The sequence below is a fragment of the Cyprinus carpio genome, chromosome B17, assembly GCF_018340385.1.
Source record: "Cyprinus carpio isolate SPL01 chromosome B17, ASM1834038v1, whole genome shotgun sequence".
Taxonomy (NCBI): Eukaryota; Metazoa; Chordata; class Actinopteri; order Cypriniformes; family Cyprinidae; genus Cyprinus; species Cyprinus carpio.
The window spans coordinates 8,845,231-8,989,409 of record NC_056613.1 but is presented as its reverse complement, the minus strand read 5'-3'; the positions used below and the strand labels follow the sequence as shown (position 1 = coordinate 8,989,409).

The window sequence follows — 144,179 nt, the reverse complement described above, 5'->3', positions numbered from 1 at the left end:
TTATTCAAAAGCAGACTTTTTTTCCGCTTTCTTTTTTCACGATATTAAAAAATAATGTGTTGTTTTCTTACTGTGTGGCCTATTAATAGGGAAAGAAGTGGGGGAGAATTAAACTTTAAGCAGCCCTTGACACTCGCTGAAATTTAGGGTGTCTATTAAAGATCCTCTTTAAAAAAGCAGAATGAAATAATAGATTTGCGGCTGGCATCTTGCCTGCCTGCAACTTCCTGGGCTCATCATTAGAGCTGGCATCTCCAGGTCTCAGGGAAACATCCGTGGCCCTCAGAGTAACACCGTCTTCTGCATCTGTCCTGGCTGCCTGTCTCCAGAGCCTGCTCTCACTGATGTTAAAAGAAATCTTTATTGTCAGCCACATCTCCCATTCACTTTGTTCACCTGCGCTGACAATCCCGGGCTGTGTGTGTGAGAGAGAGAGAGTCACAGAGAGATTTTGTGTGCGTGCGTGTGTGTGTGTGTGTGTGTGAGTATACACGAGTATAGAGTCCCCTTGTGAGTGTGTGTGTGTGTACGCAACTCTCCCTCCCTCCAGTCCCTTTCGTCTTCCAACATTGGCATCCCTGAGTTTCTAAATGCTCCCTCATTAGTTTAAATCTGTTTGAAATCTCCAAGTGAGAGAGTGGTAATGAAGTGCAAGCAGTGGCCCTCTCTTAAGCCGTGACAGGTGGGAAGATGGCTCGTGATGTTTGATTGGGGGGGGGGAGCTGGTGGCGGTGGATGGAGCAGGGGGGTAACGGACTTCTGGATTCCAAAGCATCTCGCGCCGGTATCACCGGCAGACAGAGTGCGTTTCCACAGCGCCGCTTACGACACCGCTTCAAGTGAAGCCATACAGCACTTTGGCGCATGGGACTGACAGTTTTTTGAATTATTTAGCTAGGCCCGATCCACTGTTTGCATTGCCGTTCATTATGCGCTCGCTGTCTTTTAATGAGGTCAATTATATGGGGCTGAGTTCCTGAACAGGAAACAGAAATGTGTCCGATTAAATGGGTGTAAGCGAAACGCTCAAGTGTGTGAGAGGGACGGAATAAAAGATGATTTCCGTGGCAGGAATCATCGATTTATACAGTATGTCTAAAATTGGTAAGTCCGTTTGCACCTTCAGCAGATCATTGGCTGCTGCCATCATCTACCCACATACCACAAAACCCCTTTGACTTTTTTCACCTTGTGAAACACAAAAGAGTTATCAAAATGTATGTACTTTCCATAAAAAAATAAATTAAAAAAAACTGGCTATTAAGTTCCAATAAGTACATTTATATATATATATATATATTTTTATTTTTTTATATTTATATATATATATATTTATTACATTATATTTATATTTATATATTAATTTATTATTGAATTAAAATATTGGTAATAAAAGATAAAGAAAAACATTCATCAGTTTATGAAATCAGAATCTTAAAACACTTAACTGGACAATTGTGATCCCTCAAAAAAAAAAAAAAAAAAAAAACTAAAACAAAATTGCTGGCTATCACTTCTCTGTAACCAGGTAGAAAAGAAGATTGTTTGAACAAATCACTCTCCTGTGCCAGTTTGGCAACAAACTACATTTGCAGAATACAATCCGCTTTTAGTCTTGTGACCTGCGAAGATAAACAGGGGCATGTGATGGGGAGGTAAACAGAGTGACAGAGAGATTTAATCTGCTAATCGCGCACAAATTCAAAGTTTCACATCTCCCTTATCTTGTGGCTTTTCCAGAGAGAGAGGGAGGGAGAGAGAGAGATAAGAGTTTATGCTCAGAAGGATTGATTATCTGCTAAATAAACAAATATGGAAGCCATGTCTATTAAACCATGACTGAGTTTGACACATATTTTCTTTGCTAACTTTAAAAAAGAAGAAAAGAAAAGAAAAGAAAAGAAAAGAAAAGAAAAGAAAAGAAGTTAGAAGCAAATACAAAGCATTTCCTTATTTATGGTTTATTTTTATATACGAAAATATAATAACTATCATTTAAATGACCTTTTATGAATATACTTAAGTATTATATTAACATATTGATTATTAATGCATACACATGAACTAATATTCATTTATAGTGTTAAATAATTATTAATTTATATGCACTAATAATAATGATAATAAATAACAATAATAATAATGTTCATTTAAAAAATGATAATTTTCCCCCCTGGAATCTGAGATGTCTGAGATTCATCAGTAGTTCACCTCAGTCTTCATATTCTCCTCATCAATGCTGGAATCTTTTTGTAGCAGCTTCAAATATTTGTGCATGGGTGCATAAATGATTTCCCTTTCATTCTCTCCCTCTCTCTTTATTTCCAGATCTTCTTAAGTAATTTGACCTTTAACAGGGAGAGCAAGCTAATTTTTTGCTTCGATGGCCAAGAATCAGAACATGTCACTTAATTCAAATTGGAATGAATACAGGTATGCATGACACAACCAGTGTGCTTTTGTGTTAAAGGATGTGTAAGGAGAGAGATAGTGTCTGTGATACAAAAGCTTATGGCCCAAAGCTTACATATGTATTGTAGGTATGCATTTTATTTGTGAGATTTTTATCTGAATATATTTTAGAGACATGCAGACATAATCAATGTCAAATAAAGAAGCAAAAATAATTAAAACATTTATATGTATATGTTTTATGCTGGGTGTGTTAACCTCACCTCAACGAGTTCTGGGAATTCTTCCCTTTAGTTCCTATTTCAATCTTCTGACACACTTAGAGTAAAAATCTGTAGGACTGTTCCTCATTAACACCCCCTCCTACTTACTGTCACTGTCTGAACTATTTTGCTTTCCTATTTCCCTTTGTTTCAGTCTCAGATTTCCTTTCATTTAGGAATATCTTTGATCAGAATGTCATCCTCATGTCTAATTCAAATGCTCTTTTCTTTGCAAATAACCATGTCACCTTTAAAGAATCTGCAAAGTCTATCCTTGCAAACATTTACTATGGTAACCATAGTTCCAACACAAATACACAATATACATATTAAAACTAAACAACTGATTTTAATTGCTTATTTTTTTAATTACTAAAGAAATAAAAATGATCTGATAATTAATAAAAACACATACACACATCACATACACATAGTAACATTATATATATAAAATTAAAGAAACCTTTAATGTAATGTTAATAGCAGAACCCATATTTATTTATAAAATGTAGTTGAATTTATTTCTACAGAACTAACTGCAGGGTATTTTCACAGAAAATGCAGTAAAGACAACATTTTAGTTGGTATATACAGTATAGAGATACTGCAAAAAATAAAATAAAAAAACGAGTTTTATAATAATAGACTTGAAAAATGATTTGTATTATATTATAAATATTTTTTTCATTTTAGTTGTCTTTTTAGCGAGGAAGTGGCACAGCTAAGGGCGGCACATCCTAAACTTACCCACTAATATGGAGGTAAAGGTAAAAAAGGAGGAAAAAAGGGAAAAAGCTCATTCTGTACAGCCCCTCTGCTCCGATAATGCATCACACTTCAACTCCGTCTCATCTTATGCAAAGTGACTTACAAGAGGAGGCTGGCGCCAAGAAGCATCAGCGCTCCGTCACTTGAGAGAGGGAAGCAATATTAAAAAGAGTCCCTTGACGGATGCCACAATAGCAGTGCCTTTCATTATCGCCCCGCCGCCTGTGTCAAGCCACCGTGTACCGTTCATTGTGCATGCATAGTAAATGACTATTTACCTGCCAGCGCCTTTGATAAGTCAGTCCCCTCTCGGCTGGCCCTCGTGCCCCCCACCCTTTGTCTTCCCTCCCCCTCCGCCGGACCTGGGCCGCTTGCTTTCGCTTGCTCCGAGCACCCCTCCTCTGCCCACAATCACATTATCATGAGCTTCCCCACCGCCTCCTCTGCTAGAATTTGTAAGATTACATTTTCCACAGGTGCCGTTCTCTGGGGCTTATCAAGGAACTTTCTTTGATTGTTTCCTGCTTTTTTCCCCCGTACCTCCCGTTTCCTCTTCTTTTATCTCCTTCCCTCTCTGAGCCGTCCTCCCTCTCGCGCTTTCTCTGTTCCTCCTCGTCTCACTCGTGTTCCTCGGACTTCTTCTCCTGTCAGCGTCCCTGCTGGGGTTTTGTGTTGCGGTCGCTCTGTTTGTGCAGTCCCTTGTTTTCAAATGACATACCGGGATAGATATGCAATATTAAAGAGGGGCCTTATGAATTTTTGACATCTAATTAGTTGCTTCTCGGTTAACATATCACAGCTCACAGGGGCAGGGCCTTCCGCCAGGGTCTCTGAAGAGCCAAATAAAAAAAAAAAACACGCAATCTCTTGCATGTTCCTCTCTAATGTAAGCAGTAATCGTTGCGCTAAGGTTAATTAATGGCCCTCGGTATCCAGGATTTTCACAGTGTATCTGGTTTGCGGTAACAACGTTTTACCAATTAGTGTATTTTTACTTTTGAAATCTTAATAGCCCACTTTGAGCACTCGTATGTATCAGGGAACATACAGTTGAACAACAATTTTGTGACATTGTAACTATTCATGGATGGCATAGACCCCTTAGAGCACACAAATGCACACCATCTCTCTCACTTTCTCTCTCTCATTCGCATTCATAAACAACACTGTAATATCCAGTAGATGGGCCATATAAAACAAATAAAAGTAATGGATATAAATTAATTTCCTTGCTCTATACTCCACAGCAGAGGCCCCATCCAGACCATGCAATCTAAGCCAGATTTCTCACTATCATCTACAGCAGGGGCAAAAAATTGGTGAAGAAAAAAAAGGGGGGGGGATTCTATTTTATTAATTCATTTTTTAATTTAATATAAAATTTGTAATTACGAATTATATTGTCAGCATAACAATTTAAGTGAAAAGGTTTATTTATTTAATCAGTGACCTATATTTAATTCAGAAACGTGAAATATATATATATATACTTTATTTTACATAAAAATGTTTTATTTATTCAAAATTCTATATCTTTTTTTTTAGATTTAAATGTGTGTGTGTGTAATATATATATATATATATATATATTTTTTTTTTTTTTTTTTTTTTTTGAGTGTGCTTTCTGATTTTAGACCACAATGTATATATCTCTTTAGTCCCTGTACTTTGCATCCCTGACACATTTCTGCAGGAATCTTTTCCACTCTCAATGGCTGATTCCCAAAGGTCCATGCAAGTACGCTTGGGAGTTAGTGATTTCTCTTGTAGAACAGAGCAGAACAGCACAGCACAACAGGAAAGCATGCAGGGTGTGTAATCTGACATCGATACAGGAGGGATTCTGGATAGACTGATAAGATGTGCATCTTCCTTAGCAAATCTGTCTACAGAGTTTCAGACTGATCTCATTATCTTAATCACTTCAAAATACCTGTTTAGCTTTCACCATAAATATATGCCACTGAAACAACCAGATAAATACAGATGTGTCTATAATGTTAAAGCTGAAGAACAGGCATTAAATAGTCTTAGGCAGATATATATCTTAAGGTCAAACATATAAATCATTTTATATACTTAGTAATTAATAAAAAAATAATAATCAAATTAAGTAGATATCACACTAATTAATTGATTAAATGAATCACATCCAAATTTATTCAAAAAGTCCCTATATGAAAGTAACTCAAAAACATTATTTTAACAGACTAGTAAATCTTTGAATATATATTACAATAATATGTATATAACTTAAAAATATATCTAATATATATTCCAACTTCAGAATCAATAAAAGTGGCTTATTATTTTTATATTACATTATATGTGAATCTACAGAAGAAGAAAAAAAAACTGAAGAAAGAAGAAAAAAGCTCACATACTGTTGAGTGAAAGGATAATATTTAGCATCTTCTATGTTCCCTCTCCAGCTGACAGGGTAAGTAAACTTCAATTTCAGTGCTCTCCGAAGACCACCACCATCGCGGATACTGACGGCTCCCATAGAATAATGATCAATTAACTGATTATTCCGATGAGAGGTCTGATTCGATAATCAGTGCGGCTATTAATCACTTTTTATCTACTAATCAGCAGCTCCTTATTCATTATGTGCTGCAGATCAGGGGAGAAGCTCTAGACTGGGCCGTGTTTTCAATCACACTGTTTTCCCTTAGATCCTGTGGTAGGTAGCATGTTGCGATTGTTGTATGATAATTCTTATATGATGTGTGTGAGATCTCGACGTGATGAATAATTGTATGTGATGAATTGTGGGTGATGAAAAGGGAGATGGGAAAGAACTGAACTGAATTGGCGAAACACACACAAAACTTAAAGCACACAGAAGTGGAAATTGTGTCATCATTTGCATACCCTAAGGTGGCCCCAAACTGAACTGACATTCTTACAGGAAAAAAAAAGAAGAAGAAAAAAAGAGTTATCTAGCAGGATGTCCAAGCTGCTTTTGTATTTCATGCATGAAGGAAAACCGAACAAGATATAACATGGTGGTAAAAAAATGACAGAACGTTCATCCCTTTAAGACAGAAAAACAACAAAACAAATTTAATTAAATTTAAATATATATAATTTGATTTCACTTAAAATAATATGCAAAAGCAATAATCCAAGATAATTACTGTTTAAAACAAAAAGAGATGCATTTTAAAAATGGGTCATACATGTGAATATTTCCAAGCAGAAGAATCTATGAGGTAAATTGGCTGTACTGAAAAAGACTAGAGCTACGACAGCACTTTACGCAGCGCATTTCCACCCATTCCCCCTTCCCTAAGTGTTCACCTCATTCTCAGAGCCCGCCTTTTACGGCATAAACGCTTTTCTGTTATTTTTTCATTTAGCGTCAATTGACCTGACAGAATGGTTAGCAATTAAGTGATTTTTGTAATTGTCTTGGGTAATTTGCTTAGGCTTGTCAGCTGTATTTTATGAAGTCACCCTCAGCCCTGCTCTCTCGCTGGCGCATAATAGCTTATAATTTCAAAATCTTTATCCTCTGTTTTCATTCTCAATAAATTGAAATTACAGGAAGTTGTTGAAGACGCTTAAATTTCCCCCTTTTTGTTCCATTCTGTCTATTTCGTAATTGACAGTAAAGGGAATCTTTTTGCTCGGGCAACCATAACATAATCACGCCTAATATGTAAACTCTGTCACACGATAAGCGGAGAAACCTGCTCGCTCGGGTTCAGCGTAAATACAGGAAGTTTTTCCGCATAGCTAATTGGGCATGTCATGTCAGAGCCGTATCGCGCAGAAATGATTTTATAGAGTTCACGTAAGCAACAGCGACCCTAGAAAACATCAACATAATATGAGGTCAAATAACAGAGAGTAATGACATCTTGTTTTTTTTTCCCCCTATCAGGACAAAAGCGACTACAGCTTTTCGTATTTAAGGCAGTGCTGCATTGATGGTCTCTGCTTGTCTTGCCTCTAGAAATGTTGCAAATTTCCAGCATAAAATACTTCAGCTGTCATCTGCATGCCACCACTTTGTCAAGCAATGTTTTTCAGCTAATCATCTCAGCTTGTAATAACTCCAGCCTAACATCTGCTGTCCTCCATAACACTTCACTAATTTTTCCCTCAATCCACTGCACACCATTCGCTCCTAACACAATCTACATGTATTAGTTGATAATGACTTAGCGCTTAAAAGCAAATAGATGTCGAGGGACTGGCAAGACAGACGTTCTTACCCTGCTCTGACTCCAGAAGATGAATCGAAGCCTGGGAGAGCAGAAGAAATGCTTATCAATCATATTTAATGTTTATATATGCGTGTACTGACAAACTGTGACAAGACCCTTGTTGGCACAGTGAAAGCATATAGGCTTTGAATTTGTCCTTACTGGGAAGACATTCCCAGAAAAAGTCTTGAAAGAGTTATGACTTTCACCAAGACCCTCCGTCTTATCATTTTCCTTTATGACCTCATATTGGGAAAAATCCCCCTACTTATGTTTTAATGGGTTTCCTTGCTGTGCTTAACATGGTTTGAAATGGCATCTCATAATAACCATATGCCTATTAAAGACATGATTGAGACAGTCACTAATGAGCAAAGTACATGCTGACTGTGTTGAGGAAATAGTTGGAGATACAATCTTATTTCTTTATAATTCTAATGAGAATTTGGCTGTATTTCTAATTGGAAGAAACTGAATCCACAAAACTTACACCAACAAAGTAGAAGGATGGAAATGAAATTTCACAGTTCGACTTTTATGATGCGGAAACATTCCATTACACTTTAAATGAGAAGTTTTTTTTTTTTTTTTTTTTTTTGGGTGATGGAATAGAAACATACTTTTTAATTTGAACCAAACCAGTTTTTGTGTTTGGATCATGTATAATATGTGAATGCATAAAACGAAGAGAGAAAACAATGCATTCCAACTTCAAAATCGGCTCTTAAAAATGTGAATGCCTCAGACTTGAATGGAAAATAGGAAAAAAATGATCTATCTAGTTGCTTAAAATGTGCAATATCACACCATATCATATCTAGTAAGTTTTTTGAAATGTTTTGTTGTGCACAGAACTGATTTTTGTTTTTTTTTTGTGTTAACTGATAGATAAGTTAATTGGTGGTCAAATGGTTTTTGTAACACTTAAATTGCAATTGCAGTTCCCCCATCGACGCTCCTTTGCCCAGACACCTTTTTCATACACGACTGAACCATTCATATTCCATCTGTTCCAGCTCTCACTCTTTGGGGGGGGGGCTGTCAATCTCGAGAAATCATGTGACACGGAAGGGAAGGGAGAGGAAGATGGGAGGGGGGGTTCGCCGATACACCGCTCATGGCCGCCTAACTCTTGGGACTCTACCAAGCATTGAGTGAACATTTACCTCTCCTATATATTTATAGGCAGAGAGAGAGCAAAAGAGAGGGAGGCGGGCTGGAGGGCGCCGATGTTGCCGCTGCAGCATGACCGGGAGCCAGGAGAGAGAAGACACATCTGTCACAGGATTAACTTTCCACTCTCTGGGACCTGGGTGTCAGGAGCGGCCCCTGTGTGCTGCACACACACTCTGATGACATCAGATAGAATACAAAAGCTGCCTATTGTTGGCTGATGAACACCTGTCAAGAGCTTTCATACTGAGATTCATACGGCACCTACAGAGTCAGACGTCCAGCCATTACTGAAAATATATAATGATACAACAACAGACGTCTGTGTTTGGTTTCTTTTGGCCCTTGTTTATTTGATTTATTCTTTACCTTTTTATTCATAGTATAGTAGAAGGAGTAAAAAAATAATAATTTTGTTGTAAGATTTTTCTTTAACTATGGCCCTTTTTTGGTCCTGTCAATTAAAAAAAAAAAAAGAAAAAGAAAAAAAAAAAAACTTTTCACACTCTCAATTGTTTCAACTGTCAACCAACAATGTACAATAAAGCATATACATCCATTCTAATTTTTAGCACGTCTCAAATTATGTATTTTGTTCAATAACAGACTGTGATGGAAATTATGATGGTGGAAATGAGATTTTAATATTTTTGTAATTAAATGCTCAACTGCTTTGTTTTGTTAAGGCTAATTTCAAAAATGCTTTAGGTTTAGATTATTATCATAGATTGTCATGTGTGATAATTCATATTTTTATGATCCAAATAGAAAAACTGGACCTAAACCAATAAAACCTGTGCATAAAATGCATTTGAAAAGTAACAAAAATAAATTATGTCATGGTCACTTGTTTAAAAAATCCTAAGAAAGTTTTATGTGACTTTCAAATAAATAAATGACCAAACAAACATTATTAATGCAGCACTTTTATATAATTAAAATGTGTTGGTTTTATTAAAAAAAAAAAAAAAAAACTTATTTATAAAAAAAAAAAACTTAAATCACAAAAATGGCTGCAAAAATGTGGCTGCTTTACTCATCACAATACATTTTCAACTAAATTCAAAAGTGAAATGAACTTGGCACTGCAGGGTGGCACTTTGATTTTACTTAAATTGCAGCAGCAATCAAACTTATTTAATTATTTTTTCAATACTAACAATTGTTTTGAGATTTCCACCATCTAACTATCTTTGGTCTCAAGATGAGGGCAAAATCTCTGGTGTCATTATGGTCATTTTAACTCCTGCCATTTCTCAGCATCTCAAATCACTTACCACATGTCTAATAGAAGCAACCACAGGTGTAATTTGGCCATAAGGCTGGACTTGAGGGATTTGTTTTGCTTCTTTCTCTCAGGGACAAAATATCCCCGGTCCTGAATGCTGACCCTTGAGTCCTGTTTACAATATTGAGATGATTATGAAGGTCTTAACTAAAGTAGACCAGGAAGTCCCAGCGGAGCATCCTAAGCGACCAGTGTGGCTCCTGACAGGATTGTTTTTGTTTTGGAAGCGCCCTCACGACACCCCCAAACCCCCACCCCCCCAATCCTCCTCCACCAATCTCGTTCACTCTCTCCAGCCTGCAGGGCATTAAGATGCCCATGAATTAATGAAGAACACAGAGGTAATTAAACGAGGTGGTGACAGGCTCCTCTGAGCTTTCAGAGGGACAGAAGGTCCTCTCGGGCCCCTCCCTGCCTGCAGGTTGCTACGTGCACTACGGGCTTGATTGGCCTGCTGGGCAAAGGGGCAGATTGCAGCGAGGCCTCACCTGTGGCACAGGAACCCCTCCCAGGGCCCTCCCCAGGCTGCTGGGTCACACGGCCTGGTCTAAACACCCCCTGTGGGCCAAAGAGGAGAAAACAACAAGAGAGGGATGCAGAGAGCAACAGGGCCACTTCCCCAGATTATTGCACCATGCTGGCCTGTTTACTCTGAGCCATGATGGACAGATAGCAGGCAGCAATTGCCCTTTTATCAGACTTACCTCTCACAGACCAGCGCCACTTAACGTGTGCCCTAGAACGCGGCGGTGGAGAGCTGTAATGGACCTGCCGTTTCAATAACAAGCTTTTTTGAACTTGCACAACAAAGCGTGGCTGGTATCTTCCATCAATGCGAGTCACTTGCATGAACTTCTTTGCCTTTTAAAGGGATAGAACACCCAAAAAAGAAAATCCAGTTATCGTTTATTCACCTTCAAGTCATTCCTAATCATTATGACTTACTTTCTTTTGTGGAACACATCTTGGTAATGTTGGTAACTACTGACTTCCACCGCATGGACAAAAAGGAAAATGGATGTCGATGAGAACCAAACATGTTTGGTTGAATTCAAATGACTGAACTGAAATGTTAGGGTGGACTATCACTTTAGGAATGATATTTTACCCATTTCAGACATAAAATAATATACCAGCATACACCCAAGATGTAAATATGTACATATGGCAGCAAGCATCTTGCAGTATGCTGTAGCACACAGCTATAACAGATGTGTTATGAGCATTTTGAAACATGTGGATTAAAATGTGGCGATGACAACATGTTTGCAAAGTTTCGAAAGCGATAATGGGAAAGTTTAGGATGCGACTGCCCGCCTTTGCACGTGCTTGACACTCGCTCTCCCCAGTCTCACAATGGGCGTCTTTCTAACGATGTGCAAGGGACCAGAAAAGACGAGGGCGTTGGGCAATCCAGTGACTCTGGGCTCCTGAGACCGACCTGTATTTTGTTTATTTGTTCTCTGACTGCAGTCTGGATAATCATCTGTATAAATGCTCAGTTCCCACTTGTGCTCGGAACGCTCTCCCGTCCACGCACCGCCCCTGAGGAGGATCTCCCAGGGAGACGGAACATGTGCACAATCAGGAGGCAGGTACAGCCTTTGTCAAGCACTGCTGAGGGAATTGTGCAGCATGGAGGTTGTTTGCCTGACACAGAGGTCCTCATCATGCCTCTCTCCATCTGCCAACGCTTTGCGTCTCTGCGTCCCTTTGTGCAGCCTCACAAAATATTTGGCCGTTGTTGCCTTCAGCCCTGGAAGAGCTGTAAACAACGTGTGCTATTAAAAAATAAGAAAATAAAAAGTTTTGCTTAAGAGTAAGAGCTTGATGTATGGGTGAAACTGACTGTAACAAGTGACTGAACTGAACAAATATGTATTTTCTCTAACAGTGGTTTTTATATGTTGGTTTAAAATATTTAATTCAAAATCCTCTTAAATATCAAAATATAATATAATATAATATAATATAATATAATATAATATAATATAATATAATATAATATATAATATAATATAATATAATATAATATAATCTTTATTAATTTATTTTTATCTATACAGGTTACATATAATTATGTCAGTAGGTGGCAACAAATTACTTTGCTAAAACTGAATTACTGAATTCAACCCTTTCATTTAAAATTTTTAAATGATTTACAAATAAATCAATGACTGTTTTTTAATAAGAGAGTCACTGATTCATGCATCCGGTAGATACATTCAAAAACAGTTAATTAACAAACATAACAACTGTCTTTATGAGTCACTGAATCATTCATTTAACCAATTCATTCAAAAAAGCTGAATATTTAAGGAAATAAACAAGTGACCAAACTAGACTAGGTCATCAAATAGCATCTCTCTGCCACACTATTTTTTGGAAATTCGCCACCAGCACAGGACATAAATTCAAATGCATTATGTAGCAAAATACTACAAATTAAAGCTCTATTCAGTTGCTGCAATTCATTTGCATTCATCATCCCACCCATACATTACACTTATGTTGGGAACTATTTCTGTCAGCAAAAAAAAAAAAAAAAAAAAAAAAAAAAAAAAAAAAAAAAAAAAACAGACAAAGTAATTAGCATTAATGTGCCTAAACTGTAGATGATTTATTATTAACTTTTTGTTTATAGAACTGCTCTATTAAAGCAATATCACAACAAACATACTGCCTCCTTATAACGACATCACCTTCTCAATGAGTTGTTGCTAGTTCTGACATGACGTTTTGGTTTGGACAATAGTTTTGTATTTAATGACTGTTTTACTGTTTATGTTTTGCTGAAAATACTGTAATAGGCTGTTTAAGGGCAGGTTTCCATTGTGACAACTTTCCTCATAAAGTGTGACAACATGCCCCACTCCTGGGCATACTAAACATTTTCTGGCTAATAGTGGTAGAAATGTTTAAATAGGTTTTCTGTATCTTATTTATAATAAACAGCTATTAAAGTGTCTGAAAGAAAAGAAAAGAAAAGAAAAGAAAAGAAAAGAAAAGAAAAGAAAAGAAAAGAAAAGAGCTATTCCCAGAAAACTGCAACACACCCCATCTAAGGACAATTGGCTGGGTCTGGACATGAAGTAGAGAAATGTTCTGATTATGAGGAGAACAGGTGCGGGCGAGCTCACTCCTGGGACCCTCAGACAGCCACTGGCCCTTCTTCGGGGACTGTGTTTGTGTGTGTGCGAGTGTTTGGATAGGGGACGGGGATGAGGGGCGCGAGAGCTCAGCTCATTAGAAAGCTTTTGCTTCTGCTAACTCACTTGCCCCATGGGAGACAGCTAATCACCACAAAGGGACCTAAAGTCAGTTAAAGCAGGATGTAGGATGCTTATTTACAGACCTCTTTTTCTCTATCTCCCTCTCTCTCCCTGCTCTTTCCCTCCATTTGCCATTTATTCACATCATTTGAGGAGAATTGTGCAAGCTTCAAAGAGGCCAATACATTAATGCAAATGCTAAACAAATCAAATGCATGTAGGTTTACGTTACTAAGTACTCACTGAAACTGCCTCAAATTATTAAGGTAATGGTGATTTTCTAAATAATAAAAAAATATTTTTGTAAATGATAATTATAAAAGGAGCATATTAAACCTCCTACCTCATACCTGATTAAATATCAATTCAATTAAATCAATATATTAATATTGATTCTTACAATTATTATTATTATTATTTTTTTTTTTTTTACTTTTTTGGCTATATATAAACAAAACATTTTTAGAATCAGTATTAATATTTAATCAGTAATTCAATCAGGTCTAATTTAAAGTTAAATCATAATTTGATGTTTTGGAGCAGAGGCATGCATTCAAACCGCACAAGGCCGCTGGGTCTCCTTATCTCCTCTAATGTTGTTAATTCTGTGGTCATTGGTATTTTTAGTGACCACAGGTACACTCATTTAATAGTTTTGGGGTTTGAGGTTCTGGCCCCAACAGTGGTCAACATGCTGCGGTCGACACACAATTAGTTCAACACAATGAAACCAGACCAGTGTTCACTTGTGTACAGGCCTTATCATGACCTGTATCATGACATGCAGAAGCTTTATGACTTCCAAAGAGCAAATGTATCAAAAGACTACCTTATTTTTTCAGCTGTGACAGAATGTTGTTCATGTTTTCTTTGTTTATTTCCTCATGACATCATATAATTGGATCGTGGCATGGGTTTATCATTGTCAACCTGTCAACCTTAACTTGTGTCCATGAAAGAGCCATCATTATTTTCATATCCAATTAAAAGTTAAAGAACTCCATTATGAAATTTTCACTTGTCTGTATCCAACCAAAACGGCCACAATTTAAGTTATTAACTGATATCCATTCAGCCTTGCTTATTTCCCAATAGGAAGTGAAACCGTGTGTTTTAAGCTAAAATGTTTCTTGGTTCCCTTCCAAACCCATTGCCAGGTCTGTTTACGGTTTTGTGTTTGAGATTAATACCTAACCAACAGTCTCCAACCGCATCAGGCGATCATTCTTCTAAATGAAGGTCCTGTTTCAAGAGACATACATAACGAAACGTTATGGTGTCTTAAAACAGGGGCCCAGGAGAAAATGAGCAATCTTCATAAAGATCGTCATACGGTGCTCCCGTTCTTCATAAAATGACAGTCCTCTCACAGGAAACCACTTTGTATTCAGCAAACCTTCGCCTCTGCCGGTCAAAGACTGTTTGCTTGTGTTCGCCGAGGTGGAGAGATCACATATAGGAGTGGATATCAGTCTCCTCCAAACAGCAAGTCTCTTTATCAATTTGCTAAACACACACAGTCTAATCCCGGGGGGCCTCCTGTGGCTGCAGATATAAATTTAGAGGATAATTAGACCCACGCGAGGGGGCACTCCACAGGACAGGAAAGAGGACGGCAGGCAGGGGCCAGAGAGGAGATCTCCCTCTCCCACAAGTGCCCGGCTGGCGCTGGCAAAGCCTCTGCCACCCCTGGAGCCTTGCAGGTGCTAACTGATTTATATCTGTTCATAAATGTTTAACCTTTTTTTTCATCCAAAGGAAAGGGCATCTTATCTCTCTCCCCAGTTCTGTTAATTGAGTATATGATTAGAGCCTGCTGTTTGACTCGACAAGTCCCCTCTTTTGTTGCTAACAGGAAGGCCAAAGGACACAACTGAGGGAGTCACAGTCACCATAAGTCCCCTTCTCTCACGAGGACGAAGGCTTTTAACCCATGATTCCCTTCGCTGACCTATGTAAACTCACATGAGAGATGAACTTTCACAAAATATGTTTTATTAAAGCAATTTAATATATCAGACTGTAAAGAATATGGAACATAGGCCATAAAAATAAAGGTAACAGTAGTATGCATGGCATTATGTGCCATAATTGTAACAATTGCCTCTTGTCTTAAACTATTGAAAGCATCACATACACCATGTTTAAAAGTTTGAGGTCAGAAGGATTTTTAAATGTTTCTGTCTCAGTCTCTTATGTTCAAAAAGTCAGCATTTATTTGATCGAAAATATAGAAATATTGTGAAATATTAATACTGTTTAAAATGCCTGTTTTCTATTTTAATATATTTTAAAATGTAATTTATTCCTTGGATTGGAAATATGAATTTTCCTCATCATTAATGTTGAAAACAACTGTGCTGCTTAATAATTTTGTAGAAACCAGGATATATATATATATTTTTTTTTTTTTTTTTTTTTTTTTTTTTTTTTGCAGGATTATTTTTTTTTTTTTTTTTTTTTTTTTGGGATTGTTTTTGATTTTTTTTTTTTTTAATGTTTTTTTTGTTTGTTTTGTTTTATGTAATTTATCTATGCTGAATAAAAGGTTTAATTTCTTTCTTTCTTTATTTGCCCTTCATTCTTTCTGATTCCAAACGTTTGAATGGTAGTATACTGTAATTTCTCATCGCATGAATGATGACAAAATCCGCTCATGAAATGCCTTAAATCAGACTTCAAAACTTGGTGCATGAAACACAAGGGTAACAACCAGCTAACTGATCATTTTAGGTAGAGGAAAACACTCATCCTGACATCATAAGACAAGCAGTTACTAAACATGACATCAAAATCAACAAAAATGTAAGTAAAACAGTCAAACAAGGCAATCTTATTAATTAAGCGGAAATAGGGTGAATGAAAATAAACTACAAAACCCTTTTCGTCATCAGAAAATACCCTTTTGAACTAAAAATGCATTAATCCAACTGACATGCTATGCTTGTTGGTTAATTCTGCACTAAAAAGTTTTTCTTAAAAGTTTTAAGTTGTCAAAAAAGTTCCTAAAAGTTGTCAACTGTTAGAACACAACAGTAAGTGAACCAAAGAAACCTGCAACAAAATAAATCTTTGAATAGCTTTTCAGCTTTATTATAACTTTTTTACAATGCACATTGGTGTTTGTTAAAGAGGTCAAGAACAGCAGATTTTACCTGAATCTCCCACAAAGTGTAACAAAGCCATCATCAGTGTTGTCGCCCTAAATGTTCCCCATTGTTCGATAAGCTGGAACCAGAGAGAGAGAGCTCGGTAACACCACTGACAGTCATCTAATAACAATCTCCATTGATTTGCTCACACATAATAACTGGAAAAGTACCTATCCATTCTCAAAACAATGAAAGGCATTGTCAAAATATCTGAAGTTGTGAAAAGCTTCGACAGTGTTGTTTCAACAGTGATACATTATATTATCACTTTAACTTGGACAGTGATCCTCCGTGACAGTTTTATCACTATAACTTCTTTCGTGTGAATGTATGTGTGATGACGGTCACAGCATCTGTAAATCACTCAAGTGTTTTCCACACAATATGTTTCTCGGTATTTCCTCTGGCTGGCCATGAAGTATCTGTTCTCACTATAACCGACTTTTGTATCTAGTCGACACATATATCACCTATACCATTGTGATCAGATTTGTGTTTTCATTTATCTGAAACCAAGGTCTTCCTCTAAGGCACAATGTGATGCACACACTTTTAGATAGTAATGTGCAGAAGAGTCTGCATTGATGCAACTCTTAAAAGCAATACAGTATATGAGTTTGAACAGCAGTCTTTACAATTTTCAGTCTTTTATGAACAGTTTCTATTCTTCATGAACGTAAAGAGGACGATACACAATAAGCTGATGGATCTAGTCTGGTGATGATGACATCATCACAGCTATCTGAGCCAGTGGTCAGCTCTGGTGTTGATTATTCAAGTGTTTCAGGACTCCTTAATAGCATCTTCCTGGGAGGCGGCTGACTTTCAGAGAACAGAAGAGGGCTTAGGAAAAAAAAAAATCAATAACACATGATTTATTGATCACTAAAAATGCTCCTCATTAGCCCCCCGAGTGGCCCTCTGCATTTAACAGATGACAAAATGTCAACACCGCACTAAAACTGTTCTGGATTTCTACCACAATTTCAGTATCCCAGAGAGAAAATCTGGAGAAAGAATAAACAAGCAACATCTAACTTCCTGTTAAAGCATAGACTATTCGTCTAAACATAAATTCTGCTAAATGAAAGCCAACAGTTTAAATTCTCATTTTTGTGTTCATTTATGGAGATAAGTAAGGATAAAAAATAGTTAAACATTTAAATAATTATTAATAAATTTGAGAAAAGAAATTATGAAAATAGTAAGAAATTACAGCGTTCAATTAATATAATCAGGTATCATAATAGTTGTTAATAAAGTAATCAAAAAAGAAAGATAAAAAAGGTAGAAAACTCTCCAGCACTCATATATAATACACACACACACACACACAAACACATACACATACACACACACATTATATATATATATATATATATATTATATATAAATATATATATATATATGTTCAATTATAATTAGAAAAATACTTTAACATGATAAAATAATTACATACATTTATTCATTAAGATATTGCGTAATACATAAAAAAAAAAGTTTTCAGAGAATGTAATTGCATGCATGGGGATATTTTTTAAATAACTTCTCAAAAGCACCTGCTAATTGCTTAAAGGCCATGTGAAGCATAGCAGTTATAGATACTTATTAACTCTACTCATTAACATCTTCAAATGTACTCAACATCTTCATACCGCTCTCATTGCTCGTCTTCAGAAGAAACAACTTATGATGGACAGGAAGTGTTTAACAGATATGCATATGGTTAACGCTAACATTTTTATTTTTTTTTTGTGAAGAAAATGTGACAAAACTCCCTTCAGCTTTCAGGCAGCAGCTGACGTTCCTTTCTGGTAGACAGACCATGAGAGGGAAAGTTTATTGAAGGATGGAAAGAGAACTGAGGATGGGGGTTAGCGAGATCAAATATCCGTTTAATTAATTCAAGAAAGGGCAATAAAACTGTTTTAATTAACTCAAGGGTCAGGCTCTGTACCCGAATTTATCCCGATTAGTGGCCCATCTTTACTCCTTATGTTCCCACAATGCATATAAGCCTGATAACATTACAGCCTAAATGCTATCACATTTTCTTACGCTTACTCTCGTTATCTTCTAAACATGAGAACCCCATGAAACCTTGTAAAATAAGCCTTTTAGATTGCACATTAGTTTGAGGATGACAATAATTCATTATCACAATATGAAAAAAAGTGTTGACAAACACATTCTACTCTATACCAGCTTTTTTTTAAGAATAAACTTTAATAAGAGGGTCACATTTGTTCAGAAGCACAGTTTAGGAACAGAGGAACGGATCACGGGGGAGAAGGTCCTGAAAAATCCTCCTGTTCCTGCTGTCCTGCAGTGAGGCTGATCCCTCATGCGCCGGGCCGCAGAGTCCCTGACTACGGTGCTCCATCACCCCGGTCAATGTGACGCATGAAGGTGCCCCCGCTCACAGTGGGACCCTCGTGGGGATTTTTAGAAGCACAGATCCGACGTTGCACGCTGGCTGATGGTCAGTGCCATGTGATTAAACGTTCCCTAATGTCACTCACATTAGTCATCATAGCTCTTGTGAGCATGCTTGCTATAACCCATAATTCTCTTTCACTATAAGAAGTGCTGGTTTAGCTTTTGGCCTGGGAGGAATGTATCGACGCACATATGTCCACCATTCTTGCTTGAAAAAACTTCTTAATGAGAAAAAAGTCCATTGCCAAGTGGGAAAGAAAGGACTAAAAAAAAAGAGAGAGAGAAAGAAAACCATGTTCTAACTATCCTTGACTTGCTTTTTATGTTTTGGTTTGGAGCGGCCTTAATTGCGACACATTTATGCAGAGAAAAAGGAGACTGGATTTGTTTTGTCTGTCTCATCGTCGGTCGTTTCATTGCAACAGATGCTGAAAGACAGATTTGTTCAATTTAAAATCAAAAGGTACAAGATGGGGCTTTTATGTACAATTTTTTCCTGTTTCTAAAGGAGCTTAATATCCTGTCATCACACTTGTATACTGTAAGTGTTTCAGGGAAGTGTTCTGGAGGTGGACTGTGGGATGTTTTACATGCCGTCCTATTGCATGCATTCAATCTGTACACTGTATCGCCTTTGTCATTGCAATTAACATAATTTTCCATTTCACCAATGGACATGATTGGTCATGTAACACTGTTATGCACTATGCTATTAAAGCTCAGTTCACTGTTTTTAGAATGGGTTTGTCAGGCTTTTCAAAGTGCGTTTGAATTCTTACACAAATATATCTAGCATTGTAGTCTTGTCTCATTAGTATTCATACAAACAATTTTTGTATGTACACTGAAACATTCAGTACTGACAGCATTTAAAATGTAAAAGTATTATGAATGCTCAGCTTTAGACACTTATCTGTAACAAATCCACATTTATATTATAAATATATTTGCATAGATACATTTTTGAGCCCTTAATCCTATACCTATAAAAATTATAATAGGAAGATAAATATACAGTAACAAAAATGTTACTTAAAATGCACTATATTATTAACACGGTATGTTTTACCAGAAAATATTTTTTTTTTGTCTTTCTACTTCAAAATTTTGAATTCAAATGTGTTACTTGTCAATTCTTTCTGATTATTTGTGAAATTTACCAGCAATGTCTGATTGAAAATTATTTCAACATAATTTTTTTTCAGTGTAGATATTTTTAATTTGTCAATTAAGTGAATGTTAAATGTCTTGATTAAATACAATAAAATTAACCTAAAATTAATTCCATGACTTTATTTATTCAATAAATTCATAAGCATTTACACATCTCTAAAACTGCTCATTTATAAAATTCTTACTTTTTAGACACTTTTAATACATTTTTAATGTAAACTGACAACAATGTATGTGTGAACATGTTATACACGAAAACCTATGATTACTAATGAGATCATGTTGTGCAATAAAATGTTTTGAAATCATTAGAATTTTGGTAGTCTTGTATAAAATATAAGAATTGAATATAAGAATTAGTATTGAATAAAATAAAATAAAATTACACTAAATCTTCGGGAACACATAATTACAACCTTATCAATTACTGCAGTTGTCACAACCTTTAAAAATACATTCATATAAAAACAAACAATACAAAATTACATATCATTGTCACAAGGGCCGGAAATGAGCAGCTGACACTAGCCTGACACGAAGAGCCACAGATAATGATTCCTGCTTTATTTTGACCAACCAGCGCTTAATTAAAGACATGCAGCTTCTGTTTGCCGCGCTACAGTCGAACCCTCAGCTCAAGCTTATTCAAATGGCAGTCCCTGAGGGACAAATCCAAACTTGGGTTAGATGGCAAGCTGTTCTGCATCACTACGGCAACACCTGCTATTACAGGTTCCGTCTGCCAGTCAACCTGGCCCAACGGGGGGCGAGCGGACCACAAAAACATTTGTACCTACAAAATTCCTGATTAGCATACCTGTGGGAATAATGGACAGAGGGAAAAGGGGGAGTGGGAAAAAAATGCGAGGTTTAGAGAGTCTTCACAGATTACACAAACAGTTTTTTTTTCCCTTCGCCGTTTATCATGCAGCAGCAAACATAATTTCTGACATGATTGCAGGAAATTTCTGCGCATTGCCACTCCCGAGGTCTCTAAAACTTACTCCCCTAAGGGCACGAGAAAATCATTGGTGCACATATGTAGAACACTCTGTCTTGAAAAGCACGTTAACAAGCCTTTTGCGGCCCGTTATTCAGATCATGGTTGGGAGCTGATGCTTTTCGAGCTGTCAGTTAGTTGGGATGAGCCCCTCACCTGACATTGTACAGTTACACTTGACTAGTCCTCATAACCACCAAATCAAACTCTCATCAAGTAAGCTATTTCAGTCTGAAGTTTAGCACATACAAAACAGCCTAACCTGACATCCTCCCACTGCATAATTTGGATGCAACTCAAATGAATACAAATCTATGCCCTCGTCATTTTCCACATTTTCGATTAATCAGTGTTTGTAAAGATGGTATCAAAAAAGCAAAAAACTTCACTCCAACAATATTATTTAGAAAAAAATGTCACAATTTTTTTTTTTTTACAATTGCACGTCTAAACAGATCATCAAGTTGGGTTCATGGCGCAGCAGCTGTGTCCCATTGGGATGTCAGTTCAAATCCAACCTACTTCATGCTTTATTCCCATTCCCTACTGAAATGTTTGTTCAGTAAAAAAATTATTCACTGAATCACATGGAGTCATTTTAGAGAGGCAGGTAATTGATAGAGGCTCAACAATTTTGAACTGGACCAAATGATTACATAAAAAGTTTTGACTCGAAATAATGATTTGTTAACAAATTGTTAATTGTCTGTTCTTCACAAAGCTCTTTAACTTTAGAAGTCTTTAGATACTGCACAAAAGTCATAAGGACTACTTATTATTATACTTTTATGGCTCTCTCATATGCAAACTGTCACCCAAATCAGATCATTCCAATACAAATAAAAGATTCACTGACTCATATGCAGTGCTGAGAAATTTTAAAGAATCTGTTCATTTATGTCAAGCTCAAAAAATGCTAAAAAGCAACACTAGTCATAAAAGTCCATATGACTCTGAATCCTGAATAAATCGTTATGAGCATTTAAAAAAAAAAAAAAAAAAAAAAAAAAAAAAAAAAAAACAATTCCACAGTCATTAAACAGTTAAACAGAAAAAAAACGAGATATTCACCTAACTAATGCCAATTCTCATTTGAATCAGTTTTTTCAGTTAAAAGCAATTCACTGATTCATATGCATTGTGCATTGATATAAATTAAGCTATTAAAAATGATTTATGTGAATGCTTCCACACAGCTTATTTTTTCATAGTGAAATATTTAATTGGAATCCTTCTGACTATCTTTTGATTGTTTTAACACAGTGTGTTTTATATTCAAGTTGAATTCTGTCATCTTAATTAAGAATTGTCTGTTTTGCCATATAAATTCTCCTATGATTGATCTAATCTACAGTTAAAGAGATACATCACTTTATATAACTTCACTATAGTTGACTATATATTAAAGAAAGAGTAGCTCATAGCTTTAAAAGTAACATAAACGACTGACAGAAGAGGCAGCAATAGTAGCAGCTTCAGCACTTCCCCAAAGATAAATAAAAAAGGAACTAAATAAATCAGTTAAATCTCCGCACTCCTCCCTTCCACCCTCCTTGCAGCATCCCTGCCTGTTTTTCCAGAGAGGTGAGGACCGCCCTGTGCTCCTGAGAGAGAGGAAGCTCGCTGAGAGCGGCACGCTTCACTACAGAAACACCTGCTTTTGTTAGCTCACTACGCCACTTACTCTCACCCTCAGGGACATGCCACGGGGAGGGAGGGAGGGGACTGAGGAGACACAAAGCAAACAATGTCTCTGAGCTCCATGTCATCTGGATGAGAAAACAGATCCACCACCGCCTCAGAATACAGAAGGTACAGCAAAGTAGGCTAACAGTATGCAGACTTTTAGGGATGCAAACTAAGTTTCTTCTGTGTGGAACCTCGTTTGACCAGAGTTTCTTTTCTTTTACTTTGTTTCTCTGGACACAAACTTAATTAATGGAATACTGCACTCAAATATTATAATCCTGTCATCATTTACTCATCATCACCAGTTTGACTTTGTTTCTTCTGGACACATTTATTTATTTTTTTTCTCCATATAATGCACATCCATTAGGACTGGTGCCGTAAAGCTCCAAAAAAGCAACTAAGAAGAAGTATCATGTGGACTTTGACCTTTATCAATCCTGAAAAAAATTATGTAACAAATTTTAACTGGATCACTTGATTTCTTGAAAAGATTTGACTCAAAACAAGAGAAAATAATTTGTTCTTTGACTGTTACTCCTATATGTGACCTTGGACCACAAATCCAGTTATTAGGGTCTTTTTTATTGAGATTTACACATCATCTTTCCATTGATGTATGGTTTGTTGGGATAGGACAATATTTGGCCGAGATACAACTATTTGAAAATCTGAAAAAAATAAAAAAAATAAAATAAAAATATTGAAAAAAATTGCCTTTAAAGTTGTACAAATGAAGTATTTAGCAATGAATATTACTAATCAAAAATTACGTTTTAATATAATTCTGGTAAGAAATGTAGAAAATATCTTCATGGAACATGATCTTTACTTAATATCCTAATGATTTTGGCATAAAAGAAAAATCGAAAATTTTGACCCATAAAATGTATTGTTGGCTATTGCTACAAATATACCCGTGCTACTTATGACTTGTGTTTTGTGTACCAGGGTCACATATATGCTGCTTATTCACAATTTCCATTATTCAAAAAGCTTATCAGAATCATTAGTCTTTTAATCATTTAACCTTCAGGTGCTTTTCAGTGTTTTCATCTAGTGGAAACGTTTGGTACTGCGCCCAAAAATAATCTTACTGAAACGTAAATTTTTGAGTTATCAACCTCAAAACTTTTAAAGATTTATGGCTTTGATTTTCATGCAGTTTTAGAGTAAAGCATGCTTATGTTTTGGAAAATAGATATTTCATACAAAATTTAAAAATATTATTTTTGTGCATTTTATTTTAGAAATCTGCCAAGCATCTTTTTAAAAAGAGACCAAACTTAAATATATCCTCCAAAACATTCAGCTATTCCATAAATATAATTTAATACCATAAAATGCAGGATATTAAATAAAAAACTAAAATATACTGTAGTTCATTCATTCCACAAAATGGTAATTTTTGACATCAAGCAGCTCAACGGAAACAAAAAGAAAATAAAAAAAGGGGTTAACAGAAAATTCCACATACAGTGCAAATATACATGGTATAGAGTCCTTTATGATGCTTTATGTTATTTTTGTGACTGACAGCCACTTTTTCACTTTTATTAAATGGTAAAAAGTGGTCAGGATATTCACTTAAAAATGTAACTTTGTGCTCCACAGAAGAAAGATACACAGGCTTGAAACTTCATGTGAATCAATGAGTGAGTAAATAATGACAGAATTTTCATTTTTGGATCAACCATTCCTTTAATCACATAATTGATGAATACCAGGCAGTTTTCTCCTCTCTGTTGTCCATTATGAGAGTCACTATAAATGTGTTCCTAATAAAGGAGTTAATCTGGGAGCATATTTTATGTCGTTGGGAGAAAGTCACTGCGTAATATGATGTGGTTTGGGCTGTAGCACTCATCCATATTTCACCAAGACCACTGGGAATTGTGTGCTATGAATCCCGTAACAGTGTCCTTTTAACACAATTTCAACCACAACAAGATGCACTAGGCAAAAAATGAAGTTTCTCAATCACTTTACATAAGGCAGAATCAATGTAATCTATGAGTATTGCACAGCTTCGTTTGCAGAATGGGAATAATGTGCGTCTGTTTTCCTTTTTTCCCCGTCAGGCCTTATCTTTCCAGAATCAATTCATTATTTGAAGCTTATTTGAAAAAGCCCACTGCATCATCAATGAAGAAAGGGTGTGCTGACAATTGCATTAATTACTTTATCTAAATCATTTCCAATTAACCTTACACACCACCTTACAAATAGAGTCTTGCCAGGCCACCCTGAATGACGCCGTCTCCTAAAGACAGACAGATTTTTTATTTTTTTTTTAAGGGGAGAGAAGAAGAGAGAATTTAGAGTAGGGGAATTTCAGGCAGGCACAGATAAGACTGCCACTTAGTCTGAGGGCTCTCCCTTTCAAGACTACACATTACATTTTGGTTAATTAATTTCACATTGATATATGGTTTAATTTAACACTGATTGTCATGTTCTGGGTATAGGGTTTGCTCATTTTACAAATTAGATTTCAGGTGTATTTAGAAAATAATGCTAATCGTCAAAGTAACGTGGGAGGAGATGTCCTCTGTGCTGTCCTGTGAGGAGAAACAAAGCCTACATTTTATCACTTCTTTTTAAATATCCAATAATGTGCTTTAAAAAATGTACATTTGACATTACATATACAAAATGTAACTATTACAGTTAAAAATGTATTGATCAGTCATTTGGCAAAGTGAAAATGAAGTAAGTATGGTGTGAATTTCATTTTATGTGTCTAGTTTCAGTGAGTTCATTGACGCTGTTGGTGATCGCCGAGGAGGAAAAACACAGTCTATGCTGGAACTTTAAATGTTAATTATAATGCTGGCAGAAGAACTGAGAAGTTCGGAGCTTAATGATAAATAAAATGCAGCTGCAGTGAAGACTGTGTCTAGACTGTTACTAAAACAGCAAGACTTTCACAGGAAGAGAAAGAGTAAAACAATACAGTTGTAAAGGAAGGAGAGACTAAGCAAGCATGATAAGGAAAGAGAAGATTACTACTTAAAATAAATTAAATGTATTTTTGATGATCATTTTCAAATTAACAATTTAATTTCATGTAATTAAATTTTTAATAACAATTAAATCCACAAATGAGATGATTTTTATTTTTTTATTTTTTAGAATGCTATAATCTGCCTTAAGACTTTCTTTTCCTCTCGTAAACAGATGAACAAACTTTTGCCTCCAGTATATTAAATACATTTCCTGCAGTGCCAAAAGTATGTACAATAACAAGTAAGACTTGATATCTAACATGCAAATACACTTGTGTGCACATTAACCATCTCTTTATTAAACATGAGGCAAAGTTTCATACCTGTTTTTGGATGTAATTATATAAAGAAAAAAAAGTGTATGTGTTGGGGGGTGAGTGGGTGGTTATTTATTTATTTATTTATCTCAGAGCTCATGGTCTCTCATGGAAAAAGGGGGGAAAAACAGCCCCGCTCTCCTCTCTTTTTGATGTGTTTGCCTTCACGGCTTCTGAGCGCTCTCTAATTCCATCTGGCCACAACAGAGGCGGTGGAATGGCACGAAAAAGCATTTCCATATGTGCAAATTAGGAGGCTGCCTTCCTAAAACTGCAGCGCCATTCCTCTGAAGTAGATAGCACTGCGGAGAGCTGCCAAGTCCTCTAATGGCAATCAAGAGGAGAGTTCTTATTGGCCTACCTCGTGTCTACCTCGGGCTACAATAGTGCATTTTCATCCTGCAATTCCAGGTGTGTTTTAAAATGTAGTAACAACAGGGTAAAAAGAAAAAAAAATACTAGAAAAGATTTTTATTTGTATACACATTTTATGTCACACATGTATACTATATATGGTCCTGATAAACCCTACATTATGGGGACAAAATGTCCCCATAAGATGGCAATATCCAAAATCATTGTCCTTGTGGGAACATTTTTTGGTCCCATGAGGAAACAAGCTTATAAATCAAACAGAATTATTTTCTTTCTTTTTGAAAATACTAAAAATGAGCAAAGCTTTCTGTAAGGAGTAGGTTTGGGTGTAGGGCAATAGAATATACAGTCAAACCAAAATTTATTCAGACACCTTCAACATTTCTCACATTATCACAGTTTATGACAAGAACTCAGTGTTAAACTAATAAAAAAAAATATATCTGGTGTCTGAATAATTTTTGGTTTGACTGTACAGTTTGTACAGTATAAAACTCATTACGCCTATGGAATGTCCCCATAAAACATGGAAACCCAACATGTGTGTATGTACATAAATTGTGTATACACCTCTTTCTTTTTCAGATTTTCAAGCTTTTAGTTAAAGTTTGGCTCTGTTCGATTTGTAACCCCCACTTTTCACTAGCCTGACAATTAAAAAAGTCCTGCCTTGAATTTTGTTCTTGTTGAATATCCTATTTTATACAGAAAATATCACTTAATAGAAATAAAGTAGGTTGAGAATACCATTTCATTTTGGTTTTAAATGATTATATTACATAGAACATCTCAAAAAAAAAAAAAAAAAAAAAAAAATATATATATATATATATATATATATATAATATTATATTATATATTTATATATATATATATATTATAATTGTATATATATTATAGTCCTCTAATATATACTGCTATTATATATTAGAGGACTATAATATATATACAATTATAATTGTTACATTTAATTTAACATGTGAGAGGTAAATTAAAAAAGCTGACAAGTCTACATGAAACGCCACTGTAAAAAAAAATAAAAAATAAAAAAATCTGTCACAGACATGACGTGTTTGATATGATGTCTCTTAGTCCGCAATCCAATGACAAGCTTGTGTAGCTCCTAAATGTACATCAGTCCTTCAAAAATGTGTTTGTACACCAGTGCTTGCTTTCAATAATATCCTGGAGTGATGCCCTGGACAGGAGAAAAAAGATCCAGCTGGCTGACATCTCAGACAGGAGAAAATGCCTCTGGTAATGAAACATACAGCAAAGGGCACTGTTTTATAAAGCAAACCCACATGCAAATACACATGCACAAACAAAGCTGTGAATGAGTGTGGGATTTGCCAGCAAGTAGTGTTATCGGCTTCTCACTTTTTTTAATAAAGCATTATGGACTTCCTGTACATGTTGGAAGAATTACACAGATACGTAGTTTAATCGCTATCCCTCTATAGTCAATATGTATGAGAGAAAATGAATTACATGACATAACTGCTACTACGTGGAGATCAGGTCAGCATGAATATCAATATGTACAGTATATGTTTATGGTGGACACATAATGCATGACAAAACCCCAAAATAATGCAGCTTTTTGCATTACAAACAACACACATAAACAAACAGAGCGGTGTACAGGCCCTCTCTACCAACTGAAGTGGACGTCATTCTCCTCTCATCCTTTATTGATGGGCCAAGAGGTCCCATGTCTTTTGTGAGGGCAAAGAAAAGGGCTGAAACCTCACATATGTAAGAGCTTATTCTTTTCAAATTTGCAGCAATCCTAGAGATTCGTTTGTATGTTCCAGAAATGCCACACACACACACACACACACACACACACACACACACACACACACACGCACACACGCATACATATTAATGCTAACAACATGCTTTCAGGGCTAATCTGAATAAAAGAATGGGAAGGTGGCCATCATGGCTTTCACTGAACAAACATTCACTGAACAACATACTCATCTGTTGACTTGATTTAACAACCCCACACAAACACCTGTTTTTAGTGTTTTCCATTGGCTGCTGCTGAGTGAATCACTGAAAATGAATTTTACTCACTTTAGCAATGAATATTGGAAATCTGAGTAACAACTTACCTTTTTTCCTAGTCTAATCTACACTATTCAATGAGAAAGCAAATTGTCCATCAAGGTACATATAAACAAGAGTAATCAAAGGTAACTGGCACAAAAACAGATATAGAAAAGGCCTTTGACACTTATCTTCAATGCAAGTTTTTCTCCCCTCAAGATTTCGTTCACGTCACAGTCTATATGTCACCTTCAGTGGGACGCAATGTAGAAAATTTCACTTTATTCTTGCAGTTGGATGCCAGAAAACCCGTAGACACTAAACATGAGATTTCACTCGCAGAGGAGAAGAAAAAGAAAAAAAAAAGTCACTTGATTGGTGACAAAAGATAACAAGAAGTGGCTGCAGGGTGCCTCCCAAACCCTTGCTGTCTCAGAGTGGTGTGAATCGACCCCATCTGGTTTCATCTCACATCCCCACTCAAGATGGTGCCTTTCCTGCAAAAGCCATAATAGTATATAGATATGAGAGACAAAATATCCCTGCCAGAGTCCCTGGTGACTTAAATCAGTATGGGATCCCTCTAGAGCTCTGTCTGTTCCCTGGCCAGAATTGCAGTACACTTTAAGTAGTCCAATTTAACGTGAGAAACCACGGGCACTGCACTCCCAGGGAAGGAGGCAAGTCTCTGTCCATCTGTGGCTTTGCTTCCTGTAGGGGCAGCCTCAAGAGGAAGTCTCAGCGACGTTTGCAAGATTTATTTGTTTTTGCTAAGAGAACCGAAGCATTTGGATGAAACGGAATCAGTTTGTTTACTAATGCAAACTGTTTTGATGTCCTAATAGTTTTATATTTAAAGGCAAAACTGACAATTCTGACATCATTTGCTCTCACTCATGTCACTGCAGTCTATTATAGCCTTTCTTTATTTTGTGGAGCACAAAATTAGAAATACTGAACAATATAGTAGTTGCGCTTCTACATGCAATTAACACCGAATAGGAACCAGAGCTTTCGAGTTTCAGAAAGAATGTGAAAGCACAGTGAAAATAACTTAAAGCAGTGATTCTCAGCCATTTTAGTCCAAGGCCCCCCAATTGTCAAAGACGAGGGCCCCCCAAGATATTTCTGCTGAAATAATGAAATTTGTGACTTTTTATTTAAAATAGTAATGTCTACCCAATAAAATGTTTGTTATGTTATGTTATGTTATGTTATGTTATGTTATGTGTTATATGTTGGTTATAAAATCTCCTGGCTTTTATTATTATTTCCTTGACTAATCATTTTAGTTCATTACTTTAAAATTTACTTTGACTTTTCCAGATGCAGAAATCTATTTTTTCAAGAACTTCAGAACTCTGTTTCTTAAGTAAAAATGGTTAAAATCGTCAGTTGTCGAGGGGACGACTTAAAATAAAAAATGTTGCCATCTAACAACTTACTTTTTCAGTATTTTTATTTATAAAAGATTTCAAAACTGTATTTATGAAGCTTGTTTTGTCCTATTTAAAGGCATATCGTGGCCCCCTCAGAACTGTGTTTAAGCCCCTTAGTGGGTCCAGGCCCCTGGTTAAGATCCACTGTCTTAAAGCATCATAAAAGTGGTCAAGCACGACATTTCCAGTCATCTGATGATCAAAATATAGGTTGTTATTTAACAATAATCCTTTTTAGTGTGCTGTTGACTGTTATGACTAGATAACAGTCAACAGGCAGCTGTGGCCTAATGGTTAGAGAATTGGACTTGTAACCAGAAGGTCGCAGGTTCGAGTCTCGGTGCTGGCAGGAGTTGTAGGTGGGAGGGAGTGCATGAACAGCGCTCTCTTTCCACCCTCAATACCCATGGCTGAAGTGCCCTTGAGCAAGGCACTGAACCCCCAGTTTGCTCCCCGGGCGCTGGATATAGCTGCCCACTGCTCCGGGTGTGTGTTTCACGGTGTGTTCACTTCTCACTGCTGTGTGTGTGCACTTGGATGGGTTAAATGCAGAGCACCAATTTCGAGTATGGGTTACCATACTTGACAAATGTCATGACTTTCACTTTTTTTAATTGAGTCAGGGAATCAGATCAGTCTGATTCAAAATGACCTGGATTAAAGATCCAACTCATGAATCGAAGAATAAAGTCATACAAGGTTAGAAGGGAAATAAGGGTGAGTAAATGATGATACTGTTGACACTGAATTTAAGGTGAACTATTCATTTAATGGCTCAAAGATCAATGTACATTTAGATGATCTGGACAATCTCATCAATGAGTTGTTCAAAAGTTCATCTTGATATGAATCATAAGAAGAGAAACCACGTGATTGCCTTGATTATGTAAACGGAACAGAGGAAAAAATAGACCTGAGCTCTGCAGCACTGATGAGCAACAGAACCAGAATCACCTACTGATGACAACCACCACCACGACCCTGATGATGAGGAGGACTGAGAGAGAAAGAAAGGTGTGAATGGTAGTAGGCATTCTTCAAACATACAAATCACTCTTGCATGAATGTGGGAAAAGTAATATATTCTTACCAATAACAAGGAAATAAGCTGAATTTTATAGCTGTGTTGCAACTTCAAAAAAAAAAAATCACCGTTCAAAGGTGACCACAAAAAGTAATTACAGACACACTGGAGACCCATACAAAGTTCCTGTCTCAGTATTCATGAAACTTTAATTGCAAGGAACAACCAGAGCCCAGTCACTCTGGTTTTGATCAAACATAAGAGTACACAACACACTACACTGCATCCAAACATTAGAAATAAGATATAATGTGATTATTTCTTGCAGGAAACCAATGCTTGCAGAGAAAAGAAATAATTCAATTAAAGTTGTTGTTTTTTTAATGGGGGGGGGCTGTGTATGTGAATTAACACATATCAAGAGAGACATTGCAGTGTAAAGGTGGACAAAGATGGTACAATATACGCAAGAAAGAAAAATTACCAATAATTCTCTATTTTGCATAATCACAATTCAATATGCAAATATCATCTCTGTTTGCTGAACAATCCATAAAAGTTGATGGAAAACTTTCACAATTTAATCTTACATTTCTTAAAGTATAAAGCTTGCAAAATAACTAACTTAATAAATAAAACCTAAACAAAACACTAACTTTTGATAAAAAAATAAAAAAATAAATGTGATAAACAACAAAAACATGTTTGTTGTTGTCTTGCATATTATAAAGGTGACTGCAGGTCTTATAGTGATAACTGTTTGAGACAGGGCTGCCTCTAATTACACATTAGTGGATGAATTGCAGTCTTTTGTGTAAAGCAGAGGAATTTGATCTCTTGTTCATGATTTAACCAAACCTAGATTTCAAGCCTTGATTTAAATAGTCTCAGCAGTGGTTAAAGGGGTCATCGGATGCTACATGCACTTTTACAAGTTGTTTGAACTGAAATGTGTGTTTCCCCTTTCTCAAATCGAGCCGATCTCAGATGCCTGTATGTGTGACGTCACACAGACAGGCCCCTCCCACAATAGTTTGATTGACAGTAGCGTTTCAGCACAGACTGGACTGGTATATTACCTTAGCCCTGCCCTGAGTGAGCTGTCATCAGTTGCTGAAGATGCAGTGGATTACTTTTGTTTCTGAAGGGAATATACCCCCCATCTACCTAAATGTGTCTATATTCGCACTTATCATTTGTGATCCAGCTTAACCAACAGAAGAAGTGAGTATAAGGTTTTTTAATGAATCTTTGCAAATCGCCTTTCCTAATAATATGCTAATTAGCAAGTTTAACAATGAATGCAGCTAAAGTAAACAGTCCCTCAGAGAGCGGCTCTGAAGAGAGAGGCGGGGTCAGCAGAGCTCATTAACATTTAAAGGAAAATGCTACAAAATGGCTTGCTCTGAAAATAGCTGTTTTTTATGGTAAAAATAAAGGTTTTTTACAATACCATTGAGAAATTTTAACCAAACTATGTTACAGACTTTTCATTGAGACCCTAAAGAATGATATAAACTTGTGGAAAATGGGCATCCGATGACCCCTTTAAACACAAATTGGTCTCCGAATGCAATGTCACATTCCTTGCATGTAAATACACGCTACTGTTGATTTCTCAACCTCATTCATTTGTGAGGACATCACACCACTAACTAACTAACTGAATAAATAAATAAAACATAACAAAAAAAAAAATAATAATAAAAAAATAATAAAAATAAAGGTATTTTCGATGACTATAGTATAAGATGCTTTTTCAACTATGTCACTTTTGGCCATGTGGATGTTTAGAAGCTATCATAAAATACTTTACATACTCTTACAAGTTTAAATAAATTTGTCTACTAACAATGTCCATTCTAACAAGTCAAAACATTTCCACCACAGTGTCATTTTTATCACATCTCATATTATGTATTTTGTTTTTCTGTGGTGAAAATGGCCTTTTACAACTAGCATTTTATATATCTTAAATACACAAAATAATAATAAGCCTAATAGATAAATAATAAAAGGCTAGGTATAAAATATAACTTTTTTAATAAGTTAACTTAAAAAATAATTTACAGACTACTTCGCTGGAAATTTCATGCAATAAAACTATTCATTTAAAAATTAATATTTACCTTGACTTTTTCTTCCTTAACTAAAACCTTTGTCTCTTCTGGAACCATGTACAATAACCTTTGATAAAACTTTAACAGTCAATCAATAAGTAAAACAAACAAATAACATCTATACACAAATTAATATGTAAAGTAGACAAAAAAAATAAAAAAATGACGACGGCATAAAAAAAAACATTTCCACAATGTAATGTGTCGGTCATATAGCAAAAAGTACATAACTAAAATCTGTTAAATTAATTACAATCAACCCTTGCAAGATAGAAGTGCATGTAAGTTTAAGAAACACCCAATAAAAAAATGGACTAAGAAAGACGCATTACAAAAACAAACACAGACAATTGGTGATGAAACACTGCTTGATAATCATTCTTGTTTTCCGACGTTAGTTAAGAATATCTCCCACCTCCATCAGTGGAGACTCTGAGGAGCAGAAGACTCTGCAGGTCCAAATGAACTGTTTTAGTCACAGAGAGAGAGATGCAGTGTATTCCTGGCTCTGTGCTCTATGTGAGGTGTTAACCAAGTGAGAAGCGCGGGGACTCGCTGGGCGCCTGGCCCGCCTCCACGCACACCCACCACTTCATATCTTCATCTGATGTGTCAATCCCCAGACTGGCCTGGCAGGAGAGAGTGAGGAAAGGGTCACTAGAGATCACAGATGCCACCCTGTTCCTCTCTCTCTCTCACTCTCTTTTATTTTTTCTCTAAGTTTGATAAGGATCAAATGAAGTTGAAAAACAAGCATTTTGAGGAGCGTTCGATAAATGAAGATAAACTCTGAAGGAGTGGAAGTGCAGGTGCAGGGTGGGATGTTGAAGAACTTGTTGACAGTATGTGCCACAAAGCCATGGTTGCTTATTATGCTATGAAATTGGTATATATAAAAATGAAACTTACAATCTGAAGGTTTTGGATCAGGTGAGCATCCGCAGTGTTGAGAAACAAGCGCCAGTTTTACGCTCTGCCAATACAATAACTTCCATTATGATACCAATTTCAGGAAAATATATAAATAAAATAATTCAAGGAAAAAAAAAATCTTCCCACCAGCAGTCAAACAAATGCGAGCGCTAAGTACCAAGACATCTCTCTGTCCTTTAAAGCAATGATATGAATAATAACAGTAATGATGTCTAACGTGGGAGGAGATGGTTAGCACAGTCGAGGAAAATAATGAGTTTTAATGCCAATGCTAATGGGAAAAAAATAGATCCCCCTCTTTCAAAGGAAGAGGAGCATTTAAGAGCTCTCGTTCAGCGCTACCCTTGTGATAATAGCCACACTACCACATGTCTCTCTGTCCTGAAGAAAAAAAAAAGAAGAAAAAAATATACTTGTTAGACTTCTTAACGCGCTTTGCGTGTTTTGAATTTGAGGATGCTGTCGTTCTGTTTTTGCCATCTGTTTGGCTCATTATGGGACATATCAATACTAAAATATTTGAAATTGTCATAATTTTAGGAAACTTCCGCCACCTGTGCAGGCATTGTAGTTTGTACGCCGTGTTATTTCCTCACTTTACTTTTCCCTTTGTACAACTCCGCCATGTTCTAGCATTTTTGCATGAACATAATTGGTTTTCTAAACTACATGACAAAGAAAGAAAGAAAGAAAGAAAGAAAGAAAGAAAGAAAGAAAGAAAGAAAAACATTCTTTAGTATAACATTTCTTATCTATCTATCTATGGAAAGCAGTTTGAAGTCTTCTCGACTGCTCAATGACCTTCATGATCTGGTCATCGAGGACATCTGCTAGTTCAGTTTTCAGAAGCTGGTGGCTGGAACCTGAACTTGGAACATTGTTTGGTGGCAGAGAGCCCCTCTGGGAGGCTTGTATCAAACACAGCCTTCCTCCTTTATCCACTAAATGGCCTCCTCATATTCTTACTTGAGAAATGCTTCCTCTTAAACTCATTACTTGATCCAGGATTTATAAATTGTGAATCATTTGATACAGACTAAATAAAAATTTCTATGTTCCCAATACAGTAAGATGACTACACTTCGTTTTTTGCATGACATTTGTATGACAACATTTGGTTAGCAATTAACAATATGTCTTGTTCAAGTGTTTAGTTTTTAATTTTCCTTTTCCCCATTGGACTTAATTTATACGGATATGTATAATTTTTTCACTTCTTTTGTTTTTCCTACATTCTCAGCTACCAGTTAACTTGGAGAACTAGTGTAGCAAACTGTACATGTAAGTTATGTATATTTGTGTGTGTGTGTGTGTGTGTGTGTGTGTGTGTGTGTGTGTGTGTGTGTGTGTGTGTGTGTGTACAAACAAATATGTGTAAAATGTGCATAGGAATATTTGTATATTATATAAATTGGTAACACTTTACAATAAGGTCCTATTACTTAAAGGGTTAGTTCACCCAAAAATGAAAATTAGTCCATAAAGTATTCACCTTCAAGGCATCCTAGGTGTATATGACTTTCTTCTTTCAGACGAATCCAGTCAGAGTTATATTAAAAATTGTCTTTTGATCTTTCAAGCTGTTTAATGGCAGTCAGCAGGTGTTGCAGTGCATCAGTCCAAAAGAAGTGAAAAAAAGGCACAAATCCTTAGTAATAATAAACCTTAGTTGAGGTAACATAAAACACACAGAGTAAACGGTTAAATTTTAATTGACATAAATTGCTGTAGCCTTCTAAACGTTTGACCAATAAAAACATTTTAGTTGAATGGACTATAAAACTAGTTCACTAAAGGTTGAGCCAACTAAAAAAATAACAATTCAGATAACACTTTGAAGTCAAAAAAATTTCTGTGGAACTTGTTACTAAATAATAATTAGAAATCGGTTTTAAAAAATTTAGTGTTAGATGACTTGAGGGTGAGTAATTTATGGGCTACTTTAAATTTTTTGGTGAACTAACCGTTTAATATTAACGTTAGTTAAAGGATTAATATTGAACAATGCAGTGTTAATTAATCTTAGTTAGTTAGTCAGTCATTAATATAGTTAACTAAAATGAACAAACAAAATGAACCTTATTGTTAAAGGGGTCATCAGATGCGACATGCACTTTTACAAGTTGTTTGAACTGAAATGTGTGTTGGCAGTGTGTGTACACAACTACCCTATAATGATAAATATCCAAGCCATTCTCAGATGCCTGTCTGTGTGAGTTGACTGACACTAGCATTTTACCTTATCCCCGCCCTGATTGAGCTGTCTTCAGTCTGCCATAGTTTCGACGCTGGAAAAGATATACACAAGAATGTCTCCTAAGGAATTGAGGTGTTCTGTTGTTGGATGTAATAATGAACATAGCAGTCGTCATTTACTCCTGACATCTGAGCCGCTGAAGACGCAGTGGATTACATTTGTTTTTAAAGGGAATGCACCCCCGATCTACCTAAATGTGTTTATGTTCACATGAATCATTTGTGATCCAGCTTCACCAGCAGAAAAATTTAGTATAAGGTTCTTTTATGAATCTTTGCAAATCACCTTTCCTAATAACATTCTAGTTAGCAAGTTCCATGTCTCAAGTTACCAGTCTCATGAGAACGGCTCGTCGCCCCATGGAAGAGAAGGACGGAGCTCATTAGCATTTAAAGGAACATGCAATAAAAATGGGTTGTTGAAAACATAGCTGTTTTTGACAGGGTAAAAAGGGTGTTGTTTTACACTACCATTGAGAAATTTTAACCAAAGTATGTTGTAGACTTTTCATTAAGGAAAATGGGCATCGGATGACCCCTTTAAGCGTTAGATATACATTATTGTTGATATTTTTACACTGTTTATATTTTTCTAATCCTAATTCTTAAGTGTATTAAGCAGTACAAATGTTTTAACATTGATAATAAGAAATGTTATTTGAAAACCAAATCAGATTTTAGAATGATTTCTGAAGGATCATGTGATGCTAAAGACTGGACTAGCTGCTAAAAATTCAGCTTTGCATAATAAAAATAAATTACAGTTTAGTATATATTAAAATAGAAAACAGTTAGTTTTAAATTGTATTAATATTTCACAATATTATCTTATTTAATGTATTTTTGATCAAATAAATGCTGTCTAGGTGAGCATAAAAGACTTTTAAGAGAGAAAAGAAAATTAAGAGAGATAATAACAACCCCAAACCTTAGAACGGTAGTGCGCACGCACACACACACACACAAAATATATGTAAAAATTTGCACAGAAATAAGTTTATAACTATAACAAGAATTATATTATTATATTATATTATATTATAATATATATATATATATATATATATGCTAAAAGTTTAGTTTCGGAGGCGAGATACAGTAAATGCCAAATACATCATTTCAAGGTCAGATCAAGTTAAATGACAGGACACAGATGTCTTTGGAAATGAAAAATATCATCTTGAAAACAGCACAACAGCCTGTCCTTCTTCACCTCATTCCTGAGGTGTTACCCAAAGGGAAAGAAGCATCTCCTTCCACAATGTCCCCTATGTGGTGTCAACCTCCCTTCTGTGTACCACAGTATGCTAATCGCATGCAGGTCATTACTTCATTACAAACAAATGGTTTAAGTTTACAAAAATGGTGCCCAATGCCACCTATTAACCTTCAATATGTTTGAAAATGAGGTATTACGGGATTTTGGTCCCCCTGTGTCCTCATTATAGTTCATCATCCAGCATAGTTCATCACTTCACATCAGTTGCATTGCTTATGCACCTAGTAGAGGTCCAGGGTAAGATGTCAGTAAGCTCATTTTGCTTATTGTTTCGCATGCCTGGTTGAATATTTATCATGTAGTGTAAATTTATTTTCGTCTCTATCCTGAAACTTACAATAGTGAACTTTCCATTTAAAGAATCTAAATGTGTCAAATGTCACAAATTTCCATCTCTTACATATTCAGAATTACTTTCTGTAGTAGAATTCAGAAGCATCAACTAATAATGAGGAGGTTTAAAAAATAATGTTTTTTTTTTCATTACTAATATTTTTCATGTGCCATGGTGAAAGAAATGGTTGCAGACTGAATTTACAGAAAGTCGGATGTCCTTGTCCTTCTCCAAAAATAATGCCTCTGAGACCCATTTTCGCTGCAAATAATGCTGACCAGAACAAAAAGCATCAAGTATGAATTTTAACTCTTGGGATTCACAGCACTATTATAATTAATTTTACATCATCTCGAAAATGCAATACTGGGAAAAAAAATTAAGATACATTTTTGATAGTACAAATATTACATATAGTTTTTCAGTCAATATTAAGTCATAAAACCACATGACCAATAATTATAGAAAAAAAAATAGAAACATCTTTGAAAATAGTACAGCACATCATACACCTTCTCTCTAATTATTAAAGTTAAAACACATCGAAAGGTCACAGACCGGCAAGCCATTTGACATCTCTGAGGATCTTACTTTTCCGATACTTTTGTTCTAAGAAATCCTAGATCATCATTTACATTTTAAAATCTGCATTTTTCATATAGATTGCGTCATTTTCTAATTTTAATATCAGTGTTATTTCCCATGACACCTTTTGTCTTATTATACATTATGAATTTCTCTCTCTCCCTCTACTCTAATCCCTGTGTCTACACCACGCTTATGAGCTGAAATATTTTATCAGGTGGAGGCCGCAGTCAAAGTTATCATTTTAATCTTATTTCAATAAAAAAAATAATCTCTCTTCTCCTGGGTTTGACAGCAGCTAATGGTTTTTGGTTATCGTAAAGGAAACTTTGAAGACTGTGACTGGGGGAAAAAAAAGAAAAGCAAAGTGTGTTGTATATTTTTCCAAAGCCTATTCATAAAACATGAGTCAGAAAGGATACAGGTAGGATATCTGAAGTAAACCTCAGTCACATGAGTATGACTCTGTTAGGTCATTCCCAGCAACCCGTGGGGCTTTAAAGAATAACAAAAAACCATGTTTCAGTTGGCAGTACCATTATTAATGCTTTATGGAATAAGCTCTGTTGTGAATATACCATATGATTAAATATAAAATTCCATAAGAGGCAGTAAATAAAACCTAAAGTTCAAAGTACATTTCGAATCAATATCAGAAAATTACTCCTGATTTAGTGATGAAGATTCACTGACTGAGTGCATCTGATTCAAACCACTAAATCACCAACAAGGTCTTTTTAATGATTCTTTGTGACTGATTCATTCAGAAGAACCAGTTCATAAGAGTCATTTACTGGTGAAATGGACATCACCGCTCACACTGTGTTCATTGTTGCGTGCAGGAAACATTGGCCGCGCGTTCTAACGTGATGATATCTGACAAAACCGATTATGGACACACACAAAGCTTTCCTGACAGTCAAACAGATTTTAATATTGTTACACATTTCGTTTTTTGCATTTATGGCCATTCAATCAGAAAGCAAGTGAAAATTCAGTGAATCTATCCACCTCATTTTTTAACACGTGCAGCCAATTATAACTGTCTTCCACTTCCAGTTATTTAAGCTGTCGAAAAACATAATAATTTATTACTGTTATAATAAATACACTTGTTTGTCACGCAAAAGTTGCTAGTCTTCGAGTTGTTTACGTATGAATTAGACATCTTGCTCATTCATAGAAAACAGATACTTTTGCATTGCAAAATAATGTGAAAATAACATCGGGTTTTTTTCTTTTTTTTGGACACAAATAAATTCCTGAAAATTAGGTAAGTTTATGATTTAAATAAGAACAAATATCTGCCAGCGGGATCAGAAAAATTATAAAAATTACAAGAGAATTTTTTTTTTTTTTTTAATACACCTCCAGAAATCTTGGTCATGAATTATCAAATTTATGTTAGGAATGTTAAAATAGCTTTGGGGTCTCTTAAAGCCCGTTCACATCAAGAACGATAACTATAAAGATAACTATAAAGATAACAATATTATCGTCCACACCAGTGAACAATATCGTCTGTTTATTCTATAAACGCACATGTGTCTGCCGCTTTAAATTCTCGAGCTCGTTTTTTTATTATGGGTTCTGATTGGTTTTCAGTTTTTGTGTTTTTAGTTTGCTGGAAAAAATCGTTCTGAAAATGATTCCAACGATATTGTTTCTCTGTGCCTTCATCGTTATAGCTGTGGTGTGGACTCTGCTATTCTTTAATACTGAGAACTATTTTTAGAACTATATCTGTATCGTTATCTTTATAGTTATCGTGCTTGGTTTGAACGGGCCTTAAGACAACACATCATGCGGTTTAATTCTATTTCTATTGTAATTCTATTTATCTGTTTGTTTCGTTTTTTTGTTGTGTTGTTCTTTTGTCTTTTTTTCTTTTTTGAATGTGTGTTTTCTGTTTATTATTAGCTGACTCTGTGCTTCATCATTCTGCAAAAATTCATATCTGCTGAGCATAAGGGAGAGAAACAGTGGGGAATCAATCTTTTGTGCTTGGCCAGATAAACACAAGACACAATCAGAGGGAGGAAAAGAGACAGAAAGGAGAAGGCCTCATCCTGCCGGTGATGGATAGCTAGAGTAAAAGTGTCAGGATGGTATTATGTAAATTAAGGAGGCATCCGAGCATCGCCTTGATGATTATGGGAGAAGTGAATGATGTTTGCGCTCCCCAGGCACTTTGCTGTGCCTTGTTATTTTTTTTTCTCCCTTCCAGCCACCTCTCTGATGCATTCGGCCTGACCCCCTGGACGGAGGGGAGGAGAATCTCCCGGGAACACACTCCAAAAAATCGGAAAAGACATCTGTTTCATTTACTAAACAAATTATCTGCCAGGATTTCTCACCTAATGGGCATGGGGAATGGAGTGCAGACTCCGAACACACATGAAACAGGAAGCAGAGGGGCGGCCTGCTGCTAATAATGCCTGCTCTCCTGACCTCATCCTGGCCTCTTGCCGCCTTCGCCCCAGCATTACATCTACAACTGACAACGATAGCCAGGAATTCTTAAATCATCCGTCTGGGATCTGAACACAGTGTCTGAACATGTAAAGGATGTCTAATCCAATGGGAATATCATCATATTGGAACAAATGCTGCAGCAGTTATAGTGGGGGTCATTTTTTTGAGTATGAAAAGCCAAATATTATGATGACCTTTACTTTTAGTTTTACAACTATTTTAAAACTGTCAGTCATCTGTAAGAACGCAAGAATGCTTTCCTTTTCAATGCATGTGACACAAAAGGTATTTTCCTCTCAGCAAGAATTTTGTTTCAAACAAAGGGGTAACGTATTACTTTAATAAAATATTTTTATGAAACTTTGCTCATGAACAATGCTATATCACTCCATTTCCAAAGGCCTTTTCAACTTTATTCATCACTGCACAGCTCTTGCACCAAGGACATGAAACTAAACTTTTAAGAATGTATACACACACACACACACACACACACACACATTTTTATATTGATTTATTTATTTATTTTCTAGGAGTTTAGCTTCATTCAACCGCATTAAGAACTCTACTGTCATTCAATACACAATTCTGTATGTTAAATTCTATACTATGAATTTAGCCCTTTGATGAATCATCCCTGATTTTGACCTTGCCACACAATGCATTTCTGAGTATCACAAGTGAACATTAAAAAGAAATATTTCAGGTTCAATAAAAGTTAAGTGCACTTGTGGTATGATATTGATTATTACAGAAACTAATTTCTAATAAATGAATTTTGCCCCTCTCTTTTTTCTAGGATACATTGAATGTAACAGTTATGTTACATAAATATTAAAATATTTATTTTTTCAATAGTATACCCACAAGACATAAGCTAGATGCATGTTAACATGATTTTAGAGTGAAATAAATAAATAACCTCTTTCTGTGCAGTTAGATTACAGTGTATCCATTTTTACAATACAATAAAATAAAACACATAAAACCCTAAAAATGAGGAGGATGTGCTTGTATACAACTATAATCTTTTTAAATCCTCCAAAACTTTGCTCCTTTCACTTCCAATGTAGTTTTTTTTTTTTTTTTTTTGTGGTACTCCACATTATGCCAAAAAAACTGTTCATTGACCTTGACATTAATTGAACCCAGAACATTTACGAACATTTGAACACGTGAGAATCATTTTTTTTTTTTTCATTTGTTTCAGGCTTTTTTTTATTTTGCTTACTATTTATTGTGCTTGCTGATAATCTCGCCCCATTTTGTAATTCAACATCATAAGGTTAAAACGTAAGAGTTCTGAAATGGCATCAATATCTGACTGTGTCATGTGATATCATAGCAACATCTGTCCTATAGCATCCATTCCTGTGTTTTAGCGTATCTGTCAGATTTTGGCTAACACGAGAACAGAGAAAGAGAGAAGGAGAGAGAGCCTGCACAAGTGTCCGGTCACATCTAGGATTCTAATAACCCTTTCTCCATAACCCAACTCTGCCCTTCCATGTTAACATACTGTGAACTGAGCCCAAGTGACAAAATCAATCCATCACGGCCATGCTGTCGACACAAAGAGGGACAGAGGAGCTAACAGAAATTGATGACATCCCTGCTCGAATTTTACACCATTTCGGCCACAGCAGCGATTGAAACAGACAAAGATTTATAGTCCGACCCGTGCCGCTGCTACCCTTGATTGCCTCTTTTTTTCCCTGAAAGGCTTTTCTGCATATTTATTCCCAAGCTCATCAGGACCTCAGAGAGGCATTAGAGTGACAATCTTATTCCACCTATGGCACAGCAGCAGCATCTGGGAACTTGCATCTCTCGCTGCATATAAGACTAATGCTCTCCTGCCCCTCAGTTGCTTCTGTACCGCTTTTATTCGTTAATTATGACTTTTATCCGTCCGCCGTTTGCTCACAGCTCTTATTTGTGTGTCTCACTGTGTAATTTAGAGAATAATTCACACTGGTGAGAGCTGATCTCACTGTCTGTTTAGCTGGCACTGCGAGTGGGATTATAGCCGGCGGGCGCTGGCTCGATTAGTTCTTGTTGTGTTGTTTTTGTTGGTGAGACAAACCTTTCTCATTGGCATTATTGTGTTTGAAGGATGTTTGTGGTGACAACATGTTTGGCTCTTAAATTGCTCCATTTATCTGCGTGTGCGCGCGCGTCTTTCTCCGCTGCGCAGACCTGCCCTGCGTCATGCATTGAAGGTTTTACGAGTACTTATGGAAAATATAAATTTCATCGATATTACTGGGCTAGAAACAAATGCTTCTCATCACGAGCGTCGTAAAAACGAACACAGCAGTTAGCGTGACAGGAAACTGATTATAATAATTCAAATGTGATGAATAACTTTCATCAAACATCCAGCGCTAGCATCTCTAGATGGAAGTTCCACATCTCTGAGTATCCATTACAAATGTGCTGTGAAATGGAAGGAAACGGGACCTCGTGCCTCTTTGTGCATACCATAAACATGTATTATGCCAAAAATGTTCATATTAAACACAGAAATGGCTGATGAACTCTAGAGACACTGTCAAGAAAATGTAATACCACCACATCGTCACACACTCCACCCACGAATAGTCCGAAAATGATCGGGCCTGTATGACTGCATTGGAACATTTCAAAAAGTCGGCATGCTTTCAGAAAATTCTCTATCATATTTTATGGCATGAATGCTGATTTATTAACTATAGAATGTAATTGCTTCTGCTAAACAAGGTGCAGTCTGTGGAAAGTAGAGAACGATTGTATTATTAAACATGGGCTGAGAGAAGCACTGAGATAATAAGATGGTTGCTTTCCACAATCGGCACCTTCAGTGTAATGGTATTCCTTAAGATGTTTCTAGATGAGCTTGCAATTCCTTTGAAAAAACTGAACGTCACTACAGTAGTTCATTATCTTATCTTCTGGGTAATGGTCAGTTTCCAAATTTAATGTCAGAGCTCACAGAGTATATTTTTAGGTCAGAAAATTCAGAAATCTAAGTTCATATGAGGGAGGTTTAAAGACATCATACTTTCTTTTAACAACTTGCGCAGAATAGAACAAACCCTGCAGAAATTGCCTTGAAAAGGCTTATTGGAAATGTACAGCAAGAATTCCTAAACACAGGGAACATTACTTGAAATTGTAAGCATTCAAAATGCACTTTTGAAATGCTAATATGGTCAAAGCCCACATCTGTTTTTTTGGCAAAAGATTTCAAAAAGGGATGAATCATAATTAGCCAAGCTTTTAAATTTGCTGTATAGCATCGATTCACAGTTTTATTTCTCTAGAGTAAACTCGAGGACGTCACTTATCATGGACTAGAAATAGCCTGAACTCATAAAAAATAACTGGTTCACTGACACTTCATCCAGTGAGAGTAATTGTTTTGATAAATGCAAATGTAGCCAACCATGTTACAAGTTTGATGTTGGGAGACAAACATTTACTGAAAAAATAAGAGGAAAAAAGATTTTACTATATAAATAAACACACATGCATATACTGTACTATACATATGTGTTCATATACACATGTATGTATAAAAGGTTCCTTGACAGGATTGTCCACATTGCGCAAAAATGCTGGGATGTCAAAATGCCAGTTCTTAAATGAAATCGCTGATTAGGCAAATTGCAGATTTTCATTGCCTTGGTGACATCATCATAGCAGCAGTCTTCATGCCGTTGGACATTTCCATTTCCACATGAGTATCACTTTACCTTTGCTAAATCTTCCCATTAATACTGCCAAAGTGTGACGTATACCTATAGCTCCGTTGATTAGGAAAAAAGGAAAAGTGGTTTTATGTAGCTTTGGGTGCCTGACTGAAGAGCCTATTAGACTGTGGTTAGTGATGTTGGCACAGGAGGCCTGCATTGTGCAGATGAGACCATCCCTCCCCCTTTTGACACAGTCTGTTTCCTGAGGAGCCCCTCTCTCCTCTCTCTGCCACTGCTCCCATGTGGGCGCCAGTCAAACACACTGGCCCCCCATCACAGCATCTGCATCCTGTGCAATTTGTCATTGGCCCGTCTTTGCATTGCCATTGGCTGTTGCTGAGCAACCTGTCTGTCTCACAGACTATTTCCCATGATAAATTAGCTGGGCTGTTACTATGCCAACCGAATTTGTTACTTAATTAAACTGATTCAGATCACAATTGGCTGGAGGGGGTAAAGAATTGGGGCACACTTTGTAGCGGCACAGCCTGATCTCACACACCGGGCCATAGAGCCGTGGAAAATGACTTTTACAGGGAAGCAAATATGATTTAAGGGAGTTAATAGTGATTCTTTCATATAATCACTAAGAAAGAATTTTCCTCTAAGAAATACAAAATATTACAAGAAATTATTGTATTGCATACAGTAGTACATACTGAACCAATATTAAACAATGGTACAACATATTCTGTGATGGAACTGAGAAGCAATACAGCATTTACCCAATAAATAAAACACATACATATTTCAAGTATTTAATGTATTACTATTTATTATTATTTTAACTGATGATTTATTATTATTTAATAATATAATTATCTATAAACTTATTTTTTGTATAAAATTCAGTGTTTATATATATATATATATATATATATATATATATATATATACGTATATATATATATATATATATATATACGTATATATATATATATATATATATATATATATATATATATATACGTATATATATATATATATATATATATAAATATATACGTATATATATATATATATATATATATATATTTATATACTTATATATATATATATACGTATATATATATATATATATATACGTATATATATATATATATATATATATATAGTATATATTATATATATATACTATTAACATTTTCTGTTATTGTTGTATGTATCAAATACACTCTAAAAAGGTCAACTGTGCGGTCAATACCTTACTAAAAATCATTTCGATATACTGAGTTTGATTCAGTCATATTATACATTATTTTTGACTTGGATAAAACCAATTAATTTTGATGGTACCCTTTTTTTTTTTTTTTTTTTTTTTTTTTTTTTTTTTTTGATGGAACACATTTTTTTGTTTACTTGACAAAACATTTTTACTAAATGCCAAAAATCTGAGTCCAAATGTTGCAGTAGATTCTCAGTGCCAATATTAGGGCCTTGCCTTTTTTATTCGTTTATTGAGAACAAAACAAAACAGCGAAGCAATTTGGTTATGCGTGCGAGAGGGCAGAGGGAAGAATGGAGGCATGTAATCCCCTTAATTTGGAACATCACACCTTCAGCATTTGCCTGTATTGGAAAGGGGCTCTTATCCAGTCCCACCTCTGTTTCTGGCTATTCTTTTTTCCATACATCCTGACAAAACCATTTTGTCCCATCTGATTGGGTCTATTTGCATCAGACACCTTTTCTGCATATAGATTGATGGGTTTAATCAGTGAATCAGGGAAACCGTTCAAACATCAATCACTGTCAGTGCTGTCTTTCTGTCTCTCTGCAGCCAGGCCTTGATTTTCTGCTCAGATTCATCCAAAACGCACGCAAATGTAACGAAGAACTAAGAAGAAATGATTTGAGAAGAGACCAATAACTTATCGGCGGCTCACGCTGAGGCCTTCTCTTGCTCTTGGTCCACCGCTCCTCTCGTTCAAGCCCTTCTAGTTTCACGTCAAGGCTAGTTTCACTCGCACCGTTTGCAGGGAAAGGAGAAAAGGAGTGAAGCTTAGTCTCTCCACCTGTCTGCTCGTTTGTGAAGAACACCCCAGATGGGTAACACCTCACCAAACGAAAATAGGAAAATAAATCAAGTGCTTCCTAAAAGACCCTCTCTGATTATCTTCTTTGGGAAAAACAGATTTGCTTTTCCACTCCAGTAGGTAAAACAAATAAGTGACATCATATACCTTCCTGGTGCAGATCTGGAGATAAGTGGATGCTAAATGCAGTCATATGACCCTTTGAATATGTAAAATTAATTATGTCCTCATGAAAAGAATACTGCAGAGCAAAATCTTGGGTAATGTTTACACCACAATAGCTGCTCCAAATGAAATGGCAAAAACAATGATTGTTTCCAAACAGGTTTCCTGCTGTCCCTACCAACATTATCAGTCATTGTTCTGCAAAACCGAACACATTGTTTGAGCCAAAAAGTGTAATGACTGTTTAAACATCAAACGAGTCTCTTCTAAAATAATTTATCCTTAATTGGTTGATGCATTTGCATGCATTTCAGATGAACAGACCTACTGGGAAGTCAACAAACAAATGGCTTTCTTATAATTTGTCTCAGCATATTCAACTGGGTTTAAAAAAAGGGGGGGGGGAAGGACACACTTCATCTATAACTAAAGCTTGAAAATCTCAAGTGAAAATAATTAATAATCATTAAATATAAAAAAGCTTTCTCTGATATGAAAGTCACAGTAAAAAATAAAAAGGTGGTTGGAACTTTTCAAATGATTGGGAATATTTCAAAATTGCCAATTTATATTTACCAAATTGACTCAAAAATGAGAAATAAAGTTGCAGTTGTGACATATTAAAAGGTACTTTTTTCACAATTGTGATGTTATATCTCACAATACGACTTTATCAAAATTGCAATTTATAGATCTCACAGTGTGACTTTCTACCTCAGAAAGTCGCTTTATTTTAAACATTCTCACAAATACTATTTATTTTTTATTCTAAAGGCAGAAACAGGCTTCTATACTAATGTTTACATCCTGTGAAAACTCACTTACTATTGCTTTAGCATGCAACAACCACAACGCACAACACATCCACGCTCACCCATGCTCTGCCATTGGCCACAATACTCTCCTGATCCTGAATCAGGTCTTTGGAAGCCCTCAAGAGGCTGAGCAGTCGCACATGCCTTTGCATCTTCTGCATGGGCTAGTCAAGCGGCTCACCTTTGGCTCTCACCGAATTAATCAAACTGCCCTTGGTGCTCTAATTGGATGACAGTCATTCTCCTGCCCTATACACTGAAGGTGTACGTATTCAAGGGGGGAAGGTGGGGATTCCTATGTATCTTCATATATTCTGTGCACCTTTCACCTCATCTACGTCTCAGTCTCCACCACCCTCCATCCCGACCCCTCATTTTTTATCTGTCTCTCACACTTGAGGTGGAGTTGTGTGAAAAAAGGGCTGGTAGCAGGTCTTTAGGGCATCTTTTTTTTCCTCGCATTTGATTTTTTGTCTGTCTAAAGCACATGCAGGGATGTAGGTGGCCTCTAATGTACAGCACACCGCAGCGGAGCAGTCAGGGAGGTTATGGTGCACAATGCATCCTGGGAGAAGCGTGCGAGCGAGAAAGACGACCTGTCTTCCACACCGACGCCTCCTCTCCAACAGCCATTTGCATCCCCTTAGAGGTCACACACTTGTCTGTGGAGGACGAACCGAAGACAAGCAGACAGATCACTTTCACTAACATAATCGTGTTTGTTATGGCTGAACGATTGAGACATATGCTTCCAAGATGCAAAATGGGATGCTTGTGTTTTATGCAGGGCACATTTGATGGAGTCTCAAATGAAAAAAGACACTTCTGTCTACGTTTCAGAACGTGGTATATTCGATATATGTATATCCAGTGGCCCCAAAAGCCCACTGTGCATTAGCACAGAGTCTGGAACCACTAAATGAGAATTAGCTCTTACCTTTATCGGAAAAATGTAGAGTGTTTCAAGTCGTCTGTTGTATAATGTCAAATCAAAATGCTTTATCTTTGATGTTGCTGTACATTTTTAAAAGGGCTGACATGCACCTGCTTTTAGGGAGCTCCACTTGATCTTGACACCCTTAGTGCAACATAAAATGTGACCAAAAAAATAATAAAATAAAATGAAGAAGAAAAAAAAAATGCATCATTACATTTTCAACAATAAACACTACACATTTGTAGGAAATTAAATGAATAAATGGTTGATAATGGCTGTTCAATCAAAAGGGGAACTTTTTTTTACACGAAAAGGGTTGTGGATTCATAACCTGAACTAATAATCAGTTTCACAACACACACACAGTAAATACATTTAATATTAACATACATAATTATATATATATATGCTAACAATCTCTTAATGTTGTCTTTTTTTGGAGGTATGACATGGGTGGTGCTATAAGCAGAAGGTGGGACATCTATCACTGTCACTCAGGACTACCACAACTAATTATACTCTGGCCTAGTCCTGGCCACAACGAGCCTGGATCACAACCAGACCTCATTGTACAGCTTAAGACAAGCTACAAATAGGCTAGTACATGATATTATTGCTTATTTTGTGGTTGGTGGGAGCAATTAATTCAGTTCATAGAATACAGACATGTTTCTTGACTCTACCATAGATAAAATACACATTTCCTGTCTCGGTTCAAAGTGAAGTGAAAAGCTGTAAAACCTGACCACTACAAGACCTGAATATGCATTTCAGATTTATGCCACTATTTGGAGGCTTTGTGGAATAAGAATGTGCCTGAAAGATTTTCACAGTTCAAGGCACTTACAGGCAAACGTGTCATCTGCAGTTGCATTGTGCGAGTGAACCTTGGAAGAGCTTTCAGTGGCTAAAGCAAGGTGAGAGCATTTTTAAGCACAAGATTGGCCACTTGAGAACAGCGACCTATAAATGATACACATCTGTAAATGGATGCAGCTTCTTTCCTTTTTATCCATGGGCCAAAATCTGAATAATTGAAAAGAGACGCATCTTGTGTAAGTGTCTGGAATTTTAAACATTAATAGCGCTGCATTCCCTGGACAGCTCCAGCTACACTGAAACCACAAAATGATATACAGTTATATGAGTACTGCCATTTAGAGCACAAGAAAGCACTTCCCAAATTATTTAAATCACCAGAATATATGTCATTGACCACATTCATCCATGCAAAAATACCTCTATGGCTGAAAGAGTGATTACACAACACATTATGGATCTACACGGGCCTCATGCATCTATTTTTCTGAGGGGATCCAGCAGCGGTTTTGCTGCAGCCCTGATACCAGAGGTGAAAGGAAACCAAACACAGTTTGACTATTGAGCAGACATATTTAATATTTTTATTAAAACAATAATAAAAACAAATTATATGAAAGCGAGACAGAGAGAAAGAGAGAGAGAAGAGATTTGGCACCATTATTTGATCAAAAATACTATATTAAAGAAAAAAAGTAATTTTGTTAAATATTACCACAACTAAAAAAAACATTATTCCAGATACTGTTTTCAGGATTCTTTGTTGAATAAATAGAGCAACATTTTTGTTTTTCAAAATACAAATTAAAAGTTAAATTCAATTCAATTCAGTTCAAGTTTATTTATATAGCACATTACCACTGCAAAGCAGCTTTACAGAAACTTAAAGTTTCTACATTATATTTAGGAGTATCTTATCAGTGGTGACCATGTCAAGTTGATGTCCATATCAAGCAGTTAGTTAATGACATGTAATCAAACAGACGGTGAACACTATTGACAGCAAGGATTATAAGTTGCAATAAAACTTAGCCAATAGCAAAGTTTGGTAAAAAATAAATAAATAAATAAAAACCTAACATTTTCCTTTTTAGAAAAAATGCTGTACTGGGTAGATTACTTGCAAATTCACTGATTCCATATTACATTGAAGGGGTCAATTTCAAGTTTTCCTGTCTCTTTGGAGTGTTACAATCTGTTTGTGAATAGATAAGATCCCAAAAGTTGCAAAGACTATAGTCTCAAACCCAAAAAGATATTCTTTATAAAAGTTAAGACTCATCCACACCCTCCTAAAATGCCTCATTTAAACACGCCCCCCACATATTTGAAATCTGGATATTTATCTTACAAAAACGCATGGATTCGCTACAGGTGGCATTTATTCACCCCCCGGAGCCGTATGGGACGTTTTATTACAGATGTGTGCACTTTATTTCACGTCTTCTGAACTGTTGACAACAAACACCCACTTACCCCCACTGAAAGGTTTGGAAGAACAAGGACAATTTTTAATATAACTCTGATTGGATTCATCTGAAAGAAGAAAGTCACATACACCTAGGATGCTTCGAGGGTGAGAAAACATGGACGAATTTTCATTTTGGGGTGAACTAACCCTTTAAGTTGTATTTACAACACTTTTCCAGAACAGTTCAAACCAAATATTCAGATGTGTGCAGCGCATTTTATGGATGACATGGACTGTTTCCTGGGAGAGTAGCCTACAATGCCGGTGTTCTGACAAATAATGCTAACTCGCAGCCTGTAAGTACGTTTTCATATTTAAAGGATTTGCCACTGATGATTCAAACACGAGTTTTGAGCAGTGTAGAATAGCACTTGTTGTTTGTCATTTCTCCGATCACAAATGCAGACATGGTTTTATGTTTATGTGGCGCGATGCAACACAACGTGTAAAAAGACAGTATAAGTCATTATAATCAGTAATTATGTCCTCACTGGATGCTACAAATGCCTCCATTGTAATGGTTTTTATTGTTTTTGTTTCACTGCACCAGAACACGGCATCACAGTATGGTAAGGGGTGTAACATTTCCTTCACAGGCTTGAGGTATTTGGCCAATCACAACGCACTGGATAGCTGGCCAATCAGAGCACACCTCACTTTTCAGAATGATGAGCTTTGTAAAAATCGTCATTTCAGAAAGGCGGGGCATAGAGGAGAAACAGTAATGTACAGTATGTGGAAAATAATGTGTTTTTTAACCTTAAACTGCATAGACACATTGCATTACACCAAATACACGAATAATGTTCTTTTTTAGCAACATCATATGACCCCTTTAAAAAAATTTTTAGCTGTAATGTAATCCATTACATAACACTTTTCAGGTAATATAATCAGACTATGTTTAGATTACTTTTGACCTAACTAGTTTATCACACTGATTTAAATAGGACGCTCTTGTACCATATTGATATATAAATACAAACAGAAAGAAAATATATTCTATTTGTTGTTATTAACAATATGGAGTGCATTAAATATCATATTACATCAAAGTATTCCAAAATGGGGCTTGCGAAGGAACTGCAGGGGGTTCGTGAGTTTGATGAAAAGCTAATAATTAATTAAATCATAAAATGTAAAATTAAAAAGTATATTTAAAATTACAAAAATAAAAAAATTAAATATTATACCCGTTTACCTGTATGTCATGTGACCATGTGAATAGTATGTAATCAATAAAAATGCAATTAATTAAAATGTAATATAATCCAATTACAAGTACTTAACTTTTGGAACCTGACTATGTCATTCAGAATACATGTAATCAGTTACTACCCAGCACTGCATACATACATATAAAGCAGCACAACTGTTTCCAACACTGACAATAAATCAGCATATCAGAATGATTTCTGAAAGATCATGTGACACTGAAGACTAGTAATGGCTGATGAAAATTCAGCTTTCCCACCAAAGGAATAAATTATATTTTCATGTGTATTGAAATAGAAATCTGTTATTTTAAATTGTAATAATATTTCACAACATTACTATTTTTGAGCAAACACATGCAGCCTTAATGAGCATAAAATCTTATAAAATCTTTTTCTCTCTCACACACACACACACACACACACACACATTTATATATATCAGTTTTAATGGACATGACACTTATGGATCAAGACAGATATTTTTAACCCTACATGTCACTGTTAAAATAAAGTGGAAGATAAAGTTCTTTTCTTGGAGAAAGTACAGGAGCGGCTAGGAATTCCCTCCAGCTGTTCTCTGGGCATCCCTTAACCTGCAGGGTTTTTATTGATCGGTGTCTAAAGACACAGATCGACTGTCAAATGTTCATTCAGATTATCACAGGAAAGACTGACTCATGTATGACCTCAAGCAAGATATTCATTTTTAAGATCGGTGCCCTTTGCTGCCATTAAACAGCACTGGCCAGACACAGTTAACAATGGGCTGCTTTATTCGAAACATTATCTTTTATGACAGCTAAGTGGGGCATCAATAAAATCCTTTTTTCAAAAAAAATATTGCCACTTGTTTTGGTTAACTGCTAGTCCCTTACTGCAATAACGTATGGATCTCTGACATAACAGTTCATTTTTTTCCACCTCCCACTCTTATCTTTGTGGCCAGGTCTGTCAGAGTTTTACTCAGCGTGATCAATATCACACAAGCAGTACTGGTGTTTAACGTCCTCTTGGTGGTTTTAAGCAGGTGTAGCTTTGTTAAAAGGTGAGCAACCTTTATGTTTGTCGGGTTCTAAATGCATCTGATGATCACGGCAAAACGCACAACAAATGCTTTATCTGCAAGTGTCAGTTAGATAATAAAAATGCAAAATAAACTGGAATGAAATGCGGCTCGTCACAAACAACCACAAAGAAAGGCTGTGCTCAGTTCCTGGTGTGGGGCTGATCGAGGGGCCTATTTAAGAGCCATTATCAGAATTAGCAGGAAAGCCTTTTAAAGACAAGAAGCACAACAAAAACCACCAAATAACTGCCTCTGTTTTCTTCTTCCCTTGTGTTTTGGAACTTGCTAAAAGGGTTGCAGAGTTATGGCTAATCGTTCAAGAACGTGGTATCAGTGCTTTGCATAATGTGTTCACCGGTGGTCTATAACAGGAGGCAATAATGCAGCGTTTTCTGCAAGCTTATCATTTGTGGTTTTGTGGCCAAAGGCACATCCAGCCACCAAGAGCATTATGGTCAGAGGAGGTGACGTGGTGAGTTTCCTGATGTTCAACTGTTATTTCCTCTGTTTAATTAATAATGAAATATTCCTACATTAACAATGAAATTAATCAAATCAAATCAAATCAAATCATCATACCGTTGGCATAGCATCTGCTTTTTGTGAGCATGGCAGACATTAAACAATAGTGCTGCAATACTGAAAAACAGCAGTTAATATCACGTTTCAGAGAAAAACCGACCACTTTGTATGTTTTTTTCTCCACTGATAAAAACAGTGCCAAAAGGCCTATCAGTCTGTCTAAATATGACAGGATGTTCATCTTGTTTACACGACAGAGCTAGCAATACCGGCTAACTTTAACAAAATCCTTCTTTCTGCTGAGAAGAACGGTCTTTAACACCAGAAAAGACTTTGAGATTGGCTGCGCATTTTGACCGAGGAACAGTGTCTCACTTAATTGGCCTTTAGAACAGAAAAATGGACATCTCATGAGATTCATTTTAATTTGCATGAATAATGTGGAGGTGATACTATGTGATGCACTGAGATCTGAATACACACAATATCATTCAAACCACAGAGTATATATAAAGCAGCGGTTCTCGTCAGTTGAGAAGCGTGGCACTGAACACGTCTAATGGCAGAGGGCAAATCATGGGCAGGTCTTTCCCATGGCCTTTCCAATGATCAAGAGGAAGGAGGAACATTCTTCATAAAACTTCAGATACAAAAGACAAACTGTCTCTCACATGCCCCCTGAGACTGGAGAACATCATCTCTTGAATATTTCACGGCTGTATCAATGTCAGAGAACATTTCTTGCTGACTCCCTACTGCTCAGCGTTAATGAATATTAAGCAGGACATTTTCCTTTGGGTGAAAGGTCCCTTTATTTATTCTCTTTATTGTTTGAAAGCCATCCCTGATTCCATATTTCAGAGCCGCAGTCTTTCCACTCATTTATTTGAGACCTGCAGATCTTTCGTTTGGGCCGACTCGCACATAATCCTTCATGTGCTGACACTCATGTTATAGCATGAAAGAAGTCACAAACTCAGAGGAAAGGAGAACAGGCAAGTATCTGATTTGTTCATTGATTAATTAATGGTGTAAAAAGACTACAAATGCTCACCAGCTTCACAGATCTGCTCAGTCGTGACGTCAATTTGTAGGCCAACCTGGAAGGTTCATTCATCTCTCGAATTTCAAATGTTTTTCCACAATGCTGGTTATGGATTTCTGTACCAAAAAAAAAAAAAAAAATACAGTACATCAGCAGTTTTGTGCAATAGTTTTACAATTAAAACTAGCTTTAAAAATACTTTAAAAATACCTGAGGGAACTCACAGTCCAAAAACAAACCTCCTGATTAAAGTAGTGTCATTTCCTGTAATGGAAAAGCACTGGGAGATCAGGTGACAACTATCCACTCTATTCATTTAAACACTGCTATCATATTGATGAATTTATTGCATAATAAATAAATATATCCCCACACTAAACTGGTCAAATATTAAATAAGTGCTTATCGATTTTCTCTGTATTATTCAGGTTTTGGATCCCTTCTGTCTTTGGGAATTCATCCACATATTTAAAGCACGGAATGTCTCTGGCTGAAATGCTCTAATGATTTCCATGCCCTGGGAGCTTATGGAATTTAATTTCTTGACACAAATATCAGCATCAGAAAAAGGAAATTAAAGTTATCATTACTGTCAGGACATTATCGCAGCCTCACTTAACCTGCCATTCAGTAAAATGAATTATTTATGTTCCTTCTCTTTTATTTGGAGATGGGAGGGTTCAGAATTATTCTGTCTGCTATATACGAGTTGCTATTAGGAAAAATTGTACTTTTTGAAACATTTGCACTGTCATGTTTAAATAATTCTCTACTAAAATTGACATTAACACAATTGGTGGAATAGCCAGTATAAATGAATGCAAGTATGGATGGAAAAATAGGAAGGAATGAAAGAATATGTTCTGCAATTTAAAAGCTAATGTTATATACTTAAAGGGACAGTTCACCCAAAAATGACAATTCTGTCAACATTTACTCATAAATGATGAAAGAATTGTCCTATTGGGGTGAATTAACCCTTTAACTGCATTATATTAGTGAACTCCATGTTTAGAAGTGTACATTTCCATTTTCTAAATTAAGGGAATTTTAGGTTTCAGGTTATGCACCATTAAAGCCAAATTCTTTGCCGTAACTACACAATTTGTGTTTGCTAACAGTGAGAAGCCAGTTACTGTGTTTCAGTCATTTTGTCTTTTATTGTACACACTCTGTTTTCTGACAGGTCTTATTTTCAGTATTGAGGGGTTCAAGCACAGCAATGTGTGATTACAGCATTTGAGTGTCATTCGACATCTGGAGATTCCAGACATCTGTGTGGATGAGTGACTCTATTCCTCTCTGCCTCTGCACACTCACACACATATGGTATCTGAGAAGCTTCAAAAACATGTTACCCAGCTCCTCTTTGAATCCAATCACACATCTTCACTTTTCCAAAAGAGCTTCATGTCCACGTATGCTAGTTAACAAGACAGCAGTTGCTTCTGCTAATAGACAAACCGCATACCTTCTCAATGTCCATGGAAAAAAGAAACTACAAAGATCTCTGTAAAGTTTTGATTCTTTGTGCAGACAGAATGAGATTACATTGAGAAGCAATGGAGACTACAGTAGAACAATAGATAGATAGATAGATAGATAGACAGACAGACAGACAGACAGACAGACAGATAGATAGATAGATAGATAGATAGATAGATAGATAGATAGATAGATAGATAGATAGATAGATAGATAGATAGATAGATAGATAGATATAGAATTACAGAACAACAGATAAAATGATAAATGGCAGACAGACAGACAGAATTTTTTTATTCTGTAAAACACTAGGCCAAATCTGCTCTCAAAGCAAAAAGAACAAATGAACAAAGATAAAAAGCAAAAATCAATTAACACTGGCCAAGAGTGGATCATTATATCACATGCAATAACCTGAATGATAGAATAATAAAGAGCAATTTATTTAGAATTAGGCCAGTGTGATTCCAGCAGGAGAAGATGGATGTGTGGAGATAGACAGATCTAATTAGCCTTGTAGTAAGTCCCAGTGCTATTCTCCTTGTCTTCTCCAGCCGGTCTCTACAGCGGCACATTGCTGCTAATCCATGTCCACTGCTTAATGACTGCAAATCGCTGATATCTGCTGCTGATGAAATGCTGAGAAGATTAATCTCCTATCCCTTTTCACCAGAAAACGGATAACCTTGGAAGAGTGAAGTATGCTGTACATTTTCCCACTAATGTGTCAGAAAATAGATCTTCGTAATCATTTTAATAATTTCAGTTTGTTTTTTATCATTCCCACATTTGACCAGAAAGCTCTACGGGCGGTGCTAATCGATACGCTTAAGAGTTAATGGTTTTCACGATGACAAATGAACATACAGTTATAATATAAAATTAGGAAAAATGAATAAAATGCAAGGGAATTTGAGGAAGTGTAGGTGAGGCATAACTGGCAAAATAATCTCAACCTTTAAAAGGGAAAAAGGCAAAAGGGGCTGCTGAAGGGAGGGTAAATGCCCCTTTGGATGGCTGCCAACTGCTGCCATCTTAGAATTTACATCTGTTTACTTTCCAGCTTAAACCCACTCATTTCTCCACAGCTGAGGTTTGCTGACCCGTGCATCTAGCCTCTTGCCTGAAATGTAGCCCAATCTCTCTCTCTCTGTTCATCCTTGTACTTTTTAATGTACATGTAATATATAGAAAGATTAAAAAATCACAATAGAATATATTTTTTTTTAAATGTTGGCAACCAAACAGTTTTGGTCATCAAATGAGACACTTATCAAAATATCCTCTTTTATGTTCCATATAAGAAAAAAAAAGTAATTTCATTTTAGAATGAAACAAGGTTGACTAAATCATAACAGAACTTTCCTTTTGGACTGAATTATCCCTTTAAGTCCTAATATACAAATGTGTGTTTCCTCTAGTTTTGTATGTTGCTTGTAAACACCAAGTTTAAAACCTCTGAAGTATTTATATATTTATTTATTTATTGTAAAGGCTACAATCTAAATTAGTATTCAAATGCAACATTTTTACCAAATTAACATTCAAATATTTTTAAAACAGTATGTATATATATTACATAAACATACAGAAGGGTCACCAACGTATGGAATAAAGGTAGATCTCAGGGCAAGTTAAAACAATATACATTTATACAATTTATTAGATATAATATTTAGTTTTTCATGAATTGCTTTAACTTCCAAAACTGTGTAGCTGAAAAGTCTATAATAAACAGTTTAATGGCAGTTTTAATGGCCACTATTTGATCAACATGGTTTTAAAAAAAACTGTTCCTTTTATTCCTGGGCAATAACAGTGGAAAGGTTCAGCCTTTGTAGCTTTTAAGTTTGTGCCTATATGCAGAAACTGATCAAAAATAAACTCACATATAAAAAATGTGGCCTTCTGAGTCTTCATTTTATTCTTCATTTTTATTATACTTGTTACACTAATTTGTTGCCTTTTATGTTATTGCATTTATCGCCCTCATGAGTTATCGCCCTTATGAGTTCACATTATGAACATCTTAAATCATACTACAAAAATGTGCATTAATGCATCAATTTTAGAATACTGTTAATCAGCAGAAGCATACTAACACCAGTTTTCACTGGGTTACATTCATATTAGAACCTTGGATAGGGACTGGACACACGAGCTGTCATGAAAGAGTGTTAGACCACAAGGGGGAGGAAAGGGCCGGCTGTTAGCCATCCTTCTCAGCTCCACCGGCGAGAAGGAGGGAAGTCTCACACATGCTTAAACTTTACTGGAAACACTCCACAGAGATTGGATTAAATCTTATTGTAAATTCAGACTCTGCAGTAGCAGTCATTCCAAACAATCATTCCAAAATATTTTAACACCATTTATATAATCTACCAGAATAAAAGCTTGTCCTAAAAACTGGAATGAATGAATGAATGCAAATAAATAAATAAATATGTTTACAACAAAATATTTCCACAAAAATATCAAGACAAATCTTGAAGTCTGCTGCCTGTGACAAAATTGGAAACAACTGTGGAAACAAACTCATGTTGTTTTATAAGCCTTCACCTAAACTCATCTGAACTGATAATCCCCTTCACAGTTAACAAAAATTTGTGTTCAGATTTGCGTTTGCCTTAAAGCAAGGTTCACTTTTCAAATTGCCAAGACTTGTTTGCCAGGTTTTCAAAGTCATTTTCACATGGAGATACTGAACACATTCCCAAGCATTTAAACTTATCTAGCTACTCTAGAATCACTTCATCTCTGTAAGCGGCTCCATCTGCATCTCTCGCTCTCAGTACGACCTTCTACCGTGGACCCAGCAGAGGCACAAGATCTGTCAAACTCCCCTAAGAATGCCCTTATTCTCCACCACATCACAGTCTGATCTCAGATGATTATTCGTTAACTAACTCTACTTTAATTAACTCCTGATTAGGTATTAATAGCAGACTCCGGGTTGCATACTAGCAGTTGATGCTTTTATTAAGTGGATTAGCCCCAGTGTCATTTTTTCCCCCTCTATGTCTTTACTCAAGCTACAGTCTTCTCTCCCCTTGAGTCCTTGGCACTTGGCCAGGAGAAATGTTCTGCTAACAAGTTTCTTCTTGTGGTCACAGGCGTAAGCTATGAGGTGTGAGGAGAGCTGCAGACTCTTTGTCCTACTAGGTTGTCTGTTTTAATATTAATGGAATAAAAAGGCTAACTTTAAATGGTCAGATCACAATAATTAGCCTGGGGTATTTAAATATCTAGGAGGCATCAAAGATCTGAGAGTTGTGGTGTGGTGCAGTGTTGGAAACAGCATCTTGCCAAGCAACAAACATTCATTCATATTCATAATTCAGAGGTAAATGGTGTAATTTCTGCTTCCCCAAGTGGCACCAAATGAACTGTGTCCTGAAAACTCTTCTCATTTGCCACAGGGACTTTTCTGAGCACGAATGAATCATTACTAAAATGATTTTGCAAATATACCTTTTAAAAGTTTGGAATGTGTAAAATTGTTTATGTTTTTGAAAGAAATCTCTTATGCTCACCAAGACTGCATTTATCAAAAATTAAAAAGAAAAAAAAAACCTTATATTGTGAAATGTTTTACAATTTAAAATAACTGTTTTTTATTTTAATATATTTTAAAATGTAATTTTTTCCTGTGATGACCTCCAGTATTCCATGTCACATGACCTTTCAGAAATCATTCTAATATGCTGATTCAGTGCTCGGGAAACATTTCTTCTTATTATTAATGTTTAAATGCTGCCTGATATTTTTATGGAAACAGTGATGCAACTTTTTCCAGGATCTATGAACAGCAACAACAACATGTATTAATGTTTTGTATTGAAAACTTTACTTCACTTTTGATCAATTTAATGCATACTTGCTAAATAAAAGGATGTATTTCTTTAAAAATAATTATAATTCACTATGATACTACAGAAAAACAATAACAAACTGACATAAAGTCATTTTGTGATTTAGGAACAATTAGCTCATTTCTATAAAACATAAATAAAATAAAATATTGTCAAAATACTAAAAACTTTTAGCTAGTTACCTCCCAATACTTGTGTGGTGGCTGTTTATGTAAAATAGATCACTGAAAACCAGCCTAGATGGATTTGACAAACCATATTCCAAGGAGCAGTTGCAAACACATTATGCGTAATTCGATGCAAATAAGGTCCAAAACAGAAGTTCCCTCATCTAAATTTCTCTTCGGAGTTCATTAAACTTCATATTAGCCTTTAACTGACAATCATCAACGTATCCTGAAAAGCAGATTTCTGGTACACAAGACATTGTATCTTCAAATTATACCCATACAGGCCTGGAAGACGGTGTTTGTACTTTCCGGGGAATCACCGGAGATAATAACGCCACTCATTTAAGGCCAACCCTGCAAAACCTCGACCAGTACCTGTCTCCCGAGTGTCATAAAGCCCCTTTCTTGTTCTGCCTGCATGTCATAACTGGGGTTTGTCATTTGCACACAGCAGTCCTTAATTACAGGCTTTTAAGCTGCACTTCAGGACTACAAGCCTGTGAAAAGTTCTGAATTTCCTCTCCAGAGGGCTGACAGCAACTGCCGCTAAATGGGTGTAAAGCGACTAAAAAATTTCGACTCGCCCGACAAATTAGATGTGTCTGCGCCGGCCACAGATGGGTGCCGTTAACCCATCGGGACACAGTGTCACGAGATTAACGCACATTGTCTGTGGGTCTCTGTCACCGCCGCGCACCTCAAGCGGTCGGCAGCCTTCATTTAAACTAATGTAATTAGGAGCTCTCTTTGTGCTGAGTGGGTTGAGTCACATGACATTCTCACACATTTGCATAATTCTGGAGTACTTCGATATCTGCATGCGAAAAAGAAAAGAACGCTTTATTCTGTCTCCTTCAGTGTGGGGTCAGTTAAATATCACGTGCTAGGGATATAATAAAGGGTCATACTTTATCGTACACTAATATTTGGACATATCTGAAACAAGGACATCATAAAACAGTATCTTTTTCCATTCAACAGGTTTTAAAATGTTCATGCAAACACCAAAACTACAACACCTGAGCTATAAAGAACCATTTCAGGAGTTCTTTGCCCACTCTCATTCTAGGTAGAATGTGAAGCATATATACCAGCCTCAAGGTAGCACAGCAAGAACACACAATCTGGTGTTTAGCCCTACTATAAGCCCATTCACATGAGAAACTAGATATTTTACAACACAGGATGAAGTCAAATCTTTGACAATCTACACTGGAAGAGCCATTTGCGCTGAAACCGTACCTCGAGTGTTTGACCCAGATTTGGCAACAGACAAGTTTAAAGTGACCCTTTGACACACAACATCCTATGAGGGTGTTATCAGACAGTGAACACTCTTTTCAAAGTTTCCTTTCAGGCTCTTTGACTCGAAATGTTTATATTTTTGTGTTCTGTAAACTTGTTAGTGTTCACCTCCTCCATACAGACTGCGTTAAAAGAGCTGTATTAAAATGTCTCATAAAATAGCTCAAGTAGGGTTTTTTCAACTATACGAAATCCTCTCACCAACTTCAGCCATTCCCAGCTTGTCCTTTCCTTCATATCACGCTTGGTTTTGTTTTGCATAAATGTCAACCTTGCTGCTTGAAAGCATTTGCATTGATTTACATTGAGGTTTTTAACATGGCCATTATAAATCTGTCACCCTCAGGACACCCCTACCCAAGCATTCATCCACCTATGACATATTTGTTAAGAGCATTTTGGACGTAGGCCAGGAAAAGCCACTTCAGGATTATCTTAAGGTTTAGCAGGAGTGATGAGTGAATTCCGGCTTGAGTAGACATATCAGACTGCGGCTTTAATCTCTCTGCTCACACTTCTCTTTTTCTGCTTCCTTTCCTTTTCTAGCCAGATTTTAAAAACAAAATACATCATATTAAACTTAAAGAGGTGAAGTCAAAATATAGTTTTATTAAACCATTCTCTAACTCCATTTTTTCTAGCCCTTAGAAAAACAAAGTTTTTGCTTCTATTTCTGTATGTAATTGACCTCTTATGATTGGTTATCCTCTTCATATGTGGTGAAAAATCTCACACGATATGCTGATGCAAATGATGAGCAAAAGGTAATCGGTTGACAGAGTTCACTAAAGTTTCTGTTGTCGATGCATTTTCAATGGCAATAGTCACTAACTGCAACAGAAGGCGCTCCATCTTGTCCAGCGGGTTTCCGCTCCTGCGCCACATTCACATCGAGGCTCGGTTTTAATCACTCTGCATGATGCAAGCTACAAAGGTCAAGCCCATTGATTAAGTGGATAAAAGGGTGACTTGTCATCTCTCATACAAGACAGAGAGATGCTCTATATTTTCGGCAAGGGACAGTCATTTACACAGCTAGTCGCGTGGGGTTTAGAATACACACAGACCTTCTTTATTTTACTATGAAAAGAACATTTCCAACCACACTTTTTAAGGGAATGATAGTGATGCCTCAGCCTTTCAATTCTTTAAAATACTACCGTGGTAAAATCACTGCAATGCATGGTCTGTCATGACTTATTACATTTATAAAACAGAGGCAGCAGCAACATGTTTATGTTGTAAAATAATTGTAATAAGCCAATCAAGTTAGGCTGTTTACAGTTTACATGTGCAATATTAATTGATTATAATAATTATTAACAATAGTCAATAATGTATTTATATTATGGATAAAAATTAATTCACATTATTAATAAAAATTTAAATAATCAGTCTAGAAGAAAAAAAATAATAATTAATTCTATTATTATATGAATTATTAAATGTATTATAAAATATAATTATTAAATTTATCATAAAATATAATTATTAAATATAAAGAATATTACATTAAATAGAATAACTACTAATTAGTCAATAGTTATTATTTATAACTAATATAATACAAAATATAATTAAATAAAAAAATAAGTCAATAATGTATTTATATTATTAATAATATTGAATTCATATTATTATTACAAATTAAAATTATTAGTGTAGAAGAAAAAAGATATTTATATGATAATTATTAAAACTATTATACAATTGAATTATTAAACAAAGAATATTAAATTAAATATAATTATTAAATATAATAACTACTAATTATAGTCTCAAGCTTTGATATTTAACAACTTTATGACAGAAATATTATAGCCAAAAAAAAAAAAAACATATGTTAGGAATACACAACACATTTAAAGTTCCTTCTGTCCACTGGAAATAAATCAGTGCTTACCTAAAAACCTTGCAAACCTTAAATAAAACATCGCCCTTAATCAGTGCAACACAACTTTTAATTTATTTTGCTTATTAACTCACAATATCACAAAAAATGACAGAAGTCTGCCCACAGAATGGAAACTGTTCAAACATCCATGAGAATAGCTGGTAATGCAACTGCATGAAGACAATTCCAAGATAGTGTTTCAGCATTGTCCATCTCTATTTCTGACCCTGAGGCCCAAGCTACTCAGCCCTGCTCTCATCGATTGGTGTCAGTTGGCCATTGCTATGACAACTGAAATGTCCTTTGGGTTACTATGACATCATACCCCCTTTGACCTTGCCCTCACATAAGTCCGTACAATAGAGAGTATGTGAAAAGGCATTCAACTTTTTTCGTCCGACTGGTGGTTCTGACACTGATATTCCTCAGCGAGGACAGAGACAGAGGGAGAGAGCACTCCATCCCTCTACAACAGCAAACACTTCATGCGTTTCTCTCAGCCCTAGGGAGCCATAATAGAAACCCAGAGGCCTATTTAAAATTTCATCTGATCCTATTAATTATTGTGAAAAGTGTGTGTCAAACTCAGGTTGATGGTAGTCAAGCTCTTCCTGCCATTTTGGGGAGATAAGATGTCAGTTATCTCTTTGGGAGGTTAATAGACCAACCACATAATCCTTTCCCTTCTCTGCAGATTTTGTGGTATTTGCATTTGGTAAGCTGATATGGTCATTCACTTGAGAGTGTGACTGCATTCCTAATGAATTTCCACACCGCCTAAACCCAAACGAGAGGACAGGAAGCATCTCCACTCTCATTCATTATCTGTCTTCAGACATCCTCTCACATATGCTGCCTCTTCTTCTGGAAACCTCTTCTGTTCACTTTTTCCCTTCATCCTCATCACCGGCTTCTTGACGAACAGAGGATCCTTTACAAGGACCAGTTGCTTAACTTTGGAGATTAATTAAATGTGTTTAATGCCGTTAAAGACGAAGCGTGTTGTTTCTGCACCACTAGTGGCACCAAACAGAATTACAAAAATAACGTCTGCTGTCAAACAAGTTTCAAACCCTCCCCCGTCTGCCACTCTTTGAACAAACTGCCCCAACCTCACGCCATTGAGTAATGGCTGCTGAAAATTCAGCTTTGTCATCACAGGAAAAAGTTGTTTTTACTGTATTTTTGATCAGATAAATGCAGCCTTGGTGAACAAAAGGGACTTCTTTTTAAAAACATTAAAAAAACTGAATTAATCACATCCAAAACAATAGGAGGGAAAAACATCTACAAAATTGCAGCCAATAACTGCAGGCATAATCAGTTGTGAGAACACTTCAGTTCCCAAACATTGTCAAGGAGCTCTGATCAAGGGCTTGCTGTGCTTCTAAATAAACAGTGACAAAATGATGGCTATTAACCCCAGCTACCTCATTTGCTGCCCAATTGGTTTAAAAAGACTTGCACACGGCATGAACTAATTCCAGTGAGAAAAAAAAGAAAAATGCACCTAGTTGATTTCTCATAGAGTCGTTTACGAGTACAATGAGAGCAGACACAGAACATTCCATGCCTGTTTTATTAGTATTATTATTGTAAAAACATTTATAACATGTGCAGACATGCAAATGTGAGTGAGTCTTCTGACCTTTGCATATGTCTTGATGTTTTTTTTTTTGTTTTTTTTTTGTGCCCTTTTTTAATGAATTGAGGAAAAAAGATTGTGTGAAAATCAGGCAGCAGACGGGGATATTTTAACGCTGCGATCATCGAGGTAAGAGTATGTTTGCCCTTCAATCACACGATGCCAGAAAAACAAAAATCAACATCAACAGTCATTTCATTCTCTCTCCTGACATGCTCACTAAAGCTAAAAGACATTCCTATAATTCAAGGTGAGCCCCTTATGCATATTCATAAGGGCCATTACCTTGAAGAGGAATGTCAAAACTCACCAGAAGGAGCATGCTTTGTTTTTCCAAGGATAAATGTGTACATGTTTGTGTTACCACGATGACACTCTTTCAAGGGAAGTGTACACAAAACAAAAATTGCTTGTATATCAGTTTATGCTCTCTCTCTCTTTTTTCTCTGTCACACATGCACAAATGAGTTTTGCATCCAATGAATGTATCTGTCAACTATTCATCAATGATTTATCATTCTACCTGTAGTTCTTACTAAAACAATGGGAAGACGATAAACAGCATCCTTCCCAGAATTCCTAGCACATTGACCCGCAGATAAAGGAACGACTGTGCCTGAACAAACAATGTCCTAAAACACTTGCCACCACAATGTGCCTTTCAAAATCACCTGGGAGCTTTTGATTTTATTTATATATCTGCAGCACACTAATGTCCGTCACAATTCACCAACTTGCCAAAGAAAAAAAAAAAAACACTCATTACTCAAGTGAGTAATTTTGTTTCATTGTTTGTGATATGTCAACAAATAAAATTTGGATAATCCAATATAAATATTTTCTCCAAAGCAAAAACACAAATACAGTACTAAACTTAAAAATATAAAAATACTCAATTAATTAAAGTTATTACACCTTAAAGACAACATGAAATCAAACTAACCCTATATACAACCTTAATAAATAATCTTATTGTAAATGATTTACAATATAATTTAAAAATAACTAAGTTTTCTATTTTATTCTTGTAAATACAAAGTTTCAGTCTTCAGCGTCACATGATCTTTCAGAAATCATTTTAATATGCTGATTTGGTGTTCAAGAAACTTTATTATTATTATGAGTGCAGTAAATCAGTTGCTGATCAATATTTTTGTGGAAACTATTTTTATTTTTTTTTTTCAAATTTTTTGTTAAAAAGAAAGTTCAAAAGAACAGCATTAATTTTGTTGTCACTTTTGATCAACTGAATGCAGTTTTATGCAGAGTTTTAAAAACCCTAATACATAGTTTTATAACCCTATTTTTTAATATCTAAATAAAAAAAGTAAAATAATAATAATAATAATAATAATAATAATAATAATAATAATATATTCACAGTCAATTCTATTCACCCTGCATTTTTTCTCAATTAAATTATTGCTTCACTTGGAACTTCGTCAAATTATAAAGTGTTGCAAAGTGTTTAACGTTAAGGACAATTAAAGTTAAAAAGATCACCTCACAGGCTGCAGCCCAGCGTGGAATCAGTCCACATGTGTGAAGCATGCCCAGACTGAACCACACCACATTTTCAGCTCTGTTCAACAGCTCAAGACTCTGTCTGGTCTCAACCCTTCCCCCATCACATCCCCCATTCCTCTCTCAGACAGAATTACAAGCCATTACACACCTGTCTGGACACAGATGAACTTGAACAATAATCCCAGGTCACAGACTGGGCCCACTTGAGAGCCAGGAACTGGCTTTTGAAGGAACTTCTAACATTCTTCCACAGCTTAAGGGCTGGTGTAGAGCACACAGAGCCAGACACATTTACACCAGCATGTCTCGCTGTACTTCTTCCACACAAACAACACTTAAGGCTTTTCTGTTACTATGAAAGGACTGGATTATTTAGTTAGTTCAGTTTCAGATAACATCATCTTGTCAAATCAATTTTGTAATATAATATTAAAATATATTTACTTGTAAGTGGTGGTATGAAAACCCCACAGATGATTTCCCTCTAAAATATAAAGTAAACTGAGAAAACAATATAAAATGAACTTCATATGAAGAGACTTCACTTTAACAGAGAGCTCAGAATTTGAATGTACTTTAATGGTTGAGAGTTTTCACCTGAAATTAATTATTCCTGTATTCCTCATATTAATCCTGACATTTACACATCCAAAACTGTCAATATGCTCAGTATGCTTGAATAAATGGCATGACACTCTTCAACAATTGGGGCTTTAATTGGGGAGAGGTTAATTTTCTCTTTAAACCTTAAAATGAAACCTCTGCCACGAATGTAACCAGATAACATTTCACCCAGAATGTGACTTTCACATCCTCTCTAACTCCTAATTAAAAGTAAACTCCTCCTAGATTCTGGCATTGAAATGCATTGCAAATCAGCAGAGCTGCAGAAAAAAAACACCTTACATAGACTCCAGTCTCCACACTCAGGTCCTAACACACTGCTAACTTTTTGTATATATTTATTTGTTGCTTTATTTTTAACATGTAAGATGTAAAAACAAAAAAAGGTTCTCAATCAATTAAGCTTTTAAATAGTTTTCATTTATTTAAATAATTAATTAGATAAATACAAAAATAACTGCATATCAGTAATTGCTTAGAAAAAAAAAAACCTAAATAAGAGTTTAAAGCATTATTTTTATTATTTTAACTTGTTATGCTGATAATATAATGTGCAATGAAAAATCTGTTTCTAGACAACTCTCATATGAATTTTAATAAATATGTTAACACTTAATGTTTATTTACTTTGAAAATTTACTTATTTACTTAATATAAAATAATATTAATAAAGTAAAATATATTTTACATGTAAATAAATATTTTAAAATATGTAAAAAATCAAATTAAACACATACACACACACAGACACACAGACACAGACACACACACACACACACACACACACACACATATACATATATATATATATATATATACATACACACATAAACAAACACTTATTATACAAACATGTTTCATATGCATTCAAGCATTTCCACACAAATAAATTTCACATCTTGACATGGAAACGGTTGCTTCAGACAACCATTGTGTTTGTATATAAACATATATATGTTTTATGTGCATTCATGCATGCATGCATTTCCACACAAATAATCTTCAAATCTTGACATGGAAACTGTTGCTTCGGACAACCATTGTATCATCAGAATTTTACATTTCTAAAGTATCACACAGCTGTGCTTGCTGTCTAACATTCATCAGTTTGTCAACTTGATACCCAGCTCACCTCTCTTACTTCTGAGGTCAAAGGTCATCACAGATCTGTCAGTGATTCGTGTCATTTTCTTGTCAACCAAACAGCTGTCCAGACCAGGTTTTTTATTTATTATTATTATTATTTTTTTTTTTTTTTTTTTTTTGAGGAATCATTATTGTGTGAATGACTTTTTTTTTTTTATAATTATTTAGGAAATAATATTTTTCAAATTATTTTACAAATGTGACACTGGAGCGAAACAAACAAGGCAAGTTTTACTTGTCTGTAAGGAGAGGCTTATCTACAAACTCAGTACGGAGTCTCTCTTGTCTGCAGAGGTCAAAGGTTATGTTCACTTTGGGAATATCATCAGGGCTGCCGTCCCCCTCGGGGAAGTAAACTTGACTCACCTCTGACCCCCACAATGCGGGTCGGCTCTGGAGATCACGGCCGAGCAGTCTGTCTGCTTATCGTCAGCGGTTCAACACCCCCTCCGTCATCATCAATCAGACACAGCCGTTTTTCCCGGCCCCCTAATCAGCACTGCCATCAATAACCACACCACTGATTTACCATTCAGCGAGTGCCACGTCCACCGCACACCTCCCATTAATCATAGACATTATGCCAAAGTATTTGGACTGTCAGGGATGACTTAAATTATTTGATAAAGCTGTAAAAATAAAGCTCATATTATTTAGTGCATATTTTATCCAAAACCCTACATTCTGTTTTATAAAAGCAGCTTTAGACTGAGAGATTAGTTAATCCTCTATTAAATGAAAAGCGCTAGAAATAATGGCACGGCTATTCATATCTAAGGCTATTAAAAGCACACAATCCTATTCTATGACTGTTATTCTAGTTCTCTAAACCTTTTATAAAACTGAATATTCCTGTAGAAGATGGATTTTTTTTTCAAGATATAAAAACTAGTATGAGAAGTCCCTTTAGCAAGTGGACGGAAGCTGAGACCTATCCACAGCAGAGCATTTATCAGCCCCCTAAGTGGCTGTAACAAAAGCAATGCTCCCTGGGAGAGAACCTGACAGCAGTTTTTCCCCCTTATCGATCGCCACGCTCGCTCTGAGTGCTCCAGTTTATGACAAAAGAGTTCACGACACCACAGTCAGAAAGTCAATACCGTGATAAATACTCTCCTTCTGTTGGTCCCTTGTCCGGCACTTTACCAGGCATTTGCCATGACAGTTATTACTGCTGCAGTAAATCTGTGGCCAGTAGAAAAGAAAGAGAGAAGGAGACAGAGAGGGAAAGACAGAAAGGGGTGGGGGGGGGTTTGGGAATTCCAACACCAAATTTATGAACCCAGGATGCTGTTTACTTAATTTAAAGACTCACCACACAGGGTCAGTCAGTCAGATCTGAGGATTTGATGGGATGTTTACATCCACAGTTAAGTTTAAAGAAATAGTTTAACCAAAAATGGAAATTATAATTTAATATAATTTAATATTATATTTATTACTTAATATAACAAAATCAATATGTTGCTATTTTCAGGTGGAACAGCTCATTTTAAATACTGTGGCTATATTTAAAATCAAGTACATTAAATATATTATTAATGCTTAAATAAACTAATAAAAATATCTATTTTGTTTTTTATCATTAAAAGTCCACATAAATTGTGCACCTTAGTCCAAGTCTTCTAAAGCAATAACAAATTCAACTAATTTGTTCAAAAGTGGAAAATATTAGCTGGTTCTTTTCAAGGAATCAGTTGATTCATTCACATCAGTATGTGAATGGATCAACTGATTCACTGAAAAGAATCATTTACTCCAGTTCAACCCAATGACTCAATGACCCAGTCGCAACAGCTTTAAAGTATTAGTGAATGACTTTGACTGTCAGAACACTTGAAATATACTCCACAAATTGTATAAATGAAGAAAATGATATACATTTGAAACGACATAAGAGTAGATAAATAATTGCCTTTAAGGAACTCATCTTTCTCTCTGTGGATTTCCTGCATTGACTAATTTATATCCCAACAATACTATTTCCTGTCACTTGCAAAGTAACAACTGTTAGCTTGCATTTTAAATTGAAATTATTTAATGAAAATCTTTATTGCATTTATGCTTAAAAGATTTTCTTTCACAGAAATGTGACATTTCAGCCTGTTTACCGTTTAAGGGAATTAATGTAACGCTACACACATTTATGGTATTAATGTTCTCAGGGACACTTGTTTTATTTGAATATTTTATTTTTATTTAGTACATTTTCAGAGAGACAGTTAAGCCCTAATCCAAAATAAATCCGGTTAATGTTAAAATGGCCATGTCCCTCTGCTTGGAATAACATTAATCAATATGGAAGATTATGCCGATGGAAATTAAGTTATGTAAAATGCCCCATTCCTGTACCAGATTAATATATCCTTGCATATTTATACATCTGATATTGTGAAGAAAATCACATTACACTGTGTAACCTCAAAAACCTGCTAAGTGTCTTGCAAGAGAAACGTATCGCATGGAGATTACTACTTTACAGAGCACATCGCAAGACACTGCTCCTATAAAGTACAGCTAAAACCTTCCTTGAGCTATAGAGAGATCCTGGAAACAAGGGCTGTCCAGAAATGACAAGTCTGAGATCAAATCCATCCCTGAGGAGCGAACTATCACACTGGATTTACTTCAGCAGGGCGGTGTGTAGATACCTGGAACGGGTTCCTGTCGTGAACACAGACCTTCCAGATATGAACAGCAGTCAAAACAGAACCATGCTGTTAAAGGGAGGGAGCGTATACCGAGGAATGAACATTTGCTGACTCATTTCTGTAATTTAACAACTAGGTTGAACTAAACAGCATGTGTCTCTCACCAGGGAGTTTATTTATTCCTAAACAGGTTTTAAATATAAATAGTTCAACCAGAAATATAAATTCTGACATCATTTACACACCCTCATTAATTCCAAACCCGTATGACTTACTTCCTTTTTTAGAAAGGTGGATTTTGGTTTAAAGACTGTTCTGTCAAGCTACAAAATGACTAAAAAACACTATAAATGTATAATTAAAGTAGTCCATATGACCTGTGCAACATATTCTAAATCTTTTGAAGACATACAATAGCTTTATTTGAGGAAGAGACCAAAATTTGTAACTACTTAATGTAATTTTGTGCTGAAAATCTGAAATAAACTATAAAAAGGCGGGGAATGCAAAAATGGCCACACCTTTGTTGGTAAGTGCCATTGGTTCTAGTGTAACTGACATAAGCGTTGCCATAATAAAAAATAAAAATAAAAAATATATATATAATTTATTTATTTATTTATTTTTGTAGCATAAACCTTGTCAAATTTTAGTTTTGTAAATTATGCCCATTTTTATTGTTAGGCGAACTATCCCTTTAATCACTTATGAAGAAAAGTTGCACATAAAACTGAAAGAAAAATCCTTCCTCTTAACACAAACAACGTTGATTGTCATTGTAAGTTAGACTGGCTTAATGTAGGGTTAGTTTAAGGCCACCTTTGCCTCCATAACAATACAGAGTTAATTTGAATATGTTCACCACTGATTAAAATTTCAGACCCCTAGACCTTGTGTTCCCTACTATAATATTGTCAGTCATAGACAATGCTTATTTGCTGCCCTAAATTTCACAGAAACTCTGAGAGAGAGTTTCCTGCTGCTCATAAAAACATTCAAAGATTCAAGTGTAGTGGTTGCATATTTAGTAAAACTTCACTAATTTGTCTCATACCAACAGAACGCACGCTGATTAATTGAAAGTGTTACATACGATGGCTTCTCTCACTAAGACGCATTTAAAATCCTCAAAATATCCCGAGGAACTTTAGAAAATATCAAAATCATCCCTATGCAGCTGTCACATATGGGATGGGCTATGGCACCAATATGTAAGCAAATCTACTTGGAAGTATTTTTTAACTAAACAAGATTCTTCCATATTAAGGACAGATAAATGTACCTAGATCAAAAGAAACCAAGTCTGATTCAATGGTTAAGCAATAGTTACAGGAAATATCCCGTTACCGTTCTGCATTTTGTGCAAACAAGTTGGCATTATCTCATCGAACCAACAGGATTCATATCCTCACTAAACTGCACAGAGCAGCCTAGGGCAGAGTAAATCGCAGAGACCCACACTCTGCCGTCCCCCCTGCAATACGTATTAAACTGTTGAGTGATAATGACCAGAGAGAGGGTGAAGAGGTGGATCAGGAGGTACAGCGAGATTAGGCCCTGTGCGGTTGCGCTGTGCCAGAGTGTAGTCATGCGTCACACAGAGGCTGTTGTTCTGCTTAGTCCCTGGAGTGAACAGGACACTCATGGCTCCCTCTGATAACTTGTCGCACCATGCAGATGAGCCAAGACTACCTCAGCCCACCAGATTTCCACACTCTCGCACACACACTCAGACACAAACTTCTGCTGTAGATGCGTTGATTTATAACTAGTCAAACACACGCACGCTGTTCGCATGCAAACAGATTTGCAGACTGCACTTCCTTCCTACACCATCCTCCACTCTACATAGCTTGGTGCAACTTATTCTGGGCTTATTTTAGTTATGAACCAGGCACGTAGACAAGAAAATGCTGTTTTATTGATATGTGAAGTCACCATTCAGGGGCGGATAAATCTAAATGAATGAAGAGGAATAATATAGGTAGTTAAGACCAGCTCATTCAAGTCCAAGACCAAAAAAGAGAGTCTAATTTAAAGGGATAATTCACCAAAAATGAAAATTCTGTCATTAATTAGTCACCCTCATGTTGATCCAACATGGACCATTTTAACGATGTTCTTACTACCTTTCTGGGCCTTGAACATGTTAGTTGCTGTGCAGGGTCAGAAAGCTCTTGGATTTCATAAAAATATCTTCATTTGTATTCCGAAGATGGGTGAAGGTCTTACAGGTTTAATTAATGACAGAATTTTCATTTTTGGTTGAACTCTCCCTTTAAGTAAAGACAAAGACCAGAAAAGAATCAAGACTGAATCCACATGCTCCCAAGTTAATAACAAGACCAACACCATGAAAATATGATCATGAAACCGGACTTAAAGGCCAAGACCAGTACCATAAAAATAGCTCTGAAGCATGTGGACTCGATCTTGACTTAGTCTCAATCCTTTTTTGGCAATGGTCTTGACTCCAATTCAAACCTCTTCTGGTCTCTTGACTCTTACTTTTCTCATTTACAATACTGGATATTTTGATCACTTCCTACTATGTCTCAAGTGAATATCTTTATAAGATTAAATGGCACAAACTTTTCTAACTTTAGCAAATCAAGCGACTTAATAGTGTTCAGTGTTATAGCCCAAATTTGATACACACTAGAGTGATAAAAACTCCCTGACTTCTGGAAACTGCTTAAAAGCCAGCCAATCAGGTGTGTTTTCCAAAAACTTCTGTTGTTACCGAAGAGTTCAATGGAACTAACAACCATAGTTAGGTAACGATGGTTTTGGGAAATGCATCCCAGATTGGAACTGGCTGTTTTTTTTGTGCAATATGCATCAAAAAGTCTTGTCCCTCAAAAGAAATGATGGTAAGGGGTATTTACACTTGGACACTTCAAGTGTTTTAGTAATGAAAAAACATATGATCAGCAACTGCAAAACTTATATCATCTCATAACACTTGCCATATGGGGCCTAAAATTCGCATTCATATCATCATTGCAAAGATGCATTTATGTGGCCTAGTGTAAATGGAGCATGCATACTCAATTAGTTCGCAATCATATCCCTGAGGTTGGGAGTAGGTGCAACTACTGTGCCCTTTTAAAACAGTACTGGCTTTGGAAGTCTTTCATGGGGGAACGTTCTAGAAGCTTGTCTCCTCCGTTTGAATGTATTCATCCTCTTAGAGATTAGGTGACCCTGTGTCGCTAATATAATCTGTTGAATGAAGTCTCATAGAGACATTTGCATTAAATTCTGCCTGTCATCCTTAGGTGCTTCTTGACATTTTAAGGTCCCAGTCACAGTTTAGATCTCCTGTCTGCAGCCGTTGACCAAGCTCAGTGTTCAGACACATTGTGTTAAGCCTAAACTTAAACGTCCTCTTTTTTTTTTAAAGACCAGATTGTCTCTTTAGCTATGTCTCACATTATTTCTCCAAAGCCCACCCATTTTTAAAAAAACTGTTACCTGAAGTGTGGAAGATCAGCTTATCCCGCAAGCTGAAGAACTCTCCTCTAATCCTCACTGTCGCTTTTATTCCACCGCAGAGCCGGAGAGTGCCAGTCCCAGCAGAGCAGACCTATTCATGTTCCCCTGCCCTCTCTGTTCACACCTTGCCCTCCGCTGGCATACCACAATCCCCTGGACAAAGAGAGCAGGAAATCTCTATTGTATTACAGTGCATCTTGGGTTACTTCCAAAGAGAAGTCTTAAGAAAAAGAAATGGTTTGATAAGAGCAAGGCAGTCATCATCAATCAGTCTTATGAAGAGTGCTGCACAAAAGGTGATAAAGCTGGGTTATCAGAACTTTAGCAGCAAATCCAGCAATATTTACCCTTTATCACACCACTTTGCTGGGTTTAAACATTCTTTACATCTGTCCTACCCATTGTGAAACGTTTAACTTTAAGACGTATGATCAGACTTGACAATTACAAGCATTCGCTTAACGGTTTTATCCAAAGCAACTTCAAGTGCATTCAAGGTATAAACCTTCTTTTTGTGGGAATCAAAAAGTAAAATTACTTTTTAGACTTTTATCACTTGATTTCCAGTTAAGGTATCTAAAAAGAAAAAAGAAAAAAAAGAAAAATTTACTTGATACTGCATTAGATGTTTTGTTATAATCTAATTCTTACAGTAAAACAAAATATACTCATACTGAAGATACATTTCCACAAGACAAAAGTGTTGCTTCTCCAGTAAATGTATCTTGTTTTACAGATCTTAAGATGTTTTACATTTTAATAAAAAAAGACAAAACCAATCATTCAAAAACAGTTTTTTTTTTTCTTTCCAGTGTAGCACAATGCTCTCCCAGTTGAAACTACAGAACAATAAATAAATGACTACGATTGTCCACATCACCCACAACGACTCTCTAATGACCCAGTGTTTTGGTGTATGAAGAGAAATGAAGGGTTTTCATATTTAATTATGGGGGATCTAGCAAATAACCATGTCCTCATTATTTTGGCCAAGAATGACTTATTAGCATTCTTGGTTGAACATCATTCCATCAGCAGTCAGCAGTATAAAGGCAGATTACTCTGTGGAACCCTTTCTCTTTAATTACAGTGTGGACAGCTTTTTTTTCAAAGGTGAAACTATTCCCCTGTTAGGTGTGGCTTCTGTTTATGAGGAGACTGAGCTCTCTTTTTTGTGGCTTTCATGTGGCAATTAAATCTGTCTCCTAACACTGGGTGGCGGGAGGTGCTAAGACAAGCAAATGTCTGAACGAAAAAAAAAAAATCGCTTTTGGCTGAAGGCTTTAACAAACATAATTAATTACTCCAGACAGGTATGTATTGAAAACATTCTGATCCAAGCCTGTGAGCCATTTAGATCAGTGGATATATTCAAATAAGCTACAGCGAAGACACAGGAAATTAAGCCAAATGTTTCTTAGAAGTTTCTGAATGTAGGAGGAAAGAAAACAGTTTTCATGTTTTGTCTGAGGATGTTTTAAATCACTTTTACATGACTCTTGGATATGGTTTGATGTGTGGTAAAAGAAATATTCAGTTCAGTTCAGTAGGGTTAAGCTCTATCAGAATTTGCGCCCTAACATTGATGACCACTGAAAATAGTTTTGATTTGTCCCTCAGTACTTTTTGTTTAGAAAGCAAAAATGTGGTTACAGTAATGCATTTACACAAAGTAAATAGGGCCAATGTTCCAGAGGTTTTCAAACCATAAGAGTGAATTAAAAATGAATCATTTGAGCTGTAAAGCTGTCTCTAGTTAGCCTATGTGTTACAAGTTTGATTCCTGTGCATTTTTGCAATTTAAAAAGTGTATAGATTATGTCAAATTCCTTGCACGTTTCTTACAAAATGTCACATGGTCACACTGAAGTTGAAAGATTTTGCATTTGTATAAATTTTTTTTCTTTGATAATTGCTACCACAAATGCTGCAAATAGAGCTCAACCTGCATTAAACACATTTTTATAAGCATATTTGTTTAGACTAAACCAGATATTTGTGTGTGTGTGTGTGTGTACAGTATATATATTTGAACCTACGTTTCTTACTCAAATTACCCGCACAAAGAGATTCCACCCCTCTAGCATATTAGCAATTCAATTGTTCTTCTCGGAGGGTGGGGGAAAAAAAATCCCAGAGTCTTCTGACACTTCCCAAATCAATCACGTTGTTTCTACCCTCTCGACAGAGATAAGGTGCAAAGAGAGCAAAAATTCCACACCATTAGGTCACTGTAAGAGAAAGTGTCTAGACGTTTATTTGTGTCTCGTGTCTCTCAGTCTCTCTTTGAAGGCGCGGGGTGGCCCCTCTGTCAGGTGTGTCCTGACGGGAGGAGGCGTGGGGCGTGGGGTGGGGGGTCTGGATCAAGGTGTGGTGCTTGCACTTTGATGTGGGGCCTGTCATGCTCCGTTGCCTCCTGATGCTTCTTGGCTGCCGTGGTGTCTACAGCCACAGACCAGGTAAACCTTGAGCCTCTTTCCACACACACACACACACACACATAGCACTGTCCTTTTTTGTACACTGTGACACAGGAGGTGCTGAGCTATTGAAAGGGTTACAATGCACGTCTTGTTGCCCAGCCTCCCACATTTCTCCATTCTGTGGTTACTGAGAAGACAGCTATGCAGTAATTTCAGAGGTATTATGCCCCAGGCAATAGGCCCCTGCAAACTTAAAGGGAAAAAGGTGTCTCAGGTAAGAATCAGGTTGAAGGCTGCATGATTTCAATTATGACATATTATTCATCGCGTCTCACTCCCTCAAATCGAAGCGCAGCCACTTCACTTGAGGCACGTCAACATGTCTGCGTTTTAGACGCAGGTTAATTTCTTGCCGGTCTTTATTCTATTATGATAACCCAGATGGCAGCTGGAGAACTTAATTCCACTTATATTTACCAAGTATGAGCAGAGCTGTTATGAAAACCAACACACTCTGAAGTTGGGTTGTCTGTTTGCACCACATTGCTCAGAAACATCATGCATGAGAGACTGTGATTGTGGTGTGCATGTGCAGCATATGCTGTGGGCGGCCTGGAATGTGCATGAGTAGTGAACACACACAATTGCACACACACACTCTTGTAGTTCTTGTAGTAACTTCAAATACTGACAATAAGAATATGACTATATGAATATGTTGTAGTAGGGTCACTCATCCATTTAGCTTTGTTGACTCTAAAAAATTTTCTTTGGAATAAAACATGTACACATATATATATATATATATATATATATATATATATATATTAGTGCTGCCAAACTATTAATCATGATTAATCACATCCAAAATAAGTTTTTGTTTACATAATATATTTTATATATTAGTATATATAAATACACACACAATACAGCATATATTTTGGAAATATTTACATGCATATACATTTATATACTTATATTCTAATATTTTATATAAATATATTTAATATATAAACAACATATTTTTCTTAAATATATACATGCATATGTTTGTATTTATAGATACATAATAAATATACACAGCACACACACATATTACGTAAACAAAAACTTTTATTTTGCATGCGATTGCGATTAATCCTTTGATGTTTGTTTTCGAATTATTCTTTGGCATCAGATCTTTTCAGTGAGTTGGTTGATTTGGCTTCATTAAACTAAATAATTCATTCATGAATCAAACTGATCAGGTTCTAGAGTTCAATTCACGGACTCAAAGAACTGGTAACAGTTAACAGCAATTAACAACTCACTAAATAAAAGATTATCAAAGAATAAAAACTTTTCATACAATTTCTCACATGGTGCTCTGAATTTCTCCTTTTGGAACAACATGAGGGTGAATAAATGATGACAGAATTTTCAAATTAGAAAAATAGTGGGTATTTTTTAACATACCCACACTTCTAATCACAGTACCTCACAGTTTACATTGTTATCCTCTTCCCAGGGGTTGAGCCTGTGCCCTTTGGCATTCTCATTGTAACAGTCAGCATTTCCCATCAAGTATCTAACTTTAGGTTTTTCACCTGTAACCTTTACGTCTGCACACCTGAAACTTCAGAATGACACGTTCTCTACATAAACACACCTTCAGTGCTACATGCACAGTCATTTCAAGTTTGGGGCCTCATTGGCATGAGACTGAACTAACAGCTTTTACAAATACACAAGCCACAAATATACTCTTTTCACACACACTCCGATGCACAGTTTAACTGCCTGTGACGTCATCTTTTGGTTAACAATAGTGAAACATTTCTACAAAGCCTTCACCTGGGACTTGGACCTGCATTCACTAACAACTTTCTTTGCTAGAGCTCCCTATTGCAAAGTCAAGTGTATTTTAACCACAAAGCCTGAGCCCTTGTGATGCTTCTACTAAAAGTGATTCACCTAATGCCAGATTTCCAATTAAAAGTTCTCCTTTCCCCAGGTTCTTCACATTTGGCTCAACACAACTCTCTCATTGACTCATACGTGTATGTTTATTGCAAATACAGCACATCAAATCAACCTGTGGTTAAAGGCTTGTTTTAACCTGTGATTAAAATGATTGTGAAAGCACATACCGGGCCACATATGCAATTGAGACTGCGACCTCTGCATTTGCAAACCAGGTCTTTATACATTAGGCTTATATAAGTGCATAATTAATTCCCACATCAGCATTTAAAACAAGCACAGTGGTAAATAAAATGATTTTCTCATAGACTGTATCACAACCTTTGCATAACTGAACAATAAGGTGTGAAGGTGAAGTCCATACAGTAAAGACTTTGTTTATAGAAGAGACTAGGGCTAGTTGTCACACTTACTCTGGTGAATACAGAGTCATTTAAAAAAAAAAAAAAAAAAAAAAAAAAAAAAAAAAAAAAATCTGTTTGAGCCCAAGTTGTCACAATTAATACATTTAATAAATAAATAAATAATCATATTACAATTCAATAAATTAAAATAATAAAACACTTCATATTAAACTTCATATTATAATATAAAATTATAATAAAATTAACTATTATTAATGAAAAATCCTTTAAAAATAAATATATCTAGGTTTGAAACCACGAGATATACAGTAGTCGAATGGCAACTAGCCCTAGTCTGCTGTTTAAGCAAGTAAGTATTCCCGGCGTGCGGTGAGTATTAAAGGTTTTTAGGCTATGTTGAGCACTTATTAAAACATCCCCAGCGTGTGATATACGAGTGTGTGTATTTTTTTGTTTTTTCAGAAGCATGTGTTACAGTATTTTATGTGTGCGAGAAACATTTTTTATAGTATTTTTACAGTGCATTTGAGGCAAATGGTTAAATTGTTTTCGGAATATGAAGTGTGTGTAAAAGCATTCAGAGAGAGTGTGGAGCATGCATTAAAACACTGTATGTGATGTGGGTGTGTTAAAATACTCTCTCTCTCTAGCCTTTGAATGGTTCAGCACTCACCATGTCTCACAGGCCCTGCCTCCACACATTGTGTAAATATTATTTTAGCAAAATAATATGCAGTTAATAAAGTTTAATTGATCTGTGCAGCTTTGCATGAAATCTGCATCAATCAAACAGAGCCTAAAATCTAGATTCATCTGCTAATGTTGATTTTCTATTTAGTGTTGGTTTAGAATTAATTTATGTTTAAGAAAGTGCCATTTCTGCTGTAAAACAACTGTTGAATTACTCAACTGATAAATATAAGTCAGATATAAAAGCAGCCAAGTCTACAAGCATCTAAAAATCCAAGAAAACATTAAAGCTTCATCACCAGAGTTGTTGTCTTCTGGTTAAGGCGTAAAATCTGCACAATCTCACCAGGTACTGTATGAGCAGTATTTCACAACCACTAACATTTTCAACTTTCATTTTTCTTCTTGCTTTCCCACCTCTCCAAAAAATGCCTGTAAGATGAAAGCGCGGCGGCAGTCCCTTATCGCTGTCTTTTGGAGCTCACCAAAAAAAATATGGCAGTTCCACGTTACAGGAGAAATAGCATTTGGGATTATAGTTCTAAGGACAACCCTGACTATTCACACTTGGCATTAGCAAGACAGCCTCAGTACAAGAAGGATATTTTTTTATTCCTTCAATTTAACTTTAATTACTCAAATCTCTGTGAGGGCACACAAGAAAAGCCCAGGCATTTGTGTCAAGAAGATTACCAGACTGCCCTGCCAAGTCCGTGCGTCGCTGCATCGTTAGATAGAATTCAAATTCAAATCCGGGCTAAAGACAGTGCAGCTGTCACCCCCCTGGCCTGCAAAGCACCCCTTGGATCAAAAATTAGCTGTCCTCCTCTGCCTGCTTCTCATCTCCTTCCTCTCCCCCCCTAAGGAACCTAATCCCTCTCTCCCCACTGACTGTGACAGCCAAAATAAAGCCATAAAACCCTCAAAATAATTAGTAATTAAAAATAAAAAATGTTTTCCCTTTCATTTTCAAGTCAGGTAGGGAGAGCCGCATAGGTGACAAGGGTGCCAGAAAGAGACTGTATTTTCTTTGCGATTCGAACGAAGATACATGTGCCCATGGTGGAGATGTATCAATCATGAACCGTCCATGCAGTTTTGAGAAGTGTTCCACTAAGCGTTAAGCGTGAACTTTTTTATCACAGTGCTGGAATGCGCAGATGTGTCAAACTGACACAGTCAGGAAGTACTTTGGTCTCATCAGTTTAGTGAGTAATCTTTCTACAGTAGTGCTCTCTTATATCTAAAGCACACTTACTGTTGATTGAATAAGTGCTCAGTTCACTTTTAAACATTGACGCACACATATTTTATTTCAATTTTATGAATAGAAATACCAAGAGAAAGCTATCCGATAGAATTCTCAATCATCTCATTCACAGTTGCTTGGCTGGTGCAGGACTCCCTTAAGAGTGTGACTAGGTGAATCTTTTGTGGGAAAATATTCTAATATTTAGGATTTATACAATATCCTTCAAAAAGTTATTGTTAGTAAGATTTTTGTATATAGTATGTATTATGCTTACCAAGGCTGCATTTATTTGATTACAAAATTCAGCAAAAACACATGATCCTCAGAATTCATTCTAATATGCTGGTTTGGTGCTTAAGAACCATTTATTGTTTTCAGCCTTGAAAACAGCTGTGCTGAAATTTATTTATTTATTGTGTAAACCATAATACATTTTTTTTTCTGGATTTGATTAATAGAAAGTTCAAACAGATGGCATTTATTTGAAATAGATCTTTATAAATGTCATTACTCACTTTAAACTATTTTAATGCTCCCTTGCTGAATAAAACTATTAATTTCTTCCAAAAAAAAAATAAAAATACTGACCCCAAACTTTTGAACAGTAGTGCATGCATAATAAATAATCAATACTGAATATTTATATCCAAAATACTGAATATACAATGAATATTGTAATGATACTGTAAATATGATGAATATTACAGAATGATGAATAATACAGAATATTCAGCTGCATTTGAATGGCTGTCAATGGTGAAAGGTGCTTTTTACAACCAGATATTGTAGTCGCAGCATCTATATCTGCAGTCTCTAGGGCCAGTTAAAGGCCAGAACCTCTTGTCGAATGCAGAGCCACCAGTAAAATCAAGTTAAAGTGATTTTATACCAAAATATATATTTTCAGACCATAGTTCATTTTCAAAACCTAATGAGCTGCCCTATTGCTGAGTGCCCAAATTTAAGGCGGCATCATAACCATGGAACTTTACAAGTGACAGACGTGGAATGCTCTAAAAAGGCAACTAACAGCACCAGTAATGTATCTATCAAATTATTTCTAAAGACTTTGCAAGTAGCATGTTACTAAGTTTAACTATGATTTACACATTTGGCAGACACTTACCCAAAAGTGACTTCCGTTCAATGTACACAAGTTCCTGCTTTGCCTGTGAATTGAACCCATGACCTTGGTGTTGCTAGTGTCATGCTCTACTGTTTAAACTACAGGAAGCCTGATGTTTTTTTTCTAATAACCGTAAAAGAACACATAAATACCTGGTAAAATAATCTGTTTTTAAATACACTGCATACTTTTCAGTAATGAATTACATATAACTATATTAAATTTTCTCACCCATCTTTAATTTATATTGTCAATCTGCAAGTGTGCTGCAATGCATTCTGGGATTTCCTTCTGTGAAAAGAACACATGCAATGCCTTACAATTTAAGGAAAATGAGTATCTCAGCAGGCAGCATAATTTTGGAACAACCATCGGGTCAGGATACTTTAAAATGCTGCCTCTGAAGGCGGGTTGCTAGGTTTTGGAACAGAGCACATGCCTACTTATGACTATTGAGTATGAGGGATTACAAGCAAATGGCACTTATTGGCTCTGCTGTCTTATTATTCACTTCCATTAAAATAGCTTGACATCATGGCTGTGGTTTCTCGCTGCCTTCTTACGCAGAGGCTCTGGAGTCCCCCACCCCAATCAATCAGGTCTGTTAAACCCCATAAGAGGTTCTGCAAAACCAGATTATAGTGCCATGGTTTGGAATGCTATGTGCAGCAGCTTGTTTTCCTGCTGGAAGAGCACCATACATGTGCTATAATTGATTGGCATGCTAAAATTACAGGAGCCTTGCAAGGTTATGAACGGAGCTAGCATGGGGCTGATACATTAAATGTGTCTGGCATAGCCAAGTAAAGCATCTGATTACAATTTCAAAGCAGAGACCTGGCGCTGATTAAAATCAAGAGTCCAGATGTATAGTCTGAAGCCCCCCTATGTGGCAACACTAAACAGGCTAAAGCAGCACCATGGGATGAAGCTAAGTTTATTACGGAGTTTAGACCTATGAATGGGCCTTACTACATCAGCCAATCATTTATGAGATTGAGTGAATTTGGGCAGAGCTACTGTACAGTCATTGATGCACTGAGATTCACAACAGACTCTCCAGAAAAAGCAAGTTCCTGCTAACTGATGAAGAAAGCGTGCATTTCAAACGTGCATCTCCTGAAGGAGTTTCCCAACTGCTTTCTGCCGACTTCTAACAAGCCGCAAAAGCCGGCTCGGTAACCCCACCCCCTCTTCCTCGTTCCTCTCTTGGCCCCGGGGAGGGGAAGGACGATTAATATCTGCCTACCTTGTTACCTAATTCATTATGGAATAGCAGTTAATTTGATTTGATATTATTTTAATAAAATTCAGTAATATATTAGATTGTTTCAGGCTATCAAAATAATTTTCCAATTATTACGGTTACTCAACCAAGTCTCTTTTTTTCCCCTTTGCGAACGGCAGTTGGTCTGACTCTGAATATATTAGCTCCAACAACTCCATCCCGTCTGAGAGAAGAAAAACTATATATGCATGATTACACCAGAAATGTTATTACTGGTAATGTGATGCCCGCAGAACTAAGAAAATGGCCTACAGTTAGATGTGTGATTCGCGCAACGTGGAGCCTTAAATGCTTTTGAATTCTGTCCTGTAGGGAGAAGTACAATTTTTTTTTTTATTATTATTATTTATGCACAAAATAAAAATGTGTACACACAAACAGAATTTCATTGAAATATAACACATACATCAATGAAAAAAAAAAAAAAAAACTGGAAGTACACTACAAACTTAAATACACTTTTCAGTAGTGGAGTAAAAGCTCTGTCTCATGCAAATTTTTATATGAATCAGGAATTCATATGACCTGCTATAAAGTCTGATTTATTTTATTTTGGTGAATCTATTCTTCCAGACAGTTTAAAATTCATCTAGTCCTTTGCAAAGCACATGGGAACTAGTGTTGATATTGTTAACTAAATCTAAAACTATTAAAAATAATATTCATTCATTGAAAAAAAAAGCTTAAAATATAAATTAGATGGAAAACTAAAATGGAATTTATGGAAAAATGTCTTGATGACTAATTGAAATTAAGTAAGTTTAAGGTTTACTAAAATTACTAAATTAAAATAAAAGTAAAGCTAAAAAGAAATATAAAAAAATAAAATGTATTTAAAATGTTCAAATTATTAATAAATACAATAAGTGAAAGTGACGTGACATACAGCCAAGTATGGTGATCCATACTCAGTATTTGTGCTCTGCATTTAACCCATCCAAAGTGCACACACAGCAGTGAACACACACACACCATGAACACACACCTGGAGCAGTGGGCACCCAGGGAGCAGTTGGGGGTTCTGTGCCTTGCTCAAGGGCACCTCAGTCGTGGTATTGCTGGCCCGAGACTCGAACCCACAACCTTAGGGTTAGGAGTCAAACTCTCTAACCATTAGGCCACGACTTCCCCTTAAAAATAATAGTATATAAATAAGACAAAACCAATCTACTAAATCTGATGGGTACAAGAAATCCACTTTTCAGTTTTAGGTAATGCAACAACGAATATTAAAATTTATTATTATTTTTATATATTTTTTTCCATTTCGCAAATGTAATTGAATTCAATGCAATATGAAACAAATATTCAGTTATAATAAAAAAGTGTTAATGTTGTTTTACCAATTTATAAAAACACTTTTTAAACTTTAACTAGTTTATGTTTTAGAAAGGTACAATTTCAAAGTAAATTCCACAACATCATTTGAAAAATACACTGATATTTTGATAATTTGAATAAACAATGTTCAGAGAATTTAAATGCTTAAGTAAATGTACTTGGCGTGAACTTTTATCTTCTCATGCCACATGAAGTTTTTTGGTATTTTTTTTTGTTTTTTACATAATCATGCCAAGATTTTATCTTGGATCAGAAACATAGAACAATGCACAATAAAGTGACTTCTAATTAACACTCTCTCATCGGTGAAGGATTGTTGGATTGCATTTATATAGAAATCATTCGCCAGACTGGGGACCAACATTCCCATAGTCCTCTGAGATCTGCGTACTAATCATCTAGGGAGGGTCACGATCTGCTTATCGGATGCTCTCGCCTCAAATTCTGACCGAAGGGCTCCCACAAAGCGATCCTCCCCTCTTCCCTAACATTCACACTGCCAATTCGGGAAGTCTCCTGCTGAAGTGAGGGACGCTTGGCAATGAAATAACGCTTTTTTGATGTTTTTTGATCATTCTGCTTGGTGCAAAGTTAGTGAATGTGTGCACAATTCGACATTTCCACCAAAACTTCACAGATTATTCTTTTGCAAAAGAAGGTCACTCGGCAACTTTCTTTGTCATTAAATAAATATGACAGCATTTAATGACTTTGTGACAAATTAAAAAGTTACCAAAGTGATTGAGCATGTTTTTAATTTTTCACTTGGAAGCATCTTGTTAACTTTACATTTGAATACACCAAACAAACTGATGGACCCATGGAAAATGAGTTTATGATAAAAACCATTACGTCATCTTCTGGAAAGAGCAAAAGGGCTTTTGAACACAAAACACGTTCAAAGGACTAGTTTACATTTGACGTCTAAGTCGAAATTCCGCTATGATAAATGATGGAAACCAGTTTGCTTTCACAAAGACATGTCCAAATCAGGCCACAAATGCCTCATTGTTGTCACTGGCCATGTTTTTTTTGTTAAACTGCCTGGGTCAGTTATACATTTAAGCATGTGCTACAAAAAAGTAGATTCAATAAAGGCAAAGATTCATTGTGTTGTGTCAGTGATGAATCACTTTTATATTATATACATAAAAAAAAAAAAAAAATTGTGTCTCGTGTTTATTTTAGAAAGACAGACAGACAGATAGACAGATAGATAGATAGATAGATAGATAGATAGATAGATAGATAGATAGATAGATAAAATTTTAAAGATGAAGATATTTTTTCCTGGAAATCAAGAAACAATAATTCTAAAATCAATTTCTTACACACAAACACACATATTTTCTCACACAAGTCTTACTCCACACTCACTGATGCATTCACATCTGCACACACAAACATGCACATACCCACACACAAAACGCACATGCACAATCAGTCACACGCATGCTTTTAATGGTTCCAGTTCACAAAGAAAAAAAAAAAGTACAGTAACTATCTGAAAACATGACAAACCACCTTTGACTACATCAGGTAACAATGCAGAGCCTTCTAAAACACAAAGCATTAGGAAAAAAACGTGTTTCTCGCTCCTAAGATTCAGCTGAAGTAGAAAATGAAAACTGGAGAATGACAAGCCATGATTTATACCTCCAGAAGCAAAGATAACAGAACAATAGCAGTGGCCCTCCAGTAAGTACACAAAGGGGATTGTTGAGGTTTTTTAAGCTTTAAGGCAGGCTGTCACGCTGAATTTTTCTGCTTAATATTGCACTTTCCTTTCCCATGGTCAACGGGGCTCATTAAAACAGTAAGACAAAAAGCTAATTTATATCACTGATCTGCCATTCATTCATTCATTCATTCATTCATTCATTTGTCATTAATGTTCCCTTTTTTATTCTTGGCTAAATGATGAAGACCCGGGTATCTCATTAGTTGTGTGCTCAGAAAGTCTTTTGATGCAGCCACTCACACTCCTGGTCAATATATCCTAGCTTCAACCATCTTATTAAGCTGCGTTCCAAGAACAGAACAGGCCACCAAGGGCAGCGAGCTGTCTTTCCTCGTATTAAACCAATCCTCTAATGTTCTGCAGACTAGAATATGTCCGGTGTATTATTTAAATAGTCGATCTCTTGATGCTTTTTTGTTTTCGTTTTTTTTTTATTCTGAGACACATTATTTTTGGAGACAACTGCATGCTGGAGGATACGACCCTCTCTGCCAACTCTTCCTCTTTAGCCTGATTCGAATAAAGAGCTTTGAATTAAGTGGACAGCCCCCCTTAGACTAACAGCAGTGTGCCTTTAAGAAAGCGACCATGCCAGAGAAAATAATTTTGATTGACGTTACAAGGAAATTTCCAACCCGGCTGATTTAATTGTGAATGCCAGGGGGCATCATCGGGGGCCAGGTAATAGCTCTTTTGCAGGGTGATTTTTTGATCTGGGCTTCTCCCCGTGGTAGCGTCCACACGGGCTCGGAGGGCCAGAGGGCAAAAGAACAAAGAGAACTTTATGCCTGTGAATTCCACTTCCTTGCCTTTGAAAACAAAGCTTCTGGAATGGGCAGTTAAACTGTGGAAGCAGATTCCCAAGCTCATTTGATGTTAAGTCTTTAGTGTCAAGAGTGGCATATTCATTTATGAAAAGCGAGAGAAAGAGAAAAAGAGCGAGTGAAGGAGAAAGGGAGGCAGCTGCATCTTCTAACAAACAGGCTTGCTGTGTCTTGGACGGAAGAGGTGTGGATGGCTTTTCAAATGGGCCTGGAGGATTAGGGGATGAGAGCTTAATGAGAAGCACATCGGGTGTCAGCTGACTGAGCTGTCAGACGACGTACTGCTGCGGGCTGGGGAGCGGGGCGAGGGCGAAGGACCCCGAACCTGCTCCTAGAGCTGACGCCGGCTGGCCGCTGAGCGACCTGTCAGATTGTGAGCTCAAATCTCGAAACCAATCAACGCTGACCCCCAGAGCCAATGGCTAGTCAATCTAATCTACACCTGTAACAATTTAAAGCAGTTTTACATAAACAAATGTGTATAGGAACATGTAGGGATGAAAAATAAATTGAGAAAGTAGCATTTTAAGCCACTGATCAAACAAATACAAGTTATTATCCACAATTCTAAAGTGTTTCTGTGCATTTGCTGAAGTCCATCTTCGAGGCCATATGATATTTTGGTCCCATGGTTCATTTAATGGTCTGCAAGGTAAAAAAAAAATACAATTACATTCACTTAGTGAACTACAAGTCACACAATTTGAGATGTCCTTAGAGTTATCTTAAGCAGGACTAATTAATTCATCAATAACCTGAGCAAGTATGCGGCGACAGACATTATGTCCTTCTTTATCAAACACTTTCATATATACGGTATGAACATAAATTCCTGCAAATCACACAAAACCTTGCATGTCTGGAATATTGCTTATTATCACTTTCTTTCCAAGCCTGAACTATTCAAAAGTTTATGACGCCATTAAATTCAATTAGATTTTTAAAATATATTTACATATAATATTCCACTAAAGTTTTGTGAAATGGGTAAAAAAAAATCCTCTGATTAAAAATAAATGAAAACAGATGCTTTTAATAACATGCTAAACAGATACAGCAGAGACTGTAATTGAACTGGCTTTCATTTCATGTATTCAGGCTCTAATTGTCGTGTTTTTAGTGTATGACAAGTTGCGAGACAATTCAAATGTATGCATATGATTTTACATTGGCAGTTTGTTGTGAAGTTTCATTATGAATAAATCCCAGATTATTAAAGGGCAAAAGTGTATGACAAATAAGTCATCGCTTTCTAAATATAAAGTTTAACACTATATCATACATTTTAAAACACACATATATTGTAATGTATTTTCTACTGTGCACGTTGAGACATTTTAAGAGATCATCTTCCCAGTTGCCCAGTAATTGTTTTGAAAGAAAGGTTATTTTTTGTTCTTCATCTCATGTAAAATACTCAATTTCTCGCTTCTAATGTTGCCAATACCTGTGTGTCCAATAATTTGAGGAGGAATTTGAGATTTGAATGCAGATTTATGCATTGACTTAAAAATGAGCTGCCAGATGCAGCACAGTTGTTTGCGCTGATCGTGATCTCACTGTATGTATCATGTTGTCCTACGGCAGTATTTGCCAGACGCTTTTGCATAAAGGTTATTTCAGGAGGAATTTTGATTTTAAACAATGTCTGTAACATTTTTAACTACAAAATGATGAAAACCGAACACTGGAGGGAAGCAACTGAGAGAGTGTAAACAAACTTTCATTAAACAAACTTTCCCCCTGTCAAAACTTAAATGTTTTTTTTTGTTTGTTTGTTTGTTTTTTCGAAAGGATTGCAAACTGGGAGTTTAATGTTTTGTTTGAAGTATTAAATCAGCATTCATTTTAAAGCTGCATAATATTCTAAAAGCTCAAAGGAGAAAGGTCATAAACAGTTTTTCAAAAACAGGTAGTCAAATAGTCTCTTATAATAATATGCAATACAATACGAGTCAAATGAGTCAAAGTCAAGTAATGAATCAAAATAAAAATAACTGAATACTTATGGAGTTATACTATTTGGATGATGGGACACAACTGGCAAAAGATGTTTTCTGGGTAAACTCACTTATATTTCCACATACTTGCTTATGTATTGTTCTGTGGCTAGTGAAGTGAATAAAATACTAATTAAATGTACAATTAAAATTTTAGTAATAATAATAATAATAATAATAATATGTAAAATATTAAATCAGTATTTTATGCTATTTATATTTCCATAATATTCTGAAAAGTCAAATGTAAAAGGCCATAAGTGGCTCTTAAAATACAGGTCAAATTTAACCGTGAACTGTTTAAAGCAAAGCCTGTCTCCCAGTTAAATGATTCCAATACCAAAAATGATGTGGCGAATATAATGAAAATTACCTGAAGACAATAAAAGGGTTAATGAAACAGAAAGCAGACAATATTCTAAATCACACCTATAAAAACACTTTTCCTCTCCTTTTTTGTTAATGCAATTTCCGATCATTTTCAGGATTTCTTCTTTACACGCACAAGTGTGTTAATTTGCCTAAACAGTTGGACACCCATCATCTCAATGTAATGATCGAAATCTCAAGTCATACACTAAGGAGTGGATTTTGGCGCCCATAATTACAATAACATTCCAATCACAAGCTATCTACTTAGCGATATTAGCAGGCCTGGTCTGATGGAGACATTATCCCCGGTTATCTCACGCTGTTATTTTTGGATAGCGTGGATCAAAGCTCCCATGCTGGCACACTGCGTAACCTGCCCAGCGAATTTGAAACGTGTGATTTTAGGCGATGATTATTTAACCAGGGCAGCATTGTTGATTTTATTATATAAGTCAATAATCTTCTCTATTCCCCAGATTTAGTTAATCTTCCTAATTACAAATTAGCATTCTCCACATACCAGTCCTAGATTTCCAAATTAACACCCCCGCTTCTAGGGGATGGTGAATCAGCCATGCTCTCTAATTCCTCCATGGACTGTCTGACGCACAGCAGATTTCTCTCTCCACCTCTTTTTTCTTCTTCTTCTGTCATTTTCCCCTCAATTGTCTGCTTCAGAGAGGAGGGTGGAGTGGAAAAGAAAAAACGAGACTGCAGCATTGGCATCCTTTTTTTCCCATCACACACACACACACACACTGCTGGATCAGTGTGTTTTGATCAAGAGCATTAATAACAATTAGGAATCTAAATGGTGAGGTGGGGCCTAACCGTTTCCCCCTGTCTCTCTTCATCAGGGAATATTGGCAGCGCTTGAGGATCGTTAGGTGGCGCTGCTTGGAATACGACAGAATATCTAGATGAGGCCCGTCAAAATGTTTTGGATGCAATGCGGTAAATGAATTCTGATAGCATGTTAATATGAAGCATTGTATCATTAGACTGCGGGATCGTCAGATTTGCTGTATGGCTTATAATGAAGACAGAATAAGACTCTGTCTGGCAGTGTAAATTATATTTTAGCAGGAAATCGGTTTTAGAGACTTAAAATGTTTTTAATTTATATCGTTCATGCATTATTTAAAAGTTTTCAGGGCTGCCGAGCCTCGTCGTGATTAGACGAGCAAACATAAACAAGTAACCAAATAATAAATAATGACACAAACATACCAAAATAAAAATAAATAAATAAAGAAGTATTTTTTTAATATTATTTATTTTTGTTACAGAAGTGATGGTAGGGATGTTGTTGGATTGTTGCACATTATCAAACATCAAGCATTAGCCGGCCGTGTTTACAATGCAGCAGACATTCCTCCAGTGGCCAAAATGTTTGATTTCCCCCAGATCCGATGGTCAAATCATTGAACTTTTCTGTCGCTATCCGCGCCGTCTTTGAGGGTTTAAATCCCCGCTCTTCCAGCATGAAAGCGAGAGATGAAAACACACTCTCAAAGTCCCACGTCAAATACAAAGTTAAGGGCAACAAGGGTGGAAATAAACAGATTTGAAAAAGCAATCAACATTTCCCTAAAGCTCAGGAGCTGACTTGCATCCGATTCCGAGATCATGTTTTATTTATCAGTAATCACAACCAATCAGGAGAGAAATTAATCAATGAAAGCGTTAGCGGGAGTGATATCCGGCCATCTGGGGGTCACACTTATCTCGCCTTCAGCCCGACACGCCGTCTCACTCCCGGGCACCCGCTCCTGCCCTGATCCGCCCCCACCCGCTTTCCACTGGGCTTGTCATGGGCTCATATTTAGGTGACTGATTTTTTTTTTTTTTTTCTCCAATGAGCTCTAAGGAACTCCATATGGCCAGGATCAAAGGTGTTGCTGGGTGCATGGTTCTGCTTTATTGCCAGCCGCTGCTGTTAATTAGAAAACAAGATCAGAGGCAGTATTAAAATCCAATTAAATTGATATGAACAGATTGCCAAGTGATGTTCGCTAATGTATAATTGAGCACCATGCAAATTTCAGTGGCTGCCTTTTGTTTTCGCATGTCTCTTCGTCTATCTCTCTCCCACAGAATGAGCAATGGAGCTTGAAAGTTTTTTTTTTTTTTTTGGCTTCTGCTAAAGATAAACAAGTTAATGCTATGAGATGGGGGCACTGCTTTCATCAGTTAAGCTAAAGCGATATTTTCCCTGGTGCTACGGGGCTGCTGGCTAAGGGGCAGAAGGGCAAGGAGAGAGAGAGCCGACCCCACAGGGATAGAGATTTGAGAACGCCTGTTTGAACATGCCCACAGGACAGGCTGGAGTAGATCAGGGACTTAAAGTGAATCATAAGGAAAGCCAGCGGCATATCTGTATCCGTTTTTATCATCAGGTGAGGTGCCATTTACCTGCGTTGATAATTACACCAAGACCAACATGAGGTGGATTCAGATCAATCTGTGAGCAATCTGATCGGTGGAGTTCAAAGCTATGTCGTAATATTTGGGTCTTGATTTTACAATAAACTTAATTGCCATTCACCCCACAGAGACCGCAAAACCTAAAGGTAAAAAGTCTCTTATCTTTGATCATCTATAATATTTTGAAAGCACTGTGGGCACACTGTGTATTCACTCAATATGGGTCAAAAAAATCAGATACGAAAATAATGTATCAAACATTCATCATAAATATTGACAAATCTACCATTTATTATATTGAATGAATGATTAACGATACTGAAACATGGTTTCAAGCTGCTTTTCAGCTTTATCTATTAAATTGCCACCACAGTCAGACAGAATATCTTAAATAACTAAATACTTCACTTTCAATATATGCTGTATATCAAATATGCCATACCCATTATTTTTTTTTTTTTTTTATGAATTACTAGTAATAGATTCTACTTAAAATAAAAAAATCTATAAACTCAAATGTAAAATATACTCAGCAATCTCTTCTCTCTGAACTCTCTCTGTGAGCAAGAGTAACAAAATTTCCCCTAAAAATGTATAAAATGTGAAAGTAGTTCACTTACAATAAATTTATTTTAGACTGCAGTAATTAATATAATCGTATTGCATGTGTTGCCTTTGGCTTGCTCACGGGGGGTATTAAGGCTGCTTTGAAACAATGTATCGAGACGCTTTGTGAAAAGCGCGAAACAAGCTATATGTGAACTGTATGATTTTGCAATATCATTAGTGTTACACTCGCATGTGACTGGCGGCTTTTTTTGAGAAGGGGTGAAAATCATTTTGAATTGGGATATCTTACGACATTGATTTTGTCGCTAAAAGCCTTACAAGAAGGTTTTTTGCCTTTGAAACTTGATGTGTGATCCAACTAAAGTGTGTTCCCAAACAAAAGGAGACGTTGTTAAGTCTGAAAATGGGATCACATGACACATTGTTTCTCACATGCTTTTACACCTTCAATGACAATGTGTTGTCTTCCTGTTCGTGACACTTCCTGATCGCATAAGTGTGCTTGCATTTGTACGTGCTAGCATGCTTTTAAACATTGATCATGTCTGCATGCATACATTAGTATATGGTTTCATTTATATGCAAATTCACAACGAAAAAACAAAGTAAGACAAACACTACTGCAATCCTGACAAACAACATAATTTTCAATGCTTGTGCCTAATCAATAGACATCCTACATCACCACGGTGGTGACAAAACTGTGACGGAGAGGCACTAATAAGGAGCATTGTTCGTCTGTGAATGACTGCACTGCCTGGAAACGTGCTCTTCAGCGAGCCGGGCTACCAATGCTCCGAGGCCCCGAATCTGACAGGGGAGCGCGGAGTGGCTGCAGCTGTTGGTCTTTGTGTACGTGTCCCTCCGCCCCCGACATCAGCTGAAAGGTCCTTGCAGTCAAGTGAATAGCGGGTGAAAAAAAAATTCCTTCATTCCCACAAAATAGCACGCTAATGTCAGGAAATAAAACTTGAGTATCGGAAATTGCGCCAAAAGCTTCACCGTAAATTGCAGATAAAGGGAAATATGCTTTTTTTTTTTTTTAAAGAATAGCAATAAAAAAACTCAATAATTTGCAATAAAAGGGATATGTGAGATATGTAAAGGCATTGGTGTGCCACAGGAGCTCGGAGACAGGGGTGGCTTTAGTTTTTTTTAGTTCAGCATTGAGAAAGTCATCGAGAGCAGGGTTTCTGATTGAGGAATCAGTGCTATTCACATGAGGTTTAAATAAACCAAATCTGGCCCAGGAACTGTCTGTAATAAATAAAAAAACATGATTGAAGAAACTAAATGTATTCATCTCTTCAGACTGTCCAAGGTACGAGCTCTAATCAGACAGATTGTTTAAAAAAAACAAAAAACAAGTAGAACCTTAGCCTCATGCCTTTTCTAAAGCATAGTTTGGGCAATAGTTCACCCAGAAAACGAAAATTTGGTCTTTATTTATTCAGTCTGATGCTGTGCCAAACTTACGTTTAGTTTGTTTGTTTGTTTTTGCCGAATGTAAAAAGCGAATTTCTGCAGAATATTTATGCAATAATCATTGTGGCCACATCGCCACAAAGAAACACCTTAAAATTAGTCCATATGACTTCTGTGCTATATTCCAAGTACTCTAAAACTGTACAATGTCTTTGCCTAACAAACTGTGTAACAAAACAACCTCTAAAGTAAAATATTGGGGTGTTATATAAGACAGCAACTTGTCGTTTAAAAACCATATTTCCCATGTTAAAAAAAAAAGAATTGTTTTATCTTAGAAACATCGCCAAGTTACGGTTTATGATGACCTGTTTCTGATGCAGAAAAGCTAGTTCATGCATTCATGACCTCTAGACTGGACTATTGTAATGCACTGCTAGGTGGTTGTCCTGCATCTTCAATAAACAAGCTTCAGGTAGTCCAAAATGTAGCAGCTAGAATACTTACCAGGTCAAAAACATGTGATCATATTACCCCAATTTTACATTCTCTGCACTGGCTTCCTATTAAGTTTTGTATCAGCTACTTTCTTTTAAGACCCTAAATGGTTTAGCTCCTGCGTACCTGACTCTTCTATCATGCTACAATCCATCGCGCTACTTAAGGTCGCAAAATTCCGGAGTTCCTAGGATAGCAAGTCTACTAAGGGAGGTAGAGGTGCATAACAATTTATATGTTGAGTCCATCTCGTGCAAAAATACCTTATTGCTTCAGAAGATGTGAAATACATCACAGAAATCATATAGAACACTTTTAAGGTTTTATGGTGATCTTTGGAGCTTGATAAACATAAATACTTAATTGAATATTCCCATTTAAAAATGACAATTATCTTTGGAGCTTGACAAACAGAAATGTTGTTTTATTGAAAATTCCCCACTTGAAATGACAATTATAGTGAGTAAAAAACAGAAATGCAAAAAAAAAAAAAAATTCTGTAATTTTCTTTTTTTAAATATTCTAATACAGTAAGTAGCACCTCCAAGGAGCCTGATCACCAACAAAAGGATGTAGTCAATAAAATCTCCGTGTTTGTGAGATGTCACAGTACATCACCAAAACTCCTTCTAAACCTCTCTGCCTCCGACTCAGTGTGCATTTCACACGCATTAATGTATGACTGTAACATAACTGTCCAGCCATTACCACTAAATTATGCACTGGAAAATTCTCTCTTTATTAAAGTCATATTTCGCAGTGGCAGATGGTTCCACGCTGAGCTGAAGCAAGGAGCATAATTAAACGCGACACTTTCCCCTGATCCAGTTTCCAGAGTGGGTCTGGGCGGTGGGGCGTTCGCTGTGGAGCCGTGCATTGAGTCTAGTACCCAGATCTGCCACCTCTGTCACTGATTGTTAACATCCGGAAAGCCACATATATATGTGTGTGTGCTCAGCTGTTAGGATATAAATGCATATGCGTGTATATAGTAAATCATTACTTTGTCTGACCACAGACTCTTTTCAGAAATCACTTTGAATCATTCATTTGTAAACATGAAGTATTTGACTATATTTGAAATTTATGACCCTTTTACCTTACGCCATAAGGCTGTTTCGGTCTTCCTAGGCTTTGTGAATGTTTAAAGGCCATCGTTGCACAATCTAAAAGAGATCATTTAGGAGTGTGTTTACAATAAAAACACACCTCCTTCAGCAGTAAATTAGAAGTATTTATGCAGCTTTCTAAAATAATTGCGTCTAAATAATGTCAAGCGGCTCCCTGGATTAAAATTCCCACCGGGGAAAGAACTTCCATAGAAGCAACACTTTGAATAATTTGTTTTGATCTGTTAAAGGGGTCATATGACGTTGCTAAAAAGAACATTATTTTGTGTATTTGGTGTAATGCAATGTTGTTTATGTGGTTTAAGGTTCAAAAAACATTATTTTTCACATAATGTACATTATTGCTGCTCCTCTATGTCCCGTCTTTCCGAAACACATTGATTTTTACAAAGCTCATCGTTCTGAAAAACGAGGTGCACGGTGACTGGCCAGCTATCCAGTGTGATGTGATTGTCCGAATTCCTCAAGCGTGTGACGGAAATGTTATGCCCCTTAACATACTGTCATGCCGTGTGTCCTGGCACGACGAGATAAAACCAATAAAACCCATTACAAATGAGCCATTTGTTGCATCCAGTGGGGACATAATTACTGAATATAATTACTTATACTGTGTTTTTAAGGGTTGCATTGCATATCGTGCTGTGTAAACATAAAACCATGTCTGGAGAAACAACAAACAACAAGCGCTACTCTACACTGCTCAAAACTCGCGTTTGAATCATCAGTGGCATATTCTTTAAATATGTAAATGTACTTACAGACTGTGAGTCAGAAGCGCCAGACTGTCATTGCAAAGTTGGAACTGCCCCACTTTATAGAAACAGACAGCGGCATTGTAGGCTACTCTCACAGGAAACAGTCCTCGTCCTTCATAAAATGTGCTGCACACATCTTAATATTTGGGTTGAACTGTTCCGGAACGTTCTGTGTTGTAAATACCACTGATCTAGTTGTGTCCTCTTTTGGAAGGCCAAACAAAGTAGTTTCACTTTCACAACGAAACACACAGCTTCTCCACAACATAGCGGCGGAAGCAGCGGCAACAGCGAGAATAAAAGTTATGCCTTCCTTCTGTGCATAAACATTGGGGCGGAGTTATGCAAATCTTCCCACATCGTGACATAGACATGTGGGGGCGTGTTAGAATGAGCCATTTTAGGTAGAAGTGGTTGACTCTTAACTTTTATAAAGAATATCTGTCTGGATTTGAGACTTTAATCTTTGCAGCTTTACAGATCTTCATTATGCACCAAGAGCTTGTAACACTCCAAAGAGAAAGGAAAAATTGAAATCATATCATATGACTCCTTTAATACATATCAATGCAACTAGCTTAATGAGCTACTGTTACAGCATGTACAGGAAGCTGATTAACACCACAGCAGTTAAATTGTCTGCACTTCCTTAAAACATGTCAAGGCTATATATATCAGGTGTTATTCTTAAAAAGTATACATTTCTCACAGGGCACCTCATATATTCCAATGCAGGACCATTACACCAAAACAATGCACAACATTGACTTTTAAAAGCACTTTTCAAATCATAAGCTAAAATCAAACACTATAGGAAATATCAAATTTGCAAAATGATCAAAGATTTTTCATTCACAGCATCATTCACAGAGGAACAACACCTTTTGTTTCAAATTCGAGCTTGTTTCAACTGGTTTGATAAAATGAGCACTTAACACTGAATCTAGAAAATAGGAAAGGAAAGGAAAGGAAAGGAAAGGAAAGGAAAGGAAAGGAAAGGAAAGGAAAGGAGTGTAGAAGCAAGGAATCGGGATGAAGGAATTCTGCGTAATGCTACTGTGTAACAATAATAATTTTTTTTTTTTTTTTTTTTTTTTTTTTTTTTATCCGATATCCAACTTCCACGGTGTGACGCCACTTTAGCAGCTTGAATATTCCAGGTAGGAGCCCTTTTTTCCCCAGTTCATATTTTTCTACTATAATGACACCCCAAAAATCACACCTTTATTTTGTTATTTTCTGCTCATTTTGTGTTTTTACATACTGAGTGAGACACTTGCCTCTTAAATACAGCTACCGGCAGGCAGAGATGAGAAGAAAATAGAAAGAGATAAAGAACTCTCAGACAGAGGATATGACACCTAATTGGCCCAGATATCACAGCATGAAATATTCATGATGTGATATAAAAAAGGAGGACTTTTAAAGAGAATATGGTTTGTAATGATGAGGTTACAGTATTTTATCTGGCCTTTGACTGCTGTGAGCTCCACTGACACAGTTACTAAGAGCACACGGCGCTACTGCCTCCCACCAGATTCACGTTTGTGTGTGTGATGCCTGCATTAAACTGCTGTCAGCACTGAACATAACCCACGACTAGGGCTGATTAGTATATTAACATCATCTATTGCTTCTCATAATATGAGTCATAGTACAAGAAAATAAAAAAAAGCTTTGTTGAAGAGGTTATTACAGGTGAGAGAATGCAAGATACGCCCACCGTTTAAAATGACTACAGCAAGTGACGTTTTAGCAGAAGATGAAACTGGTAACTTATAACCCTTTCTTATCCACTGAGATTTAAAAAATGAATTAGAAAACTTGGACCCTAACCCACAGAATTTAAGTTTGTGTGTTATTTTTGGAATTTATGTTTTTGTTTTGTATTTTGAAATAATTTTTAGTTTATTTGTTATTTTTGATGAATAATTTCATGATATGCCAATTAATTAATCGCAATGAAATGCAACTAATTACTAAGATAATTCATTACCTTAAATTATTGTGACAGACAAAATATTACTTAGCTTTTATATATAAATATATAATACACATGATATATGTAATATATGACGTGAATTTTAATATATAATAGACTTTTTAAGTTATCCCAATTTACTGCATCTCAACATGATTACTAAAGACGATACTTTGCACTGTAAAAATGAATTTATATGCAAATATAAAAACATAAAAATATCAAATATTATAACATAAAAAACATAAATAGCTAAATAAAAAAATATATAAATATGTCAACAAATTTTAATAATATGCATGTGTGTATATATACTATAGTACCAGGTGTCATGCAATGACTCACAAAACCCTGAATGCGGTACTTCAAGTTTAAACCTGCTCTGATGGTATATTTTGTGCAGCTTAATAACAGCGTTGTTTTTTTATATTGATTTATTTACTATAAATGAATGCATTAAATTGACTATGCAGATTTTGAAATTAACCTTTATTATGAGAAAACCTACAGTACCAACTCTGTTTTTATTTGGTCACCATTGGTTATGTCTCTGCTCTCCAGCACTTACAATACAGCAGTATTTAAAGTACGTCTCTCATCCTCTTTCCAATGCTGCTCTCAGGGTTTTCTTGGAAAGGTGCACAGGTGAAGTATGTGAAAGTGTGGATTCTACAAGTATGGCTGGAGTGGCCTCTTACTGCCCTTCACTCAGAAACACAGAGAAACACACACACACTCTCTCACACACACACACACACACACAGGAACACTAACAGGCATCTCAGGAAGCCAATGAGCCAGTGCCAGTGCCAGGGATCCGTGCGGATGCCAGACTGCCCCCTGCTGTAGTAATCTGGAAGAATTACATCAAGAGGAGTGAAACGAGTGTGTGAAAGTGTGTGCAGCATTTGTGTGAGTGAGAGAGAGACAAAGAGACAGGCAAAGAGACAAAGCGAGAGAGCGAGAGAGAGAGAGAGAGAGAGAGATTTTTATAAGGATATAAAACTCATATAGGGCTTGTCACTTGTGTGTGGCGCTCTCTCTGGGTTCTGCATCACAATGAATGACATCACGCTCACACAAAAAGGATCTGGCGATGGGCGCATTAGAGTCCTTTGTGAGTGCAGACCTTGGCACATTTCACCTTAATGAGTGGCTTCCAGCTCCGCTCCACTCAATAGTCTTCTCATTTTTTTTTTTTTTCTAATGGATTGCTTTTATGATTTGCCTGAAACTGTTGGCTCGTGCCTCACGCTCTCTGTGTTACCGGCTTGGCCTTGGTCAGCCACAAAAACGTGTGAGACCAACATTCTCCCCAGTCGTGCCACAGAAAAGAAAGGCAGGGAAGAGAGGAAAAAAAAAGAGGTATTGAAATAAGAGAGAATAAAATGGAAAACCAAAATGGTTTTGGTGCTTTGTTTTATCTGCAAGTAATTAAATCCATTTTCCCCTTTCCTTTCTTCAATTTTTCTGTAAAACCAACACTTGTAAAAATTTGGCCACATAATTGTCTGTATGGTAGACGCAACTGCAGCCAAACTATACCCATAGGACTCTGAGCTGCTGACATCCAAACCATTTTGTAATGGAATGTTTCGGAATGAGCTCTGAGCCGGGTACGACAACGCTAACAATGAATGCAGATTTGAGAGCACGTCCCTGCCTTGTAATCTTTCCCGAACCACGCAGAGTCCATTCCACTACATCCAAATAATCTTAAAGCTCAGTATGGATAACATAAATTTAGTACGGAATTCTGACATTAACTGCATTATAATTAAAAAATTACGGAGCCCCGCGCATGACATGCAAGAAAAAAATAAATAAATTGTGTGCACGATTTACTAATTCGTTCCCTCGATGTACTAAAACATGCACACGATAACTAATTTGTTTGTTTATAAATTGAGGGAACAAATTAGTAAATTGTGCACACAATTTATAAATTGAGGGAACAAAATAGCAAATCGTGCACACGAATTAGCCTATTTTTTTTCCTGCATGCCATGTGCGGGGCTCCATACAAAATATCCCAACATTATATATTTTTTCTATGTTCTTGTTGCAAGCTTATCATTTCAAAAAAGTGCTTTAGCATGCAGTGTATTATAGTTCCAGTTTATTTATTCAAATACCCACGATTCCTGCCATAAGAGTCACAAGGGCCATTAACGGCCACTGCGAGAACCCGACAAGGGCAGAAACGCAGCCCTGACTGAGTCACTATCCGGACAGCCCCACCATTTCTACCTGACACTGATTTCTTCATCTGACAGTAATTTCAACCCTTACAGTTAATGAATAATGGAGTGAATGTGCTTAAATTCTGAAGACAGAAGTCAGTTTAACATAACCACTGCCATCAGCGCTGACATTAATTGCTCCCTAATTCTGGCAGTCGTGGCTCGAAGAGGCCTGGAGGAGAGAGTAAGTGCATGAGTGGAGAATGGATATAAGCCCCTGACATGCAGGGAGAGTGACAGTGAGGACCAGTAACTTGCAGGGCGAGGAAAGGCCCTACGAGGCCAATGGAGGGACCCTGTCTGGCACGCCAGCTACGGAAAAGTGGGCGAAATTGCTGTTGACCTCTATACTTGGAAATTAAAAGTGAGGTCATTTTTATTTTCCATAAGTGCTCTTTAGTGATCCAGAGGTGTGGTGGCTCTGGTACACTCAGAATGTTGAGAGCCATCAGGTGAACTGGACAGGTGGGAGAACTAGAATTATGACTAATGGCACTGCCATCTTGAACATTTAAAGACCACGTGGCATTTCTTGAGATACACAGTTTGCCTTTCAAGTGTGAATGTAAGGACTTATAAACTTATAAAAATGTAAAAATAATAAACATAAGAAAGCTTAAGTTAACATTTGCTACTATACATATACTACCATTCAATATGCTGGGGTCAGCGCTTTTTTTTTTTTATTTTTTTATTTTTTTTAGATTTCTAGAAGATTTCTATTTCAAATAAATGCTGTTCTTTTAAACTTTCTATTAAACAAAGAATCCTGAAATAATGTATCATGGTTTCCACAAAAATATTAAGCAGCACAAATGTTTTTAACATTGATACTAATAAGAAATGTTTCTTAAACCACAAATAAGCATACTAGAATGATTTCTGAAGAATCATGTGACACTGAGGATTAGTGTAATGGCTGCTGAAAAAAATCCAAAAAACAAAGGAATAAATTCCATTTTAAAATATATTAAAATGGAAAACTGTTATTTTAAATGGTAAAAATATTTACAACATTTCTGTTTTTATTGTATTTTTGATCAAATAAATTTACCTTGAATTTACTTAAATTTACTTTTGCCTTAAAGGTGGAAATGAATAAATTAATAAACAAAGTCATCAGGTAATACAATATGTGCCACTAACTGACTTACAAGCAAGGCTTGTAGGAGAAACATTGTGCCTTATGAAGTATTCAGTGCCCTCAAATGTAAATGAGGTAGCCGTCGCTTTTGTCCTCTTCAGTTGATACAAGGGAAAAGAGCAGCCACCATGGCCCCCTTCTTTCATCTCCACCACACGAGAGGTGGCGGGTGACATCGGCTTCCTGTCTAATTACTGGAGAGTACTATGTCTGGCCGAAAGGACAGTCTTGTGCCATTACGCACGTCCTACTCCAGGCCACTTATCACACTCTTTCTTCCGTTCCGTTCCCCGAAGGCTTTCCACTGTCAACTCCTGCTATTTGCTGCTCCTTTACCCGGCCATTAAGACTGGCCCCTGTCCAGCCCAGATCTTCAGAGAAAGGTCTCTGACATGGCCATATGCAACCCAGCCAGTAGCTAGAGGGCAGACAAGAGAGAACTCTCTTGCATTTAATGACCCATCGCCACGACCGGCCTCCTCAAACGTCATTGGCCTTTAATGACTGTACAGGGCATACTCAAGTCAAAGTCAAAGGCGACTTTTTTAGCAGAGACAGACTTTTACCATGAAGTTGTATATCTTTTCATTGGCCATTTACACATCCACTACATTTGCACTCCATGTGGCAGGGCAATTATGCATAATTACACTGAAGGGCCGATGAGACTGGGAGATAACCTTAGAGATACCGACCCCCCCGAGCGTCCGGCAGCCCTATTGTTTCTCAGCCTGGACTGAGGTAGTATGGTACTGGTGGGATGTAGTATTCATTGTCATGACAGCGGGGTTGGAGAAGTTCAAGGTGTTCGTAGAACGAAGGGTTCACATTGGCCCAGAAGCTTCCAATCTGGTGATCCGGGGCCCTTTTGACCTGATCATCTGGTCCTGGCTGTCCAAGCACGTTCACGCTCTGTTTCCTGATATGGCGAGACAAAGGGGCCAAGATACAATCTGACTGCTAGTGCGTGCCGAGCAAGCCCAAGTGATTATTAGGCTCCCAGAGCACCGCAAACACCCCGTTTACACCTGGTATCAAGATCCGTTTTGGGTGATCCGATCGCAATTGGACAATGCTAAATACAGATGTGAATGGGGCCCAAAATGTTTGTGATTGGATCGATTGTTCTTTACTGATCACTTCTGATTGGACCATCAGAGATGTAACCTAAAGGTTTAGTTCCAAAAGAGAACTTTTGTGAACATTTACTCACCCTCACAATGTTCCAACATTGTATGACTGTATAGGAACTGTATGAGAACACACAAGAACATGCACTGCTGCTCAAAAGTTCAGGGCCTTGTGATTTCCACAATGCGGAAAACATAAAAGGAATCACAGAACCCAGTCATAAAAATGGAATTTACTGTATTACACGGAATGTCACAGAATTTGCCAAATTTTGTATGGATACATCAAAAGTATGTCAGTACACTTAAATCAAAATGGAAGCGCATGTGAGGTTCGCGAAGTTTTCAGCCTCTGCCACCTCAATATATGAGTACATAGACACATAAACATAATCTCTAGGACTTCTTAGAGAGTCACTTCCTGAGCATTTTACCATTTCTTTTGAGTAAAACTATCATCATATACAAACTAAACCTAAAGGCCTTCACAGCAACCCATCAAAATAAAAGTTTGGTTTAACTTGAAGAAACCGTGACAGAAATATTACTTAATGTAATGATAATACTACTACTAATAATAAAATTATTGTTATATCATTATTTTTAAAGGAATATTTACCAGAAAAATAATATCTACCAGACATTATTTAGCAGAAAAAATGTAAATAAACAACACAGTGTTTCTGGAAAAAAATAATAATAATTAATTCATAATAAATTATTATTGCTTGTTATAAAAATCAATTAGAGATGCTTTTGATTATTCGGTACTGAAATTTTAAAAACATCAATTTCCTGCAAAGATTTGAGCGCTGTTGAGCAGATTCTTGAACAGCACCGATTGGTCATTGTGTTCACGAGCTCAACAGATACAACTGTGACTGGCTACAATGATCATCGCTTCCCGCTCTTCACTGAGCACTCACACAGAAGCACAAGGGAGCATTTGAAAGCCTTGTCTATCAGCGGATCTGTTAGTTTATGTGCAGACATATTAGGGATCCGCTGACAGTGACGTTTTTAAAGGGGTCATATGATGCTTTTTTAAAGATCATTATTTTGTGTATTAGGTGTAACAGAATATATTGACATGCTTTAATGTTCAAAAAACATTATTTTTCAAATAATGAAATGATTTGTTGGTTGAGGAGAGACCCCCCACATGACTGTTAAGTGCTTTGGGTGTACAAAAATACACAATAAATATATAAATGCATCATTCATTCAAATACTGTACATTATTGTAGGTCCTCTATGTCCCATGTTACGCAAATATTTTAAATCGCATCAAATGACCCCTTTAAAATTTCAGTACAAAATGGTACTGTCGGTCGGTACTTTTGACAACACTAATTTGGTAAAAATAAAACTGAATTTGAGAAAAAAAAAGAAACATTTCATAAGGCCTTGTTAAACCTTTAATAAATTGCTGTAATAAAGTTTCATGATTTCAATTAGTTAGACATGCTTTTTTTATAAATAAAATTCAATTTAACCATAAATACAGAATCTAAAAAATTTAAAATGGAGAAAAAAAAATGAAATCCAGAAAAATTAAAATGGTAAAAACCTTTATAAAGTTACAAATTATTTCTATTTTAAATAAATGCTATTCTTTTCTAGAATGTTCTGTATCAAGAATGCCTGAAAACAAAACTGTATCACAATTTCACAACAAATTGAGAAGCATAACTGTTTTCAACACTGTAATAATAATAATTATTTATTGAGTACCAAATCAGCATATTGGAATGATTTCTTAAGGATCATGTGACACTGAAGACTGGAGTAATGGGGCTGAAAATTCAGCTTTGCCATCAAATAAATACATTTCAGAAACTGATTATATTTTGAATATTTTTTTTTTTTTTGATTCTTTCAAAACTTTCATAGTAGGGACAAGCACAGTTAGAATTCTTCAAAATATCTTTTGTGTCCCACCAAATAAAGAAAGTCATACAGATTATGGAAAACATGAAGGTGAGTAGATGACAGAATTTAATTTTTCTGTGAACTTTTCCTTGTAAACAGAGCCAAAATTAAGGTACTTCTATTTCTACACTCAATGCTTAAGGCAACTAGACAGAGTGTGAAATGAAACATGGCCATATAACAATACCTCTCCTAAGCGTAACCTGTCAAACAATTAAGCATCGCTCAGCCACTTGAGTAAAAGTAAGACACGTGTACATGGATATATTTCATATGCAGAAAGAGTAGCAGAGTGGCAGGGTCATATTAAAGGGCTAAGCTTTTGCTTTCCGCCCAGTCTTCAGGGCTTCCCGCCCAGAGCCGAGTGAACAGCCTAGTGCCCGGGTAGGACAAACAGTACAGCTTCAAGGTGGCACTGTGTAGTCTGAATCAGCGCTCTCCTCACGCCCCGCTGGTCCCCAGGGCATCTGCGCCAAGGCTGCTTTCATTTGCACCCACCACCACACCAAAAAAAACGATGCAGGGATTTGAATAATTCTGCATCGTAGTCACACAACAAAGGTAGGCAGGCGAAAGGGAAAAAAAAAACTATGGAAGCTGAAATTTCGCAGGCTTCTCCTCTTTGCTATGCTAAGGCTTAGTGCACAAGCAGCGGGCAACATTTCAGGTGCAGCAGAGAAAGGCTGATAAAAGCAAGCGTGGGATTACACTTCATGACCAAAGACATTCATCTCTCTCATTTTTCTTCATTTTTCCTTTCCTTTTTTCCCTTCTTTTGTTCAAACGGCATCCTCGGCTTTTCTCTGTCAGCTCATCAGGGTAAAGCCACTCAAGCAGAATGCCTCAGCGCTGCTTGTATAATTAGCTGGACATCTCTTTCACCTTGCTGCACTGATAGTGGAGTGTGAGGCTTATGTCCCCTGAGGCGTGTACAATCCCCTCCACCCCACCCCCGTCCCCGTCAGGCCAACCAAAAGTCTTCCTCCACACGTACTGTACTGTACTGTCCTTTAAGCCTGATGCACACTGAACGATTGGCCATGATTTACAGACTCAATTTTCTCAAGTGTCTCATGTCCTTACCATGCAAATTAAAGCATTTTTATATATATATAAAAAATAAATAACAAAAATGATTTTAAAAAAACAACTATTTTGACACACCCTCTCGTGTGCCCAAACAGTGATCTACTAGTCTCTCAGTCCATCCACCTCACTCCTGTGCTCCTGGCGTACACCCGAAAAACATTGACACATTTGAAATAGAATAAATGACTCAATTATGAAGACAGAGCACGGCAGTACTGCGATGTGGAGGCAGGAACGGTGTGCGCGATCAGAGGTGTTAACTCAGCAGGGTGTTAATGCAAAATGGGCCAAACTCCCCAGCAGGAGCAGCAGCTGAATGACAACCACCTAACTCTGCTGACGGCCCCGATCAGCCCGTGCTGCCCAGGCAGGAGGCCACTGACACCACGGGAGTCACACGCAGCTGCCGTACCACCAGGACAGGTACTCAGATCCCTCACACCACATATTCTCTCTCTGACTCAGTGTCTCACTGAATATTGTGAACTGTGAACACAGCAAGTACAAAAATCATGACAAAATGAACTCAATCACCAAAAACAACAACTCTACAAAGCTGAAGATGTAGTATAGTAGGTGACAAATATACACTAGGTACATAATGAACCACAGTGTTCGTGTAGAAAATGCAGATTTGTACTGCAGATTCGGAGTCTTGCATAATAGCTCCCCATTAATTTAATGTCATATGTCATAAGCAACATGTCCTAACCAATGGTTAATAACCAAATGACCAAAATTATGGGTCTGAACTTTTTTGATCAAATATATTATTAATATTCATTTTGTAATTTTTCCAATAATGGTATTTAACAGTGTTATTAAATAATTAATGTTTTAAATATTAACTAGATGACAACAAAGTTATTCTAAATGTAAAAATAACAGAAATTAACTTGCACAATTAAATGTCTAATGTACAGTATACACAACTGATAAATGTAAAAGAAAACCTCTAACATCAGGGACAAATCCATATATTATATGACAAAAAGTTTGAGGCCTGGAAAAGTGTCATTAAAAAAAACCCCATAAAACTTAACCACATTTTTATTTTTTTTATTTTTTTTATTGATTGGCTGTAGTTTTGTTGTGTCACGTAGCATTTTCACTTTCAATGTGGACCCTAGAATATTGTTACGTCACGCCTGCTTAAGACAATGTAAACACAATAATGTGTTCATGTTCGAATCTTAGTGCGATCTCTTGGTTAAGAAAATGATTAATGAGACCTAATGAATGTATGACTGGCGGAAGGTGATTCGGAGGAAAACAATATCAGCTCTTTGCCTCATGAATCTTATTTAAAATGCTTCATTGTGACACAGGATGCCGTCACTTCCATCTAGAATGCAGTAATTATTCACTTAAAATTGCTTAATATTTGACAATGAGGTTAAAAACAAGTTCAAGTATTCAGTGCCTTCTCAACAGCATGAAGAGGAAACATATAGTATAGAAAAGCATTCATCAAAAGCATAGGCACCTTTATGTATACGTTTAAGTGCATTTGTAAAAAGGGGAACGCTAAATGTATGATATAAGGTTGCCAATTGCCATATTCATACAGCATAGACAGGATGCACAGGTTATATTGGATGCACATATTCCAGTGGATGATCAAATAACCAACAAAAAGAAACATGCATGTTTAAACACTCATAAATTAATATTTATAGACTTTACTACCTAGAAAGATATAAAAACTGAACTTTCAGTCCATGCATGTCAGTTTCAAGGCCATCTATATGGTAGTGTGCATATAAAAATCCCTTTTAAGCAGACTATTAATATATTTTTATGGATCTATAATATTTGAGGTTTGTTAGGATAAGTGGAAAAACAACTATGTTTTTTGAATGAAATGCTACCACTCACAGTGTCAGAAGATACAGCGCACTTCCCTCTCTCTCAGGCTCTTTCTTCAGTTTTTCCCCTTTTAGGGAGCTCTTTTTCCTCTGGAGGCAATCACTCACAACCCCTCCTCTGTGTGGTTCTCCACTCGAGACCTGAGCAGCTTTTCAACTTCATCTTGTCAATACGGGGATAAGGAGTCCGCCTGAAAGTTCATTAATTCCTGAGTAACCTATGCTTCAGTTTTGCTAATACCCAGTTCTATTGATGTGTTTTCTTTCCCATGGAGTGGGCCAGGTTAACCCCTACACCCCACCCCAGCTTCCTGCCAGAAACAGCCCATTGTCAAGCCCCGCATCACACCACAGAGATGTACAAGGGGCATAAATAGGGCATCATTATGGTACGACCCAGTGCAAGGGAATGCTGGGATGGTTGTGTACCCAGACCCACCTGCCCTGGGAGACTCTCCGCTCAGCCCTCGCCTTACACAGCTTGGGGCCTGGGCAGGATGTATAGGCCCTGACCCCTGAGGTCATGTTCCAGTGCGCAAATTCAAAAGCTTGACATCTGTTGCCTGGCTTTTTTGATCGCGAAGAGAAAGAAAAGCTCAGACCGCTTGTCAGCTAAAGACTTGTCCTATGTGAAATAATATCCCTGCAAGCCACCTAGGCCATAATTAAGGGGTTTTGTTGTTTATTTTCTTTTGTTTTGTTTTTGTTTAGACCAATGAAAAGAGAACTGAAAGTAGGATGGGTTGAGTTTTGCTGGGAAATGGTCCGCTCTTTGTTTTACAGGACAATGGTGTCCATAGAGCTTATGCAGGGAGGGCTTCTGTCACGCAGGCCTTAACACTGTAAAGCCTACTGTATCATATTCGATATGTGAATTTCTAAGGCCTGTAAATTATTTAAATCTTCAAAACTTTGCTGAAAAATGCTGTACACAACCTACTACAAGCCATCACACTTTCTTGCAATTCAAAAGACTTTTAGTATAACCCTTGTGCTGTGCTGAAAACACCTAATTTGGTATTCCCAGTCAAAAATAAAAGTAAAATAAAAAATAAATAAATCTCTCATTATGCTATAATCATCACCAAATCTTGAAATTCAGTTTGTTTTTCTTTAAAACAGCGCAGGTTTTGTATCCTTTTTGAAAATTATTAGTTGTAGACCTCATTGAGCTGAGCCATTTTTTTTTTTTTTTTTGAGAAATAAAAAAAAAATAAAAAATACCTTGTTTGTGATTTGTGTTTTCACTGAAGCTGGAGAGTTCCTTCAAAATAAAAGTTCTACTGCTGTTTCTGTCAAAATAAAAGCTTATGTGCAGTATGAATTGCTGGCAGCTAGCGGTTTAAATGCAGTCCAAATCCAAATATCTCCTTCAAGTGTAGAAATTAGGAAAGAAGTATTGTCATTTCCCTTCTGTAGTGTAAAGCAAAAATAGTTTATCTATGAATTAGTATTTATTTTGATTAATTTTACAGTGCAACTGTTTTACAATATATGGCTATTACTGTCATTGTTGCTATTATTATAGTCTAATTAGTTTGTTCCTAAAACACCAGTTTGAATGTAATTTTGACTGAGAACCGTGTATCACAAATTAACAAATTCTGACTTAGTATATCACAAATATAAAGTATAAAGTATATATAAAGTATATATATATAAAAGTGCATTACATAGAAATAATTTTAACTTTATTTTTATTTATTTTTTTAATTCTTCATTTGTATTTTTTTAATACAAATATAGCAATAAATATCATATCGCAATATTATCGTATGAAAGAAAACAAGTTAATAAAAAGATTTAACCCAATATTTGGTGATAATATTGCATAACGAAAAATGTATTCACAGTTTTAGGTCGATCAGGTGAAATAAATTGGGGGGAGGGGAGGATCACCCAAAAAGTACAAAAATAATCAATTTTGTTTGGGAAGTTGTTATACCCTTTGTGAACAATGTCAGTAAGTTTATGTCCAACGGGACCAAGCAGCCTTTTGCAAATAAATAAATAGGTCGAAATGACTGGAACACAACATGAGAGATAATTTAAATAATGGCAACCTTCAGATGATTGTACATGTGTCTTTTAGTTGTGAATTTTTAGCTTTTATTTTTATACAGTAAACACAAGATATACTGTGCGTATATATATACATATTGTATATATGTTCAATAAACTGTTCTATTTAAAAGCATAGTTTTTTTCTATTATGTCATGCATCAGGCTTTATGCATTTTCCTCACTTTGCATTTTTCACAGGTCGTGGTAGTGTTTTCAAATCCACAACCATATCAGTTTTACAAGACATCAAAACTGTTTCAAACATTAAATAGTTTGAAACTGTTAAATGCATTGAATACCTTTTAACATCAAATGCAGCATATTCAGATGTTAAACAACGAGTCGCTTTGAATACCCACTGTTTCTCACATTTTCATTTAAAACCCACCAGAATGTGAGAGAGACAATATGTAGAAAAATGAGTTTTAGATCCTAGCTACCTCTCGCTCTTAAAAAAAAAAAAAAAAAAAAAAAAAAATGTCCTGTACGCAGAGGAAACTTTCCAACTGATGAGAGGCTTATCCTGTTTTGGGTGCGATAGACGTGCATTGTGGCTTTTTGGAGGTCCCTGTTTTTTGATGCGGAGCTGTTTAATAGTTTCCTGGCACAGTTGGCATGGTTACCAGTGGAGAAAAGCAGCGACTTAAACCTTGTGACTGAATCTCCCTGAACCCGCGATAATCTTCGGCCAATCTCCGTATTAACACCCAACTTCTACTCGCTCTGCTTTCATGCCCCCCATCCCAGCGTCAGCACGCTCGCTTCCCCCAACGCCTCACAAAGGCTTCGGGATAAATGGTGTAAAAACTGGGCGCCCCTGGAATCATTTCCCACCAAAGCCCTTTTATTGCCAGACATGTGGCATTTGTCTTTTTAATTTAAAAAAAGAAAATATCATGCAGTCTGTGTTTGACTGCCGAGAACGTGCCCGTGGTTGTTCGGCATGATGCGAATGATGAAAATATAGATGAGGGGTTTAGCGTTCTTCCGCGGCCAGCTTACTGGCCCAGAAACGGTACGTAGGGCAAGTACGCGAGCCAAAGCCTTTAACAACCCCTGCCATGATTAAAACACTAATATTTAAAATGACATGGGTGGTGGGAAAAAAAAAACGCATTCTTGCCCTCAGCTCCTGAACCAAAGTCTGTGTTATTATTTACCGTGGCCTGTATTGACCGGGTTTACATTAGCCATTTTCATTTCTGTATGTATATGATGATTGCTTCTGCCTGACAGACAGTTTAAATGATCTCACTTCAAAGTGCAACAGCTAGTGTGTTTGGGCATATTCACGATCACATTTAAAGATAATGTTGCATGATTTATATCGCCTTCAAACAAATCTGGTCATATTCAAAGTAGTTTGTAACTTGGCACTTACATGGTCTGTCCTCGCTGTCGTTTGGCTTTTTAAGTGGCAGGCGCGTGATAACTCGTAACCTGGACGACTCTGCATCCACGGTGTCAAGAACAGATAAACAACATTTCCCTTGTGGATAATATAGTGTATTATTGCACACAGTGTCTGTGGATTGTGGCCTCGGTTTTCTTCATTTGGTGAACAAGGAGCACAACCGACAATTGTTTCAGGCCTGGACAATATTTAGATAATACCGGAAGCGAATTACTTGTCGACAACATCGCTACTGAATCTGCAATGCGACCAGCGTAGTCCGATGCGCGAACGAATGACTCTTACAAGCTGGTTCCTTTCAGTCAATTTAATAATAATAATAATAATAATAATCGTCCTTTCAAGTGAATCAGAAACAATGCAAGTGCCTTTTATTCTTTGAACGAATTACACAACATGAATTGGTTATTTTGGGGAAACTTTTTTTCTTTTTTTTTAAATAACAATAGGGGAATACAAAGTCTTACAAAAATAGAAGCTGAGAGTCTATAAACAATACAACCCACAATGTTCAAATTTTTCAGAGATTACTAAGATATATAGCTAAAACATCAAGTATCCTCTTTTATAGTTGAGTTGCCTAAACAGCTTCTGTATTGAAGTTAGATAATCATAAAAACCCTTTAAATCAATGGAAAATAGTCTACCATTTGGTACAGTTAACGTACGTTTTGCTTTGTGTATGTGATATTTCTCCAGTAAAACAATCATTTTAATTATATTGTCCATTTCCAATAGACCGGTATCACAATCCAAAAACAAGACCATTATATCAGTTATAGTGACACACTTGTAAAACAATTCAAAAAGAAACAAAGAAACTTGGGACCAAAATAGTTTGGTATAATTACAACTGAAAAATAAATCTGGAAGATAACCAGTAACAGGCTTAAACTGTACCGGTTTTAATTTTTAATAAGGTGAAATTTTTAAGGGAAACATAACAATGCAGCCACTTCCGATTCCTGAAAGAATGACTCTAATGGGTCGGTTCTTTTTTCCTAAAAAATTCTGATTACGAAATGAACCATTTATGACCAGAAAATTTTAGCCTGTTTAGATGTAGCCTACTGACTGGTTGTTCAAATGACAAGCATGTGTTTTTTTATTGTAATCAGTGGTACTGTATATTATATAAAGTGATCATATTAATTATTAATTGAATGAAACATATGCTAACTATTTGTTATTTTTCATTTTGCTAATTGTTCCAGGCCAATGCTTTTCTCTAAAAAAGTCTGTGAAAAGTCACTTAAAGGTTGTGCAGTAATTTTGCAAGAACTGTATTAAATGTAGGCCTATTTCTCGATTTGGTATATCTGTTTATTGTAGAAATCTGAAATGAATCTCATAATTTGGCAACAGACTGCTGAAGGCAATATATGCAATATGAACCAACATTTTATTTTATTCAAATATTTCTTCATCGAGAAAAAAAAAAAAAAAAAATGTGTTAATTGAGCCATTTAAGGAACTCATAATCATTAGAAGGATAGGAATTGGACAACCGGAACTGTTAAATTTCATCTCTCCGAAAACTGCATCTGTGCACAGCCCCCCCACCCCACCTTTTTTACATAAAACAGGAAACTTCACCAGTCCGAGCAAAAAACACCAGATAACAGGCAATTGGACTCCTTCCTGCGCGTCAGCTCATTTCCGAGACAATGCATGTCCCCCTGCTGCAAAGACATGTGTCTGTATTTCTTAACAAACAAGCGGACACCCAGAGTGTGGGGCGGGTCTTATCACTGTCAGTCGTGCCCTTGAGAAGTCAGAGGAGAAAGAAAAGCATTTCTATACTTAAACGGTGTAGAAAATTGTGGTCACTTCTTTGACTTTTGACTGTTACATCCATGCATGTTTAAACACTCATAAATTAATATTTATAGTCTTTACTACCTAGAAAGATATAAAAACTGAACTTTCAGTCCATGCATGTCAGTTTCAAGGCCATCTATATGGTAGTGTGCATATAAAAATCCCTTTTAAGCAGACATATTAATATATTTTATTGGATCTATAATATTTGAGGTTTGTTAGGATAAGTGGAAAAACAACTATGTTTTTTGAATGAAATGCTACCACTCAACAGTGTCAGAAGATACAGCGCACTTCCCTCTCTCTCAGGCTCTTTCTTCAGTTTTTCCCCTTTTAGGGAGCTCTTTTTCCTCTGGAGGCAATCACTCACAACCCCTCCTCTGTGTGGTTCTCCACTCGAGACCTGAGCAGCTTTTCAACTTCATCTTGTCAATACGGGGATAAGGAGTCCGCCTGAAAGTTCATTAATTCCTGAGTAACCTATGCTTCAGTTTTGCTAATACCCAGTTCTATTGATGTTTTCTTTCCCATGGAGTGGGCCAGGTTAACCCCTACACCCCACCCCAGCTTCCTGCCAGAAACAGCCCATTGTCAAGCCCCGCATCACACCACAGAGATGTACAAGGGGCATAAATAGGGCATCATTATGGTACGACCCAGTGCAAGGGAATGCTGGGATGGTTGTGTACCCAGACCCACCTGCCCTGGGAGACTCTCCGCTCAGCCCTCGCCTTACACAGCTTGGGGCCTGGGCAGGATGTATAGGCCCTGACCCCTGAGGTCATGTTCCGTGCGCAAATTCAAAAGCTTGACATCTGTTGCCTGGCTTTTTGATCGCGGAGAGAAAGAAAAGCTCAGACCGCTTGTCAGCTAAAGACTTGTCCTATGTGAAATAATATCCCTGCAAGCCACCTAGGCCATAATTAAGGGGTTTTGTTGTTTATTTTCTTTTGTTTTGTTTTTGTTTAGACCAATGAAAAGAGAACTGAAAGTTAGGATGGGTTGAGTTTTGCTGGGAAATGGTCCGCTCTTTGTTTTACAGGACAATGGTTGTCCATAGAGCTTATGCAGGGAGGGCTTCTGTCACGCAGGCCTTAACACTGTAAAGCCTACTGTATCATATTCGATATGTGAATTTCTAAGGGCCTGTAAATTATTTAAATCTTCAAAACTTTGCTGAAAAATGCTGTACACAACCTACTACAAGCCATCACACTTTCTTGCAATTCAAAAGACTTTTAGTATAACCCTTGTGCTGTGCTGAAAACACCTAATTTGGTATTCCCAGTCAAAAATAAAAGTAAAATAAAAAATAAATAAATCTCTCATTATGCTATATCATCACCAAATCTTGAATTCAGTTTGTTTTCTTTAAAACAGCTCAGGTTTTGTATCCTTTTTGAAAATTATTAGTTGTAGACCTCATTGAGCTGAGCCATTTTTTTTTTTTTGAGAAATAAAAAAAAAAAAAAATACCTTGTTTGTGAATTGTGTATTTGTGTGAAGCTGGAGAGTTCCTTCAAAATAAAAGTTCTACTGCTGTTTCTGTCAAAATAAAAGCTTATGTGCAGTATGAATTGCTGGCAGCTAACGGTTTAAATGCAGTCCAAATTCAAAATATCTCTTTCAAGTGTAGAAATTAGGAAAGAAGTATTGTAATTTCCCTTCTGTAGTGTAAAGCAAAAATAGTTTATCTATGAATTATTTATTTTGATTAATTTTACAGTGCAACTGTTTTACAATATATGGCTATTACTGTCATTGTTGCTATTATTATATTCTAATTAGTTTGGCTTCCTAAAACACCAGTTTGAATGTAATTTTGACTGAGACAGTGTATCACAAATTAACAAATTCTGACTTAAGTTTTCTTAGTTAAGAACATGGGTTGGAGCTCTTAATTTTGAACTCTCAAAGTGCATTACATAGAATAATTTAACTTTATTTTATTATTATTTTTTTTTTAATTCTTCATTTGTATTTTTTTAATACAAATATAGCAATAAATATCATATCGCAATATTATCGTATGAAAGAAAACAAGTTAATAAAATATTTTAACCCAATATTTGGTGATAATATTGCATAACGTAAAATGTATTCACAGTTTTAGGTCGATCAGGTGAAATAAATTGGGGGGAGGGGGAGGATCACCCAAAAAGTACAAAAAATAATCAATTTTGTTTGGGAAGTTGTTATACCCTTTGTGAACAATGTCAGTAAGTTTATGTCCAACGGGACCAAGCAGCCTTTTGCAAATAAATAAATAGGTCGAAATGACTGGAACACAACATGAGAGATAATTTAAATAATGGCAACCTTCAGATGATTGTACATGTGTCTTTTAGTTGTGAAATTTTTTAGCTTTTATTTTTATACAGTAAACACAAGATATACTGTGCGTATATATATATACATATTGTATATATGTTCAATAAACTGTTCTATTTAAAAGCATAGTTTTTTTTCTATTATGTCATGCATCAGGCTTTATGCATTTTCCTCACTTTGCATTTTTCACAGGTCGTGGTAGTGTTTTCAAATCCACAACCATATCAGTTTTACAAGACATCAAACTGTTTCAAACATTAAAATAGTTTGAAACTGTTAAATGCATTTGAATACCTTTTAACATCAAATGCAGCATATTCAGATGTTAAACAAACGAGTCGCTTTGAATACCACTGTTTCTCACATTTTCATTTAAAACCCACCAGAATGTGAGAGAGACAATATGTATGAAAATGAGTTTTAGATCCTAGCTACCTCTCGCTCTTAAAAAAAAAAAAAAAAAAAAAAAAAAAAAAAATGTCCTGTAACGCAGAGGAACTTTCCCAACTGATGAGAGGCTTATCCTGTTTTGGGTGCGATAGACGTGCATTGTGGCTTTTTGGAGGTCCCTGTTTTTTGATGCGGAGCTGTTTAATAGTTTCCTGGCACAGTTGGCATGGTTACCAGTGGAGAAAAGCAGCGACTTAAACCTTGTGACTGAATCTCCCTGAACCCGCGATAATCTTCGGCCAATCTCCGTATTAACACCCAACTTCTACTCGATCTGCTTTCATGCCCCCATCCCAGCGTCAGCACGCTCGCTTCCCAACGCCTCACAAAGGCTTCGGGATAAATGGTGTAAAAACTGGCGCCCCTGGAATCATTTCCCACCAAAGCCCTTTTATTGCCAGACATGTGGCATTTGTCTTTTTAATTTAAAAAAGAAAATATCATGCAGTCTGTGTTGACTGCCGAGAACGTGCCGTGGTTGTTCGGCATGATGCGAATGATGAAAATATAGATGAGGGGTTTAGCGTTCTTCCGCGGCCAGCTTACTGGCCCAGAAACGGTACGTAGGGCAAGTACGCGAGCCAAAGCCTTTAACAACCCCTGCCATGATTAAAACACTATATTAAAATGACATGGGTGGTGGAAACGCATTCTTGCCCTCAGCTCCTGAACCAAAGTCTGCGTTATTTATTACCGTGGCCTGTATTGACCGGGTTACATTAGCCATTTTCATTTCTGTATGTATATGATGATTGCTTCTGCCTGACAGACAGTTTAAATGATCTCACTTTCAAAGTGCAACAGCTAGTGTGTTTGGGCATATTCACGATCACATTTAAAGATAATGTGCATGATTTATATCGCCTTCAAACAAATCTGGTCATATTCAAAGTAGTTTGTAACTTGGCACTTACATGGTCTGTCCTCGCTGTCGTTTGGCTTTTAAGTGGCAGGCGCGTGATAACTCGTAACCTGGACGACTCTGCATCAACGGTGTCAAGAACAGATAAACAACATTTCCCTTGTGGATAATATAGTGTATTATTGCACACAGTGTCTGTGGATTGTGCCTCGGTTTCTTCATTTGGTGACAAGGAGCACAACCGACAATTGTTTCAGGCCTGGACAATATTTAGAATAATACCGGAAGCGAATTACTTGTCGACAACATCGCTACTGAATCTGCAATGCGACCAGCGTAGTCCGATGCGCGAACGAATGACTCTTAAGCTGGTTCCTTTCAGTCAATTTAATAATAATAATAATAATAATCGTCCTTTCAAGTGAATCAGAAACAATGCAGTGCCTTTATTCTTTGAACGAATTACTCACATGAATTGGTTATTTTTGGGGAAACTTTTTTCTTTTTTTAAATAACAATAGGGGAATACAAAGTCTTACAAAAATAGAAGCTGAGAGTCTATAAAACAATACAACCCACAATGTTCAAATTTTTCAGAGATTAACTAAGATATATAGCTAAAACATCAAGTATCCTCTTTTATAGTTGAGTTGCCTAAACAGCTTTACAATTGTTCTGTATTGAAGTTAGAGAATCATAAAAACCCTTTAAATCAATGGAAAATAGTCTACCATTTGGTACAGTTAATTTTGCTTTGTGTATGTGATATTTCCCAAATAAAACAAGAATTTTAATTATATTGTCCATTATCCTTAATAGACCAATATTACAATCCATAAACAAGACCATTATATCAGTTATAGTAACAGACTTGTAAAACGTTTAAAAACGAAACAAAGCAACTTGGGACCAAAATAGTTTGGTATAATTACAACTGAAAAATAAATCTGGAAGATAACCAGTAACAGGCTTAAACTGTAAATGTTTTAATTTTTAATAATGTGAAATTTTTAGGGAAACATACAATGCAGCCATTCCGATTCCTGAAAGAATGACTCTAATGGGTCGGTTCTTTTTTCCTAAAAAATTCTGATTCCGAAATGAACCATTATGACCAGAAAATTTTAGCCTGTTTAGTGTAGCCTACTGACTGGTTGTTCAAATGACAAGCATGTGTTTTTTTGTAATCAGTGGTACTGTATATTATAAAAGTGATCATATTAATTATTAATTGAATGAAACATATGCTAACTATTTGTTATTTTTCATTTTGCTATTGTTCAGGCCAATGCTTTCTCTAAAAAGTCTGTGAAAAGTCACTTAAAGGTTGTGCAATAATTTTGCAAGAACTGTATTAAATGTAGGCCTATTTCTGATTTGGTATATCTGTTTTGTAGAAATCTGAAATGATCTCATAATTTGGCAACAGACTGCTGAAGGCAATATATGCAATATGAACCAACATTTATTTTATTCAAATATTTCTTCATCAAAAAAAAAAAAAAAAAAAAAATGTTAATTGAGCCATTAAGGAACCAGAATCATTAAGAAGGATAGGAATTGGAACCGGAACTGTTAAATTTCATCTCTACTGTCAACTCTGTGCCCAGTGAGGGGTCCGAAAACTGCATCTGTGCACAGCACAAACACATATACACACTAACATAACAGGAAACTTCAACAGTCAGAGCAAAAAACACCAGATAACAAGGACAAGTGGACTCCTGCCGTCAGCTCAGTTCCGAGACAATGCATGTCTGCTGCAAAGACATGTGTCTGTATTTCTTAACAAACAAGCGGACACCCAGAGGTGTGGGCAGGGTCTGATCAGCTGTCAGTCGGCCCTTGAGAATGTCAGAGAAAAGCATTTCTATACTTAAACCTTAGAAAATTGTGGTCACTTCTTTGACTTTTTGACTGTCATCTCTGTAAATATTCTTTTCTCTTTTCTTGTTGCTTTATTTTTATTTCTTTGGGGGTGGGGGGTAAAGTTCTTCATGAGAACGCCTTTCTTTCTCATCTTTGGCTTCGCTTTGAATGTCACCGATTTCTCAGGATTGACAGAATAATATGCACTCATCATTTTGCAGACGCAAAAAAAGAACTGTGAACACATTTTTGGGGGTATTTGCTTCTTTTTAATCAGTGGAGAAAGACTGACATGTCCAATCATAATAACACATCAACTGCTAAATGGGCCTTTGCAATCACTGTCAGTTCCATTCCATTAGGGAGTCCTGTATGTACGGACATCAATCAGCTTTTTGTGGTGTTATTTATTCATAATTTTATAATTTAACTATTTATCTGTTTATTCATTCTAAACAATTGCATTCTGCACTTTGACTATGCCCTTGCCTAATCAAACAATGCTGGCACAACAAATTGTTTGTGTGCAGGTTGTCTAATATCACAACAATAGAACTTTATTTATTTATTTATTTATTTATTTTACAGTAAGTGCACAGTTATTTTTAGTTTAAAAATTTAGAAAATTACTAAAATCTTCCTGATTCCTTAAAAAAAGATAATCCTGTGCTCTGGATATGGTTGCAGTATTAAAAAAAAAGTGGAATATATCGTCCGGTATAAACAGAAATGCATAATTTCTAATTTTATGATATGCCGTGGAAAAGCCCCTTCATCAACTTGTAACCCCTGCATAAATTGTATATAAAATAAATTATATGAAAAGATCAACTGTGGGAAATCTTGTATTATTACCTCAAATTAAGCAACCATGAAATTATTTGCCTTCATTTAAAACGCCATGCAATCCAATTTAAATGTTGCATACTTTAAATCCAGGCTGATTTCTTTTTTATCCTGCATTAAAGAACATCTAGTGGGTCACCTACGTACTGGCAAACAGATATAGCCTGCATGAAATTGTGGCAAAACCATAACCCACTGTCAATCCTGGAAGTTCATCAAAACTAGATCCTCAATATCCAAAAATCATGTCCCACTCACATATAGTTTCTGTCATTCTGCGGTACACTTTTGAATGGCAAAAGAATTGCAATGTATATGTATATATATATAATATATATATATATATATATATATATATATATATATATATATATATATATATATATATATATATATATATATATATATATATACACACATATATATATATATATATATATATATATACACACATATATATATATATATATACACATATATATATATATATATATATATATATATATATATACAGTATATATATACAAACCCGATTCCAAAAAAGTTGGGACAATGTACAAATTGTGAGTAAAAAAGGAATGGAATAATTTACAAATCTCATAAACTTATATTTTATTCCCAATAGAATATAGATAAAATATATCAAATGTTGAAAGTGAGACATTTTGAAATGTCATGCCAAATATTGGCTCATTTTGGATTTCATGGGAGCTACACATTCCAAAAAAGTTGGGACAGGTAGCAATAAGAGGCCGGAAAAGTTAAATGTACATATAAGGAACAGCTGGAGGACCAATTTGCAACTTATTAGGTCAATTAGCAACATGATTGGGTATAAAAAGAGCCTCTCAGAGTGGCAGTGTCTCTCAGAAGTCAAGATGGGCAGAGGATCACCAATTTCCCCAATGCTGCGGCGAAAAATAGTGGAGCAATATCAGAAAGGAGTTTCTCTGAGAAAAATTGCAAAGAGTTTGAAGTTATCATCATCTACAGTGCATAATATCATCCAAAGATTCAGAGAATCTGGAACCAATCTCTGTGCGTAAGGGTCAAGGCCGGAAAACCATACTGGATGCCCGTGATCTTCTGGCCCTTAGACAGCACTGCATCACATACATGGAAATCACAACATGGGCTCAGGAATATTTCCAGAAAACATTGTTGGTGAACACAATCCACCGTGCCATTCGCCGTTGCCGGCTAAAACTCTATAGGTCAAAAAAGAAGCCATATCTAAACAGGCGTTTTCTCTGGGCCAAGGCTCATTTAAAATGGACTGTGGCAAAGTGGAAAACTGTTCTGTGGTCAGACGAATCAAAATTTGAAGTTCTTTTTGGAAAACTGGGACGCCATGTCATCTAGACTAAAGAGGACAAGGACAACCCAAGTTGTTATCAGCGCTCAGTTCAGAAGCCTGCATCTCTGATGGTATAGGGTTGCATGAGTGCGTGTAGTATGGGCAGCTTACACATCTGGAAAGGCACCATCAATGCTGAAAGGTATATCCAAGTTCTAGAACAACATATGCTCCCATCCAGACGTTGTCTCTTTCAGGGAAGACCTTGCATTTTCCAACATGACAATGCCAGACCACAAACTGCATTAATTACAACATCATGGCTGCGTAGAAGAAGGATCCGGGTACTGAAATGGCCAGCCTGCAGTCCAGATCTTTCACCCATAGAAATCATTTGGCGCATCATAAAGAGGAAGTTGCGACAAAGAAGACCTAAGACAGTTGAGCAACTAGAAGCCTGTATTAGACAAGAACGGGACAACATTCCTATTCCTAAACTTGAGCACCTGGTCTCCTCAGTCCCCAGACGTTTGCAGACTGTTATAAAAAGAAGAGGGGATGCCACACAGCGGTAAACATGGCCTTGTCCCAAATTTTTGAGATGTGTTGATGCCATGAAATTTAAAATCAACTTATTTTTCCCTTAAAATGATACATTTTCTCAGTTTAAACATTTGATATGTCATCTATGTTGTATTCTGAATAAAATATTGAAATTTGAAACGTCCACATCATTGCATTCTGTTTTTATTCACTATTTGTACAGTGTCCCAACTTTTTTGGAATTGGGTTTGTATATATATTATTTTCATTTTTGTGTGAACTGTCCCTTTAAGATGATTTGAAAAGGCTTGATCAATAGCAATCAATAATCATCGTAATGGAAATATTGACATTTGGAGTTTAAACAGATGAAAAAGTAATCCATGAAGTATTTACCAGATTACAAAAATTAATCAAATGAGAAGCAGACATCATGCCAGCATATGAAGTCCACACACACCACACCTCACTCGATGACCTTGGCCTTGTGCCCAGCTGACTCGCGGAAGGGTCAAAATGCAGAAACCCGTCTAGCCACTCGCGTCCATTAGTCCGATTGCTAGCCAGCGACTTGACCAAGATCCCCTCTCTCCTTAACTCACCAGGTTGTCAATTTATCATGGAGAGGTCACTGTCTCTCTTCTCTTCAAAATGTCGCTTGATTCCTGAGCTCTGCAGTGTGGATTCGATGGGCTATTAAACAAATTACTGGCTGGTCAGTTATTGCACTCTTTGCATTGCTCATCACATAACTCAAAGGGCCTGCTCATCTCCTTTTGACCCCCAGGCCCACTCTGCATATCTTGCACTGCTAATTCATTGATTAAGTGCTTGTAGCTCTTGTTGTCACTAAGGACAGCAGGCAGGAAATGGGAAGGAAAAAACAATGCACCGTTATCGGAATCGAAAGCAGCAGGAGGGTTTGTACAGGCATGCTGGCATAGCAGCACATGGGATATCTCCTGTTTGTTTGTGTTTGTAAAGCATGAAAATAATATAGTTCGGTAAGTATTGCTGTGGCTACATGTAGCTGAGGAAAAGAGCAGGAAGATTGGAAGTAATCAGATTAAGACCACATGCTGACTATAGACAAAAAGCAGCAGTATAATACTCGTTAGTCCTTTTTTCCTCACCAAACGCGGAAGTAAAAGAAAAATAATGAGAATTCAGGTAGGTGTTATCGTACCTAGCTTTACTGAAAAGTGGTTTTGGATGCTAAGGAGATTAAATTCCAGTAGTAAACAGTGATATTTGTTTAGTTAGTGTCCAGTCACACTATGTCAGAGGTCAATGCCTTCAAGACACATTTATGGCAGTAAACAGAAATAAGTAGCATACTTGTATGTGTAATGAGCACAATTGTGTGTAAACTACTTGAAATGCCTCTCTTTTTCTTTTAATGCTAGCTAAGCCTCTATGTCTGTGCTAACACAGAGCTATACAGCAAAGACTGTAATTTTTTTGTGTGTGTGAACACGTGTGAGTGTGTGTACGTGCACGTTAATTAGTGTGGTGTGTCTAAATCCACAACAGTGTCTACTGTTCTACTGCTGTTATCCAAACTAGGACAGAGGAGAGGGCATCTCTAAATCAGATTAACATTGCATATATTGCATAGGTACACAGAGGCCTTGATCATGATGGCAATGAAGCTTAAAGATTATCAGAACAAATACAAACCTACATCTACAGCGACAACATTTTTATGTTGGTGTTGCCAGGTTGATGTTGGACAGTAACACAGTCTTAAGTATTATCTAACTGTCCTGAAAATTGCTTTCTTAGTGTTATTTTAGTATCACTGAGAGAATACGATTTTATTAATATTGCAAATCAGTTTTTATATTTTCCATTCACATTTTAATTTTAGTTAAAGTGTTAGTAATATTTTTATGTGCTTTTGTCATTTTAAGAGGTTTTTATATATATATTGTTTTTAATGATTTTTCATTAAGTTTTGTTATGTTTTGTTAAGTTTGTTAAGTTTTGTTAATATGTTTTAGTTATTTTAGAGCATCAGGTTAAACAAATAACAAATAAATGAAATAAAGAACCACGAATGCCTCTGAAGTTTTCCGACTGTAGATGCACATCTGTGTTCTAAAAGTGAACTTTTTTTTACTCAATATTTGATTGTTTTGTTGTTGTTGTTGTTGTTGTTGTTGTTGTTGTTTTTGTAAAGGTTTTTATGCAAAGTTTAATAAAGAAAATACTAAAATATATTTGTATATATATTATATGTATTAATGATAACTAGACATGGTGTGGCTGATTGCAGTTCAATTTAAATGTTTCATACCAATTTTGACCCCTGCAATTTATATAAAAGTAATCCATCTTATCTTACATACCATTAGAAGTATGCAATGAAAATAGTTTTGCAAAAAGAAAAGTGAGGTCTCACGATTTATAAAGGTGTTGATTTCATCCAATTATATGAGTCACATACGAGAGTTTCAGTTGGCCCCAAAGATACCCTTATCCTTGTCATAATGATTACTGAAATAAGTTCCTTTTTCCTCTTTATTTTTGCAAATTACTAACCATCTTTTAATAGGTCAACACTCCCTATCTTGATTGACATACTTGAATGTATAATGAACTGCTCGGCTGTTTCCCACAAAAAGCCTCAGCTGGATCTCAGCCTCCAAATTCCAGCAAGCTGCCCTTGATGTGCATGAGACCGGGCTGACGCACCCCTATCTGCGCTAATCATTACCCGCCAAGGCCTCCTCTTTTTTAATAAACGAGATAATTGGCTATCATTGTCTGGCTGGCTCTGTTTGGTGAGTGGGAATGGAAATGGCAGTGACCAGATGCCTCGCTCCCGCTCTCAAAGCTCTTTAATTAGAGAGGGCCCAGCGAACCTGAGGACCACGCCACTACAAAAGCAGGGAAAAGGGCAATTAACGGCCAAGTGGTCCCCTCTCCGTCCATCTGTCAGAGTGCAGGTGAAAGGATGATGAAGGAGGTCTATCCTCACAGGCCCATATGGAGATCCTTATGGGCAAAGCCTCTCAATGCCTTTCCTTCAAGAAACATGGTATTTTTTTCCCCATCCCTTTACATTGTATCATCAATATCTGCCTGGGAATGTAATGAGACAGCTGCGTGGTCAACAGACAGGCGGTCTACCTATCTTGTTAGATGGTGTACATGTAAATGGGATTTCTCCATGCATGGTTCAATGTGCTTTTTTCTTTCTTTCAAACAATGCAGCCATCAGACAGCCACCCCCAGAGAGTACATATACGGTGAAATTTCATTCCATACGCCATTGTGATGTTCGCCTTACAAAAATATAACATACAGTAGTACAATGTTCAGAATAGCATACTAACATACTACTATTTTCTTCTACTGTTTTGACAGTATATATTAGGTATACAAATAATGCAAAACTTCTCTATGCACAGGACACCTGGATGAGCTACTACATGCCTATATTAAATAGCATATATTCCAGAATGCAAGGATGTTATGAATATGTCCATGCAATGATTATGTCCATGATCTAATGATGACTTTCATGATGTTCTGTTAATGGTTCGTACACATGCACTGGACAGAATTGAAGACTGATTCCCGAAGTAATGACTCTTATGAGTCAATCCTTTTTAGTGAAGAAAAACTATATCCAGAGACCACTAAAGTCTGATTCCCAAGCAGATGAATCACTTGCTGTATCCCTAATTTGTAAGTCACTTTGGATAGAACCGCAAGTCATTAAATCAATCACAACCGAGTCTGACTCTAACAACACAATACTGTATTATGTTACCTATAAGGTTTGTGAGAACGTATTTTTGATTCATCGTTCATATCACATTGAGTAGTTAAAGATACACATTATATGTTTTGACCGTTGTGCTTTATATAAATGAAGGAATTTGTTCTAAATTTCATGTATTCTGCCTAACTGTAGCTGCAATTTTATTTATTTGTATTTGGGGATTTTATTTATAAAAACATTATATCTGCACACCTGGATGTTTGCATGCAGCTGCAGTGGACAGAAAATAATATACAGAAAGAAGAAAAACCCTGTACATTTCTAATGCATGCAAGAAATCCAGTCTTTATTGAGATGGCTTCTCTGATTGGCCATTCTTCAGTGTTTCAATGTCTGCTTTAATGAAGGTTGCTATCTCAACAACTATTTCTCCTTGCTTAATTTTACATAATGGTACAATAACTTTACCATGAGCAACATGACTTTTACTTGGCAGGAGTTTAGAGACACCTCACATAGGTGAGACATAATTCACAAAACCAGCATTATTAACATGCTCTTAATTAAGACCAACAGTATTACAAAATTGTGAACATGAGGGGGGCAGCCACGTACAATCGTGAAGAGATTATTCATTTGAAGCTAAGTGTACGTGATCATTAAATACTGTAATGAATGTGAACAGTGCAGCAGAACGTCTGGGGAATGATTGTTGTTACACTGAATTAATCCAAGTTCTCCAAGCAGTATATTTACTTAAGCCATTAAAACCCATGACAGTATGCCATCAGGCAGAATCAGTGATATTCAGATGACCTGCTTTTTGTCTGAACGTTTCATTGGCCCTGTGCCCATTCAAATGTCTGCAGCCATTACACTTATCAAACGGGATCTAAATGCAAATTTGCATTTTCTTAGCAGCCGCAGCAGCTCTGGCAGTTTACTATTTAAATAGAACTCTTCAGCAATTAGATGTAAGATACTATTATTAGATGTGGCAAATTTCAAGCATTTATGTTCTAGTTTGTCTCTTTGACCGACATTTGTTTACATTAGTGTTCACCTACTACTAAAATGTCCATAGAGTTCATAAATGTTCAAATTAATGCTAATATTATATAAACATACAGTATGAGAGACTGAAAGAAACATGGGTCAATAAGATAATCAAGGATGTTTATATTTTAAAAACACTCTCAGTTATTGTCACGTAGTGATGATGTTCTGTCACTCAAGATGACGACTGGGGCTCTATTTTAATGATCTAAGCGCATGATCTAAAGCGCACGGCGCAGGTGCACTCAGGGTGTGTCCAAATCCACTTTTGCTAGTTTAACAACGGGAAAACGGTCGGCGTGACCGGGCACATGGTCTAAACGGGTTGTCCCTATTCTTCTAATGAGTAATGGGTGTTTTTTGGGCATAACGTGCAATAAACCAATCAGTCTTATCTTCCATTCCATTTGAAAGCCAGTTGCGCTCGCGCCATGGCGGGTTCGATATTAACATGGCGGAATGCAATTTTTATTTTATTTTTAAAGGTTTGTGTGCTGCTGTGCATCCCTGTATGTGTAATAAGTGGTGCAGGATGGGAAAATGAGAATATAGATATACATAGTAAATTTGTAAATAAAGCAAAGATTAATGGAGTAATTTTTACAAGAAAATACTATTTCAGTCTTTCTACTTTCAAATGTATTTTTTAAATTTAATGTGCTACTTGCGAATTCTTTGTAATTGTTTGTGAGATTTATTAGCAATTTCTGAGTGAAAACTGTTTAAAAGTAAATTATATGTATAAAACTATTAAAAAGGTTACTTCAGTTCAAACAAAACAAACATGAACTGAAAGACAATATGAAAAATAAACTCTAAACAATAAAATAATATATATAATAATAATAATATATATAATATATATATATATATTATCAAGTATATAAATTAACTCAAATAGAACTGACTATGTAATAGATACCAAAAATCATAACTATTTACTATTTATCTTCTTCAGACTTACTAAGGTACATCCTGGGATGCCTTTAAAAGTTTTTTTTTTTTTTTTTTAATACAAGCTGGACACTTTGGTACAAGTAAAGCTTCATGATGCATAAATTGTATGCAAAACAAAACAAAATCTAACAGTTTTGGAATGACATGGACAATTAAACAATGACAGAATTTTCATTTTTAGCTGAACTATTTCTTTAAGTCTTGACCGTACCTATCTCATGTGGTGCTGACATCTGTATTAAGCCTATTCGTCCATAAAGAGCAAATTATTCAGCACCCCAGTAGAAACGCTGTGTGCTATGCAGCTTTATCAGATCTGTATGTGTGGGATATCGATCCTCACTTTGTCAGCACACACTCCGGGACAGCCAAAGATGCAGTGTGGTTGTGGAAAACAGAGCAAGGGGGAGTTTAAGCATGTTTGAACCTGACATGAGCAGACTCTTGGTTGTGTTGATTGTATGTTTTTTTAAGACATTGCTGAAAAGCTGGACAAGGATGAATAGGCGTCTGATCATGGCCGTGGTACTGACCCAGAGGAAGGCTTCAACCTTCAAGTAAAAGAGGCCCATGTCGATTTATCATTCTAATTATCTGAGGCAGGTCTGGGGCTGCGCTGCCCAGCGACTGTCTGAGTAAGGGAAAATACACCAGCAATGCACAGCTAAAGTGAATATTAACAAGCCTGGCGGTTGCAGACGTAGGATGCGTTTTATTACGAAAACTAATGGTCCACTTGAGCAAACCCTCATTGCAATATCTCAGCTTGTTTGACCCTTCCTGGCCTGCTTTGAATATAATACCAAGATCTGGTCAGGTCATCCTCTCAGAACTCAATATCACACGAGGCAATTTCAAAGTTAACCCTGCAGCCGCCAAGCATGTCACGTCCTTTCATAAAGACCCTTCCTGGAAGGAGTTGACGCTACTCCCTGTTCTGTTTTGGCCTAAAAGGCCAAAGTTTGTTTCCAGCAAAACAGCTTTACATTTCACCCTTTCCGAAACAGTGCGGTGGGTGTGTATTATCAACAATTTCGCTGGCATAAAGTTTCCTTTCTCACTGGCTATGAGGTGCTTCCTCGCACACACCCACATGCAATGTCCTGTGAAATCTCTCCAGCCTGTCAACAAAATATTTTCTCCCTTAAGAAACACAAGACTGTTAAATCACAGCTCCACTGCCTGGTCTTGTTCGCTAGGAATGCCGTCGCAACCAAAGAAAATGGTATGCGGTGTGTTGGGGGGGGCGAACCACAGGGAAACTCTGTGTTTAATAGCATGTACAGTACGTACAAATACCACAAAGCATTCAAAAACTGCCCTTTTTCTTTTAATCTTGCTACATTGGAATATTGCAATAACCGCTCAATCTGATGCCGGACCGCGATTTCGGAAAGGTCAACTCATCTTTCAGACGCATATATGCATGCAATGGAGGGTGAAAAAATTCTGTAATGATAATTCACTGCTCAGACAATGAAAACAAGAGACAAAAAAAGATTTTATCATTAAATAAAATATATACATGGAAGGAGAGGCTTTGGAATAGACAGGGCGAAAGAGAAGTGTTTTGCTTATCAACAGAAATCAGGAGATTGAAAGACACAATCGCCACATGCCCCTTTCCGAAACGTGCTCCCCCCCTCCTATTTCCATTACTGCATCGGGATGCTTTCATCATCTCATTTGGGTGCAGAAACGCAGGTGAAAAGCTTCACACTTTAAAGTGAACTCAGCTAAGGTTATGAAGTGAGGAGCCTTCTTGTACACATGCTTTCACACTTGTACACCTCTCTCGTTATGTTCTAAAACCTAGTGAACTGCATACAGTATGTAGCTGTTATTGTAAGGCATCCATAGGCTTTATATTTTTTACTATGCTGCCTTAAATACTTTATTTAGACAAAATTCTACGAATGCATGCCTGTTGAAAAAAAACAGCATATGCTGGTTAAGTATGTTTTGAAGCATGGCTGCTGGTTTGAGCTGGTTTAAGCTGGTCCTTAGCTGATCATGTGCTGGTTCTAAGCTGGTACTAAGCAACTACCTCCTGCTCAGGACCAGCTTAGGACCAGCACTTGAACAATTTAAACCAGCTCATGATCAGCACTTGACCAGCTTAAACCAGCTCATGGCCAGTAAAGGACCAGCTTAAACCAGCTCAAACCAGCAACCATGCTTCAAAACATACCTAACCAGCAAATGCTTTTTTTTTTAACAGGGAACACATGTGTCATTTGTGGAAACTGCAAACCCAGAATGTGTTCAGCACACAAATATAACAAATATGTTCAAATTAAATAATGTGTGTATAAATAAAAATATTTGTGTGTGCTATGTGTTTTATGCTTATTAGAGTTTATTATCAAAATGCTAAAGTCAAACTTTGTTTTAAAGTCCAAATTAATTGAAAATACACTCTATGTATTTTATAAATGCATTAAAGATCTTATTGTGAAGATTCATCCACTTTTATGTTTTTTTATTTTTTTTATTTTAATTTTTTTACAGAACTAAGTCCCAGTCTTACATTTTTAAATATTTTTTACACTCGGATGTACGTCACATTACGGAAGAAAAGATCTGTCTCTACGTCTGTTTCATTGCAACTAAGCTGAGTTGTGTGAAGCAATATTTACTGTACATGGTATGTGTATTGGCCTGTGTAGAGTGTTCCAGTTTATTCACTTTATTCACAAGTTTAGGGTGCCTATGTAGGCAGTAAACCATCTCACAAGGTTTTGAATTAGAGATTTTGTGTCATCTCTCCTCCGTATAAACCACCGTAATATTTAAAGGAAAAAAGTGGACTCTTTTTTCTGTTAAAGGTTCAAACAGGAGGAGGGGCTGGATCTAGGGTTTCACTCCTTCTCTGGCTTGAGGGCTAGCAGGCAGCTATTGAGAAGTATGTAAACCACGGGAACAGGTCAGGGCAGTTCAGACACAGAGTGGTTTCTTAACCCCTGACTGTCTCAGCCTGAGACTCTTATATGGTCTTGACGAGCCTAAAGGTGACTTGACTAAAAGAACTGGCAGCCAAGCGGAAACTGGCTCATTTAACATTTGAACTTGAGGTCAGCAGGGAAGAAAATTGAGTAGTTGAAATGATGGATCCTGGATGTCTGAACGGAGAGAAATAATGGGTCTCAATGGTTTCCTAAAAAATGCTTTCGGCAAAAAGCCATAGGTACTAATCAAGTCAATGATTTACATTTTCTGTTAAAAACGAAAAGAAAATTAGGGTGTGGCAGTTAGCATATGTACACTTGGATGAGGTGCTCATTTAAGCAACATGACTTTAAATCTGGACCATGGCATTTCCTAATCCCATTCTATCTTGTTTTCAGGTCATATTTCATCACAAAATAGAAATAGAAAATGCATTATGCATAAAAAAATGAAAAATGAAAGAATTTCTGCATTGTGACATTATTTTCATGCAAAAAAAGAAAAATAGAATCCACACTTTAAATCAAGTAATCAAGTAAAATAATAAAAAAGCATGAGGTTTAAAGCTGATTTGTAAAGCATGCTGGGTAACAAGCAGTGCCACAGTGTGTAGCCAAGACAAAGAATTGAGCTTTGGAAGACAAAGCTAATTGCAAACAATGAGTAAATGCACTAGGCCTGTGGTTCTCAACCAGGGGACCTGGGATCAAACTTGAACTCAGTTTAAATTTTGACTTAATTTAAGTTAAATTAATATATAAGTAAAATACTATACATTTATATTACAGAAGAAGTAACAGAGATGCACATCAGCCTTGATAGAAGGGCCATTCATTATTTTCAAAAAGGGGCTTTGGAGTCAAAAAAGTTGAGAATCACTGTACTAGGTCATAATGAAGGACAAAAAGACAATTAACCAATGAGTATATCTGTGTATATTGATTATATTATTATTTTGTGCTCAGAGTATCAGTATGAGTTATTATTATTATTATTATTATTTTAACTTTATGTAATGTGTGTGTGTGTGTATATATATATATATATATATATATATATATATATATATATATATATATATATATATATATGGGGGAGTTTATGGGGCCAGTTGACGAATTACAGTTTAAGTCACTTCCATGTTGGCTTCACGAGAGAGAGTGGGATGTTGCCGCTTGGTTTTTATAGTCTATGGTTAAAACACATATTATGTTGCTTCTCTAATTTTCCATGCAAGTACAGCCGAAATCACAGCACATTTATTTATTTTATTTGATTTCACCAGACGATGGCTCGATTATCAGGATTTTTGTGCAGATTAACATCTTGGAAAGGAGAGCTGGTTATGTAGTCTTAATGGGTCGTGTTGTCTGACAACAGAAACAATCAAATATATCAATGAAAACGGTTTTATTGAGAATTTAGCTGCATCAAAATACAGTATGTGGGCACAGAGAGGCAAACAAATGTAATAATAAATAATAAATGTACATTTTGCATGTTCAGAAGAAGTGAGCTGCCCTGTCGTGTGAATAATGTAAACAGGCTTTTGTAAGTAAATTGCTCAGGGCAAATAAAGAGAAGTAATGGGAACCTGGTATTTTTATGTTCTTTTTTCGTGTTTCTAATAGACATGAACAAGTTCTTTGAAAAACATTTATGACCTTTGAAACATGTCTAGTCTTCATGCTCTATGTTGACTATGGTTTTACTAATGATGAACATACATTTGCATAAAGCATCCATTTTTTTATCTATGCCCTTGTTGATTAGAGTATTAAAAACTTGAAACGGATTAATTTAAGGTACATTTAGTACAGATAAAATGGTGAGATTAAGTTGTGATTAATCACTAGTTTGATTATGACAATCATGTTTTACTCATGACAATCATGCGATAAAATATTTTAATCGATAATTTGTTTATGTTTATTTATGTATATATTTATATAAAATATTTTAATCGATAAGCAGTTTCTTTGAGTTATCCCAGCCTTTAACTGTACCTGGATTCATTTCTCTCTTTCTCTTTCATTTGCTCTCCTCCTCCCTCTCTGTTTTGGACGAGCGCTTAGTTATCACAGCTCTTTAGCTTCTGCTGCCAGATCTCTCATTTCGTGGCCTTTTGATCATAGACTGGTCAGGGAATTTGGCCACAAAAACAGTGTTTAGTAACTTGATATTTAGAACAGAGCCAAACGGGCCCTTTCAGTTCAACAGGGAAAAAAATCCAGATACATAGAGGAAAAAGCTCACACAAACGCACACAAGCAGCTTTTAAACATCTATGCTCTGGATCCGCAAGTCAAAAGAACATCCTGTTTAACATGGTCCTGGTTTTACAGAGGCCTGTCATTTAGGTGCACCATCGGCCCATGTGAGCCACTGACAATCTCTACTGAGAGAAATTTCCTGTCCTTGACTACATACAGCTCACTTAGGCAGTCTGCGCCTCGTCTCAGACACACATAGACACTTAGAGAATGTGCAGGGACTGCCTGCTGTAGTGTGGAACAGGATTACTGTGGTTTTTATATGTGCAGGACTTCATTTGTAACAAGATATTTCTGTGGATTCATTGTTAAAAGCCGTCTGACCGCTTTGAAGCAAAGCTGAGTCAACGGGAGACTCTTCCTCTGGCTCTCCAGCTCATCGTCGTTTCACATTAGGGCAATTGATAGGTCTGAGCGTCTCTCCCCTGAAGGCGTGTCAGGATAATTGCATTGTGTGACAATAAAATTAATGCAGAGATGATAAAGACTAAGAGTAAAATATTTTCAGCAAGCAATTTACATTTAACGTCTGCATTTTGAGGGGGAAATGCCTCCAACAATAGAGTGTTTTTGACCTATGGCATACCTAGGAGTCGAACGTGGTGACCCCAATCTGGAATCGTAATAAAAAGGTCTGCAAATTCTAGCTAAATGATCCACTAAGTTATTATGAAGGGAGAGAGAAGACAAAATTTGATACCACTCAATATGCCACACAGAGAAAGGCCTGTCATTTTCTGTGTACTCTATATCATAATAATCATAATAATTTGTACGAGATGGTGAAATCATACATAAAACAATGCATGTCTTTTATGTGTTTTTTTTTTTAATCATGGAAAGTTTTCATTTGGGTCAAACGTGCAAAGAGTGATTTGTCCCATGATCTCACTGAAATTTTGGAAAACTTTACCACACAATTAAAATCTTACAACAAAACTAAAACAAGTCTATCTAAATGAATAACAGTTTACTGAAATAAAGCACCACACACAAACAGTAATCATGATGTAGTTGCCAGTAATTTAAGCACAAGCTCCACTCTTCGGCACAATTGTAACCACAAAAATTATGCAACAAAGCCTTTTCTAAATCTTCAACATAGCAGAACATTAAACATTAACAGACATAATTTTATATGTCATTACATTATATTTAAAAATAAAATAAAATAAAATAATCTTATTTAAACACTTCCTCTCCCAGTCTAATACTATGAACCACAAATCCAATCCATGGTCCACACACACACACACACACACACACACACACACACACACACACAAAAGACAAGGCAGTCTTGCAGTCAATTTTTTTTTATTTCATTTTATTTTTTGGTTTACACTAGTTAAAGCATGGATATACTCAATTATGCTTGTAGAATTTAAAGCTCTAAAAAGCTATCTTTAAAGCTTTACTTGGGATTTTTTTTACTATTATTTTGTTGGTTTTATTTATACTGATCTTAAGTACTGATTCTGTTGATTCAGTTTATCCACAAAGACTACTTTTCAACTGTATAAAATCTACTTAACTATACTGTCCAGGTGTTCCCAGTATCCACTGTGGCATGAATATTAATAAGGTTGTTATTTGCTCTGTTGTTTCTGTTGAGGTTGTTGTCAAGTTTGGTAACTTTTTTTGCATCATTAAAATTGAATGGGGAAAAAATCATGTTTTTAAAGACTTAAGACTTTAGAGATAAAAGTACATTTTCTGAGTGTAAACATTTTAAGTGATTTATAATTTTGTTTTCAAAGAATAAACCCCAAAATTAATCAAGGACATGCAGCAGGAACAACAGAACATGGAATTACATTTTGCACATGTGGACATCAGCCCGCCGTCTGAGGAAACACAAAACGTGAGCGTATATCACAACCGCGCCACACACAGATTCAGAGTGAGGTTTTTATTGCGTTGAGAACGGTATCCATAACAATATTTGGTTTCAGTCAAGAAGTCATCACCCGACTATTCAGAACAAAAGTCAATAAAAGCATTATTGCTGCTCAGGGACGTGAATTGGCTCACTCGAACTCGGAGCATGTGGCTGTGCCACACTGTAAGATAATCTAATTGGGATGATGAGTGTGAGGTCAAAACAATGAATGAAAAATTGCTTGTCTCTCTATAAGAAACCTCAAACATGTCATACACCGCCTGTAAGCTGCGTATCATGACCTGATACTGGAGGTTTTGTTCAGTTTCTTTAAAAAAAAAAACGAGGTTAGAGTTTATAAGAGGTGAGCTGTTCTTAAATCAGTGCCTCCATGTGCAATATATCATACCATGCCTTATAAAACACCTTTCAGATGGCAATGCACTGAGATGTTTTTCCTCAGTGGTTCAGGGTGATAGAAGAGAGGTTACGCGCTTCTATTCACACCATCCTCAACAGAGCGCCAAGTGTATGACACAGAGATGTCAAGGCTCGAAGCAGAGATAATGCAGAAATAGCCATCTCAAACTGTGCATGTTTCTTACAATACTCACACCCTCACACGCAAGGAGACGCCGGCTTAATGTACTGGATGTTGTTGCTCGAGAGCACTTGTCTGTCTTTCAGTATGCTCCTATTGACAGACTTTTCTTTTGTATCAATATGAGGGCGACCACTTTCTTTCTCTCTCTGAGAGTGTGAGGAAGGTTGAGGGAGTCTGAAACATGGATGTCAGAAGTGCTATTTTACTCCTCACTACCAAGCCAAGGGCTAAATATTCATAGAGCAGACAGAAAATTAATAGGCATCGACATTCTTCTATGTATGTTCTGCAAGATGAGTTCAGGCCCATCAGGGCCATCTGGTCTTAATAGAACATCAATTGATGTGAACAGGAAGAGAGACCAATTTGTTTTCTCACTGGGGGGTTTGGGGCCGGTTTGTAAATCTCACGTGCGCACTCGCACACGCTTGGTAAAACGGTCTTCCTCATTCTTGGCATCGCAAATCGACGCCTTTACAGTAGACAAGAGCCCAAGGCTCCCGAACACACATGTGTGTGCGGGACTCTGCACTTCCTTAAGACGTTCTCAGGGCTATTATGAAAGGTTGTGTGCATATGTATGTGCGCACATGTGTGTCTGTATGCATTCAGGCGTCTGTTGAGGGTTTTGCCATTGTGAAAGGGGTTGAGGGAAGGCATGAATACCCTCAGTCAGCCAGCTGGCAGTCTCGGGTCTTTGTACAGCCCAGCTTTTCATATTGTCTGCTCAGTTTACAAATAAACATGGCCTACAACAAACAGATAGCCCCATTCATTGTGCCTGACAAGCTGCAGGGAAAGCCCAGGCCCCTGTTTCCACAAACCACTCCATTTTAACGCACGCATTCAGCCAAAAACGTCTCCTCCTAGCTTTGTATGTATACATTAGATGGCATTTTTATCACCTAACCTACTCCCACCACCTCTCTCCTTTGGGTGATAAGTTTGGTTTCTTACATAGTAAAGTCTTAAAACTCTGAGACGTAATAATGCATTTAAAATAATAAATAAATGTTACTTTCACAGTTTCTTAGAATTAGATATTTCGCTTTAAAGTTTCACCCAAAAACAGAAATCATTATTTACCCTCCCTCGTGCCTTATGAAACTCATTTGACTGATGTTCTTAGCTGTAACACAAAAGGAGTTATTTTAAGCAGAATGTCCAAGCTTTTATTTTCCAGTGAAAGTGAATGGTGACCACAACATTTTCAAGTGAATAAATATTTACATTTTAGTCTGCTTTTCACAGAAGTGTCAGAAAACTTGAAATACAGTGCATAATTGTGGAAAACTTTGTTTATCTTTGAATAGTGTTTCTTCAGAGTTTTGGAGCTTGATTATCTCTGTTTTTCACTCAAAAGAAAAATCAACATCAAAACAGAGGGAAAGACATGTATGAAATGGCAAGAGGGTGACGGCAAAAAATCTTAATTACAGCACACACTTAAATTTATGTAAAATCTGATCATGTTCTCCAGTATTATTTGAGATGATACAAAGAGCATCTTGAGCTTCAGTGGAAGCAAGAATATCTGACCGTCTGTACAAAGGAGTCACATGATCAATGTCAAAATTTGCATATTTAATGAGTGATGTAAAAATAGTGCAGAATCTTGTCTTATTACATTTTACATTTATTGATTAAGCAGACGCTTTTATCCAAATTACTTTTACATAATAGTGTTTGTTTTTACAATTTTTTTAAGATCCTACAACTTTCTGTTTATTTTCCCGTTTAAATTAGATTTTATATCCTAGATTGTCAATATGGCCTCAGACTTTTGTATCCCACTGTACAGTTGAGCTTGTGTTTTGTATTGCATTAGCCTCATTGATAGCACAAAGACGGCCAGCAGGTTTAAGCACATATAAAACATGACAAAAGACCTTTTGACTCAAATGCTCTCTTTTCACGCACTCTAAGTACAGCCTCTCTCTCTTTCACACGTTTTCTCTCTCTCTCTCTCGCTCGCTCGCTCTCACATTTTTTTAGGGAAATAATAGCTGGTTGTATGGATCCGCCTCCTGGCCAAGGGAGCTACTTTGTCTTAATTACCTCAGGACGAGTGAGTGGCCCCTGAAGCAATCATCTTTGTTTGTTAAAACAGCCGTTATCTGCTTCGGTAAGGTCCATAAATAAAACATAGCCCAGATTACAATGTCATGTTCCTTAGGACTCCAGAACCTGGGAACCGATCACAACAACAAGAGCAAAAAATCCCTGAGCGCTACACACACACACAGATGATCTCTGTACGTTGTTATCTGATGTCAGCTTGTCGAGACTGTCAGCACTGAGTGATCTAGAGCGAGCTGATTGTGAGTATCCACAGATGTAAATAACCTTTTTCACTAGTTCAAGGTGGGCCATCTGTCCACTGTCATTTATTTAGTTTATTACTATGAACTGAGGGACAGCACCAGTGTCTGCTGCAGGCAGGAAAAGCAATAAATAATGACCTTTCTGTCTGAATTATAATCACCAAAGTGTTGCCATGGCACGGATCTGTGGCACTTGCTCTTAGCAGCAGGGAAGCATCCAATCATATGTCGGACATATGGATCCTGCCCAGCACTGGTGTTGGAAATTGCTCTTTATGGAAATGAATTCCAATAAAATACACTTTGCACATTTTGGTCTGGCGTGAGTTGTGAAAAGTGTCTCTTAAGTGTGTACAGTTACATCTTCAAAAGAAAGTTACATTAAAACAAAGTATTGTATAACATGACAAATTAGTGTGCATGCGTATATTAATGTATATAGCTAGGATATATAGTGTGGGAATATTGGTAAAATCTGTAATTTAAAATTACAATTTAAACCTGCAAAAGTTGTATTTCTATAATAATTTACAAATAATAATAAATAATAATTATTTTATTATAAATAAATTATTGTACTTATTTTATTATTATTATTATTATTAAATTTAATAATAATAATACATACATTTAATAATAATAATAATAATATAATTTAGTTTATATATTTTTATTCATATTTTAATTGTTTATATTTCATTTTTATTTTATTTTGTTATAATAAGAAGCCAAGAAATTCATCATTCATTAATTTATTATTCATTTTAATAATATATAAATAAATTATTATTATTATTATTATTATTATTATTATTAAAATGAGTAATTAAAACAGATTCCTCATTATTATCTATATTTATTATAATGATCATTACGTATTTTATTATTTTGTTATATAGACAAGAAAAAAAAATCTAAATTTTTGTTCATATTTCCGGGCAGAATAATTTCTCAGCTTTCATTTCAAATTGGTGTCATAAACCACTGTGATCTTGTAGGTAGGGTAAGAATTATGAAAATTATCTTTGGCTTATCAACTTTTGTTTCATAAAAGGGAAATGGAACCAGGAATCTGCAGGAAACAAATTTTAGCAAGAAAATTATGGCTGCGAGATTCAATCCACTCTTGAAAATCTGCATTCGACAGTAACCTTAGAGAAAAACTGGCTGATTCCAATCTCTTGCCTGCGATGTAAACCAAATCACAATCACAGAAAATGAATCCAATCATGGAGGGGTTGTGCAACAATCTAGGTCAGTTTTGGAAATGACTGCTGCAGGCAATAAGATTAAGGAACGCGCCGATTCGCTGAAAGACGAATCAGTAAATCAGCTCTGAATGAGTAACACTTTGCTTCTGTTCTGTGTCTTGTGTGTAGCTAATGTTTATTTTTCCAGCTTATTTTTTTATGATGAGAGCATAAGAAAGAGGCATTATGTATCTTTGTATCAACAGTACAGTTGATATATATATATATATATATATATATATATATATATATATATATATATATATATATATATATATATATATATATATTTGCTAACACCCCCCTCTCTCCACACACACACACACACACACACACACACACACACACACACACACACACACACACTCACACACCTTCCTTCCCATTTCTACAGCTTAACTTCATTGTCTCAAACCCTTTCTTTCATCTTAAGACAAAGATTTATGTAAATCTTTGGGCCCGGCGTTAATGCGAGCCGCAGTGTGAGAAATAGCATCCCTAAATCGCAGTATTGTTGTTGAAAATGACAAGGCAGCCCCCTAATCCCACAATGCGATCATCCAAATGTGTCATAATGCTCTGTGTAGGCAGGCAAATCTGAATATCAAAAAGACACCACGCACCTCGCCAGAGCCTTCAGTTCTTTAGAACCGCTTTTTTTTTCTTTTTTTTTTAAGAACTCACCCCGTTGTCACTTAAGGAAAGGCAAAAAGTACAGAAGAAGAAAAAAACAGAAATGTGACATTTGAGTGACTAGTTTGGTGTGCTGTTAAAGGAATTTTCTTTTTTGTCTCAATGTCTTGGTCCTTTTTTATGCTTTTTGTGTTTTTTTGTTGTTGAGTGTGACCTCAATCCACATCTAGACATAAGTGTTTTTCTTTGACTTTGATTAGAAAAGTTTGATAACTGACAGAACCATTGATCTTCATTGAAGTTTGTGTGTCCTATATGGTACTTACCAGTACATTTCTCAATAACATTTCTAAATTTTTCTCTCTTTTTTTGAATATTATAAAAACCTGTCTTCATTCTTGCCAAGTGCCGATGTTTATGCATCTGCTGCAATTCTGTACGACTCTGACTTGAAATGCTACATTTGTTAAGCCTCAAATTGATTTAAACATATTTGATTAGTTTCCTTGTCATTTGTCATGCCGATCTGTCTGTCAGAGCGAGAGAAGAGGAGGAGAGAGTGACTGCTTTTGGAAACAGCCATAAAACAGCCATGCCAATCAATTGGACAAGGACAAGTTGGTTGAATAATAATGTTAATAATTACAACACAAGTCTAGGGAATCCCTGATTTGCCATGACTCCCTCATTGAGCTATCTTCCACAGAGACTCCTCCGTTACAATAATTAAGAGCACCATTCCACTCTTCCTCTTCGTTTTCTGCAATTCCCCCTGGATCAGGTACAAGTCCAAAGAAGAGAGCGAGAGTGAGAGAGAGAAAAAGAGAGAGAGAGAGAGAAAAGTACAAAGATTCCACACCTCTCTCTAAGTTCTATTTAGCTGTTTGAATTTGCCCCCTCCCCATCCGACAGTAAAATCTCTGGCCGTCACTTGAAGCCCGGTGGGGGATTTTGTGGGAAAGAATAGCCATGTTGATCTTGAAGTCTTAAGTCTCAGCGTACCTGTCAACACTCCAGCTCAGCAGCGAAGACTGTGGCTTAAGTCACTTGAAGTTGCCTTTTAATGAGAGGGGAGGTCTGCGCACGCTGTCAGACTGAGCCGAAATAATTCCATACCTTCTGAATAACCCAAGCGTGTCTTTTAATCCTGCTGCTGTTTATGTAATGGAAATAAGCAGGCACAGGTTAATGAGAGGGTGAGCTCTGGCCCGCACACACACACACACACACGCACATACACGGACTGGATCTGGTACTCTATGAATATGAAGGTGATGTGTGTGTGATGTATGAAAGGCTCAATGCAGCTCTCCCCTTAAACATTCTAATCAAGATGATTATAATAGAACTTTTGGCATTTCATTTAAACAGATGATGTAATTTCCTTTTCCTCTAACTTATATAACTTTTTCAAAATTGAAGCATGTTTTCCCCAAACGGCAGATGTGATCTTTATCTTTATTTTATTGTGTATTTATATACTTTTTGTAGACAGTTAGAAAAAGGAAATTATGGCATGAGAAGAAGAGAACTGATATTCCTTTACTTCACATAAGAATGTGTTTAAAAAATTATAATTAAAAAAAAATGTATCAGTTATCATCTTTATTAAATAATTACATTTTATATACACACACACACATAATTATATGACATGTGTCTGTCTGTATTTTGACCTGCATTCTGACAACTAGTTCTGAACTCGCCTTTCATAATATATATATATATATATATATATATATATATATATATATATATATATATATATATATATATATATGTATAATGATCAGGAGATGTTTTCCAATTATTTCCAAAATTTTGGACTTTAATCTTGGAAATTTACAGGAATACGTACAGGGAATCTTATTTCTTCTTGCCTCTTTCAATTCTCCTTCCCTTCCATCTCTCATTCCCTCTGTATTTTTTTTCTTCCCTGCTTTTTCCCTCCCTCCCTTCCTTACTCCATCTCTTCTTTTCTTTCAGTGGGAATAATCCCCCCTACAGGAGACTTCAAAGAGCAGGCCAGGCAGGGACAGGCTTAATTACCCGCCTGCCTTAAAACTGATGCCAAATCAAAACTTGCTCTGGTCCATCTCTGTCCTGCCTTGGCAGGGCTAATTGTGGCCTTGGATTCTATTTTGAGGAGTAAAAAAAAAAAGGAAAAAGTCACAATTAAATCAAAAGAAGAAATATGTGGGCGGCACATCACACATCATCATGTACTTTATATAGTTCTGGAGGTCTTGCTTGATTGATGTGAATTTTGGAGCTATTTCAGAGTACGATATAGTCAGTGTTTGCTTTGTGCTAAATAACACTCAGCACTAACAGGCTGTGCATGGCATGCTATATCGAGGGTGTTTTACTTGGCCAGTCCAGAAAGAACTTCTATACTTTTTCCATGTTTTTAATCTTACACAGGGGGTAATCCAGCCCTTTTTTAAGCAAGTGAGTTTTAAGTTTTAAACCTCTCCGGGATGTGCCGGGAGGTTTCGCTGGCTGGCCGAGGGAGAGCATTACGTCTGGGTATTTAACACCGTGGAGTGTTGGATACGAGGGGGCTTAATGATGCCGTAGCAGTCGGGATGAGCGCTAATTCACCGCCCAGGGCCCACGACGGATGGGGCACCTGCAGAGCCTGCCATCAGTCAGCTTACCCACCCTCGACAGGTCCCGGGAGGGGCTACATATCCCTCCAACTCATGGAGCTCTGCCACTCTCCACAAAATGGCCTCATAAGGACAGACGAATGCATGAGGTAGTTTGCATCTTTTTGTTTTTCTTTTCATTCTGACTTAATGCAGTCTCACTTGTCAGCCTCTGAAAACTGTTTACAACTAAAAACACATCATAAGAATTTTAAACACAAACAAACATGTTTATGTGCGCTAAAAAGTATTGCGTTCCCTTAAGATTTGCCACACGATTAAAAACATGCCCGGAAGCCAATTATGTTTAGATTGCAGTAGTGTTATAGCATTGTGTCTTGCTTTAATCTGTATGTGATGTAGTTGAATATAATGTGACATCACAAAACATTTCTCTGTATGGCCCCACCCACTCATGTTTTCATGTCAGTTACATATAAAAAGTTTTATTATATCTGAATAATAACAAATATAAACATTATGAAGAATCGTGAAATGTGAAAGAAAGAGTAAACAGCAGTAAAAATTCTTTTTTTTTTTTTTTATTCAAGACCTGCATACCAAAGTTGCCTCAGTCCAAAACAAGGGGCATCAGCGTCTAATGCTTGGAAGAAATACGGGAGGATAAAAACTAAAATATACAGAGAATGGCGGCCTTCAAAAACAACTAGTATAACACAAGTGAACATAATTGTCAGTTTGAGATGAACGTACTGTATAAATGAGTGGACAAACAGTCGTACAGAGCTCTCTGACCTCCACAATGTGCCACATCTTTTTAAGATGCCGATACCAGAAGCTAATACATTCTGGGAAAGGGTTTGAAAGTATACATGGTGGGTCAGGTTGATTGATTCGTGTCTGTATGAGTGTGGTCAGTTTTAGTAGCTCTTGATGACTTTAATTGTATCCTTTGGTTGGAGGCAAAAAGCTTTGATGTGAATTGCACACAATTGAAGAGAAGATCATATACAGTGAGGTTTGGCTCTGCTATCCTGTTACCTACACATTTGAAAGTCCCCTGTGTCGATTATTTTAGACATATTATGAGCGAGCCTGTTTCCTGTGGGTGTGTGTGTGTATGTGTGTGTGCAGAGGGAGGGAGACTGAGAGAGACAGACAGAGAGAGAAAGACCTTCCAAACTTTCCAGACCTTTTTCTTTACTTCCTGATCAGAAAAATGATGACACAATAATGACTTGGACAGGTATAACATCTTGTATTTGTGCTCTATTCTTCTCATGCTAAGAGACCTGAACTTTACAGGTCCCAGAAATCAGGTATTACGCCCCACAAATCAGAGGACAGTCGGGGGCTTTGTTTAAAAAAAAAGACAGACTGTTGCCAGTGCTAGTCAGAACACACTGAGAAAAAAAGAAAAAGAAAAAAAAAGATCAAGAAATAGAGAGAAACAAAACAAAGTCTGGGCAAGCATATAAAATTATTTACAACCAAGATAAGAGTGAACAAAACATTTACTGTTGTATATGTAGCTACAGTAAAAGGTCAGACAACCTCTTAAACTCATCTGTACATTTTTAATTTCAATTTTCACAATTGTATCCTGCCAAATGTGTGTACATATACAGTATATATATATATATATATACACACACACACACACACATACATAAACACATCATAGTGCCTACACATGTATTTCATTCCAGCCATTAAGAAAATCCATTACCGAAGAAGAAACCAGAAAGATACACATGACAGGAACCTCAGTATTTTTCCTGTGATCATCTTTCTATACATAAATGTCGCTGGCCCCATTGCAGTACTCTTTTAATCAATTTCATCTTTATTTTCTTACACCCGAGGCAGAAAAATTACTAAAACTCAAGACTTTTACAGTTACAGTGACAAAACATTTTAACGATCCACAATTTAAATTGGACTGCGAAATTAAATTTCTTTAAAAAAAATAATAATTGTTTTTTGAAGAAAAAAAAAGACATAAAGAAATAATAATTGGGAAAAAAATATTTTTTTTCTTTTAGGTCCTATTTTTTTTTTTCTTTTTCTTTTTTGTAAAATGCCCAGGCATTCTCCAATATTACAAATACTGGTATACTTTTACAGTAAA

At 36.3% G+C, this 144,179-nt stretch overlaps 1 long non-coding RNA gene across 2 annotated transcripts; it reads right to left on the bottom strand.

Annotated features, from left to right (window-relative positions):
* Positions 1 to 33,334: 33,334 nt before the first annotated feature.
* Positions 33,335 to 117,558, bottom strand: LOC122140131. 2 transcript variants are annotated; one of them, XR_006156836.1, is made up of 6 exons: positions 117,273 to 117,558; positions 74,679 to 74,852; positions 55,090 to 55,143; positions 54,889 to 54,995; positions 34,097 to 34,160; positions 33,335 to 33,816 (listed from the first exon to the last, which is right to left on the bottom strand). It is a non-coding gene; the product is annotated as an uncharacterized LOC122140131 (long non-coding RNA). The 2 variants fall into 2 exon arrangements; XR_006156837.1 differs by lacking the exon at positions 117,273 to 117,558 and adding an exon at positions 111,724 to 111,844.
* Positions 117,559 to 144,179: the final 26,621 nt, after the last annotated feature.